At 42.4% G+C, this 112,436-nt stretch overlaps 2 protein-coding genes across 5 annotated transcripts; one reads left to right on the top strand and one right to left on the bottom strand.

The window, feature by feature from the left end:
* The first annotated feature begins 3,097 nt into the window (after positions 1-3,097).
* arhgap8.L (Rho GTPase activating protein 8 L homeolog) lies at positions 3,098-26,259 on the top strand. Its single transcript, NM_001091684.1, is given in 13 exon segments — positions 3,098-3,301; positions 10,064-10,166; positions 10,272-10,403; positions 11,451-11,538; positions 11,805-11,936; positions 14,428-14,514; positions 14,930-15,028; positions 15,224-15,328; positions 16,466-16,539; positions 18,571-18,648; positions 21,939-22,067; positions 22,287-22,390; positions 25,894-26,259. Coding segments are annotated over 12 exon segments (1,263 nt in total). The 5' UTR covers positions 3,098-3,301; positions 10,064-10,129; the 3' UTR covers positions 26,092-26,259.
* A 14,220-nt stretch (positions 26,260-40,479) lies between these two features.
* Positions 40,480-95,292, bottom strand: LOC108710721 (PHD finger protein 21B). Of its 4 annotated transcripts, none has more exons than XM_041585830.1 (12): positions 94,895-95,292; positions 58,414-58,692; positions 50,967-51,059; positions 50,325-50,882; positions 49,351-49,402; positions 48,230-48,306; positions 47,493-47,544; positions 46,171-46,193; positions 45,104-45,262; positions 44,075-44,147; positions 43,740-43,843; positions 40,480-41,883 (listed from the first exon to the last, which is right to left on the bottom strand). In XM_041585830.1, exons 1-12 carry the CDS (start codon positions 94,934-94,936, stop codon positions 41,644-41,646), a joined length of 1,752 nt encoding a protein of 583 aa, XP_041441764.1. In that variant the 5' UTR covers positions 94,937-95,292; the 3' UTR covers positions 40,480-41,643. The 4 variants fall into 4 exon arrangements, with proteins under 4 accessions (XP_041441764.1, XP_041441763.1, XP_041441765.1 ...); XM_041585829.1 differs by having other exon boundaries at positions 58,414-58,695; positions 94,895-95,291; XM_041585831.1 differs by lacking the exon at positions 94,895-95,292 and adding an exon at positions 93,021-93,374 and having other exon boundaries at positions 58,414-58,695.
* Positions 95,293-112,436: the final 17,144 nt, after the last annotated feature.

The raw sequence follows: 112,436 nt of genomic DNA, 5'->3' as shown, positions 1-112,436 counted from the left end.
TTTGGAAGACAAGTTACTTGTGTTGTTGTCATTACATCTCTCTGTTCTGTCCCAGTAAGGGGAGGAGCAATAGAACTTCTACCAGAGAGGGTTTAATTAGCAGCAGTGCAGTAAATCAGTTTCAGTCAGTGAGAGGCACCACAACAACGTCAGATAATCTTCATTTCCCTGAAATCCTTTGAATTCTCTGCTGTTCAGTCTGGGGCGCGGGGGATGTGACATGTTTGATACATTCCTCTCCTCCAGCAGGAACAGCACATGAAAGACCCAGGGATCCTTTATTCTTGTTTAAAGCAAAACTGCCTGAGACTCCGTTATGGGAAGGAAAATTTTTGTCTTTGGTTCCCCGACTTTAATGTGAAACAACTGAGAGAGAAGAGCAGAGAGACACTGAGATTACTGATCAGTCAGTTTAATGAGGGATATTTATGTACTACTGTTGTACTACACTTCCCAGCATCCTCTAATGAGAAGAGCAAGAGTAGGGCGACTGATGGACTAATAAGTGGGGCCCTGTATTTACCCATATAGTGGCCCTGCTGCTGTGTCACTACATTGTGTTGTAAGGCAACATGAGGTTCTATTGGTTGTATCTTAATAGAACTACACAGAATGTGGCACTGAAAGTAATGAGTAATCCATACGCCCCCTCCCCTCCTACATACCAATGTCCTGACATACGGAGTAATGGTTAACTCTTAACTTACATTAACTCTTGTAAAGTCTCTGGGAAGGGAGTGTGACTGTGGGATAGCAGGTATAGTAGGGAGAGATGATGCCTATAGTAACAGTGGGGATAATAGTCTCTGGGAAGGGAGTGTGACTGTGGGATAGCAGGTATAGTAGGGAGAGATGGTGTCTATAGTAACAGTGGATAATAGTCTCTGGGAAGGGAGTGTGACTGTGGGATAGCAGGTATAGTAGGGAGAGATGTGTCTATAGTAACAGTGGGATAATAGTCTCTGGGAAGGGAGTGTGACTGTGGGATAGCAGGTATAGTAGGGAGAGATGGTGCCTATAGTAACAGTGGATAATAGTCTCTGGGAAGGGAGTGTGACTGTGGATAGCAGGTATAGTAGGGAGAGATGGTGTCTATAGTAACAGTGGATAATAGTCTCTGGGAAGGGAGTGTGACTGTGGGATAGCAGGTATAGTAGGGAGAGATGGTGTCTATAGTAACAGTGGATAATAGTCTCTGGGAAGGGAGTGTGACTGTGGGATAGCAGGTATAGTAGGGAGAGATGTGTCTATAGTAACAGTGGGATAATAGTCTCTGGGAAGGGAGTGTGACTGTGGGATAGCAGGTATAGTAGGGAGAGATGGTGCCTATAGTAACAGTGGATAATAGTCTCTGGGAAGGGAGTGTGACTGTGGGATAGCAGGTATAGTAGGGAGAGATGGTGCCTATAGTAACAGTGGATAATAGTCTCTGGGAAGGGAGTGTGACTGTGGGATAGCAGGTATAGTAGGGAGAGATGGTGTCTATAGTAACAGTGGATAATAGTCTCTGGGAAGGGAGTGTGACTGTGGGATAGCAGGTATAGTAGGGAGAGATGTGTCTATAGTAACAGTGGGATAATAGTCTCTGGGAAGGGAGTGTGACTGTGGGATAGCAGGTATAGTAGGGAGAGATGGTGCCTATAGTAACAGTGGATAATAGTCTCTGGGAAGGGAGTGTGGACTGTGGGATAGCAGGTATAGTAGGGAGAGATGGTGTCTATAGTAACAGTGGATAATAGTCTCTGGAAGGGAGTGTGACTGTGGATAGCAGGTATAGTAGGGAGAGATGGTGTCTTATAAGTGGGATAGGCGTTTGTTCGTGGGAAGGGAGTGTGACTGTGGGATAGCAGGTATAGTAGGGAGAGATGGTGTCTATAGTAACAGTGGGATAATAGTCCTCTGGGAAGGGAGTGTGACTGTGGGATAGCAGGTATAGTAGGGATGAGATGGTGCCTATAGTAACAGTGGATAATAGTCCTCTGGGAAGGGAGTGTACTGTGGGATAGCAGGTATAGTAGGGAGAGATGGTGCCTATAGTAACAGTGGATAATAGTCTCTGGGAAGGGAGTGTGACTGTGGGATAGCAGGTATAGTAGGGAGAGATGGTGTCTATAGTAACAGTGGATAATAGTCTCTGGGAAGGGAGTGTGACTGTGGGATAGCAGGTATAGTAGGGAGAGATGGTGTCTATAGTAACAGTGGATAATAGTCTCTGGGAAGGGAGTGTGACTGTGGGATAGCAGGTATAGTAGGGAGAGATGTGTCTATAGTAACAGTGGATAATAGTCTCTGGGAAGGGAGTGTGACTGTGGGATAGCAGGTATAGTAGGGAGAGATGGTGCCTATAGTAACAGTGGATAATAGTCTCTGGGAAGGGAGTGTGACTGTGGGATAGCAGGTATAGTAGGGAGAGATGGTGTCTATAGTAACAGTGGATAATAGTCTTTGGGAAGGGAGTGTGACTGTGGGATAGCAGGTATAGTAGGGAGAGATGGTGTCTATAGTAACACTGGGTCGGTGGGATAGTCCCGTCATTACCAGGGGTGTTGCCCCAATGAGGCAAGTCGAGGAACTCAGTAGGAGACTTGTAGTTACTTACAAACAATGTTTTACACTTTCAGATTGAAGTTTCACAGTGAGCAGGTCGCAGTGTTCCAATGGATCTATAGGTGGCGCCGTTACTCAACATGAATTTCTCATTTGCAATTGGGAATCAATAATCTTTGACCAACAAGATTAATAATTTCTTCTATGAGCAACACCAGAGTGATATGATAGAGATATTTAATCAGGCAGACACTGCATCTACCTCAAGCCTCTATATAAAGGGGAATGAATATTGGGGGGATAGAGCTAATGTGGGGGTACAGAGATCCCAGCACAGTGCATTTCCCACGTATAAAGGGGGACACAATAGAATTTCAGCACAGCCCTGCACTCTGCATTTTTCACAACAGAGGCTCATGGGAGTGAATACTAATACTGATCTCTCCGCGCATTTACCCACAGGCCTGGGAGGGGCAGTTGCAGAGGGGGTGGAATTTTTCTTTCATGAACATTAAGGAAGTGGCTGCTGGAGTCCCGCCCTCCCTCCCTCCTAAAAACAAAAAGATCCTGAAAAATACTCCCGCCCACCCTGTCCGTCAGCTCCTGGGGCAGGTAAACACTCACCTGAGCACCTTCAGACTCTCACTGGATTCTGGGACAGACTCGTATTGGAGATTTTATAAAGGGCACCTTGTGGGTTCGGGGCTGGCCGGCAGGGAGTTGCTGGGAGTTGTACGGAGTCACTTTGCACCAGGTAAGGGCAGTGTGAGTGTGAGTGAGATTGTGTTTGGAGACTGGAAACAAACCAAGAGACATTTTTTGGAATCAGGTTTCCTTAAAGGGCCACACACCGGTCACTGGCAGTCTGAGAACTGACACAGGTTTTGGGGGGACCACCACAAAGCAGAAGTGGTAGCCAAAAGTAAAATGTATGCTTTACATATGTATTTGTTGTATGTATAATTAGGCAAGAGAATTTCGGGCGAGGAACAGTGGATAGTTATTTAGTATCAGGGGGACTGTACTGGACTGGTTGCAGAAATTACTGGAAATAAAAAAACAAAAAAAACCCAGTAAATTAGTTGCAGTACCACTTCTCACCAGCATGAGATAATGGCCTGTGTTTGCTATAGGAGCACAATAGAACAGCACCACCATCTCATTTGTGCTGAAATGTTTATTTGGAGCAGGGACGTATTAGAATCACTAATCCCTCGTGGGCCCAGAAAGTGGATCATTACTCCCATGCTGCAAGTGTTAATTATGTGAAAGTGAAAGTCAAATATATCCTTTAATATAATCACGTGTCTGGGTGCATTGGCCCTTGTGACCCTCCATTAGAATCCAGTCTATAGATAAAGATCTGACATACCGCAATCAGGATCCGCCGGTTCCGCAGACAACCGCGTTCCCACCAGGGGGCAGAGAAAGGGTTAAAGTTATTATTAACATGTATTTATATAGCGCCAACATATTGCGTAGCACTGTGTTATTCCATGAATCTCTGTGTATTGGATATAATCAGTAAATTTCCATATTCAGAGGGACTTACTTACAGAATTAGGCATGCGTACAAGCAGAACCAATCACAAGGCTGCGCACTATGAATACTGAATACTTATAGACTCTTTCTCTCTGCCATAATCTATGGCTTCCAGGATTGGCCCCCTAGTTGCACCACATTTCAGCAATGATTTTCTCTCCCCTGAACTGCACAGAACTTTAGGTACAGCTCGCCTCTCCCTATGTTAGAATGAGCTTGAATACAGTTCGCACCAACATAGGGAGAGAAATTACTGCGAGGTTTTTATGGAGGGCACATGAGACAGAGAGTAGTAGGGGGGCACTAAATCGATTTTTTTTCAATCAGGATGAACAGTGAACGTTTTACAAAAGATATCGCAGGACACCAAAGCGATGTAAAACCTAATTTGCATATTCACTTTTGAGAAAAAAGTGCATATAACGTGTTAATCTTTAAAGCTTTATGGCTTTGAGGGTTGGAATTTGGTTCAGCTCATCTCTTATGAATCAGTTGCGCCCCAAACTGAATTCTGTTGTCGTTTTTTTTGTCCGACAACTCCCAGCATTCCCTATAAATAGCTGTACGACTTGCTGGGAGTTATAATAAAGCTGTAGGGCCACAAGCTAGACATCGGACATGCCTATCTACTAGGGTTGCACCGAATCCAGGATTTAGTTCGGGATTCGGCCTTTTTCAGCAGGATTCGGATTCGGCCAAATCCTTCTGACCGGCCGAACCAAATCCAAAACCTAATTTGCCTATGCAAATTAGGGGTGTAGAGGGAAATCGTGTGACTCTCCCCACCCCTAATTTGCATATGCAAATTAGGATTTGGTTCGGTATTCGGCCGAATCTTTTGTGAAGGATTCGGGGGTTCGGCCGAATCCAAAATAGTGGATTACTAAAGAATTATGTTGCCTTGTCAACATCATTGTCAGGAGTCTCCAGCTAAAGTCCTGCGCGGGTCTGTTTTTTGGAACCCAGACCCGCAACCCAGACCCGCATTCTTAACCAGTTTGGACCTGCTACCCGACCCGCAAGTACCTTATCCGCAACCCGGACCCGCTGACTATCAAGAATCAGGAAGTGCATTGTAAACCGGAAGTGACCTCATCGGAAGTAGGCGTGATCCGAAAAAAGGAGTAAAAATCGCTATTGAGAGGACCCGCGGCCCGACCCGCAACCCGCGGAACTGCCGACCCGCGTCTATACCCGGAACCTCTACCTGCAGCGTACCGCAGGTTTTTGCGGGTACCCGACCCGCTGCAGGACTCTATCTCCAGCTCCAAGATGTTCTCAGGAATCTTGTAGAGGATGCTGGGATATGTAGTCCTCCAACAGCGAGTATGATATTCCTCCCCCACCAGCTCTCTATTGTATTCTTGTCAGACAAAGCAATGTCTAATACACAAATTTAAAAAAAAAAAAAAAAGTGACGGCAGAATGAAACCCCTCAATAAAGATGAAACGAGACCCCCGGGACCCCAGATTTATAAAATCAATGACAGGTGAAAGGGTTTGTTTTCTAGAAGGTTATGAATTCATTATTGGCCCACGACCACAGGGGAAACTATAGAGAGAGAATGTGTCAGCCCACGTTCTGCCATCCTGAAGGTCAGCACCTTGGCCGCCCAAAATAATATTAACCCCGTGATTGCTTCTGTGCCTGATGTGAATGAATGAGCGTTCCCTGCGTCCCCGTAGCTCCTGGAGCGATCGCTGAAGATCAGTCATCAGAATTCTGCGCCACAGAGACAATTACTCGCCGGAGGAGCCTTTAATAATCACTGCTTGGGGGGGGTAATAAATAACAGGAGTAAGTGACAAAAATAATGGAAACACTGATACAGAACTGGATTAGCGCCATAATATTAATGGTGATGGGACTTTCTTTAAGCACCGAAAAAAAAGCACGACCGGTTGTATAAAGCAGCAATGGAGAAGTCAAAAATAGAAAACAAGGAACTCATTGCTTCACTTGTAAAGGCTAATCCCCAAAATCATCTGAAGAATCAACAGTAATAGGCTGAATTAATCATTAATGTAAACAAGCAGCTGGCAAGCTTTGGTACTAGCACTAGTAGGGCAATTGTAATGCAAGGGTAGGAAGGAAAACATGGGGCAATTAGGCACAGCTTCTCACAGTTACTTAAACATATGATGTTCACAGTGCCTGCTGCGCCATTACCATTAAAGAGCAAGGAATATACAGTACCTCATGTAGAATTCATCTGACTGCAAGTTATTATAAGATTTGGGGTGACGGCTTATTCGTGTCCTGGGTACCCCTGGAACTATAGCAGGGTGACTGTTACCCCAATGTTTCTATATATCTGTAACCTTGTTATGAGCTAAGGGGGCCCAGTCTGAAGGTCAGTTAGGGGGAGATTTGGGGTGAGTGCTTATTTGTACCCTGGGTACCCCTGGAACTATAGCAGGGTGACACCCCAATGTTTCTATATATCTGTAACCTTGTTATGAGCTAAGGGGGCCCAGCCTGAAGGCCAGTTAGGGGGAGATTTGGGGTGAGTGCTTATTTGTACCCTGGGTACCCCTGGAACTATAGCAGAGTGACTGTTACCCCAATGTTTCTATATATCTGTAACCTTGTTATGAGCTAAGGGGGCCCAGTCTGAAGTTCAGTTAGGAGGAGATTTGGGGTGAGTGTTTATTTGTACCCTGGGTACCCCTTGAACTATAGCAGGGTGATACCCCAATGTTTCTATATATCTGTAACCTTGTTATGAGCTAAGGGGGCCCAGTCTGAAGGTCAGTTAGGGGGAGATTTGGGGTGAGTGTTTATTTGTACCCTGGGTACCCCTGGAACTATAGCAGGGTGACACCCCAATGTTTCTATATATCTGTAACCTTATTATGAGCTAAGGGGTCCCAGTCTGAAGGTCAGTTAGGGGGAGATTTGGGGTGAGTGCTTATTTGTACCCTGGGTACCCCTGGAACTATAGCAGGGTGACTGTTACCCCAATGTTTCTATATATCTGTAACCTTGTTATGAGCTAAGGGGGCCCAGTCTGAAGGTCAGTTAGGGGGAGATTTGGGGTGAGTGCTTATTTGTACCCTGGGTACCCCTGGAACTATAGCAGGGTGACACCCCAATGTTTCTATATATCTGTAACCTTGTTATGAGCTAAGGGGGCCCAGTCTGAAGGTCAGTTAGGGGGAGATTTGGGGTGAGTGTTTATTTGTACCCTGAGTACCTCTGGAACTATAGCAGGGTGACACCCCAATGTTTCTATATATCTGTAACCTTGTTATGAGCTAAGGGGGCCCAGCCTGAAGGCCAGTTAGGGGGAGATTTGGGGTGAGTGCTTATTTGTACCCTGGGTACCCCTGGAACTATAGCAGAGTGACTGTTACCCCAATGTTTCTATATATCTGTAACCTTGTTATGAGCTAAGGGGGCCCAGTCTGAAGTTCAGTTAGGAGGAGATTTGGGGTGAGTGTTTATTTGTACCCTGGGTACCCCTTGAACTATAGCAGGGTGATACCCCAATGTTTCTATATATCTGTAACCTTGTTATGAGCTAAGGGGTCCAGTCTGAAGGTCAGTTAGGGGGAGATTTGGGGTGAGTGTTTATTTGTACCCTGGGTACCCCTGGAACTATAGCAGGGTGACACCCCAATGTTTCTATATATCTGTAACCTTATTATGAGCTAAGGGGTCCCAGTCTGAAGGTCAGTTAGGGGGAGATTTGGGGTGAGTGCTTATTTGTACCCTGGGTACCCCCGGAACTATAGCAGGGTGACACCCCAATGTTTCTATATATCTGTAACCTTGTTATGAGCTAAGGGGGCCCAGTCTGAAGGTCAGTTAGGGGGAGATTTGGGGTGAGTGCTTATTTGTACCCTGGGTACCCCTGGAACTATAGCAGGGTGACACCCCAATGTTTCTATATATCTGTAACCTTGTTATGAGCTAAGGGGGCCCAGCCTGAAGGCCAGTTAGGGGGAGATTTGGGGTGAGTGCTTATTTGTACCCTGGGTACCCCTGGAACTATAGCAGAGTGACTGTTACCCCAATGTTTCTATATATCTGTAACCTTGTTATGAGCTAAGGGGGCCCAGTCTGAAGTTCAGTTAGGAGGAGATTTGGGGTGAGTGTTTATTTGTACCCTGGGTACCCCTTGAACTATAGCAGGGTGATACCCCAATGTTTCTATATATCTGTAACCTTGTTATGAGCTAAGGGGTCCAGTCTGAAGGTCAGTTAGGGGGAGATTTGGGGTGAGTGTTTATTTGTACCCTGGGTACCCCTGGAACTATAGCAGGGTGACACCCCAATGTTTCTATATATCTGTAACCTTATTATGAGCTAAGGGGTCCCAGTCTGAAGGTCAGTTAGGGGGAGATTTGGGGTGAGTGCTTATTTGTACCCTGGGTACCCCCGGAACTATAGCAGGGTGACACCCCAATGTTTCTATATATCTGTAACCTTGTTATGAGCTAAGGGGGCCCAGTCTGAAGGTCAGTTAGGGGGAGATTTGGGGTGAGTGCTTATTTGTACCCTGGGTACCCCTGGAACTATAGCAGGGTGACTGTTACCCCAATGTTTAGGAGCTCAAACCAGGGTATTTTTGTACTAAGCACAATCGAGCAGGAACAGTCAATCCTATTGAAGTGTAAATGTTACATTATCAGGGGGTTAAATTGTGAAACACGTGATATGAAAATGAATGTTTTTGATTAATGTTGAATTCTCAGAATTGGAGGAAGTTAAAGAAAGCGATACAGTAATTAGCAGGAACCTTTGTCCAGTACCTTGTCAGATTACTTTAATTAAAAACTGCTAACGACCTTTAACAAAATGGTGTCAAACTCAGAGTTTTTAATCCAGGGGGTTTGGGTTGGGCGGGCGGGGGGGGGGGGGGCTGAGTGTAAATTCCAATGTACATTAATCGAATGAGTGTTTATGATGCTGCACCGTTTGTGATTTATACACAGAATAAACAAACCTCGTTTGCTCTGTATTATAATTATCAACTCTCATTAATTGCCGTCGGTACAAACAGTCGCTGGTGGTTCAAAGAGAGAGAGAGATGATTGGTGGGAATGGAACGGAAGGAGCTGCGGGGGGTAACTGGCTCTGATATACCTGAGTGGGGAGCAAAAGGCACCAACGTCGTTATGGAAACAACCAAATTCAGGATCTTAAAGGGGAACTGTGATTAAAAAATGATTTACTTGAAAGCAAGCATTCATGTTTATTTAAAGGGGAACTAAAACCTCTGTGCCCTACTTTATGGCTTAGTGCCCTGCTTTATGGCAGCTGAGATTCTAGCTATCTGTATAACAGAACATTCTGTCCCAGTGGCTGCACAGATCCTATCTGATCCCCATTGTAAGCAGCAGTCCTGTCCTGCTTTATGGCAGCTGAGATTCTAGCTATCTGTATAACAGAACATTCTGTCCCAGTGGCTGCACAGATCCTATCTGATCCCCATTGTAAGCAGCAGTCCTGTCCTGCTTTATGGCAGCTGAGATTCTAGCTATCTGTATAACAGAACATTCTGTCCCAGTGGCTGCACAGATCCTATCTGATCCCCATTGTAAGCAGCAGTCCTGTCCTGCTTTATGGCAGCTGAGATTCTAGCTATCTGTATAACAGAACATTCTGTCCCAGTGGCTGCACAGATCCTATCTGATCCCCATTGTAAGCAGCAGTCCTGTCCTGCTTTATGGCAGCTGAGATTCTAGCTATCTGTATAACAGAACATTCTGTCCCAGTGGCTGCACAGATCCTATCTGATCCCCATTGTAAGCAGCAGTCCTGTCCTGCTTTATGGCAGCTGAGATTCTAGCTATCTGTATAACAGAACATTCTGTCCCAGTGGCTGCACAGATCCTATCTGATCCCCATTGTAAGCAGCAGTCCTGTCCTGCTTTATGGCAGCTGAGATTCTAGCTATCTGTATTACAGAACATTATATGGGAATTCCACATAACTAATAAAAATGTTTCTTTCTTGTTTCCAAGGATCATTGTGTTTCCCAAACAGAAGCTGAGGCTGAATTACTCATTTCAATACTTATCACACGGGGAATGGACTCCGTTGACTTTGAAAAGTTAGCAGAAATCGGTAGGAACCGTTAGGACTTTGGGTCGTGTGTATAAATGAATGACATGAGGGTGGGGAGAAGTGGGAGTCAGTCACATGTTTGTTTCCCTCTTTATCTTGTTCTAGAGCTGCAGAAGGACGAGGAGGATCTCCAATATCTGGGACCTCCTGTGGTGTCCGGGGAACGTAAAACCAGCGATGTTTGTATTGGGCATCCTTACTATGACATTGCCCGACACGGAATCATCCACGTAGTTGGTACGTCGCCCTCAACCACATTATATGTCCCTTCTCTATCACTAATGGTCACCTCCTCCCATATGTATAAATACAAATATACAGAGAAGGAATGTTCTGGGCACACAATAAGCTATACCCTCATACTGTACTGTCTAAGGGAATCAATATGGCACCTCCTCCTCCCATATGTATAAATACAAATATACAGAGAAGGAATGTTCTGGGCACACAATAAGCTATACCCTCATACTGTACTGTCTAAGGGAATCAATATGGCACCTCCTCCTCCCATATGTATAAATACAAATATACAGAGAAGGAATGTTCTGGGCACACAATAAGCTATACCCTCATACTGTACTGTCTAAGGGAATCAATATGGCACCTCCTCCCATATGTATAAATACAAATATACAGAGAAGGAATGTTCTGGGCACACAATAAGCTATACCCTCATACTGTACTGTCTAAGGGAATCAATATGGCACCTCCTCCTCCCATATGTATAAATACAAATATACAGAGAAGGAATGTTCTGGGCACACAATAAGCTATACCCTCATACTGTACTGTCTAAGGGAATCAATATGGCACCTCCTCCTCCCATATGTATAAATACAAATATACAGAGAAGGAATGTTCTGGGCACACAATAAGCTATACCCTCATACTGTACTGTCTAAGGGAATCAATATGGCACCTCCCTCCTCCCATATGTATAAATACAAATATACAGAGAAGGAATGTTCTGGGCACACATTAAGCTATACCCTCATACTGTACTGTCTAAGGGAATCAATATGGCACCTCTCTCCTCCCATATGTATAAATACAAATATACAGAGAAGGAATGTTCTGGGCTGAGATGTGTATTTGAGACAGTTCTGTGACAGATATATTGTTACTCAGAATTAGAAATCTTATCGGCCCCAGGGTTAGTCACGGGGCCCCGGGCTGATATCTCGCCAGTTACAGCTGTTCTCAATAGAAAAATAAAGTGATAACGGCGCTGGGATAGGGGATCTGTATATCTCTGTAAATAACTTCATCTCTTTTATCCACCAGGGGACGATAACTCCGGGAGAAAAGTGATCACGTTCAGCTGCTGCCGGCTCCCCCCCTGCCACGAGATTGATCACGTCCGACTACTCGAGTGCGTCACTTTATCATTTCGGGGGGGGGGGGAAACGCTGCCCCGATAGATTCCATCATTGTCGTACTTTGCCTTTAACCCTCAGTGAATCACAGCTCTCCCCCCAGGGGGTCGTTTCCAGAGAGGTTTCTGTACCTTATAGACTGAATTAATAGGATTAAAGGGGAAGTTAATCTCAAATATGTTCATATCAAAGATCGGACTTATGTTGTGTTTGGCATTAGGGAATGTCCTAAAATTCCCCGTTCTTTGTGCCTTGGTTGCAGATACATGAAGCACACACTGGATCAGTACGTGGAGAACGACTACACGCTCGTCTACTTTCACTACGGCCTCAACAGTCGCAACAAGCCGTCTCTCAGCTGGTTACAGAGCGCCTACAAGGAATTCGACAGAAAGTACGTAATGAGGGCGACTGAACAAAGTATTTCCCTCTAGAAACCTTGTATTGTGAATAAAAGCCGGATTCCATCGTTTGCAACGGAGCGAGATAAGTGCAGCAGTCAGGTCTCGCTTTACTGCAATCTCCTGCCATAGACTCAGGTCAGATTCAGGCTTTAAAGGGGCTGTTCCCCTTTAAATTAACAGTGAGTATGACGTAGAGAGGGATATTCTGAGACAATTTGCAATTGGTTTTCCTTTTTTATTATTTGTGTTTTTTTTACTTATTTCGCTTTATTCCGCAGCTCTCCAGTTTGCAATTTCAGCCGTATGGTTGCTAGGGAGCAAGTTACCCTAGCAACCATGCATTGATTTGAATAAGAGACTGGGGGAAGGGCTGAATAGAAAGATGAGTAATAAAAAGTAGCAATAACAATATAATTGTAGCCTTACAGAGCGTTTGTTTTTTAGATGGGGTCAGTGACCCCCCATTTGAAAGCTGGAAACCACAACAAGGCAAATACTTCAAAAAAATATAAAAATAATTAAATAATGAAGACCAATTGAAAAGTTGTTTAGAATTACCCATTCTATAAGATACTAAGTCTATGGAGACCTTCCGCTCATATCTGTGACTGATTTTATTGCTCATATTTTCCCTTTAAACAAGGTTTTTTTCCCCGGTACAATTGTGCTGGAGTCAGAATCCTCGGAAAAATCTGAAAGGATTTTTCCTTCTCTTCTTTGAGAGCAGAGAAGCCTGTAAATCACCTTTTTCCTCTGTAATTTCCTTCTCTCCCACCGCGGCGAAGGCTCCGAGTTCTAACGTTGGGTCTTCAAAGCGAGGAATGTTGGACAGATATCGAAAACGACCTCAACAATATCTCACATTCCAAGATTTCACTCTCTCCTCGTGATGCGCTTTTAGGGTCGATTAGTTCTCTAGATTTCACATTATTCGTACGAAAATTCCAAAGAATTTAATGCTGCCCATATATCTAAATTTATAAAGTTGGATCTATATCTATATTTAAAAAGTGGATAGAAAAATCTTGACCTTCTTTAAATGAGGTTTTAATTGAGTCTTTACACTAATGAGGCAATTATTATAAAGGATTCACTGAGATCTCCTGGTATTCAAGTGGGTCAGTCTATATAGAATCTTAAGACCGAGATCAAGGATGAATTCTCACCCCATGCAGAACCTTAGTTACCAAGGTGGGAACCAGCACCATGTAGATAGACCCTTGAATGAAGGTCCAAGGAACACAAATACTATCAACCCTCAATCTCCTGGTATTCAAGTGGGTCAGTCTATATAGAATCTTAAAACCAAGATCAAGGATGAATTCTCACCCTATGCAGAACCTTAGTTACCAAGGTGGGAACCAGCACCATGTAGATAGACCCTTGAATGAAGGTCCAAGGAACACAAATACCATCAACCCTCAATCTCCTGGTATTCAAGTGGGTCAGTCTATATAGAATCTTAAGACCAAGATCAAGGATGAATTCTCACCCTATGCAGAACCTTAGTTACCAAGGTGGGAACCAGCACCATGTAGATAGACCCTTGAATGAAGGTCCAAGGAACACAAATACCATCAACCCTCAATCTCCTGGTATTCAAGTGGGTCAGTCTATATAGAATCTTAAGACTGAGATCAAGGATGAATTCTCACCCTATGCAGAACCTTAGTTACCAAGGTGGGAACCAGCACCATGTAGATAGACCCTTGAATGAAGGTACAGGAACACAAATACCATCAACCTTCAATCTCCTGGTATTCAAGTGGGTCAGTCTATATAGAATCTTAAGATTGAGATCAAGGATGAATTCTCACCCTAGGCAGAACCTTAGTTAACAAGGTGGGAACCAGCACCATGTAGATAGACCCTTGAATGAAGGTCCAAGGAACACAAATACCATCAACCCTCAATCTCCTGGTATTCAAGTGGGTCAGTCTATATAGAATCTTAAGACCAAGATCAAGGATGAATTCTCACCCCATGCAGAACCTTAGTTAACAAGGTGGGAACCAGCACCATGTAGATAGACCCTTGAATGAAGGTCCAAGGAACACAAATACCATCAACCCTCAATCTCCTAGTATTCAAGTGGGTCAGTCTATATAGAATCTTAAGACCAAGATCAAGGATGAATTCTCACCCCATGCAGAACCTTGGTTACCAAGGTGGGAACCAGCACCATGTAGATAGACCCTTGAATGAAGGTCCAAGGAACACAAATACCATCAACCCTCAATCTCCTGGTATTCAAGTGGGTCAGTCTATATAGAATCTTAAGATTGAGATCAAGGATGAATTCTCACCCTATGCAGAACCTTAGTTACCAAGGTGGGAACCAGCACCATGTAGATAGACCCTTGAATGAAGGTCCAAGGAACACAAATACCATCAACCCTCAATGATCTTTCTTTCTGCTCCGACCCAAACATGAATTGGGATATAATGAACGTCATATTATAATCTTCATTTTCCTTTAAGGTATAAAAAGAACCTGAAAGCTCTGTACGTCGTTCATCCGACCAACTTCATCAAGGTTCTGTGGAACATATTCAAGCCAGTTATAAGGTTAGTACATCTAGAGGCACTAGCGATCATGCCCCATCCAATATGGAGGAGCAACCAGATGACTTGACCACAAGAAGGACCTTGTTGTCCAGCATTTGGGATGTCCTCTCGTCCAATAAGGAGGCCCATGGGTGATTTTGGTCTTTAAAGAAATTTATGGGGTTTTGAGGCCCATGGTGGTTATAAGTAAAGGGCTATTCATTTAATTGACTAATTTAGGAGATATATGTGATGGAGACCACCTGAAAGTCAGCATTAACCTGAATGTTCTGTTGGGGGATTTTGGAATGTTATAGATGGTATCAGGAGATGTTCAGTAGCTGCACCTCCCCCCCATGCAGTTTAGTCGTCCCCGTTGGACCTGTCAGGAACATAAGGAACCGACATTTAATCTGTATTTTCTTCTCTTCTTCAGCCACAAGTTCGGCAAAAAGGTCCTGTACATGAAAGACTTAAATGATCTCCATGAGCACCTGAAGTTCAATCGTCTGATCATCCCCCCCGAGGTGTTACAGTAAGTGGGGGTGGGGAAGAACTTCGGACTCTTAGGGGTAATATTGATCAAAGGGAGCACATTATTTTCACCCTTTCATAAATATAACCCCTGAAACTCAAGAACAAGTGAAGTGTAGGAGAATGGTGAACTTTACTTTTCACCTTGTTGACTCCCGTCCAACCTCATTTCCTTATCCATTGATTTTACCTGCAGACACGACGAGAAGCTCCGAGCCCAGAAAGGGAGGACACCTTCAGCCAAATCTCCCCCTCCAAGACCACCACTCCCAACGCAGCAGTTTGGGGTGACTCTTCAGTAGTAAGTCAATGTGGGGAACAAGGGAGGACAAGAGGAAAGTGTTGGAAGGGTTACTGTCTGCTCTCAGAAATAGGGATTGGCAGCACTAGATAGGTACCTAATATATAGAGACAAGAGGAAAGTGTTGGAAGGGTTACTGTCTGCTCTGTCTCATTTCCCTACAGAAATAGGGATTGGTAGCACTAGATAGGTACCTAATATATAGAGACAAGAGGAGAGTGTTGGAAGGGTTACTGTCTGCTCTCTCTCATTTCCCTACAGAAATAGGGATCGGTAACACTAGATAGGTACCTAATATATAGAGACAAGAGGAAAGTGTTGGAAGGGTTACTGTCTGCTCTCTCTCATTTCCCTACAGAAATAGGGATTGGTAACACTAGATAGGTACCTAATATATAGAGACAAGAGGAAAGTGTTGGAAGGGTTACTGTCTGCTCTCTCTCATTTCCCTACAGAAATAGGGATTGGTAACACTAGATAGGTACCTAATATATAGAGACAAGAGGAAAGTGTTGGAAGGGTTACTGTCTGCTCTCTCTCATTTCCCTACAGAAATAGGGATTGGTAACACTAGATAGGTACCTAATATATAGAGACAAGAGGAAAGTGTTGGAAGGGTTACTGTCTGCTCTCTCTCATTTCCCTACAGAAATAGGGATTGGTAACACTAGATAGGTACCTAATATATAGAGACAAGAGGAAAGTGTTGGAAGGGTTACTGTCTGCTCTCTCTCATTTCCCTACAGAAATTCTATTTGTGGAGACTGACAGGGAGAATAAGTGTAAATATTTCTGCTGGAAAACTACAGAAGAAGGAGAATAAGGCGGAGGGGTGGGGGTAGAGCAATAAAATAATAAATGAGTTGCGGATTTGGATTCCGGGGCAGGATAAGCTGATTATACGATTAACACATCGATTAATAAACCAGGTTAATCCCCTCATTTAAAGACTTACAGACAAACTAAATCAAATAAAACTATAGAAAACAATTGGGGAGTAGCTGCACCCCACAATCTATTCCATCACTGTGCAACAATATTTATCATTATAGAAGAGGGATTTTTTAGTAGCAGGGGTGGGTCCAGTAACTCATAGCAACCAATCAGTAATTGGCTTCTCTCCTATTTCTCTATCAGCATCAAGAACAAAAATAATGGAGATTTGATCCCCCCGGTGATGGTTCAGACCATATCCTACCTGAAGCTGAAAGGTGAGATTTACCTACAGAATATTCTGTATAACACTGTGTCTCCCCCGGCTACTGCTGCCCTCCTGCACTTCATTCATATTCATTCACACGGATCCTATTTCTGCACTGGAATTAGTACAATATTCTGTAATCTTATTATGAGCTAAGGGGGCCCAGCCTGAAGGTCAGTTAGGGGAGATTTGGGGTGAGTGTTTATTTGTACACTGGGTACCCCTGGAACTATAGCAGGGTGACTGTTACCCCAATGTTTCTATATATCTGTAACCTTGTTATGAGCTAAGGGGGCCCAGTCTGAAGGTCAGTTAGGGGGAGATTTGGGGTGAGTGTTTATTTGTACCCTGGGTACCCCTGGAACTATAGCAGGGTGACTGTTACCCCAATGTTTCTATATATCTGTAACCTTGTTATGAGCTAAGGGGGCCCAGTCTGAAGGTCAGTTAGGGGGAGATTTGGGGTGAGTGCTTATTTGTGCCCTGGGTACCCCTGGAACTATAGCAGGGTGACACCCCAATGTTTCTATATATCTGTAACCTTGTTATGAGCTAAGGGGGCCCAGTCTGAAGGCCAGTTAGGGGGAGATTTGGGGTGAGTGTTAATTTGTGCCCTGGGTACCCCTGGAACTATAGCAGGGTGACACCCCAATGTTTCTATATATCTGTAACCTTCAGGCTGGGCCCCCTTAGCTCATAACAAGGTTTCAGATATATAAAAACATTGGGGTAACAGTCACCCTGCTATAGTTCCAGGGGTACCCAGGGTACAAATAAGCACTCACCCCCAAATCTCCCCCTAACTGACCTTCAGACTGGGCCCCCTTAGCTCATAACAAGGTTACAGATATATAGAAACATTGGGGTGTCACCCTGCTATAGTTCCAGGGGTACCCAGGGCACAAATAAGCACTCACCCCAAATCTCCCCCTAACTGACCTTCAGACTGGGCCCCCTTAGCTCATAACAAGGTTACAGATATATAGAAACATTGGGGTGTCACCCTGCTATAGTTCCAGGGGTACCCAGGGCACAAATAAGCACTCACCCCAAATCTCCCCCTAACTGACCTTCAGACTGGGCCCCCTTAGCTCATAACAAGGTTACACATATATAGAAACATTGGGGTGTCACCCTGCTATAGTTCCAGGGGTACCCAGGGTACAAATAAGCACTCGCCCCAAATCTCCCCCTAACTGACCTTCAGGCTGGGCCCCTTAGCTCATAACAAGGTCAGTTAGGGGGAGATTTGGGGCGAGTGCCTATTTGTACCCTGGATACCCCTGGAACTATAGCAGGGTGACACCCCAATGTTTCTATATATCTGTAACCTTGTTATGAGCTAAGGGGGCCCAGTCTGAAGGTCAGTTAGGGGGAGATTTGGGGTGAGTGTTTATTTGTACCCTGGGTACCCCTGGAACTATAGCAGGGTGACACCCCAATGTTTCTATATATCTATAACCTTGTTATGAGCTAAGGGGGCCCAGTCTGAAGGTCAGTTAGAGGGGGATTTGGGGTGAGTGTTTATTTGTACCCTGGGTACCCCTGGAACTATAGCAGGGTGACACCCCAATGTTTCTATATATCTGTAACCTTGTTATGAGCTAAGGGGGCCCAGTCTGAAGGTCAGTTAGGGGGAGATTTGGGGTGAGTGCTTATTTGTGTCCTGTGTACCCCTGGAACTATAGCAGGGTGACACCCCAATGTTTCTATATATCTGTAACCTTGTTATGAGCTAAGGGGGCCCAGTCTGAAGGTCAGTTAGGGGGAGATTTGGGGTGAGTGTTTATTTGTACCCTGGGTACCCCTGGAACTATAGCAGGGTGACTGTTACCCCAATGTTTCTATATATCTGTAACCTTGTTATGAGCTAAGGGGGCCCAGTCTGAAGGACAGTTAGGAGGAGATTTGGGGTGAGTGTTTATTTGTACCCTGGGTACCCCTGGAACTATAGCAGGGTGACTGTTACCCCAATATCTGTAACCTTGTTATGAGCTAGTCCCTTCACAGACCTGACCAGTACAAATGATTTATTTCCCAGGACTTCGGACCGAGGGTCTTTTCAGAAGATCAGTCAGTATACACATCATTAAGGACGTCCAGAAACTATATAATGTGGGTGAGTGCCGTTGGGCCCGGTAGAACCTGCCGCTGATACTGAGTCTCCCTGTGGCTACGTCTCTGTCTCTCTCTGATAATTAGTTCATCATAAAACCCGTTAGTAACTGAAATGTCACGTCGGCTTTTACTCTGCCTGAGCCACAAGTAGATTACGCAGGTAATTTACAGCTGCTGAATGAGGAGCCGCTGATTCCCAGTCAATCGAAAGCTCTTGAGACGCGCGGCGGATGAATGGCTTGTGCAGCAAACAAAGAGCTTCTATCACCGGGTTCCTCTTTGATTCTGAAGCGCAGCGGGTTATGTGTCGGAAACGTAAATTGTTCTCTCTTGTGAAATAAAACTCAGCGCCCCACAGTCACCAGCGGTGCAACGATCAAAAGTAACGAATAATTATATTCCTTATGCACTGCAATGTATATTTGTATTTATACATATGGGAGGAGGGAGGTGCCATATTGATTCCCTTAGACAGTACAGTATGAGGGTATAGCTTATTGTGTGCCCAGAACATTCCTTCTCTGTATATTTGTATTTATACATATGGGAGGAGGAGGTGCCATATTGATTCCCTTAGACAGTACAGTATGAGGGTATAGCTTATTGTGTGCCCAGAACATTCCTTCTCTGTATATTTGTATTTATACATATGGGAGGAGGGAGGTGCCATATTGATTCCTTTAGACAGTACAGTATGAGGGTATAGCTTATTGTGTGCCCAGAACATTCCTTCTCTGTATATTTGTATTTATACATATGGGAGGAGGGAGGTGCCATATTGATTCCCTTAGACAGTACAGTATGAGGGTATAGCTTATTGTGTGCCCAGAACATTCCTTCTCTGTATATTTGTATTTATACATATGGGAGGAGGAGGTGCCATATTGATTCCCTTAGACAGTACAGTATGAGGGTATAGCTTATTGTGTGCCCAGAACATTCCTTCTCTGTATATTTGTATTTATACATATGGGAGGAGGGAGGTGCCATATTGATTCCCTTAGACAGTACAGTATGAGGGTATAGCTTATTGTGTGCCCAGAACATTCCTTCTCTGTATATTTGTATTTATACATATGGGAGGAGGAGGTGCCATATTGATTCCCTTAGACAGTACAGTATGAGGGTATAGCTTATTGTGTGCCCAGAACATTCCTTCTCTGTATATTTGTATTTATACATATGGGAGGAGGGAGGTGCCATATTGATTCCCTTAGACAGTACAGTATGAGGGTATAGCTTATTGTGTGCCCAGAACATTCCTTCTCTGTATATTTGTATTTATACATATGGGAGGAGGGAGGTGCCATATTGATTCCCTTAGACAGTACAGTATGAGGGTATAGCTTATTGTGTGCCCAGAACATTCCTTCTCTGTATATTTGTATTTATACATATGGGAGGAGGAGGTGCCATATTGATTCCCTTAGACAGTACAGTATGAGGGTATAGCTTATTGTGTGCCCAGAACATTCCTTCTCTGTATATTTGTATTTATACATATGGGAGGAGGGAGGTGCCATATTGATTCCCTTAGACAGTACAGTATGAGGGTATAGCTTATTGTGTGCCCAGAACATTCCTTCTCTGTATATTTGTATTTATACATATGGGAGGAGGGAGGTGCCATATTGATTCCCTTAGACAGTACAGTATGAGGGTATAGCTTATTGTGTGCCCAGAACATTCCTTCTCTGTATATTTGTATTTATACATATGGGAGGAGGGAGGTGCCATATTGATTCCCTTAGACAGTACAGTATGAGGGTATAGCTTATTGTGTGCCCAGAACATTCCTTCTCTGTATATTTGTATTTATACATATGGGAGGAGGAGGTGCCATATTGATTCCCTTAGACAGTACAGTATGAGGGTACAGCTTATTGTGTGCCCAGAACATTCCTTCTCTGTATATTTGTATTTATACATATGGGAGGAGGAGGTGCCATATTGATTCCCTTAGACAGTACAGTATGAGGGTATAGCTTATTGTGTGCCCAGAACATTCCTTCTCTGTATTTTTGTATTTATACATATGGGAGGAGGAGGTGCCATATTGATTCCCTTAGACAGTACAGTATGAGGGTATAGCTTATTGTGTGCCCAGAACATTCCTTCTCTGTATATTTGTATTTATACATATGGGAGGAGGAGGTGCCATATTGATTCCCTTAGACAGTACAGTATGAGGGTACAGCTTATTGTGTGCCCAGAACATTCCTTCTCTGTATATTTGTATTTATACATATGGGAGGAGGAGGTGCCATATTGATTCCCTTAGACAGTACAGTATGAGGGTATAGCTTATTGTGTGCCCAGAACATTCCTTCTCTGTATATTTGTATTTATACATATGGGAGGAGGAGGTGCCATATTGATTCCCTTAGACAGTACAGTATGAGGGTATAGCTTATTGTGTGCCCAGAACATTCCTTCTCTGTATATTTGTATTTATACATATGGGAGGAGGAGGTGCCATATTGATTCCCTTAGACAGTACAGTATGAGGGTATAGCTTATTGTGTGCCCAGAACATTCCTTCTCTGTATATATGTATTTATACATATGGGAGGAGGAGGTGCCATATTGATTCCCTTAGACAGTACAGTATGAGGGTATAGCTTATTGTGTGCCCAGAACATTCCTTCTCTGTATATTTGTATTTATACATATGGGAGGAGGAGGTGCCATATTGATTCCCTTAGACAGTACAGTATGAGGGTATAGCTTATTGTGTGCCCAGAACATTCCTTCTCTGTATATTTGTATTTATACATATGGGAGGAGGAGGTGCCATATTGATTCCCTTAGACAGTACAGTATGAGGGTATAGCTTATTGTGTGCCCAGAACATTCCTTCTCTGTATATTTGTATTTATACATATGGGAGGAGGAGGTGCCATATTGATTCCCTTAGACAGTACAGTATGAGGGTATAGCTTATTGTGTGCCCAGAACATTCCTTCTCTGTATATTTGTATTTATACATATGGGAGGAGGAGGTGCCATATTGATTCCCTTAGACAGTACAGTATGAGGGTATAGCTTATTGTGTGCCCAGAACATTCCTTCTCTGTATATTTGTATTTATACATATGGGAGGAGGAGGTGCCATATTGATTCCCTTAGACAGTACAGTATGAGGGTATAGCTTATTGTGTGCCCAGAACATTCCTTCTCTGTATATTTGTATTTATACATATGGGAGGAGGGAGCTGCCATACTGATTCCATTAAATAAACTACTCTTGTTTGAGCAGAATATTCATTATCTCTCTACCAATCTCCATAGGAAAGCCAGTGAATTTTGATACATACGATAACATTCACATCCCTGCCGTCATCCTCAAGACTTTCCTGCGGGAACTTCCAGAACCTTTACTGACCTACGACTCCTATGGACCCGTCCAGGACATCATTGGTGAGTGACCACCTTGAACTGGGCCACAATAAATAGGATTTAATGACGGGTATTGATCATTATATGAATAGACTGAATGTACTGGTGGTTCTGGTGTGAAGCAAATTCTCCCACTGACCCACAATCTCTATCATTAGACTCATTTACTGCTTCTCTATAGGACGTCATATTCCTGTAGTTTCTCTATGACATTTCTATGGACTCTGTCTGTTGTTCTAGGGGTGGAGAGCAGTTTGCGTGTCACAAGGTGCCGACAGATCGTCCAAAATATCCCAGAACATAATTACGCCGTCCTGAAGTATCTTATCTGCTTTCTGCACATGGTGAGTCCCACACAGGGTTAAAGAGAATGATGGAAGTTGGGGTGTTACTTATAGACACCTCAATATATGATTCTAGCTATCTGTATAACAGAACATTCTGTCCCAGTGGCTGCACAGATCCTATCTGATCCCCATTGTAAGCAGCAGTCCTGCTCTGCTTTATGGCAGCTGAGATTCTAGCTATCTGTATAACAGAACATTCTGTCCCAGTGGCTGCACAGATCCTATCTGATCCCCATTGTAAGCAGCAGTCCTGTCCTGCTTTATGGCAGCTGAGATTCTAGCTATCTGTATAACAGAACATTCTGTCCCAGTGGCTGCACAGATCCTATCTGATCCCCATTGTAAGCAGCAGTCCTGTCCTGCTTTATGGCAGCTGAGATTCTAGCTATCTGTATAACAGAACATTCTGTCCCAGTGACTGCACAGATCCTATCTGATCCCCATTGTAAGCAGCAGTCCTGCCCTGCTTTATGGCAGCTGAGATTCTAGCTATCTGTATAACAGAACATTCTGTCCCAGTGGCTGCACAGATCCTATCTGATCCCCATTGTAAGCAGCAGTCCTGTCCTGCTTTATGGCAGCTGAGATTCTAGCTATCTGTATAACAGAACATTCTGTCCCAGTGGCTGCACAGATCCTATCTGATCCCCATTGTAAGCAACAGTCCTGTCCTGCTTTATGGCAGCTGAGATTCTAGCTATCTGTATAACAGAACATTCTGTCCCAGTGGCTGCACAGATCCTATCTGATCCCCATTGTAAGCAGCAGTCCTGTCCTGCTTTATGGCAGCTGGGATTCTAGCTATCTGTATAACAGAACATTCTGTCCCAGTGGCTGCACAGATCCTATCTGATCCCCATTGTAAGCAGCAGTCCTGTCCTGCTTTATGGCAGCTGAGATTCTAGCTATCTGTATAACAGAACATTCTGTCCCAGTGGCTGCACAGATCCTATCTGATCCCCATTGTAAGCAGCAGTCCTGCCCTGCTTTATGGCAGCTGAGATTCTAGCTATCTGTATAACAGAACATTCTGTCCCAGTGACTGCACAGATCCTATCTGATCCCCATTGTAAGCAGCAGTCCTGCCCTGCTTTATGGCAGCTGAGATTCTAGCTATCTGTATAACAGAACATTCTGTCCCAGTGGCTGCACAGATCCTATCTGATCCCCATTGTAAGCAGCAGTCCTGTCCTGCTTTATGGCAGCTGAGATTCTAGCTATCTGTATAACAGAACATTCTGTCCCAGTGGCTGCACAGATCCTATCTGATCCCCATTGTAAGCAACAGTCCTGTCCTGCTTTATGGCAGCTGAGATTCTAGCTATCTGTATAACAGAACATTCTGTCCCAGTGGCTGCACAGATCCTATCTGATCCCCATTGTAAGCAGCAGTCCTGTCCTGCTTTATGGCAGCTGAGATTCTAGCTATCTGTATAACAGAGCATTCTGTCCCAGTGGCTGCGCAGATCCTGTTAGAACCATTACTACTATCATTACTACTATACATTGGCTGCGCTTGGATGAAAGAAGTCCCCTCTCCCCATTAGTGTGTTGCTTCAATAAACATTAAAATGAACATTTATCTGTTAATTAGGGTTCCCTGGTGACTCCTGTGCAATAATCACAGGCGGTTACAATAATTAGTGACAGTGATAATAATTACACACTATCAGTCTGTAGAACATTTATGTATAGGAAGGAACAGATAAGGTTTTGTGTGTTCAGAATACTAAAGAGCCCACCCTGCCATCTGGTTGCTAGGCTTAATTTACCCTAGCAACACAGCCACGAATGAGTAAGAAAGAACGTGACCACAAAGTTAAGTGATACAAAGTAACAAGAGCAATACAAGTCTAGCTCACAATAACCTTGTGTTCTGGTTGTGGGGCAGTGCCGACCCTTAGCAACCAGATGATTTTGTACATTTAAGCTGTAAGTGTAATTGCTATTGAAAGCCGTATCTGTGCGGCTGTTTATTGTTCTGCACTGCTGTTTGGGGCTGCTGAAACGGCTGCTAAATAGTTTCAAGAGTCAGAACCAGGAGGAATTGCAGGGCAAATGGGACTTTATGGGTACATAATGTAGAATGTGAGGCTATTTCTTTAAGTAGCTAAAATCCCTGCCATAAAGCAAGGCAGAATTGCTGTGCTTTGTCAGAGAGGAAATAGCGGCAGTCACAGTTTACAAATCCCTTTTGGCTAATAATGTCCCTCTGAGGCCCAGCAATAGGGGCAATTAAATATTAGACAATGGGAGTTCTGTTAATTAAACTCTTAATTACAATATCAATGCTAAAGGCCTTGTTGTGCTTCTCTGATCGTTTCCATTATTGCGCTTCGTTAATGCAAATTGGAGCCTTAAACGAGCCCTTGTGCCTTTGTTGCCGTTTGAAGAGCCTCGTGGCCTCACACAGCCAATGTCATTGTTACACAACTGATACATCACTGCAAAGTGTCGTAAATTAGGTGTGTGACACTCTACATAATGTTTCTTGTAATGAACCCACGGCACCAGGGACTGTGTGTAACTGTGTGTAACTGTGTCTGTGTGTAACTATGTGTGTAACTGTGTGTGTGTGTTGGGGGGGGACACTTTTTTCCTCAGTCTGACAGTGATACAATGTAACCTCCCGGCAGCAACTTTGTAACAGACACATCTCATATGTTCAACCTCAGCCTTTGGCACTGGGGCCCCGTCCTACTAATTCTCCAGAGGGCCCTGATTACTCACCTGGGCCCCTGAATGTTTACAGCTTCTCTCCCCGTCTATATTTCTCTCCATTTGTCTCTCTACTCCCTAACCCCCTTTCCCTTCTCTCCTTCTGTCTCTCATCCCCTCTCCTTTCCTTTTCTCCCCCAACTGTTTGGCCTTACTGTCCCCCATCCTCCCTCTTCTCTCCCCTTCTATATTTCTCCTCTCCCCCATTTGTCTCTCTACTCCCTAACCCCCTTTCCCTTCTCTCCTTCTGTCTCTCACCCCCTCTCCTTTCCTTTTCTCCCCAACTGTTTGGCCTTACTCTCCCCCATCCTCCCTCTTCTCTCCCCTTCTATATTTCTCCTCTCCCCCATTTGTCTCTCTACTCCCTAACCCCCTTTCCCTTCTCTCCTTCTGTCTCTCACCCCCTCTCCTTTCCTTTTCTCCCCCAACTGTTTGACCTTACTCTCCCCCATCCTCCCTCTTCTCTCCCCTTCTATATTTCTCCTCTCCCCCATTTGTCTCTCTACTCCCTAACCCCCTTTCCCTTCTGTCTCTCATCCCCTTTACTTTCCTTTTCTCCCCCAACTGTTTGGCCTTACTCTCCCCCATCCTCCCTCTTCTCTCCCCCATTTGTCTCGCTACTCCCTAACCCCCTTTCCCTTCTCTCTTTCTGTCTCTCATCCCCTCTCCTTTCCTTTTCTCCCCCAACTGTTTGGCCTTACTCTCCCCCATCCTCCCTCTTCTCTCCCCCATTTGTCTCTCTACTCCCGCTCACAGCCCCCCATATTCTCCTGTCCCCCCAGGTATGTCAGGAGCACATTCAGAACAAGATGACTTCATCCAACCTGGGGTGTATTTTCGGGCTGAATCTAATATGGCAGCGAGAGGGAATCCAGTCTCTAAATGCGCTGGTGCCGGTCAATATGTTCGCTGAGCTGTTAATCGAATTCTACCCGAAAATCTTCAGCTCCAGATCAGTGTCAGGGGAGATTTTACCATAAAGACAATTGTCCAATGGGTCACCATTTCTATTGCTTCAGAATGTTTCAATACTAAATATTTCATTGCAACTTTTATTTCTTTTCTTTTAAAGAATGGCAACAAACGTGGTTTTTATATTTTGGAGGCTGTTACAGATTTTGCATCAATAAATTTAATGTATATTTGTATTTTATGAAGTCTGCTTATTTAGAATTAAGGTGCATTTTGGGAAGAATACAAATAATGAGAGACAATTTAATCCAATTATAATATTAGTTATGGTAAAACTCTGGCTGGTTGGGAACAGAACGTTGCTGAGGCCGTAGAACCTTATATACAGGGAATGTAATAAACTTGTATCTGTAATACCACATTCATCCAGCAGATGGTGATATATCAGTGTCAATTTATAAGCAGGGTAGGCTTGTTGTATATCTGGGCCTATATATTATACACTTACATTATGTGCATATATGATATGGGGGTGACAGAGGAAAGATGGGGGGCTGTGCCTATATATTATACACTTACATTATGTGCATATATGATATGGGGGTGACAGAGGAAAGATGGGGGTATATCTGTGCCTATATATTATACACTTACATTATGTGCATATATGATATGGGGGTGACAGGGGAAAGATGGGGGGCTGTGCCTATATATTATACACTTACATTATGTGCATATATGATATGGGGGTGACAGGGGAAAGATGGGGGGCTGTGCCTATATATTATACACTTACATTATGTGCATATATGATATGGGGGTGACAGAGGAAAGATGGGGGACTGTGCCTATATATTATACACTTACATTATGTGCATATATGATATGGGGGTGACAGAGGAAAGATGGGGGTATATCTGTGCCTATATATTATACACTTACATTATGTGCATATATGATATGGGGGTGACAGGGGAAAGATGGGGGGCTGTGCCTATATATTATACACTTACATTATGTGCATATATGATATGGGGGTGACAGAGGAAAGATGGGGGTATATCTGTGCCTATATATTATACACTTACATTATATACGATATGAATCAGTTTAGTTGCAGTTGGTCTGTGGATCATTGGTAGAAGAGAAGAAGATGAAGTTTCGCTGCAGAACAAGCCCAGTACTAAGTGGATAACAGATAAGAGGGGCCCCTGGAGTGGTAGGAGCTGCCGGGCCCGTCTCTATCTCTGATATCGAATTAAATCTCATACATTATTCAACAAAAGAAATTTCACAGCGAAGATTCACGCGGCACAAATGTTTCATATTTCTCGACTCTGTGTGGGGTCAGGGAGCGCTTCTCCCCCGCAGTCACAGTGATAACAGTTTCACTCTACAAATAATAATTGTGCAACCCCCCCAATCTCCCCCGGCGCTGCCTCCAAATCTCCCTCCGCATCAAGGCAATTTTCAGATCATCCGTCTCGGCCAATCAGAAGCTGATTAGAGTGAAGAGACCCGAGCAGATACCGGGCCCTTCAACTCCCATTCATTTCTTATCAATAACTGGGAATTTGAGTAAAATTAGGTTCCATATTAGAGTCACTTCAGCAATGATATTAAGTCTCATAATGTCAATTCTACAGTCTCAACACTGTGTTACCCTATTGAGCCGAGTCATTACTGGCCTTAAACTAGTGATACAGTAAAAGGGGAAAATACATTTATTCTCATAAAAAGTATAATTGGTATAGTCTGTGTGCCCAGAACATTCCTTCTCTGTATATTTGTATTTATACATATGGGAGGAGGAGGTGCCATATTGATTCCCTTAGACAGTACAGTATGAGGGTATAGCTTATTGTGTGCCCAGAACATTCCTTCTCTGTATATTTGTATTTATACATATGGGAGGAGGAGGTGCCATATTGATTCCCTTAGACAGTACAGTATGAGGGTATAGCTTATTGTGTGCCCAGAACATTCCTTCTCTGTATATTTGTATTTATACATATGGGACGAGGGAGGTGCCATATTGATTCCCTTAGACAGTACAGTATGAGGGTATAGCTTATTGTGTGCCCAGAACATTCCTTCTCTGTATATTTGTATTTATACATATGGGACGAGGGAGGTGCCATATTGATTCCCTTAGACAGTACAGTATGAGGGTATAGCTTATTGTGTGCCCAGAACATTCCTTCTCTGTATATTTGTATTTATACATATGGGAGGAGGAGGTGCCATATTGATTCCCTTAGACAGTACAGTATGAGGGTATAGCTTATTGTGTGCCCAGAACATTCCTTCTCTGTATATCTGTATTTATACATATGGGAGGAGGAGGTGCCATATTGATTCCCTTAGACAGTACAGTATGAGGGTATAGCTTATTGTGTGCCCAGAACATTCCTTCTCTGTATATTTGTATTTATACATATGGGGGGAGGAGGTGCCATATTGATTCCCTTAGACAGTACAGTATGAGGGTATAGCTTATTGTGTGCCCACAACATTCCTTCTCTGTATATTTGTATTTATACATATGGGAGGAGGTGCCATATTGATTCCCTTAGACAGTACAGTATGAGGGTATAGCTTATTGTGTGCCCAGAACATTCCTTCTCTGTATATTTGTATTTATACATTTCACTATTTATATTTCCTATTATAACTTCCCACAGTTCAGGCTCAGGGCAAATATCTGTTCCCTGGGCTTATAGGGAAGGATCTCGCAAGTGAATGACTTCTTTGCATAATTGTTTTGTTCCACCCACACACTTTTGTTATACAATAGTTATCTGGTTACACAACACACAGAGAGAGAGAGTAACATGTGTTGCTTCCCCCCTCTGTTTATTGTATTGCCCCTAGTTGCACATGCCTTGTTAGGGCTGATGGATTAGTTAAAGCCTATTGCCATCAATAGAGCAGTTGCAGCATTTCAGCACTGGGTGGCGCTAGTCTACTGCAGTCTATGGCAAATCTGTACCTCCACTCAGTGTCGTAGTTACAACCCCATGACCAAAAAGATCCTTTGACTCCTGAGAACCCCCAGAAGCCGACTGCCCGGGGCCACAAACATATTAAGGGGCAATTAGAAGATAATTACTGATCATTATCTCTCATTAATCCCAAGTAAACAGCTGGAGAAGGTTCTGTAAACAGTCACTCTGAATAGGCCCGGCCTGGGGGTGACTTCTCCTTTATTATCTGATGACAAGGGGGGTCACCATCTGTGCTCCCTCTGCACCTCTGGACATGGAAATGAAAAGGGGCAGTTATTTTGGGTCGGATCTAGTCATTTTCTTTCAGTTTATAACAAACAAGGAGACAATGAGAAATCTAAATGTGCCCTACCTATGGGAGTGGAGGGAGGTGTGAGTTGTGGAGGACAGAGAAATGCGGACACTTGATTATCAGGAGAAATTCTTTTAAAATTCCTTTTCTATGACCACGGAACGGGCAAGTTTCAGTGACACCCCAACCACAAAAAATAGAAAAAAATAACGGGAAATAATGGCAACTAATTGCTTCTATTTTTTTCCCCTTTGTATTCAACTGAAATTCGGGCTATAGTAAAAACCTGGCAACTCAGGGTAACGTCAAAATGTGTGGATTTGGACTAACGTGGAGGCATGGGGACTAATAGTAACGTCACAATGGGTGGATTTGACCTAACGTGGAGACATGGGGACTAATGGTAACATCACAATTGGTGGATTTGAACTAACGTGGAGACAAGAGGACTGATGGTGATGTCACAAAGCGTGGATTTCGTGTAACGTGTAGACATGGGGACTAATGGTAACGTCACAATGGGTGGATTTGACCTAACGTGGAGACAAGAGGACTGATGGTGATGTCACAAAGCGTGGATTTCGTCTAACGTGTAGACATGGGGACTAATGGTAACGTCACAATGGGTGGATTTGACCTAACATGGAGACATGAGGACTAATGGTAACATCACAATGGGTGGAATTGGCCTAACATGGAGACATGGGGACTAATGGTAACGCCACAATGGGTGGATTTGACCTAACGTAGAGACATGGGGACTAATGGTAACATCACAATGAGTGGCATTGGCCTAACATGGAGACATGGGGACGAATGGTAACATCACAATGAGTGGCATTGGCCTAACATGGAGACATGGGGACGAATGGTAACGTCACAATGGGTGGATTTGACGTAACGTGGAGACATGGGGACTAATAGCAAAGTCACAATGTATAGATTTGACCTAATGTAGAGACATAAGGACTAATGGTACTGTCATAATGCGTGGATTTGACCTGACGTGGAGACATGGGGACTAATGGTAACATCACAATGGGTGGATTTGACCTGACGTGGAGACATGGGGACGAATGGTAACATCACAATGGGTGGATTTGACCTAATGTGGAGACATGGGGACGAATGGTAACATCACAATGGGTGGATTTGACCTAACGTGGAGACATGGGGACTAATGTAACGTCATATTGGATAGATTTCGCCTAACATGGAGAAATGAGGACTAATGGTACTGTCACACTGTGTGGATTTGGCCTGACGTAGAGAGATGGGGACGAATGGTAACATCACAATGGGTGGATTTGACTTAACATGGAGACATGGGGACTAATGGTAATGTCACAATGGATAGATTTATCCTAACGTGGAGACTTATGGTAAAAAATGAATCTTTAAATTCGAATTTTCACTTCGGACCTTGATAAATCTGCCCCGTAGTGGTATTTCCACAAGGAAATCAGAATTATAACTTTTCATTAGGGGCAAGGCATTTTACTTCCCGAGCTGCGGGTAAAAGTCATGTACTCAGCATATTCTAAATGATCCGTCATTAAATGGTACATTGCGCTACGCTGAACTAATCTCTCTGAATGATTACATCTGGCTGCCCGCGAGCACCCTTGCTTGTTATATCCACGCGAACACCACTCGTTTCTTATTTTAAGAATTAGCACCCCCCCAGCACTTCCAAGAATTTATGTCCAATAAACGCGAGGAATTCAGACGATCTCCATGAACAGTAAACTGAACCTTTAAATATGTCTTAAAGGACCAGTAACATCAAAAAACTTTTTAAAACATTTGTTAGTATACATTGGAAAAAAACCACAGAGACAAATTAAATTAAACTTTAAAATCACTAAGTCTTTATTAAGAAATAACTTACCGAAACTCCACTTGCGCTCCACTTAAGAAAGCGATCGGGCAATCCATCGTGCGGCGCTCAATTTCTCCTCCCTGACCTCCTTGTAGGAGATAACCAGAGAGGAGAAATCGAGCGCCGCAGGATGGATTGACGCCCTGTCGCCTTTTCTGAAGAGGAGCGCAAGCGTAGTTGCAGTAAGTTATTTCTTAACTTTCATTTGTCTTGGTGTTTTTTTTTCTATGAATACTAACCAATTTTTTGAAGTTACTGGTCCTTTAAATCTCCTTATAAATCTTAGAATTTGCCTTAAACTACAGGGGTGTGTGGGGGGCACACAATCTAGCGTATGCAACCCTAATTGTTCATGTATTGCACAATCATGTCTCCCCAAAAATATAATACAATTTATATGACCTAAATCTAAATAACAACATTAAAAACAATGTCAATTCATTAAATAACAAATTAAAGTAAACAAAATTAAAACACAATTAAATTAAAAATACATACAAAAAATAAACATATATTTAGAAATAAAATTATGGGGCAGTTTTAAAAAGGTTTGAATGCTAAATTCAAATTTTCGAGTAAAATTTTTGGTCAAAACTCATTTTTCACTTTGGAAAAATCCAAACTCGAATTGGAGATTTATCATACCTCCACCCTGGAAGTAACTCAAATTCAATAAGCCACCGCCTAAAATCAGCTGATTCGAATTCGATGCAAATTCGGTTTGAGTTCTTGGGTCGGTAATATTTGTTCTAATTTTAGACATTCAGGTCATTTGAAGTAAAAAAAAAAAACTATCACTCGACCTTTGATAAATCTGCCCTTAAATAAAAATAAATTTAAAACAAATGTAAAATGAAAAACAGAAAGGATGTAATTATAAAATAAAAAAATAAAATGTCTCCACCCCAACAAATAAAATGTATGACATCAATCTAAATAACAACATTAAAAACAAATTAAATTCAAAAAAATGTATTAAATTTAAATAAAAATATATAAAAAAAAATTAAACATATCTATAGAAATAAGATTATGGGGGCAGATTTAATAAGGTTAGAATGTTAAATTCAAATTTTCGAGTCAAATTTTTGGTCAAAACGTACAATTTCGAGTTGGGAAAATCCGAACTCGAATTGGAGATTTATCATATCTCCACCCTGGGAGTAACTCGAATTCGATAGTTCGTCACCTCAAACCCGCCCCGTTCATGTAGAAGTCAATAGCAGAGGTCCGTTGGCCCATTTGAAGATTTTAATAGCCATCCCAAAATTTTCAGAAAAAAAAAAAAAAAAACTCGTCTTGAATTTGATTCAAGTTTTCGGGTCGGTAATATTTAATCGAACTTTAGATTTTCGAGTTTGTTTCTTTCATTCAAGGTCATTTGAGTTAATTCGAGGTGAAAAAAAAACTCTATCCCTCGACCTTTGATAAATCTGTCCCTAAGTAAAAAATAAATTAAAAACAAATGTAAAATGAATGTAATTATAAAAATAGTTCCAATTTTAAAAATGTATTGCCATATAATGTCTCCCCCCCAACAGATAACATTTATATGACATCAACATTAAAAACAAATTCAATTCATTAAATATCAAATTAAATTCAAAAAATTAAAACATAATTAAATAAAACTACATAAAAAAATTAAACAAGTCTACTGTATATAAATAACACTGAATAATGAAAAATAAATAAAAAACAAAACATTTTGCCGAATAATGTCTCCCCCCCCAAAAAAAATGTAGATGACAATATTTAATAAAACATTTTAATAAACATTTAAAAATGAATGTGCAATTATTAAATTTGAAACGTAGAAAAAAAAATAACTGTGAAAAATTTCAATGAAATAAAAAGAAGTGGAAATTGTGTCTAACAACTTCAAAAAATGAAAATGTAAATAAAATAAATTTCTAAATAAATTAAGTCATCAGTTTTTTTTAAATAAAAACAATTTAGAATATTCTAGTGACGAGGTTTCTTTGCAGAGCTTGTTAGAGGGGAGGCCAGAAAGCAAACGACCCCCTACAGAGAACTTTATAAAAAAAAAGATAAAATTGCAAATGTTTTTTTTTTTCCTGGAGATTAAAGGCCCCTGCAAGTGGACAAATTCTGGGATGCGCATTAATTATTGCGGCCCCCCGCAGGGGCGTGTAATTGGCTCCTATCTGCCGGCGCAGTTCTGTGTTTTTACGTTAACGTTACTGTTTTGATTTTCATTAAAAATGACTTGAGTTGTAAAGAGATTATTTTAATGAATGCGCGAGGGGGGTCGTCCAGGAATCACGGGCCTCCCGGCTCTCTTTTCTGCTTAAGCGAGTCAAGTTTTTTCAGCCGAGCTAAGGAAAAAAAAATTGCTGATGCTTAAATTTACTCATTTTACAATATTAGCAGTTTTATACTGCTAATATCATGTGCAACAGGAAGTCCTATATAGAACTTCAAAAGCTTAAAGGGTTACTTCCTTCCAGCTTTTATTGTTCTCAAATTATTTCCTCTTCTGCTTCTTTCATGCTTTCCAATGGGGGTCGTTGACCCCCAGCAACCAGGAAACGATTGCAAATTGCTACTTTTAATTACTTATTTTTCTATTCAGTTCCCCACCTAGTCATCTTCCAGTCTCTCACGGAAACCACATTCTGGTTGCTAGGGTAAATCGGATCATAGCAACTAGATAGCTGCTGAAATTCAATGCGGAGAAACAGCTGAACAAAAACCTAAATAATTCAAAAACCACAAAAACAGCTTACAATATATTAAACATTTATTTAAAGGTGAACTGCCACTTTAAGTTACCTTTGCATGAAGCATCTTCGGACACTTATCTGCTCTGTTCTCACATTCAGAGATAAGCAGAGAACAGGAGAAGCTTCCGTCATCAGTAAATTAAAGCTTTTGGTCACTGCCCGAACAGAACCACAGGGGCCCCTCTTGTTACACATTCATAATATTGGCGTTGTAAAACTGCTAATATCATAAAAAACAGAATGTAAATGGTGGTGCTCAAAATTACCACTCTAAGGGGCATATTTATCAAGGGTCGAATTTGAAAACTTTGAAATTCGAATTCAAAAAGACCAACTGAAATTAAGTCTAAGCTTTTTTTTGTCCAACAAATTAACTCCAAATAGGTTCTAGGAGGTCCCCCATAGGCTAAAACAGCAATTCGGCCGGTTTTAGATGGCGAATGGTCAAAGTCGAATTTTTAAAGAGACAGTAGATGATAAATTTCAATATTTAAATTTTCGATTTTTTTTCAAATTCGAATCGAAATTGGATTATTCACCTCGACCTTAGATAAATCTGCCTCTAAATGGATTGGTTGTGTGGGTGGGTGTATGCGGGAGACTTAGAGGGGTGATATAATGTTTGTTTTCAAACATCTGACCAGTAACTGCTGCCTGCTGATTGGTTGCTATGGGTTACTAGATTGTTGCAAACATAAGATCCTTTGAATTAAAAGGTAAATGTTGATTTTAGATCATTTAGGGGCATATTTATCATGGGTTGAATATCGAATTAGAAAAAAATTAAAAATTCGAATTCAAAACCAAAATTAAGTCAAACTTTTTTTTTTTGGTCAAATAGGTCTGTTTTCGATCGAATAGGTCATATTCGTCCGAATCCAAATCGATTTGATTTTTCAAAGTCCACCAATTGACTCCAAATAGGTTCTAGGAGGTCCCCCATAGGCTAAAACAGCAATTCGGCAGGTTTTAGATGGAGAATGATCGAAGTCGAAGACAGTACATGATAAATTTTTGAATTTTTTTCAAATTTGAACTATTCCCTACAAAAATTGTTCGAAATTTGAATTTTTTGAATTTGAAAATTCACCTCGACCTTTGATAAATATGCCCCCTAATCTCAAAGAGGCACATTGAAGTGCTGAGGGTGGTGCAATTTCTGGGAGAAATATTGCAGTGTCCCCCAAAAAAAGCCTTCCGCAGTACCACCTCTCACCACATTGGCTGGGAGGAATATTAAATATAACCGGCAATAGAACAGCGCCACCAGGATCCATAGTCACAACTTCTGAATGTAGGTTTCCCCCCAGTCTGGCCGACCCCCTTATTTGGCAAAATCGTGCTTCTTAAAAGGGGGGTGTTCAACCTCATTCTCCCTAAAAACAGGTCATTCTAAGCAATTCAATCCCCGTTATCAATACATTTCATTGACTGTATCCGTCTCTTCCTGTTCCTTCTCTGGTTCTGACTCTTGAAACTTATGTAGCGGCTGTTTCAAGAGTGAGAACCAGCAGTGCAGAGACTATACAGAGCCAGAGAAAGCAACTGTGTCCCACATAATGATTGGAAAATTAACATATTCTCATACTTGCCTTGAGAAGCTTATTTCCACAGATGCCAAACTTTTCAACTGGTCTTAACTTTTTTTTTTATAATTTTTTTTAAAGTTGTTTACCTTTAAATGAGCAGTTAGTATGCCGTAGAGAGGGATATTCTGAGACAATTTGCCACTGGTTTTCATTTTCTATTTGTGGTTTTTGAGTTATTTAGCTTTTTTATTCAACAGCTCTCAAGTTTCTCCATCTGGTTGCTAGGGTCCAAATTCCCCTAGAAACCATTAATTTATATGAATAAGAGACTGGAATATGAATAGGAGAGGCTTGAATAGAGAGATGGTAATAAAAATTAGCAGTAACAATACATTTGTAGCATTAAAGAGCATTTTTGTTTTTCTGGATGGGGTCAGCGACCCCCATTTGAAAGCTGGAAATAGTCTGAAGAAGACGATAAATAACTTAAAAACTATACAAAAAAAAATGAACAGTTAAATAGTTGCTTAGAATCGGCCATTCTAGAGATAGAGGAGTAATAAAAATTAGCAATAACTATACATTTGTAGCATTAAAGAGCAGCTTTGTTTTTCTGGATGGGGTCAGCGACCCCCATTTGAAAGCTGAAAAGTCAGAAGACGATAAATAACTTGAAAATTATACAACAAACAAATGACGGCCAGTTGAAAAGTTGCTTAGAATCGGCCATTCTATAAACACACAAAGGGGGTTATTTACTAAACTCCGAATGCAAAAATTCGTGATTTTTTTTAAGAAATCACAAATTTTGGAAAAAAGTCAGAATTCAGAAAATCCAGACCTGTTGAGGTTGCATATAAATCAATGGGAGAAGTCCCAAGGATTTCAGAAAAAAAGCATGAGAAATCGAAGTTTTAGAGTGAAAAATCTGAAAAAAATAAATATTTTTTCCTGCAAACCAAATTTTTGGGAAAATGTAATAATAAATTAGCGTAAAAAAATCCGAGCGGATTTGATTGGAGTTTGTAGCAGAAAATGTTGAGATAAAATCACCCCTTTAATAAGTTGTCTTTCTCTTCTGTTTCTTTCCAGCTGTCAAATGGGGGGTCGCCGACCCTGGCAACCAAAAATATATATATATATATATATATATATAACTGTCAACCGACAATTTGATTGCTATTGTTGCTTTTAATAATGATTCCTCCTTCTATTCTGTCCCTCCCGTATCCCTCTTCTAGTCTCACATTTACACCACTTACCTGGTTGCTAGGGTAAAATGGACCCTAGCAACCAGACAGCTGCCGAATGCAAAGCTCATTGGTTCAAAAACGGCAAAAAGTCTTAGACGTTTTTGAAATATAATGTTGATATTCCTATTCTAAGACTATTAGACGTTTTTGAAATATAATGTTGATATTCCTATTCTAATAGTCTTAGAATAGGAATATCAACGTTATAATAAAAACACACCCCCGAAATGTTTTTTTTGTTGTTTTAAATTCTACAAAAGTTTCGGTCTACGTTTTTTACACCCCCTTCATAGCAACCAATCATCATTGAGCTTTTACAGTTCACAGACGTTATAAAGAAAGGCAGCATCTGATTGGCTGTCACAGTCTCTTGGCTTGGGGATCCTCCCCCCGTTGCTAAGGACCAACTGCAAAGAAACGACACAAAATATTCAATCATTTTAATGCATCATATAGAAGTAAAACTACATTGGCATATTTAGGACAAACACTTTATTTTTTCTCTATGCACACTATCAAATGGACTGTTCCCTGTTACACCCCGGGGCGCCCGAGAGGAGCCCAAAAGCGTCGCTCCCGAAAACCTCTCTCTTTTTTCCCCTTTCGGCACTTGAGGGAATACAGTAAAAGAAAAATAAAACTACTTTTAACAGTCCAGATATTTTTTTTTTTTTTTTGTCATTTATCTCAGAAATCCCTCACATTTCCTAGCTGCACGTTTTCTGTAAAATTAAAAAAATAATAATAAATCGGAAAAAAAACAAAAACAAAAAAAAGCGGTATCTGAATGCATAAGAACCAATGTATCACAATTGTCCGTTATTATTTGTTCGTCGTCGATAAAAGAATATAAAAAATCTTGTTCAACCCGGTGTTGCGTGTAATATTAAAATAGATCTGTATAGTACTGCACAGTATCTCCCGGAGGCAAAAAAAAAAAAAAATTCAGCCTTCCTGGCGGCACAACTTCCCCTTTAAAAAGCTTTCCGATATGCTGCTGCCTGTCTCGGGCGCTTCCTGTACATGAAAGCAAACTCTCAATATGAGATCAATCAATTAATAATTATGAATTAGAATAATAAGCAGCCGGTGACATCTGGGAAAAATTAAAAAAATAAAAATAAAAAAACAAATAAAGGTGATGCTTCCCCTTTAAAATAAAAAAATACTAAAGGGCAGTTTTTTTTTACAAACAACATCTATCAGTGAGTGGCACCTACAGTTTTGAATACACAGATTTAGTCTCAGTCCTTAAAGGGGCGGTTCACCTTTAAGTTAACTTTTTAGTATGTTAAAGAGTGGCTGATTCTAAGCAACTTTTCCATTGGTCTTCATTTTTACTTTTAATAATATTTGCTTCATTACAGTTTTGAAACGGGTAATCACTAACCCACCGTAAGGCTATAAATGTTACTTTATATGACACCTCTTTCTATTCAGGCCCTCTCCTATTCGTATTCCATCAATAGCATGGTTGCTAGGGTAATTTGGACCCTAGCAACCAGACGGCTGAAACTGCAGAGCTGCTGAATAACAAGCTAAATAAGTCAAAAGCCTCAAATAATTAAAAATGAAGACCAATTGCAAATTGTCTCAGAATCTCCTACTCTACATCATACTAACAGTTAATTTAAAGGGGAACAACCCCTCTAACTATTGCCTACATATGAATTCAGTCGTGCAGTTAAGGGGGTACAGAAGGGATGATATGGTCACCCCGGTAGGGGGTATCAAGACTAATGGAAGGTGCATTTGGATAGTAATCGCCGGGGCAAACATGAATGTGTATGTATATGTATATATATATATATATATATATATATATATATATATATATATATATATATATATATATATATATATATATATATATATATATATACACATATATACATATATATATATACATATATATATATATATATATATACACATACATATATATATATACATATATATATATATACACATACATATATATATATATATACATACATATATATATATATATTTCGCACTGTAGTTACACATGAAAGCCAACATTCAGGAGAAGTAAAGCTCAACAAAAATTAGGCTGGAAATTAGGGATGCACAGAATCCACCCCCCGAATCGTTCACAAAAGATTCTGCCGAATACCAACCCCTAATTTGCATATGTAAACTAGGGATGGGGTGGGAAAAATCACGCGACTTTTCATCACAAAACAAGGAAGCAAAATTTGCATATGCAAATTCGGGGCGGGAAGGGGAAAAACATTTTTTTACTTCCTTGCTTTGTGACATCAACTGACGAGGCAAATTCGTATTCGGCCGAATCCTGGCTGAATCGCGAACCCATTCCTGGGATGCAGGAATCCATGATTGGGTTCGGAATTCGGATTCCTCTGAATCCTTGTGCCTGGCCGAATCAAACGCTAATTCGCATATGTAAATTTCGTCACAAAACAAGGACCTAAAAATGTTTGCATATGCAAATTACGATTCGGTATTCGACCGAATCTTTCACAAAGGATTCGGCCGAATCCCATATAGCGGATTCTGTGCATACCTAGTTACCTGGAATGTTTTGGGATTCTGTACCAGCCCGTCAACAGCGTCTCCATTGGATGAGAGAGGAAACTGCAATTGCCCCCCATATTCTTTTCTAAGGATTCCCAGCACATGCTCTGGGCTACTGCCACTTACCTGAGCTTAGGGATCCACTCACAATATATATATTTATATATATATATCTATATATATACACATACATACAGGTATGGGACCTGTTATCCAGAATGCTCGGGACCTGGGGTTTTCCGGATAAAGGATCTTTCTGTAATTTGGGTCTTTATGCCTTAAGTCTACTAGAAATTCATTTAAACATGAAATAAACCCAATAGGCTGGTTTTGCCTCCAATAAGGATTAATTATATCTTAGTTGGGATCAAGTACAAGTTACAGGTATGGGACCTGTTATCCAGAATGCTCAGGACCTGGAGTTTGCCAGATAATGGATCTTTCCATAATTTGGATCTTCATGCGTTGTCTACTAGAAAATCATTTAAACATGAAATAAACCCAATAGGCTGGTTTTGCTTCCAATAAGGATTAATTATATCTTAGTTGGGATCAAGTACAAGCGACAATCATTTTTAAAAATTTGGATTATTTGGATAAAATGGAGTCTATGGAGTCTAATTCGGCGCTTTCTGGATATCGGGTTTCCGGATAAGGGATCCTATACCTGTATATCATATAACAAAGGCCGATTATAAAGGAATTCAGATTCACTTTACATGGCAGCATAGGAACCAGTGCAGCCTGCATCAGAATTAGGAATGCACCGAATCCCCGAATCCTTCGTGAAAGTTTTGGCCGAATACCGAACCGAATCCTAATTTGCATATGCAAATTAGGGGTGGGAAGGGGGAAAACATTATTAACTTCCTAAAGTCACATGATTTCCTTCCCCGCCCCTAATTCACATATGCAAATTAGGATTTGGTTCAGCCGGGCAGAAGGATTCCATTCGCTTCTAAGGCAGCTGAACTTCACTTTCTGCTGGAGGATTTCCCCCGACCCCTAAGCTCAGCTTCTCAGCAGCATCCCACTGAGCATGTGCAGTGCCACTGACTCACAAACCAAGATCCAAGATGGGGAGCTGCTGGGGCAACTGGATCATTAATGATATAGGGCTGGTACAGTAAATACAACACCTCATTTCTAACCAGATTCTGTTTGAGGCTTTAGTTTCCCTTTAAAGCACTTGGAAATATAGACCTTTATTGCGACAGGAAGATCACCAAGCAATGAAACCCCCCCACAGTCATATACTTTGTTTTATCCTGTTTAAAGCCGTTTCCTAGCCAGTAAATAAATACACGTCAAAAAAACATTTAAAAAAAAATTCATAAAAACAAAAAAAAAATGATATGATCGAGCAGAAACTCCACGTGAGGCAGTAAAATTCTTTTTTTTTTTTTTTTTTCCTGTACCGTAAAAGCAGATAAATTCTGCCGGCGAAAAAAACAAAAAACAAAATAAAAAGAGTATATTCTTCCTTTCACGTATTTTACAGTAAAAACGCAGTACAAAAGAAGGTTTTTATTTTTTTTTGGCATATTGTCTGTACTGGCAAGAAAAAAAAAAAAAAAATGAAAATATTTGTTTTTATTTTTATTTGCTAAAAATCTAAATAAATCGGCGTGCCAAATATACCTACTTTGTTTGTTTTGTTTTTTTTGTTAAATCTTTCAAAAAGGAAAAAAAAACAAAAAAAAAAACCTTCCATGAGAAAAATACATCGATAGCAAAATAAGTAGAAAGGACCTGCAAAAAAGTGACATTTTTTTTGTTGTTAAATAGCATGAAAATACTTCCATATCCCCCGCTAAAAGTTTTAGACAGTTTTTATAGTTTTAATACTGGGAAAAAAAAAAACACATTTCTTTTTTTGTTTTGAAGGCTCTGAGTTTCCATAACCCTTTTCATTTTCCTTGTCCCGCCTCCAAGCGGAAGAAACGCGGCGGATTGGATCGGAGTTATGAGCAGTCGGAAAAAAAAAATTTCTATTGTTAAAATTCCCCATTTCCCCCAAAATAGATCCTCGCCCCTCCCCCCGCCCGCATCTAAATCTACTGTATATTTGTCCTTTATTTATTTCGCTTCGTCGTTCTGAACTCAAAAACCGCCATCCAAGACGCGACCTTTTTTTTTGCTTTAAGTTTTTTTTTTTTTTGTTGAATTCAGAAGAATTTTAAGGCCAAAGTAAAAGAAACAGAAGAAAGTGATGAACATGGCGGCTGTTTTTAAGGTGGGTCCCTCTGCGCTCCAATTAGAAAAGGCCGTTTCCATTTTTTTCTCAAACCCCCGACCCCTTTGTTCTTCCTCTTCTTGGCAACGATTGCTGAAAGTATTGTTTCATGTGTCAGTTGTTGCTGTGAGACGGCTGCAGGGCTTTGTGGAAAGCGGTGTTGGCAGCGGCAGATGACGGTTTGATCCAAGTGACAGTCAACGGAGGGGGGGAGGAGGATGAAGAGGTGGTTGTCATGGTGACCTGAATCATCTGCTCACTCTGGATGAGTTTAATGAGAGTTTTGAGGCGTTCCAGAGAGGACTGGGTCCCTTTCTGCTGGACCAGCAAGCTATTCTTTAGCTCCAAGCATTTCTGTCACGCAAAGATAAAGGGGAAACAAACAAAAAAGATCAAAAAAGCGGAGATGGAGGCATTTGCATTCTGCACAGGGAGAGGGGAGCCTTTTCTTGCGGCCACACAAACGACTGCTGGAAAGTGGATTTAGTAGGAACCACTCCTGCTCCCCTCAAACTGTTATTTACTATCAGACTTTGCTTATATAGTGATAGCGCCAACGTGTTCCATAGCGCTGTACAGAGATTCTACATCATTCCCATCAGCCCCTGGGAATGGGTTAGGGACCTTAGATTGTAAGCTCACATGGACAGGGACTGATGGGAATGTGATAGGGACCTTAGATTGTAAGCTCACCGGGACAGGGACTGATTGGATTGTGATATGGAACTTAGATTGTAACTTCACTGGGACAGGGATTGATGGGAATGTGATAGGGACCTTAGACTGTAAGCTCACTGGGACAGGGACTGATAGGAATGACAAGGGACCTTAGAATGTAAATTCACTCGGGCAGGGAGCGAGGGGAATGCTATAAGGAACTTAGATTGTAAACTCACTGGGACAGGGACTGATGGGAATGTTATAGGGACCTTAGATTGTAAACTCACTGGGACAGGGACTGATTGGATTGTGATATGGAACTTAGACTGTAAATTCACTGGGGCAGGGAGTGAGGGGAATACGACAGGGAACTTAGATTGTAAGCTCACTGGGACTGATTGGATTGTGATATGGAATTTAGATTGTAAATTCACTGGGGAGGGAATGATGGGAATATGATAAGGCACCTTAGATTGTAAGCTCACTGGGACAGGGACTGATGGGAATGTGATAGGGACCTTAGATTGTAAGCTCACTGGGGCAGGGAGTGATGGGAATGTGATAGGGACCTTAGATTGTAAGCTCACTGGGGCAGGGAGTGAGGGGAATATGACAGGGAACTTAGATTGTAAGCCACTGGGACTGATTGGATTGTGATATGGAATTTAGATTGTAAGTTCACTGGGACAGGGACTGATAAGAATGAGACAAGGACCTTCGATTGTAAATTCACTGGGACAGGGACTGATGGGAATGTGATAGGGACCTTAGATTGTAAACTCACTGGGACAGGGACTGATGGGAATGTGATAGGGACCTTAGATTGTAAACTCAATGGGACAGGGACTGATTGGATTGTGATATGGAAATTAGATTGTAACTTCACTGGGACAGGGACTGATGGGAATGTGATATGGACCTTCGATTGTAAACTCACTAGAGCAGGGAGTAATGGGAATGTGATAGGGACCTTAGATTGTAAGCTCACTGGGGCAGGGGCTGATAAGAATAAGATAGGCACCTAAAAGTGTAAGCTCACTGGGGCAGAGAGTGAGGGGAATGCGATAGGGAACTTAGATTGTAAACTCACTGGGACAGGGACTGATTGGATTGTGATATGGAACTAAGATTGTACGTTCACTGGGGAGGGGCTGATGGGAATATGATAGGGACCTTAGATTGTAAGCTCACTGGGACAGGGACTGATGGGAATGTGATAGGGACCTTAGATTGTAAATTCACTGGGGCAGGGAGTGAGGGGAATGCGATAGGGAACTTAGATTGTAAACTCACTGGGACTGATTGGATTGTGATATGGAACCAAGATTGTAAATTCACTGGGGAGGGAATGATGGGAATGTGATAGGGACCTTAGATTGTAAGCTCGCTGGGGCAGGGACCAATGAGAATGTGATATGGACTTTAGATTGTAAGTTCGCTGGGTTTTATAATAAGGGCTAATTGTGATCACTAAATAAACAGAATAGTTGTGCCCTGTATAAGGATTGATTATAGGATAGGGAATATTGGGGGGCTGTGGGCACAATCACCTTCATGGCGTTATTCAGCAGTCGCTCCTGATCCTCAAGCTGCCGCTGTTCGTTCTTCAGCTCGTTGCCTTTCTTTAGCAGCTTTCTCTTCTCCTCTTCTTTTACTGCAGAACATTGACGAGAGGGAATCAGCTTGCACCGAAACCTCGGTCACCCCCACAAATTGCAACAACACCCCCCCCACCCTACCCACCTATCAAAGCCCAAACAGACTTCATGTCATTATTTTTAAATGAACCTTTTATTAGCGCCTTCTGCTTTAAACCAGTCGCTCATGCAGTGAGTCCCTGACTGACAGGACAAGCAGTTGGTTGTATCTTTTACATTGTTATTACCTGATTTGTGGGTCACGTACGACTGGACTAATGTAAGGGCCCCGCTCCATGGCACTGCGTCTTTCTTTAATAACTGATTAAAAAAAAAAAATTACATGATTAGAATCTAAACATGGACAGGTGTGGGATCTGTCATCCGGAAACTCTTTATCCAGAAATACGGAAATGCCATCTCCTATAGACTCAATAATAATCAAATAATCCAGGTTTTAAAAAATGGGTTTATTTAACGTTTACATGATTTTCTAGTAGACTTAAGGTATGAAGATCCACATTACAGAAAGATCCATTATCCAGAAAACCCCAGGTCCCAAGCATTCTGGATAACGGGTCCCATACCTGAACTTGATCCCAACTAAGATATAATTAATCCTTATTGGAGGCAAAACCAGCCTATTGGGTTTATTTAATGTTTATATGATTTTCTAGTAGACTTAAAGTATGAAGATCCAAATTACAGAAAGATCAATTATCCGGAAAACCCCAGGTCCCAAGCATTCTGGATAACAGGTCCCATACCTGTACTTGATCCCAACTAAGATATAATTAATCCTTATTGGAAGCAAAACCAGCCTATTGGGTTTATTCAATGTTTATATGATTTTCTAGTAGACTTAAGGCATGAAGGTCCAAATTACAGAAAGATCCATTATCCAGAAAACCCCAGGTCCCGAGCATTCTGGATAAGAGGTCCCATACCTGTACTTGATCCCAACTAAGATATAATTCATCCTTATTGGAAGCAAAACCAGACTATTGGGTTTATTTAATGTTTATAAGAGTTTTCAGCAGACTTAAAGGAGAACTAAAGCCTAAAAGTTAAAAAAAAACAAACAAATCCCGGAGTAGCAGCTAGGCTGGGGGGGGGTGGAGTAGGGTCTATGTAGGGTAGGGTTTTTTAGCGTTAGGGCTGAGTCCTCCTTGAAGGTATGAGGATCCAAATTATGGAAAGATCCGTTATCCGGCAAACCCCAGGTCGTCGTCCCCCCTCCCAAAGGATTCTACTTCAGATCAAGCAAAACGTTTTACCTTTTGTTGGCACTTTGGACACAACCAGACTCCTTTGGGTGGTACTTTTAATGGCGGGTCCAGACAATCTAAATGATAAGCTCTTGGACAGGCACCGCAGGTCTGCAGGTAACTGCCTCGTTTGCACGCGGAGCAGTATTCATCATGTGTGATCTCATGCTGAGAAATAAAGGTTAGATGTTTTTCTATTATTATACATATATATACATATATATATATATATAAAACCACAAGAAAACTTTTCTATAATGCAAATAATATGCACACATCTGATGTGAAGCAGCAGTCCTGTCCTGCTTTATGGCAGCTGAGATTCTAGCTATCTGTATAACAGAACATTCTGTCCCAGTGGCTGCACAGATCCTATCTGATCCCCATTGTAAGCAGCAGTCCTGTCCTGCTTTATGGCAGCTGAGATTCTAGCTATCTGTATAACAGAACATTCTGTCCCAGTGGCTGCACAGATCCTATCTGATCCCCATTGTAAGCAGCAGTCCTGTCCTGCTTTATGGCAGCTGAGATTCTAGCTATCTGTATAACAGAACATTCTGTCCCAGTGACTGCACCGATCCTATCTGATCCCCATTGTAAGCAGCAGTCCTGCCCTGCTTTATGGCAGCTGAGATTCTAGCTATCTGTATAACAGAACATTCTGTCCCAGTGGCTGCACAGATCCTATCTGATCCCCATTGTAAGCAGCAGTCTTGTCCTGCTTTATGGCAGCTGAGATTCTAGCTATCTGTATAACAGAACATTCTGTCCCAGTGGCTGCACAGATCCTATCTGATCCCCATTGTAAGCAACAGTCCTGTCCTGCTTTATGGCAGCTGAGATTCTAGCTATCTGTATAACAGAACATTCTGTCCCAGTGGCTGCACAGATCCTATCTGATCCCCATTGTAAGCAGCAGTCCTGTCCTGCTTTATGGCAGCTGAGATTCTAGCTATGTGTATAACAGATCATTCTGTCCCAGTGGCTGCACAGATCCTATCTGATTGCTATAACATATATGTTATTACATTTCAGAAAATAGACAGTGGCATCGCGATGCATATCATTGCACATACCTTCCAAAATAGATCCTCATTGGCTTGCAGGTAAAAAAAGGGCAAAATAAGATTAGTGGTCAAAAAAAAAAAAACCTTAACCGTTAGGGGGCTTTTAGTTGGTAATAAGTAATGTTACAAAGAGGAAGTCGTCTAAAAATGAATTTCAATTGTCATGTAGACATTCGAAGATCATCTGCTAAAGGTCACAGATTGAAAACCAATCATATTGTAAAAGGGACTGTTACTAGGAATGTAAATACAGCCGAATCTTTCCTTGAAACCAGAATATATTTATATTAAATCTGCAGGCACCCGAGGAGACGATAAACTGCTACATCCGTTTATTTTTATATTGTTCGGCATTGTAAAAGGTTTGTTAGGGGAGTCCGAAGGAAGGGGCAATCGCGCGAATGAGGGTGCATGTTAAGACTCCCCCTAATCAATGGGGATCAAACACGTGTATAAGGACATGTAAAGGCAAAAAAAAATAAAACCCCATTTTTACTTTCTTCTATGAAAAAGACACCCATCTCCAATATACTTTAATTAAAAAACGTTTACTGTTTTTATAAGAAACCTGACTGTATGCAGTGAAATTGTCCCTTCATTTACTGCTGTGGATAGGAATTGTCACACAGTCCCTAACTGCTCTGCAGGGAAACAATCATACTTATGAACAGCAGGGGGAGCCCCCGCCTTACTTCCCAGCCATGCAGAACTCAAGCAGCTTTGTTTGTTTCCCTGTGGAGCAGTCGGCGACTGTGTAGATTTTATTTTTGCCTTTACATCCCCTTTACTGTTTCCAACTCCAGCTGCAGGGACAAAGATCATGGAGCCAGATTTAAACAGATAAACTGGGATTCTATTTGGAGGATTATTTTGCTGCAGCCACTGGTTCTGCAGAGTTGGAGAAAGTTTGTATTAAACAATACAAAAACTATAAAATCCACATTAGATTACATGACAACACAGGAGCCAGTGCAGTCTGTATATTCTGATTATTAATCAGTCTTGCTGTATCGGCTTCTGGCAGATATTATTTGATAATTTATGACGACCCCTAAGCAGCCCAGATCACACTGAGCATGTGCACAGTCTTGGTCTTGCAAAGATGTATAAAAAAGTTACAAGATGGTGACCCCCTGTGGCCAACTTTGAAAGCATAAATCATTTGTTTGATTAGGCTTGTGGTGCAGTAAGTTCATGTTTATGTTTAGTATACAAAAAAACTGCATTTCTAGCCTTATTCTATTTTACACTTTACTTCCCCTTTAAATGCCTTTGATTCATTATGCACTTACACAAGACTGGATGTGAAACATTCAGCAGCAGATACTTACCTCTCCCTGATATGAATGGGTTGCTCAGATAGTTTGAGGCAAAACGTTTCCGCTTTAGGGGAGGAAACAAAAAAAAAAACAGAGTGAGTTCACATTTTAAGATGTACTTAAAGGCATCATCGCCCCCATTTTGATCACTACTAGCCTTTACATAAACTGCAGATATTGTTGCATTTCTACCATCAGCTGAAGGTTACTGGGAGTTGCATTTTGAAAACACGTTGCCCTTGCCATCTACTTATCGGAGCAGCATTCGATTACATGCAGGGAATGAAAAGTGGGAGCTATAGTTCTAATACAGCTGGAGATCATGCTTGCCGGACTGTTCTCCCATGTTAGAGTTCAGTGTTAGCAATAACAAAGCTGTGATGTGAACACGGTGCCGATGGGACCCTGGAGTATATGTGATGTGATGTAAATGGTATCGGATAAGGGAATCTATTGCCAAACGAGGGGAAGGGGGATGGTAGGATGTAGGGATGCACCGAATCCACATCTTTCGTGAAGGATTCGGCCGAATACCGAATCAAATCCGAATTGGCATATGCAAATTACGGGTGGGAAGAGGAAAACATTTTTTACTTCCTTGTTTTGTGAGAAAAAGTCACGTGATTTCCCTCCCTGCCGCAGATTCAGTTCGGCAGCAGGATTCGGCCGAATCCAAATCCTGTTGAAAATGGCCGAATCCTGGATTAAGTGCAACTCTTATAGGAAACCCAAAAGCTTAGATCAAATACCTCGGGTTCAAGGAGTCCGCTATAGGCCGGATTGGCCGTACTCCTCCTCTTTCGCTCGTGACGTTTGCTCTGGAGCTCTGTAACCACGGAAACAAATTGACATAAGTAAATTAACGAAGAAGAAGAGCGGTGTGGCTGGTTCGGCAATGAAAGCAAGAGTTTTGCACTCAATGCTTGTAAGTAAGTGTTAAAAAGGGAGTAGTTCACCTTTAAGTTAACTTTTAGTATGTTATAGAATGGCCAAGTGTAAGCAAATTTTCATTTGGTCTTCATTATTTATTTTCGATCGTATTTTTTTTAACGATTTGTCTTTTTCTTCGGACTCTTTCCAGCTTTCAAACAGGGGTCACTGACCCCCATCTAAAAACAAATGCTTGATAAGGCTTCAAAATTATTGTTAATGCTACTTTTTATTAATCGGCTTTCTAGACCGGCCTCTCCTATTCATATTCCAGTCTCTTATTGAAATTAATGCATGGTTGCTAGGTAATTTGGACCCTAGCAACCACATGGCTAGCTACTGCTAACCGAAGAGCTGCTGAAAAAAAGCTAAATAAGTAAAAAAAAAAAACACAAATAAAAAATGAAAACCAATTGCAAATTGTCAAATATCACTCTCTACATCATACCAAAAGTTAACTCAAAGTTGAGCAACCCCTTTAAGGCTTCCTTTCAAATTAGGAAATCTATTAAAATACAAAACTTTCTAGGATACATTTATAATGTTTTTGTTCAGCATTTAGGAGCTATTAGACGAATCTGAAAGCAGGAGCCAATGGGCAGCAAGTACATGCCGTGACATCACTGTAGTAGTCACTTCTGATTGGCTCAATTTCAAGAGAGGCAGGAGGAGGCTGCAGTGATAACGCCTTACCAGCGATAAAAAATGCATGGTCTATCATGTGCCTTTCTGAAGTGCACCCAAGCTTGGTAACATAGGTTGAAAAAAAGACACATCCATCAAATTCAACCTTTTATCTCTATTTTAACCTGCCCGATTGCCAGTTGATCCAGAGGAAGGCGAAAACCCCCAAAGTGGTAGTTTGCCGACAGGCAAAGGGTTAACAGTCCCGGGTTTCTGTATGCAATGTATTTCGTAAGTAAAAGGGTTGCCGCCTTACCTTCCAAATGTTCTGTCGTGACGAGGCCCAGTGCTACCATGAAGGCAATTTTCTAGTGGGGGAAAAAAAAAAGAGGAAAATAAACGTTAAAATGATTTTTATGATTTCGTTTTTATTTCTAAATGACACTGCAAATAATTCACTCTACAATATAAAAATGTCATTCCTGAACCAACAAGTGTATTTAGTTGTAATATTGGTGTGTAGGTGCATCTCAAGTCATTTTGCCTGGTCATGTGATTTCAGAAAGAGCCAGCACTTTAGGATGGAACTGCTTTCTGACAGGCTGTTGTTTCTCCTACTCAATGTAACTGAATGTGTCTCAGTGGGACCTGGGTTTTACTATTGAGTGCTGTTCTTAGATCTACCAGGCAGCTGTTATCTTGTGTTAAGCTGGCCATACACGGGACGATAAAAGCTGCTGACAGATCGAGTCGGCAGTTTATTGGCCCGTGTGTGGGCCCTCCCCAATCAATATCTGCCCGAAAGATGGGCACATGTCAATCGTCAGGGTTCAAAATCCCGTCGGATGGCGACTGCATCTGTTGTTAGCCCTGACCCTTAAGAGTGACTGAAGTTTATCAGAGCACAAGTCACCTGACTAGGGACAACCGAGAAACTGACAATATGTTTAGCCCCATGTCAGATTTCAAAATGAAATATAAAAAAAAATCTGTTTGCTCTTTTGAGAAACAGATTTCAGTGCAGATTTCTATTGATGTGTTTTGAAAAAAAAACATGCATCCCCTAAAATACGTTTCTGGGACACCTCCAAGCACAATATCAGAGACAGGGGACGAATGAGATTTTAAAGTATATTCAGAGAAGCTGGGAGACATAACTGAAGTCTTGTAACTAAAGGCCATGAAGAGGGCGATAAAAGGTGATGGACACCAGGGCTTCTTGATCGATATCCGGCTGCAAATTGAATGAAAACCTGCTAATGATACCGAACTATATACATTTTATTTTACCTCTGGATTTTCCTCCTTTTTCTTTTTGGCAGCTGGGGGTCCCTGAGGTGTCTGCGTCTCTTCCGAAAGCTTCTTGATTTCAGTTTTGCATTCTGGCTGGCTCTGGATTTGAGGCTGAATAATGATAACCTGAGAAAAGTAAAGGAAGAATCGGAGTGAACAAAGAGTCGCTGCTGAGCCACAAGGCTGACGCTCGGATGTATTTGGACCCACCTTACTGTCAGCGCTGATGAGGAGCGGCTGAACTTTGATGCCGTCGTTGACCACGGAGACTGTGCTGGTGTTAATGGGACTGGCATTGCTGGGGGAAGCCGATATAATGGCATAGGCAACTCCGGCCCCGCTGAGAGGAGAGGAAATCGTCGGCTCTAAAACACTCTGGGATTGGCTAGCGGAAGTGGGGATGTGGCCGACCGTATTGTTGGCGGTGGGAAGGGCGGGGCTGGGGTTTTTGATGCTGACGACTGTGGCTTTTTGAAAGGTAGGGGGCTGCTTGGAAGGCTGCTCTCTGCAGGGGGAGATCGAGAGGCTTTCTGGGATCAGAGTCTTTGGCCTAACCTGTAAGAAAGAATAAAAGGATTATAATATACACGGGACAATGATTTCCACATCCCATATATAGAGGGGTCGGGGGGTCCTTACCTGAGGTAGCACTGCAGGGCCGTGTCCTGCCAATCTGTGCAAGGAGCTCACCTGAGGGATTTTGATGGGCACCGCCGTTATTGTTCCCAATGCCTGGGGGAAGCAGGAGACAACAGAGTTTGGTTTAATTGGAAATACTGACAACAGTTTACTGTTCTTCCCTCCCCTCGTGTCCTATCCCCAATATGGAGTGACGGCAGATTAGAGACGACGTGCCATGCGCAGAAAAACGTTAATGAAGACGTCGCTATACTCAGCGAAATCAGCGAATAAATAAACTCACGAATGGCCGAAACACGGGCTTTGTCCATTGCCATTGCCTTGGTAGGGGGAAGATTTTTAGCAGGATGGGGAGAGAAATAAAAAATGTCACGGTAACAGGAAACATGACGATTGTTGATAGCAATGGTTATTTACCAAAGTATTCTGAATGGGAATGGGAAAAAGGGGGTGGTTCAGCCTTGAGAGAATTCCGCTGTTTCTTTGCTCTTGAGGACTTTGTCCATGAGAATATGGGGAGATGCCGTTGGTATGAATTATTAAAAAAAATTACTCAAGTTTCCAAAGGAAGTAGCTAAGGAGCTCAGAACCCACTGAGCATGTGCAGAGCCGCTGACACACAGAAGATGCCTAACAAGATCCAAGATGGGGAGCTGCTGGGGCAACTGTAAAGTCCTGGATCATTATTGTTATAGGGCTGTTGGGGGAAATGCCATTGGTATAAATGATTAACTCCTTAAAGGTTCCAAAAGTTTCAAAAGGAAGTAACTAAGAAGCTCGGAGCCAACTGAGCATGTGCAGTGCCACTGACTCACAAAACAAGATGCCAAACAAGATCCAAGATGGGGAGCTGCTGGGGCAACTGTAAAGTCCTGGATCATTATTGCTATAGGGCTGTTGGGGGAAATGCCATTGGTATAAATGATTAACTCCTTAAAGCAGGGGTCCCCAACCTTTTTTACCCGTGAGTCACATGCAAATGTAAAAAGAGTTGGGGAGCAACACAAGCATGTAAAAGTCCCGTGGGGTGCCAAATAAAGGCTGTGATTGGCTATTTGGTAGCCCCTATGTGGATTGGAAGCCTACAGGAGGCTTTACTTGGCTCTATACATAGTCTTTATGCAATTAAAACTTGCCTCCAAGCCAGGAATTCAAAAATAATCACCTACTTTGAGGACACTGAGAGCAACATTCAAGGGGTTGGAGAGCAACATGTTGCTCGCGAGCTACTGGTTGGGGATCACTGCCTTAAAGGTTCCAAAAGTTTCCAGAGGAAGTAGCTAAGGAGCTCAGAACCCACTGAGCATGTGCAGAGCCGCTGACACACAGAAGATGCCTAACAAGTTCCAAGATGGGGAGCTGCTGGGGCAACTGTAAAGTCCTGGATCATTATTGCTATAGGGCTTTTGGGGGAAATGCCATTGGTATAAATGATTAACTCCTTAAAGGTTCCAAAAGTTTCAAAAGGAAGTAACTAAGAAGCTCGGAGCCAACTGAGCATGTGCAGTGCCACTGACTCACAAAACAAGATGCCAAACAAGATCCAAGATGGGGAGCTACTGGGGCAACTGTAAAGTCCTGGATCATTATTGTTATAGGGCTGTTGGGGGAAATGCCATTGGTATAAATGATTAACTCCTTAAAGGTTCCAAAAGGAAGTAGCTAAGAAGCTCAGAGCCCACTGAGCATGTGCAGTGCCACTGACTCCAAGATGGGGAGCTGCTGGGGCAACTTTAAAGTCCTGGATCATTAATGTTATAAGGTTGTTGCACCTCTGGGCTAGTAAAGGAAGTACAGTACAACCTCAATTTTACTTCCCCTGATTAAGTTTCGCCTCATTTTACATTGTTGTTTTGTAGGGATGCACCTGAATCCACAATTTTGGATTCAGCCGAACCCCAGAATCCTTTGTGAAAGATTCGGCCAAATACCGAACCGAATCCTAATTTGCATACTCAAATTAGGGGTGGGAAGGGGGAAAACTTTTTTTTTACTTCCTTGTTTTGTGACAAAAAGCCATGCAATTTCCCTCCCCACCCCTAATTTGCATATGCAAATTAGGATTCGGTTCGGCCGAGCAGAAGGATTCAGACGAATCCGAATCCTGCTGAAAAAGGCCGAATCCCGAACAGAATCCTGGGTTCGGTGCATCCCAATTGTTTTGTGGTCCCACCTATATATTATGTAGAATACATTCCCCTGGTTTTACATTTTTCCTGGATTTTACACCAATTTTTTCCGGTCCCCTGAAAAATGTAAAACAGGTATATAAAATGTAGTATTTCTAGCCTTTAAATTATACGATAAGAGCAGTCGCAGAATACAGAGCCCCTGTGTGTCGAAATCTTGGAAATGAGAACTCACTAAGGGGAACTCGGCAAACAGAAAAATTATAGAGGCCCAGGGAAAGCAATCACCGGTTATAAACCAATTCTATGGTACAGACTTTGTACACCAAAATGATTTAACCCAATTTAACCCCCCGCTGAGTTGAAAGAAAGGCCTGCTCCGTAAACAAGGGCCAGTTTAAAGGAACACAGAACTCATTAATAAAAAAAATGAATTACATTTTCTTCACTACTTCTAGATGTGTATACGAAACCAGACAGGGAATTAATCCGAACAACTATACTCCGGACCTTGCTGGGAGTTGTGGTTTAGCTCCAGGTTCAAGATGCTTCCCGCTCATGTTCTATAAAGTGCTTACATAACTCCCTGCATCTTAACAAGCGCTGGGGGTTAGAGTTCAATAACAGGCGGCTTTGAGGCTTGTAGCTGAGCAGCATCTGGATGGCACCAGTTTGATTCAAACCAATGTTCATATAGACTTGCCTTGTAAACATATGCTCTGTCCCCTTTAGAGAAATAAACGATTAGAATAAGCACAACATATGGTAATTTGGCAAAAAGGGACAGCCCCTCACATTGTGTATACAAAGAGAGACGTCAGACTCAATCTGTGCCAAGAGACTTCTGCTTATATTATAGACTACACCACATCGACAGCATAGGTATTCCCTGTACTAAGCACAATTCAGCAGGAACAGCCCCTAAATTTGCTCATAGTCTGTACAGAGAGATCCCATAAAACTATGGCAGCATAGGTATTCCCTGTACTAAGCACAATTCAGCAGGAACAGTCCCTAAGTTTGCTCATAGTCTGTACAGAGAGATCCCATAAAACTATGGCAGCATAGGTATTCCCCTGTACTAAGCACAATTCAGCAGGAACAGTCCCTAAGTTTGCTCATAGTCTGTACAGAGAGATCCCATAAAACTATGGCAGCATAGGTATTCCCTGTACTAAGCACAATTCAGCAGGTACAGTCCCTAAGTTTGCTCATAGTCTGTACAGAGAGATCCCATAAAACTATGGCAGCATAGGTATTCCCTGTACTAAGCACAATTCAGCAGGAACAGTCCCTAAATTTGCTCATAGTCTGTACAGAGAGATCCCATAAAACTATGGCAGCATAGGTATTCCCTGTACTAAGCACAATTCAGCAGGAACAGCCCCTAAATTTGCTCATAGTCTGTACAGAGAGATCCCATAAAACTATGGCAGCATAGGTATTCCCCTGTACTAAGCACAATTCAGCAGGAACAGTCCCTAAGTTTGCTCATAGTCTGTACAGAGAGATCCCATAAAACTATGGCAGCATAGGTATTCCCTGTACTAAGCACAATTCAGCAGGAACAGTCCCTAAGTTTGCTCATAGTCTGTACAGAGAGATCCCATAAAACTATGGCAGCATAGGTATTCCCCTGTACTAAGCACAATTCAGCAGGAACAGTCCCCTAAGTTTGCTCATAGTCTGTACAGAGAGATCCCATAAAACTATGGCAGCATAGGTATTCCCCTGTACTAAGCACAATTCAGCAGGAACAGTCCCTAAGTTTGCTCATAGTCTGTACAGAGAGATCCCATAAAACTATGGCAGCATAGGTATTCCCCTGTACTAAGCACAATTCAGCAGGAACAGTCCCTAAGTTTACTCATAGTCTGTACAGAGAGATCCCATAAACTATGGCAGTATAGGTATTCCCTGTACTAAGCACAATTCAGCAGGAACAGTCCCTAAGTTTGCTCATAGTCTGTACAGAGAGATAAAACTATGGCAGCATAGGTATTCCCTGTACTAAGCACAATTCAGCAGGAACAGTCCCTAAGTTTGCTCATAGTCTGTACAGAGAGATAAAACTATGGCAGCATAGGTATTCCCTGTACTAAGCACAATTCAGCAGGAACAGTCCCTAAGTTTGCTCATAGTCTGTACAGAGAGATCCCATAAAACTATGGCAGCATAGGTATTCCTCTGTACTAAGCACAATTCAGCAGGAACAGTCCCTAAGTTTACTCATAGTCTGTACAGAGAGATCCCATAAACTATGGCAGTATAGGTATTCCCTGTACTAAGCACAATTCAGCAGGAACAGTCCCCTAAATCTGAGATGATCCATTGCATGGACAGAATGCCAGGGACAGACCTGGTAGCACAGACTCGGATAATCACAGGAGCAATTGAAATGTTTGCAGAGTAGTCAGCAGGTTACTGGGGTAATTTAAAAGGGATAGCTATTTCCCTGGATAACATCACTACAACACCAAAGAAAGACGATTTTATTTGTAAAAGCCTTGAAAGGAATTGGCACACAGAACAGCAGGGGAATAGACATGGCTCTGCTCTTAGCGGTTGCTTATTAGTGTAAAATTAAATTAAGAGATTCACAACGATGCCGTCTCGTCTCCTCGTAGACTCGCATTAATAATCAAAGCTCCTTTTCAGGGGGAAAATTAAAGCGGAGAGCAGGGATTGCTTCCAGAAGACTTTCATTTGCTAAATTGGAGCTTTTATTTCAGGGGAAAAGAGATGAACAAATAAGTGCCGGTTTCTTTAATAAATGCTCTATAATTTCTATTCTCTCGTGCTAGTAATATCGAGAATCCCATTCGGCTGCGATAGAAGCTGCTACAAAGTCACTTTGCATGGTTTTAGCAAACAATATACACAATAAATACTATATAACATTCACAGTACACGGCTGATCAGTAATACAGGTATGGATCCATTATCCGGAAACCTGGAAAGCTCCAAATTACCGAAAGCCTGTCCCTCATAGACTCCATTTTATCCAAATAATCCAAATTTTTAAAAAAGTATTTCCTTTTTCGGTGTAATAATTAAACAGTCGTTTGTACTTGATCCCAACTAAGATAAAATTAATTCTTATTGGAGGCAAAACCAGCCTATTGGCTTTATTTCATGTTTATATGATTTTCTAGTAGACTTAAGGTATGAAGATCCAAATTATGGAAAGATCCATTATCCAGAAAGCCCCAGGTTCCAAGCATTCTGGATAACAGGTCCCATATCTGTAATAATAAAACAGTAGGTTGTACTTGATCCCAACTAAGATATAATTAATCCTTATTGGAAGCAAAACAAGCCTATTGGGTTTATTTAATGTTTATTTGATTTTCTAGTAGACTTAAGGTATGAAGATCCAAATTACAGTAAGATCCATTATCCAGAAAGCCCCAGGTCCTGAGGATTCTGGAAAACAGGTCCCATACCTGTAATTCAAATTCACGTCACATGGCAGCATTGAAATCAGTGCAGTCTGCATCAGAATTGATTCAGATACTGTATGCTACAGCCCTAAAGCATATTAGTTTCTATGGCAGAAGAACTTCACTTTCTGCTGGGTGATTTCTCCCCGACCCCTAAGCTCAGCTTCTCAGCAGCAGCCACTGAGCATGTGCAGTGCCACCGACTCATAAAACAAGACCCAAGATGGGGAGCTGCTGAGGGCAATTGCGAAGGCCTGGATCATAGTGAATATATTCGCCAGCCATGGATTCGCAGCGGAATTCCGAATTTTGACAAGTGCAAATTTTTTCGTGAAAATTTGCCATGGGAAAAATTTGAAGCGAAAAAAACACCCATAAGAATAAACGCCCATTGACTTTAATGCATTTGGAGAAAAAAGTCACCATAAGAAAAAAACGCCAATTGACTTTAAAGGCAGAGACACGCTCAGATTCAGGGAGATTTAGTCGCCCGCCGACTCTTCTTTGGGGCGACTAATCTCCCCGAACTGCCTCGCCGGCTAGAATCTTAATCGCTGGCGGGATGGCACTCTGAGCGACCCGAAGAAGTCGCCCGAAGAAGAGGAGATTTTTTTATTGGGCGACTAATATCCCTGAATCTGAGAGTGTGTCTCTGCCCTAAAGCATTAGGAGAAAAAAAGTCACCCTAAGAAAAAACACCCATTGACCCATTGAGATTTAAGGGCAGAGACACATGCTCAGATTTGGGGATATTTAGTCGCCCTGTGATAAAATCGCCTCTTCTTATGGGCAACTAATCTCCCCAAACTGCCTCTCGCCGACTAAAATCGAAGGCGGGATGGCACTCTAAGCGCTTCGTTTTCTGAAGTCGACCGAAGTTTCCTCGTGAGGCAACTTTGGGTGACTTCGGAAAACGAAGCGCAACGATTGCCAACCCGCCGGCGATTTACATTCTAGCCGGTGAGAGGCAGTTCGGAAAGATTAGACGCTCTGGGGGACTAATCTCCCCAAATCTGAGCATAGTTTTCTACTCTAATGCCTGTGCGTGCCCTCCTCTGCCTGTGCGTGCCCTCCTCTGCCTGTGCGTGCCCTCCTCTGCCTGTGCGTGCCCTCCTCTGCCTGTGCGTGCCCTCCTCTGCCTGTGCGTGCCCTCCTCTGCCTGTGCGTGCCCTCCTCTGCCTGTGCGTGCCCTCCTCTGCCTGTGCGTGCCCTGCTCTGCCTGTGCGTGCCCTGCTCTGCCTGTGCGTGCCCTGCTCTGCCTGTGCGTGCCCTGCTCTGCCTGTGCGTGCCCTGCTCTGCCTGTGCGTGCCCTGCTCTGCCTGTGGAACATGAGCCTGGTATCTGTTCTGGGGGTTTGTTAAAAATGTAAAAATAAATTATTGTTAGGGGCCCCTAAGGTGTTGGGGATGCTGTGTTATCCAAGGGGAAGAGGAGGCATATGGATTTAAGGGTATGTCTTAATATGACAACTTTTTTCACATATAAGTAATAAGTGATGTCCCTGCAGTGAGCACCAACCATTTGTTTTTTGGTCTTATGAAAACATGGGTGTGGTTTAAAGTGGGTGTGGTTTAAAACAGGGAGTGGTCAACACTGGCTTCCATTATCAGCCCTCCACTATGTCGGGCGGAAAAATTTCAGCCCTCGGTACCACAGAAGTTGGACAGCACTGCATTAGGATAAAAAAGTTGCCATAATAAAAAAACGCCCGCTGACGGCAAAACTGGACAGATTCACTCATCACTAATCATTACTGATATAGGGCTGCGACACCAGTGGGTTGGTACAGTAAGTACAGTATCTAAAATACACTATTTCTAGCCAGATTCATTCTTAGACTTGAGTATACAAGGCACCTGGATAGTGTATTCTCACCTGCGCATGGGATATGTCAGACACCCTCCTTGTTGCCAGATTTAAGGTTCCGCCCACCAGTTTGCCTGTGGTTTGGAGGTTGATTGGCGCAGTCTGTTCGGTGGCGCTCGTTGCTGAAGGAGCTGTGGCATTGGTTGATTTTTGGCCATTGAGGTGTGCGGTCACCATAGTGACGGGGGCTTTGGCCGGAACGACTGATATGGCGATGCCCTGGCTGCTGGGTGATTTGATGAGCGGGATGGGCTTGGCACTACCAACAGGACAGCTCCGGACTGCCAGCTTCTGCCAAACACAGAGAGAGAGAGGAAAGAAACCAAAAAAATTAGGTGAGTTGAGGCTACTATAGACACATGCCCCCCGTTCCTTCCCATGTTTATTTCCAGGCACCTCCCATTGATGCTGAATGAGGAAAGGAGAGGTTTAAGCATTCAGTGAGCACCAGCAGCTATTGCATATACTCAATAGGGAGGAGGAGGAGGAGGAGGAGGAGATGCACAAAGCTCTGGCTGCACAGAAGGGACTCACATCACATCATCATCTTCTCCCTGCTTTAACCAACCTGCCGAGGGGCCACGGGGACTGCCATTCTTCCCGGCTACCAACATTCCCTCATCACTAATTATCAAGGTTTTTCTGTTCCTGCCTGACTCCGACTGAGCTTCCCGCGGTGAATCAGAAGCACCGAGCCAGGGAGGAACAGCCGCACATTACGGGGGACCTGATAAAGCTTCTCTTTCTTATTTATACAAAAGGGGGGGGGATTTTCCAAAGCTAAACGTGGACGCGCAGAACAAGAGACGCCGGAATTATTTTCAATGATTAAATTATAAAATGCGTTTTTTTCCCCCCACCTGCTCTCCGGGTTCGAAAATGTCTGAATTTTTGAGCCTGTGCGTAATGAATGCCATTGGTTCATGGTTTCGACATGCTTAGATATTAAATATTTAAATAAGAGTCGGTTCGTTGTTTCGGAATGTTTCGATATTAAATATTTAAATAACAGTCGGTTCGTGGTTTCGGCATGTTCAGATATGAAATATTTAAATACGATTCGGCCCGTTGTTTCGGAATGTTTAGATATTAAATATTTAAATAAGATTTGGCTCGTTGTTTCGGCATGTTCCGATATGAAATATTTAAATAAGATCCGGTGCATTGATTCGGAATGTTTAGATATGAAAGATTTAAATAAGATCTGGTGCATAATTCGGAATGTTTAGATGTGAAAGATTTAAATAAGATCCGGTGCATTGATTCGGAATGTTTAGATATGAAAGATTTAAATGAGATCCGGTGCATTGATTCGGAATGTTTAGATATGAAAGATTTAAATAAGAGCCGGTGCATTGATTCGGAATGTTTAGATGTGAAAGATTTAAATAAGATCCGGTGCATTGATTCGGAATGTTTAGATATGAAAGATTTAAATGAGATCCGGTGCATTGATTCGGAATGTTTAGATATGAAAGATTTAAATCAGATCCGGTGCATTGATTCGGAATGTTAAGATATGAAAGATTTAAATCAGATCCGGTGCATTGATTCGGAATGTTTAGATATGAAAGATTTAAATAAGATCCGGTGCATTGATTCGGAATGTTTAGATATGAAAGATTTAAACAAGATCCGGTGCATTGATTCGGAATGTTTATATATGAAAGATTTAAATAAGATCCGGTGCATTGATTCGGAATGTTTAGATATGAAAGCTTTAAATAAGATCCGGTGCATTGATTCGGAATGTTTAGATATGAAAGATTTAAATAAGATCTGGTGCATAATTCGGAATGTTTAGATATGAAAGCTTTAAATAAGATCCGGTGCATTGATTCGGAATGTTTAGATATGAAAGATTTAAATAAGATCCGGTGCATTGATTCGGAATGTTTAGATATGAAGAGCCGGTGCACACGTCAGGCATATTCCCAAAACAACCGCGGCTAAGGTCAGAGGCACCTTGCCAAAGATACATATTCATGGAGAATCAAAAGGAGTGGCTAGATTCTATAGGGGTCACAGGGGGGGGAAAAAAAAAAATCAGATTTCACTAAGCGGGAGGGGGATGTTTTGTGCTTCTCTGTGGCTCTTGAAGCCTCATCTTTAGAAAAATCACGTTCGACTTGTAACGCTGCATGCCGTTCCCTTTATCTAAACAGAAAAAAAAGCACCTTTGTACCTAGTGAATAATCAATTGAATCACCCGTTACGCTCCAAACTGTCCGTACATTCATACAGACCGAGGCCGAGACCCCCCTCCCCAAATATAAGATAAGGCATCCCCCATCAGCCTCTTATTAAAGAGATTAAGATCCAATTGCACTGCAGAATCAGCACACAGACCAATCAATTGACAGCGTTCCTGCGGCACTTATATATTCTCTAAAATAACCGCGCCGGCCGGATAACTGCATTTATATCATTTCAGCAGGGCGGATGGTAAACTAAAATTCCCAGCATCCCCTGTGAGGTGAATGCATTTCAGCAGAGGGCCAGAAACTTCGTGATATTCAATCATAGATAACAATCCGAATGCAATTTACTGGGATTAATAAGGGGAAAAAAGTCAGCGGGGATAGGGAGTGCAGTTGACGGACAGCTGGCTCTCTCTTGCTATTGGCAGAATTAAGTGCAAGTCCCGCCCACAGAGAGCAACATGGCTACACTCCCATCAAGGATACGAGTGGAGGTGAAATGTAGATAAAGTAGCCTGAGCAAGATATGCTTATTGTGATTGGTTGTTTCCTTTACAGGATACGTTACACCAGAAGGGATACATTATAACAGAAGAAAAACATTATAACAGAATAGATATATTGTAACAGAAGAGATACATTGGATCACATAACTAAAAGCAGGCGGTTTAAAGGGGAAATCATGAAGGCTTTGGGGCCTTTTTACTAGGGATGCACCGAATCCAGGATTCAGTTCGGGATTTGGCCTTTTTCAGCAGGATTGGGATTTGGCCGAATCCTTGTGCCCGGCCGAATCTAATCCGAATCCTAATTTGAATATGCAAATTAGGGGTCAGGAGGGAAATCACATGACTTTTTGCTACAAAACAAGGAAGTAAAAAAAAAATTCCCCTTCCTAACCCTAATTTGCATATGCAAATTAGGATTCCGATTCGGTTCGGTATTGGGCCAAATCTTTCGGAGGATTCGTCCGAATCCAAAATAGTGCCTACTTTTAACTATTGTTATGGCAAAAGCTTCGGAACCGCTGAAGCTCCTCCCCTCAAACCCAAAGAGCAGAAATGCTAAGTAAGGGTCGGGGCACACAGGCAATTTCGGGGAGATTAGTCGCCCGGTGACAAATCTTCTCTTCTTCAGGGCGACCCCCCAAACTGCCTCCCCTGCCAGCTATAATGTAAATCGCCGACGGGATGGCACTCGGAGCGACTCGTTTTTCCAAAGTTGTCCGAACTTTTCCGACTTCGGAAAATTAATTCGCTACGAGTGCCATCCAGTGCCATCCAGCTGGCGGAAGGCAGTTTGGGGGGGGGGATTAGTCGCCCCGAAGAACAGAAGATTTGTCGCCGGGCGACTAATTACCCCGAATCTGCCTGTGTGCCCCGACCCTTAGCTGAAGTTGAATGATTCAAAAAAAATCTCCCAGAAAAACATAAAACTGCATTGTTAATTATAAAATTCCTTTTTTTTTTTTTTTTTTTTTAAACGGACGTGTCCTTTTTATAGTAATATATCACTGTGGCTCTATGGAAATGTATTCATTCAGGGTGGGCAGAGTTTTTACGATGTTTTCATGAGCAATAAATCCCAAAGTTAATGCTTTTAATGACATTTAATGCTACACAGCCTTAACAGGAATCCAGGCCGTAGGGTTTGTTTTTTAATCTTAAAGGGCAGAGACACAGGGTCAGATTTCAGGGAGATTAGTTGCCCGGTGACTAATCTCCTCTTCTTTGGGGCGACTAATTTCCCCGCTAATCTCCCCTGCCTTTCCGCCGGCGATTTCCATTCTAACCAGAGCGCTTCACGAGGAAACTTCAGGCGACTTCGGGAAAACAAAGCGCTCCGATTGGCATCCCACCGGAGATTTTCATTCTAGCCAACAGGAAGGCAGGGGAAGCCAAACCCGTTGAGAAAGATTTGGCCGAATACCGAATTGAATCCGAATTTTCATATGCAAATTAGGGGTGGGAACGGGAAACATGTTTTACATCCGTGTTTTGTAACAAAAAGTCACTTAATTTCCTTTCCCAACATGTAGCCAATTGCAGAATTAGAATGTTAAAGGGGAAACTATTTTTTTGGGCAGTTTTTGGTCCTATGTGGAGCTCCCAGTCACATTAATAGATACATAGTGAATAAAGTACCCCCTCTTGTAAAATATAAGGATATTATAAGTTACCGAGGAGTTTCATGACCATATAAAAACATTATTTATTATAATACACAAATTTCAGTGAGTCATGTGACAGAAATGACATCAGAACTCACCGTTTATAACTGATGACATCAGAACTCACCGTTTATAAGGATAGAATTTACAAGATATTCATGGCTTTTGTGTATTATAGTGGTATAAACATAGTGTGAGGGAGGAAAGGGAACTTTTCTGCCACTTTGAATCGGACTCATGGACTGTTAATGGAAAAAAGTACAAGAAATCGGACTGCAACCTTTTACAAATAATTGTGCCCGTCTTTCTATTCAGGCCTCTCCTATTCATATTCCAGTCTCTTATTCAAATCAATGCATGGTTGCTAGGGGAATTTGGACACTAGCAACCAGCCGGCTGAAACTGCAAACTGGAGAGCTGCTAAATTACTCAAAAACCACAAATAATAAGATTGTTCCCTAGAAATAAAAGACTTTTTTCAACTACTTTCCATTATTTATTTTTTTTAGTGCAAAGTTGAATGTCCCCGTCTCTGGTGTCTCAGTCAGGCAGCTCAGTAATTCAGGTGCAGACTCTAAACGGTTACAATTTTGCAACATTTAGGGGCAGATTTATCAAGGGTCGAATTACGCATTTGAAAAACATCGAAATTCGAATTCAAAAAGACCAACCGAAATTAAATCGAAGGTTTTTTTTTGGCCAAATAGGTCCATTTTCATTTGAATAGGTCCGTTTTCCGATCTAATTCGAATCGTACAATTTGAAGTTTTTCCCCAAAAAAAGCTTACATTTTTCAAAATCCACCATAGGTTCTAGGAGGTCCCCCATAGGATAAAACAGCAGGTTTTAGATGGTGAATGGTCGAAGTCGAATTTTTAGAGACAGTACAATTTTCAAATTCGATTCGAATTTGGACTATTCGCTAGTCAAAGTACTCCAAAAAAAAAAGCTCGAAATTCAAATTTTTTTAATTCAAAATCTTCACTTCGACCTTTGATAAATCTGCCCCTTAGTTGATCCATTTCTCAGCAGCATCCCTGGAGTATTAGTAACTATTGTATCAATTCTAACGGCTGCCTGTAATGAAACCCAGAGATTTGCAGGGTCGGCGACCCCCCACCTACCCAAGCTGCTTTAGAAGGTGAAAAATTATACTTTACACTTCAGTATTAGAAAAACGGTGACACATAGAAAATAGAAAGTCATTGGAAAAAGTTATTTCTGGTGATCTATCTGAAAACAACTGTTTGAAGGTGAAAAACCCCTTTAAGTGTGTTTTTTTTGTTAATTTAGGCCCTTTTCTACTTAATTGATGGGTGAAGGGCCCCGCTAAGTAGTATAGGTCCCAATCACCCCGTAGGCCCTTCATCAAGTGCATTGGACATTTTTCTTCTTCACACACACACATTTCTATGTATATAGCTGTAATTGAACTAAAACTCCCAAGCCAGAGGGTAACAGTGTATCCTATAGTATGCTTCCATAGATACCAAGGTGATACCCAGTAGAACTTGCAGTTGCGGGGCAAGCTCTGGATGTCACTGGAAGACACATCACAGCAAGAACTAGGCAAATCAATGTCCCCCCTCCTCTCTCTTTCATCAAGAAGAAGGGAACGGGCTTTATTAAAGAAGCTGCCAACGCGGTTGTTATTTCTGGTGCATTCACAAGATGTCACTTATTATAGGAAACAATTGCCTCCCTGCGCTGACACAAGATATTGGTCTCCTGTTCTCTGCAACGATAATATTCCCTTTATAAAGAACAACATGATTAGAAACCAGATTATTATTTTTTTAGTTGTGGAAATGTTAATGTCATGGACGGTTTTATTCTGCTTTTATCTGCAACGGTCTGATCGGTGGAACTCATCTAAATCCCAAATTATTTCTTTATTATCACTCTGCTGCAGCTTGGGGAGATCACACAAAGCCGAGGACGCGGTCATTTCTCGTGTAACATTTCATATAGAAATAGCCGGCTGCGAGGGTTTTCCCAGAACGGTGAAAACAAGGGCGGAATCTTCAGATATAAAGTTGTTCAATCTGTATTTTGCAGTCTAATCTTTCTACCTGGTATGATGTTCCCACTAGAGGGAGCAAGGAGAAATCAAAGAGTCAGCTTTGGACTCCTCTTCTACATACCCTGCCTGTATCGGCCTATTGGAGCCTCACAGCAGGTAACATTGGCTTTATACAAACAGTCGAGGTGTAAAAGAAAACAGCATTAGAGATAGGAAAGAAACATCCATCAATGCCATATAAATCACAGGGGAAAGTAGAAATGAAGCCAAAGAGATAGAGCCATGATATAACTTCTGACACACTAACCAGAACCCCTAAAGACACCAAGCATACCCCCATCCTTTGCATGTAAGAGGTTCTAGCCACTGCAGGAGTTAAAAACTCCCTGCCTCCACTATCTGTAAGCTGCCATTGGTGTGTTCTAGTCCCGCCCCCTATCCTTCATCCTTGAAGCTGCCATTGGTGTGTTCTAGTCCTGCCCACTGCTTCCTGTCCTTCATCCTTGAAGCTGCCATTGGTGCGTGCTAGTCCCGCCCACTGCTTCCTGTCCATCATCCTTTAAGCTGTCTTTAGTGTGTTCTAGTCCCACCCACTGCTTCCTGTCCATCATTTAAGATGCCATTGGTGTGTTCTAGTCCCACCCACTGCTTCCTGTCCTTCATCCTTGAAGCTGCCATTGGTGTGTTCTAGTCCTGCCCACTGCTTCATGTCCTTCATCCTTAAAGCTGCCATTGAGGTGTTCTATTCCCACCCACTGCTTCCTGTCCTTCAACCTTTAAACTGCCATTGTTGTGTTCTAGTCCAGCCCCCTGCTTCCTGTCCTTAATCCTTGAAGCTGTCATTTGTATGTTTTAGTCCTGCCCACTGCTTCCTGTCCTTCATCCTTGAAGCTGCCATTGGTGTTAGCCCCGCCCACTGCTTCCTGTCCATCATTTAAGTTGCCATTGGTGTGTTCTAGTCCCACCCACTGCTTCCTATCCTTCATCCTTGAAGCTGCCATTGGTGTGTTCTAGTCCCAAATACTGTCCTTCATCCTTGAAGCTGCTACTGTTGTGTTCTAGTCCCGCCCACTGCTTCCTGTCCTTCATCCTTGAAGCTGCCATTGGTGTGTTCTAGTCCCAAATACTGTCCTTCATCCTTGAAGCTGCTACTGTTGTGTTCTATTCCCACCCACTGCTTCCTGTCCTTCATCCTTTAAACTGCCATTGTTGTGTTCTAGTCCAGCCCCCTGCTTCCTGTCCTTCATCCTTGAAGCTGTCATTTGTATGTTTTAGTCCTGCCCACTGCTTCCTGTCCTTCATCCTTGAAGCTGTCATTGGTGTGTTCTAGTCCCGCCCACTGCTTCCTGTCCTTCATCCTTAAAGCTTTAATTGGTGTGTTCTAGTCCCGCCCACTGCTTCCTGTCCTTCATCCTTGAAGCTGCCATTGGTGTGTTTTAGACCCGCCCACTGCTTCCTGTCCTTCATCCTTTAAGTTGCCTTTGGTGTGTTCCAGTCCCGCCCACTGCTTCCTGTCCTTCATCCTTGAAGCTGCCATTGGTGTGTTCTAGTCCCGCCCACTGCTTCCTGTCCTTCATCCTTGAAGCTGCCATTGGTGTGTTCTAGTCCCGCCCACTGCTTCCTGTCCATTATCCTTTAAGCTGTCTTTGGTGTGTTCTAGTCCCACCCACTGCTTCCTGTCCATCATTTAAGCTGCCATTGGTGTGTTCTAGTCCCACCCACTGCTTCCTGTCCATCCTTGAAGCTGCCATTGGTGTGTTCTAGTCCCGCCCACTGCTTCCTGTCCATCATCCTTTAAGCTGTCTTTGGTGTGTTCTAGTCCCACCCACTGCTTCCTGTCCATCATTTAAGATGCCATTGAGGTGTTCTATTCCCACCCACTGCTTCCTGTCCTTCATCCTTTAAACTGCCATTGTCGTGTTCTAGTCCAGCCCCCTGCTTCCTGTCCTTATTTTAAACTGCCATGTCGTGTTCTAGTCCTTCATCCTTGAAGCTGTCATTGGTGCGTTCTAGTCCCGCCCACTGCTTCCTGTCCTTCATCCTTGAAGCTGCCATTGGTGTGTTTTAGACCCGCCCACTGCTTCCTGTCCTTCATCCTTTAAGTTGCCTTTGGTGTGTTCCAGTCCCGCCCACTGCTTCCTGTCCTTCATCCTTTAAGTTGACATTGGTGTGTTCTAGTCCCACCCACTGCTTCCTGTCCTTCATCCTTGAAGCTGCCATTGGTGTGTTCTAGTCCCAAATACTGTCCTTCATCCTTGAAGCTGCTACTGTTGTGTTCTAGTCCTGCCCACTGCTTCCTGTCCTTCATCCTTTAAACTGCCATTGTTGTGTTCTAGTCCAGCCCCCTGCTTCCTGTCCTTAATCCTTGAAGCTGCCATTGGTATATTCTAGTCCCAAATACTGTCCTTCATCCTTGAAGCTGGTGTGTTTTAGTCACGCCCAGTGCTTCCTGTCCATCCTTGAAGCTGCCTTTGGTGTGTTCTATTCCCGCCCACTGCTTCCTGTCCTTCATCCTTGAAGCTGCCATTGGTGTGTTCTAGTCCCGCCCACTGCTTCCTGTCCTTCATCCTTGAAGCTGCCATTGGTGTATTCTAGTCCCAAATACTGTCTTTCATCCTTGAAGCTGCTACTGGTGTGTTCTATTCCTGCCCACTGCTTCCTGTCCTTCATCCTTTAAACTGCCATTGTTGTGTTCTAGTCCCACCCACTGCTTCCTGTCCTTCATCCTTTAAACTGCCATTGTTGTTCTAGTCCCGCCCACTACTTCCTGTCTTTCATCCTTTAAACGGTCATTGTTGTTCTAGTCTCACCCACTACTACTTGCCCCATCCCTGTAAACTGGTGTTCTAGTCCCGCCCACTGTGAGGTAACAGATCACCGAACAAAATATGAAAACAACACAAGACAAAATTGACTGGAACACAAATAAAAAAGTGCTGGTTCTACTTTCATTATTCTCCCTTTTTTTTTTTGAGAGAGGAAGCCTAAAATGTCAATATTTTGCAGTAAAGCCATTTCTGATAATCTGATCCCCAACAGGCGGCCGCTGCTGCTTCACTTTCCCACTGTGCATTTTAATTCCCCCTAAGAAAAGCGCTGGCAAAGGCAGTTTTTAGGTTACGCTTCGTATGAATGGGGAGGGGGGGGAAGAATCGCCCGTTACTACAGATCTCCCGAGAGAAAACACTGAATCAATTTATTCTACCAGTCAGATAAAAAAAAAAAAGCCATTTACAGGAGAAAAAGGAAAGTGCAAAAAGCTGTGCTCGGTTGTAGTATTATTCACCTCTTGCACATGGTGAATGAGTAGAAAACATTAAAAGCTACAACTGTATTGTAGTAAACAAAGTGCTCGCTGCCAAGGCTGAATTTATTGGGCCGGACTATAGGAATAAGCACTGAGTAAGGACTGTCAGCTCTGTACACAATACAGAATAGTGTGACCTGATCTACGATAATGTGACCTAATTTCCGCTGCAAGCGGCTCCTACGCATCTCTGTGGGCAGCGCTTTTATTTCTTCCGAGGGAATCCGGAGTATCAGGCAGCGCAAAGATCTTGCATTCCCAAACTAGGGATGCACCCAATCCAGGATTCGGTATTTTTCAGCAGGATTCGGCCGAATCCTTCTGCCCGGCCGAACCGAATCCTAATTTTTCTGACTTTTTGTCACAAAGCAAAGAAGTTTTCCCCTTCTCAACCCTAATTTGTATATGCAAATTAGGTTCAGTATTCGGCTGAATCTTTCGCAAACGATTCAGGGTTTCGGCCGAATCCAAAATAGTGGATTCGGTGCATTCCCTATCCCAAACACAGGGAAACAAACACACAGAACATTTTATTATTTGGGCAGCGAGTTTTGCGCACTTTCGAAACCTGTTGGCTGACCAAGTCGCCAATTTATTGGCCCATGTACGGGGCCCTGCCAAACACCTGCCCGATGGAGATCTGTCCGAAAACCAGGATAAACAATTACAACGGCCCCCATTATGCCCCAAATTTGGCCCTGCAGGTGGGTAGACCTATCAGAAAAAGATCCATTCATCTGGTAACCTCTCCAAAAGAACAAATTGAAAATTAGAATTTCTGAATTTTTTTTATGGTCCAAATTCAACTAGGGAGTTATTGAAATTGGATTCTTAAAAAAAATTTAAAATCGTTTTTTCGAGATTAGGCATACCCTGGCCCTTTAAGAACTCAAATTCGACTATTCGCCACCTGTAACCTGCCGAATTGCTGTTTAAAGGAGCAGTGACATCAAAATTCAAAAAATTCATTGGTATACAGTGAAAAAAAAACACCAAGACAAATGAAACTTTAAAATCGTCTTTATTAAGAAATAACTCAGATTCCGCTCCTCTTCAGAAAAGGCGACAAGACAACGATCCATCGTGCGGCTCTTGATTTCTCCTCCCTGGTTATCTCCTATAAGGAAGGCAGGGAGGAGAAATCGAGCGCCGCACGATGGATCACCCAATCGCTTTCTGAAAAGGAGCGCAAGCGGAGTTTCGGTAAGTTATTTCTTAATAAAGACTTTGCGATTTTAAAGTTTAATTTGTCTTGGTTGTTTTTTGGTTTTTTTTCCAATGCATACTAAATAAACAAGTTATGATGCTGGTCCTTTAAGTCATGGGGAGGGATCAATTTGGAGTTGTTTGCAGCCTTCCTGGCATTCATGTTCTTTTTTAGTCGAATTCAATTTGAGTTTTCGGGTAGATTTAATTCATTCAAGTTTGAAAAATTCGACAGGGATGCACCGGTTCAAGATTCGGCCTTTTTCAGCAGGAATCAGATTCGGCCAAATCCTTCTTCCCGCCCGAACCGAATCCTAATTTGCATATGCAAATTAGGGGCGGGGTAATCGCGTGACTTTTTGTCACAAAACAAGTAAAATATGTTTTCTCCTTCCCACCAAAATTTGCAAATTCATATGCAAACGCAGCCGAATCTTTCGCGAAGGATTCGGAAGTCCGGCTGAATCCAAAATAGTGGATTCGGTGCATCCCTATATATTTCGAATTCGATTTTCAAGATTTATCATACTCTGCCCCTTTAAGAACTCAAGTTCAACTATTTGAGACCTAAAACCTGCCGAATTGCTGTTTAAGTCACAGGGAAATGTCCAGGGATTTGGAGTTGTTTGCAGACTTTTTGGCATTCAAGTTTTTCAAATTAAGTTCTTTAAATGTGAATCGAAATTCGATGAGTTTTCGGGTAGATATAGATCAGAGATTTAAAAATTCGTTTTTTTTTTAGGGATGCACCGAATCCAGGATTCGTTCTTTTTCAGCAGGATTCAGATTCGACCCAACCCTTCTTCCCGGGTGAACCGAATCCTAATTTGCATATGCAAATTAGGGGCGGCGAGGGAAATCGCGTGACTTTTTGTCACAAAACAAGGAAGTAAAAAATGGATTTGCCTTCTTTCGCAAAGGATTCGGGCGAATCCAAAATAGTGGATTTGGTGCATCCCTATTTTTTAATTTTTTTTTAAATAATAAATTCTGATTGGTTGAATTTCAATTTTATAGGATTTTAGTAGAATTTTTAAAAACAACTCAACCTTTGGTAAATGTGCCTCCAGATGTCAACCAATCTGATTGCTCACCCCCTGGATATAACCACCCAATCTCGTTGAGCAGCCCCCCCCCCCCGACAGCTGAAAGGACCATTCCAGCTTAGTTTAATACCCAAACGGATTCTCATTTCGATTTTAAGGGATTACTTCCATATGATCACATTCGAATCTGATTGCCCAGGACAAACAAACTCAGCCACAAAACAAATGGCGGTGAGCGGATTCGGTGGGGCACAATAGCCGTGCGTGTGGTCGGATTAGTGAAAAACAAAGCCTCTGTCTGGGCCCTTTTCTATAGAACCATTAGCAGCTGAATGTCTCTTCTCCAATGAAACTCACAAACGAGCCTTCAAAGGAACAACGATTTCTATTATTTCTTCTGTGCGAGTTTCAATCCTTTCCCCTCAGTACAATGGCTGCCTCCTCCGCCATTTTAACTTTTATCCTTTTTTTAACTTTCATATTAGTACAGATCAGGGGCCACCACTAGAAATCACAGGGCCCTGTACAACAACATTTGCCGCGCCCCCATGTCCCACCCCAGATCCCGCCCACTCCACATCACAGTTAAAAGACCACACAGACATCAGTGCTAAAAAAGAAAGGTAACCCCCCCACACACGAAAGTTAGAAAAAGCTATTGGGGACCAGGGCCCCCCATAAGTTTTTGTTTTTTTTTAAAAAAAAAAACATTGACTCCAGGGCCCCCCTTACAAGTAACAAAATATTGGGGGCCCCAAAGAATAGTTTTTTAAAAAAAAAAACATTGGTGGCAGGGGCCTATAGAATATTAAAATAATACATTGGTGGCCAGGGGATTGAAAAATAAATAAATAAATAAAAAAAACACACATTGATGTTCAGAGGAATTGAACTTGTGGCTTCAGGACTTCAACTTCGCCTCCTTTCGAGACTTTGGGTCTTTTTGCCGCTTTAGGACTTCAATTTCGGCTGTTTTCATGACTTTGGGTCTTTTTGCCGCTTTAGGACTTCAATTTTGTCTGTTTTCATGACTTCGGGTCTTTTCGCCACTTCAGGACTTCAATTTCGGCTGTTTTCGTGACTTCGGGTCTTTTTGCCGCTTCAGGACTTCAACTTCATCTCCTTTCGTGACTTTGGGTCTTTTTGCCGCTTCAGGACTTCAACTTAGTCTCCTTTCGTGACTTTGGGTCTTTTTGCCGCTTCAGGACTTCAACTTTGTCTGTTTTCGTGGTTTCAAGTCTTTTTGCCGCTTCGGGACTTCAACTTCGCCTCCTTTTGTGACTTTGGGTCTTCTCGCCGCTTTAGGACTTCAATTTCACCTCCTTTTGTGGCTTCGGGTCTTTTCGCCGCTTCAGGACTTCAATTCCGGCTGTTTTCGTGACTTCGGGTCTTTTTGCCACTTCAGACTTCAATTTCGCCTCCTTTCGTGACTTTGGGTCTTTTCGCCACTTCAGACTTCAATTTTGTCTGTTTTTGTGACTTTGGGTCTTTCTGCCTCTTGAGGACTTCAATTTCATCTGTTTTCATGACTTCGGGTCTTTTTGCCGCTTCAGGACTTCAATTTTGCCTCCTTTCATGACCTCGGTGCTTTTTGCCGCTTCGGGACTTCGGCTGTTCAGGTTTTCAGCACGTCCGCATTTCGGCTGTTCAGGACTTAGAAAGGAGGCGACACGGCTTCGGCGCAGTCAAGGGGGCCCGGCTATTTTGAATAGTTCAGCACTTCTGGGCCCAGTACACTTGTACCCCCAGATGGCGGCCCTGGTACAGATACCCATTACACACGGCATTTCTCTCCCTTAAACAGAAATCTATTTCCTGCTACAAAGGTATCTTCGCCACTTCCGCTGGGTGTTTGTAGAATGATTCTATTGACTCGGCAGCAGTAGATTTGCTTTAAACAAGCAACTTTTTTTTTTTCCTGCCGAGATACAAGTTAAGTGCAGTTTCTATATATAAAACAAAAAAAAAAACTGCAAGTTGTGTGGATTTGTAGTGCATCTGTGCCTGGTAATTGTGTGTGAGGGTCCATCTGCTAGTAGATTTGGTAACCCCTCCTTAAAGCCATTTGTATAACTAACCAGATGCTCCTTTCTCCACTCTTCCCCCAATTAGGTTTTCTAACAGAGGAGGGGGGCGGCTTGTAAATATCCCCCTGATAATATACACAGGCAGCCATCTTATTGTGCACTAACACACACACACTCACTCACTGAGCAAGGTGCAGCATATGAAACAAAGTAGCACTTAGTCTTTACAATGTCAGCCCATCAATTCAACTGCGCACCCCCTACGGATTTGGGTTTCTAAGAAAAAGCCAGTAAAAAAAAAAAAAAAATGCCATTTGTTAAAAAAAAAAAACACAAAAGAAGAATTTAAAGGGGAACTTAGTTGCATCAAGGAAAATAAAATGTAATTTCAAGCAACTTTCCCGATCTTGATGGTGTTTGGAAACGCAATGGTCATTTATACATTTGAGCAGCGAAAGTCGCTCGGCTTGTGCTACATCGTTGCAGCAGTGCAGAGAAAATCTACAGGCGTCGCTTTTTAACGTAGCAATTCTTTTTAATGACTGAACTATAAAAAAAAAAACAGTTCTTTGGTTATGCAGAGAAAAAAAGAAATAAATAAGTGTTGGGGTTTAGTTCCCCTTTAAAATAAAACTGTGAGCCTATCTGGATAGAGGTTGCCCAGGACAATTTGAAGCTATTTAGGGTACCTGGCTTAATATTCAAACTGTTTAAATACATCTCGTATAATGTATAGAACAACTTGTAGCTCTGTCTCACCGCCCCTCTCTACCTTCTTTCTTCTTCTTCTCCTCTGTTTTTTATTGGTTTTGTAAACATTTACATTTAAAATAAAAACATTAAAAAACAAAATGTGAGATTAAAGGCATATAGTAAATACAGGTATGAGATCTGTTATCCAGAATACAGAACGTTTTCTTCCGTAATTTGGATCTTCATACCTTAAGTCTACTAGAAAATCATATAAACATGAAATAAACCCAATAGTCTGGTTTTGCCTCCAATAAGGATTAATTATATCTTAGTTGGGACCAAGTATAGGTATGGGACCTGTTATCCAGAATGCTCAGGACCTGGGGCTTTCCAGATAATGGATCTTTCTGTAATTTGGATCTTCATACCTTAAGTCTACTAGAAAATCATGTAAACATGAAATAAACCCAATAGGCTGGTTTTGCCTCCAATAAGGATTAATTATATCTTAGTTGGGATCAAGTACAGGTATGGGACCTGTTATCCAGAAGGCTCAGGACCTGGAGTTTTCCGGATAATGGATCTTTCTGTAATTTGGATCTCCATACCTTAAGTCTACTAGAAAATGATATAGACATGAAATAAACCCAATAGGCTGGTTTTGCTTCCAATAAGGATTAATTATACAGGTATGGAATCCGTTATCCGGAAATTTCCGAATTACAGAAAGGCCGTCTCCCATAGACTCCATTATAATCAAATAATCTTTAAAAATGATTTCCTTTTTCTGTGTAATAATAAAACAGTCGCTTGTACTTGATCGCAACTAAGATATAATTAATCCTTATTGGGAGCAAAACCAGCCTATTGGGTTTATTTAAAATGTATACGATTTTCTAGTAGACTTAAGGTATGAAGATCCAAATTATGAAAAGATCCTTTATCCAGAAAGCCCCAGGTCCCAAGCATTCTGGATAACAGGTCCCATACCTGTAATAATAAAACAGTCGCTTGTACTTGATCCCAACTAAGATATAATTAATCCTTATTGGAAGCAAAACCAGCCTATTGGCTTTATTTCATGTTTATATGATTTTCTAGTAGACTTAAGGTATGAAGATCCAAATTACGGTAAGATCCGTTATCCATAAAATCCCAGCATTCTGGATAACAGATCCCATACCTGTATTTACTATATAAGCACCTTTAAATCGCATGTTTTTATTTTAAAGGGGAACTACATCAACACTTTTTTTTTCTCTCTTAAGGTATGAAGATCCAAATTACAGAAAGATCTGTTATCTGTAAAACCCCAGGTCATGAACATTCTGGATAACAGGTCCCATACCTGTATCTTAGTTGGGATCAAGAGCAAGCTACTGTTTTATTATTACACAGAAAAAGGAATTCATTTTTAAAAATTTAGATTACTTGGCTAAAATAGAGTCTATGGGAGAGGGCCTTTCCATAATTTAGAGCTTTCTGGATAACAGGTTTCCAGGTAACGGATCCCATAACTGTACTGCTTTGGAGGCCACACACGATCATACTTTAATAGAGTTGCCTTGAAGCCATCACTTCTATGGTTGCCAAATACCCACACAACGTCAACATGTTGGTAGTTATAGTTCAACGTCGCTGCTCAGTCTACAATAGGATACATCAGTCAGCCTTAGAATAGATTGTCACCGTACCCTCGTATTTAATGTAATTACTAATGCTGCCTCTGATCCACCGGGAAATATATATTTAACAAAAAAAAGCTGTATATTTTATTTCTCGACCGATCAGGGTTTCATGTAAGATAAATATTAATTATCTTGTTCTTTAAATAGGTCTCTCATTCAAATAACGAGAAGAGAAATTATGCAAACAGGGAGAACGCTTTTATAAATACACCGAAGTGAAATGCACATTTTCTCTATTTAATCAAAGTCTTCCTACTCGTCTAATTAAGAGGATACTGGGGGGGGGGGGGGGGATAGAGTATAACATACTGGTCACGTGACTAAAGAGACATTCATTTTGGTTGGATATCGTACATATTGAGACTGGTGATAAGCTATACCCTCATACTGTACTGTCTAAGGGAATCAATATGGCACCTCCCTCCTCCCATATGTATAAATACAAATATACAGAGAAGGAATGTTCTGGGCACACAATAAGCTATACCCTCATACTGTACTGTCTAAGGGAATCAATATGGCACCTCCTCCTCCCATATGTATAAATACAAATATACAGAGAAGGAATGTTCTGGGCACACAATAAGCTATACCCTCATACTGTACTGTCTAAGGGAATCAATATGGCACCTCCTCCTCCCATATGTATAAATACAAATATACAGAGAAGGAATGTTCTGGGCACACAATAAGCTATACCCTCATACTGTACTGTCTAAGGGAATCAATATGGCACCTCCCTCCTCCCATATGTATAAATACAAATATACAGAGAAGGAATGTTCTGGGCACACAATAAGCTATACCCTCATACTGTACTGTCTAAGGGAATCAATATGGCACCTCCTCCTCCCATATGTATAAATACAAATATACAGAGAAGGAATGTTCTGGGCACACAATAAGCTATACCCTCATACTGTACTGTCTAAGGGAATCAATATGGCACCTCCTCCTCCCATATGTATAAATACAAATATACAGAGAAGGAATGTTCTGGGCACACAATAAGCTATACCCTCATACTGTACTGTCTAAGGGAATCAATATGGCACCTCCCTCCTCCCATATGTATAAATACAAATCCTAATGATTACAAACTATTTTTTCTGCTTGTTGAGAATCAGATGGCGAGGCATAAAATCTATATGTTGCTAGAGGACCGGCCACCACTTAATCAATAAACCCCAGAAGAGAAATCTTCGCTTGGGTTGGAAGCATTTGAAGAAAAGCTACACCTATAAACTTCGGAACATGGTCACACGTCAGCAATATGCAGGTGGATACTTTCCCTTTAAAGGGTAACTGTTCTTTCGGCGAAGGGCAAACTAGTGAAAAACTGTTCGGAAGGAGCAGAAATAGCAGAGGACAAAAGAGGCCTAAGGAAAGTATCAGTGAACAATCAATAAATTGCTGTGGTTGCCTGAAATGATGAACTCTGACATGAAACTCCGCTTTTCTGCAAAGTCAGGAACAAACAGATGTCTCTTTGGAATAACTAGAAGGCTGGTTATTTAATAGCTGATTGTCACTCACCCCCGTGCTATGGAAAATAGACACACGGAGCTGGTTACCTTCCCGTTTTGGCCGCCACTCGTATATTTATAAAATATAAAAGGACACAGTCATCAGTCTGATGTTAATAATGCTTAATGGGAAAAATGACACATGCTGTAGATTTACAAAGCTAGAAACTCTCAAGTGTTTAAAAATGTCCTCATGCAGCAGTCCTGTCCTGCTTTATGGCAGCTGAGATTCTAGCTATCTGTATAACAGAACATTCTGTCCCAGTGGCTGCACAGATCCTATCTGATCCCCATTGTAAGCAGCAGTCCTGTCCTGCTTTATGGCAGCTGAGATTCTAGCTATCTGTATAACAGAACATTCTGTCCCAGTGGCTGCACAGATCCTATCTGATCCCCATTGTAAGCAGCAGTCCTGTCCTGCTTTATGGCAGCTGAGATTCTAGCTATCTGTATAACAGAACATTCTGTCCCAGTGGCTGCACAGATCCTATCTGATCCCCATTGTAAGCAGCAGTCCTGTCCTGCTTTATGGCAGCTGAGATTCTAGCTATCTGTATAACAGAACATTCTGTCCCAGTGGCTGCACAGATCCTATCTGATCCGCATTGTAAGCAGCAGTCCTGTCCTGCTTTATGGCAGCTGAGATTCTAGCTATCTGTATAACAGAACATTCTGTCCCAGTGCCTGCACAGATCCTATCTGATCCCCATTGTAAGCAGCAGTCCTGTCCTGCTTTATGGCCGAGATTCTATACCTCGGATCCAATAGTGACCAATTCTGGGCATTATTCCACCAACCAGGGCAGCTATTAATTGCTCAGACATCCCCAAAAACAATACTGTGCATGTGCCACTGCTCTTACAGTTTACCTTTTGTACAACTCTGGTCTAACCTGAACAAAAGCTCTACCAAATGAAATAGAAACATAAAATGTCATGTAAATATATTTTGACATGTCGATTTCCCATAATAAAGGACAGGCAGCTACACAACTCTCTATCCCTAATGACTAACTGCCGCCCTGTTTCCCTAGAATAACAGATGTCAATAATCCCTTTCAAAAAACGTAACAATACTTAAAACTATGAAACGGGGAAGTGCAGGTTGTTACATTGTTTAACGCGGATGAAGCCGGGACTGAAGATATTGAATTTATCATTTCTTTTTATTTGCAGCTCTTTACAGTTAATCATATCATTGATTTTTACCTTACAATTAGTACATTGAGGGCTACAAATCAGGTCATACTCTGCAGCAGTCAGTCTTACTTGAGGCATCTATGGCAATCTCAGAGCTCCATGCGGGTCTGTCTCTTCCATGAGAACAGTCACTCCAACCACTCACAAGGGCACTAAGCACTCGAACGCGCAGATCTGCACTGCACTAACGTTTCGGACTATTCCAAGGCCTTTCTCAATGGGCCACTTTGAGAAAGGCCTTGGAAGAGGCCAAAACGTTAGTATTCCATGTGGATAAAAAAAATTTTTATTTTGTCTAAGACCTGAGATTGCACCCAGGCATATTCGAACCTACATATATAGATATACATATACACACACTTAACAAGTTAGGCACAGCACTCTCAACATATACCGTATATACTCAAGTATAAGCAGAGTTTTTCAGCCCCCAAAATATGCTGAAAAACTCTACCTCGGCTTATACTCGGGTTCAAGGGCAAAAACGGTCCCCGGCGCCCAAGAATAGTCCCCGGCGCCCAAAAACAGTCGCCGGCGCCCAAAAACAGTCGCCGGCGTCCAAAAACAGTCGCCGGCGTCCAAAAACAGTCGCCGGCGTCCAAAACAGTCGCCGGCGTCCAAAAACAGTCGCCGGCGTCCAAAAACAGTCGCCGGCGTCCAAAAACAGTCGCCGGCGTCCAAAAACAGTCGCCGGCGTCCAAAAACAGTCACCGGCGTCCAAAAACAGTCAGCGGCGTCCAAAAATAGTCGCCGGCGTCCAAAAATAGTCGCCAAGAATATTCGCCGGCACCTCCATTGGCAACAGAAAACCCTCTATTTTTTGATTAAAACTTACCAGAAGCTGCTTAGTTTCTCACCCTAGGCTTATACTCGAGTCAATAAGCTTTCCCAGTTTTTGGAGGTAAAATTAGGTACCTCGGCTTATACTCGGGACGGCTTATACTCGAGTATATACGGTAACCCCCTACAAAAATATTCTTGCACAGCCGAACTGTAACTTTCTTTAAAAAAGACTCTATTAGCTACAAAGTTTGTACAAAGCATTCATAAGCTGACGTGCCCTGTCAAGGCAGTGTCCATGCGTCAGTCCTATCCTAAGTGAAAAAAGTTTTTTCACTTAGGATAGGATTGAGGCATGAACACATATGTTGAGAGTGCTGGGGCTAACTTGTTTAGTATGTAAATTAAGCCTTGCCCACGTGCACCCAATTAGAAAGGCGAGGAGCGGCATTTCAGCTTGTTTCATTTTAAAAAACGTAATATTTTGGGGAGGTGGCTCTCTCCTTAAATGCTCGCTCTCCCAACCCCCGCCTAATGGTGTCTTTGGAAGAGATCATGCTAAATAAAGAGAAAAGCAGGTATGGTCTGCCTCCCCCCCAAAGGTAACACTTTCTTTTTTTCCACTTGAGATAGGACTGACGCATGGACACTGCCTTGACGGGGCGCGTCAGCTTATTGTGAAAAACGTATGAGCTTTTGCTACATTGATCCAACCATGCCATCTCCTGGTGCCTCAAAGTTCTACAAATTTAAGCTTTTTACCTGGTCACATGTTAAAAGGCAGAAGGTCTGAGGTAGCTGGAATGTCGCTCTACATATGTCCAAGAGGATCGCAGGAAAAAAAATCAAACCAGCCCAATCGATAGGCCGATTTTTGGGCAGATATCAATCGGGGAGACCCGTCTGATGCCTCCACACATGGGCAGATAAGCTGGCGAATCGTTCTAAAGGACAGATATCGGCAGCTTTATTCTGCCCACTTATCATCAGAATATGGGAAAGTATCATAAAGCTGCTGATGGGAGCAACACAAGGGCCCTGTTCCCATTTCAGATACAAAGCAATTATGACTATGCCTTCATCTACTGCAGTCTCCCTGCAACTCCAGTTCTGCTTCTACAGGGGAAGGCCATCATAAAATTAAAGGGGGTGTGAACCAAAAAAATAATACTGTGCCCAATGAAAGAAAATATCATCTTAAGCAACTTTCCAATATACATCCATGATCCCTTTTCACTGCTTTGCAAGTTATAAGGCAATACAATTGCAAATAAAAGCTGCATCTGTCTCTCCCTGTTTGTTCTCCCCCCACACTGGCGTTGCTGACTTTTGAAACAATGTAAGAGAAGCGGCGGATTAACAGACCTGCCTGTGCTGGATTAATTCACTTGCAACATTGTTTCAAAAATCAATGGCCGGAGTAGAGAGAAAGAAACATACACAATCGCTTTTAATAGCAATGGCATACATACAGAACTTGAAAACCACTGAAAATATATACTGAGAAGTTGCTTAGAATTACATCTTTTTTTAAATTAGACAGCATTTTATCTCTGGGACTACATCCCTTTTAAAGGTTTGGATTTGGTTTTTAAGATTTGGCCGAATCCTTTAAAAAAAGGGGCTGGGCCTCAACCGAATCCCTTTTATTTATCCTTCATTCCGACATTAAAACAAACGTTCCGTTTCTCATCCTTTTACTTCCAAAGTAACCAACTTATTTAAAAATCTCTTTCCACGGCAATTGTTCAAAATGAATGCACCCTCGCATAATGTTTTCATCTTTATAAGGCCTTGGCAACAGCACACCCCCTATAGTGCAAATTCTTTTATCTAGATAAATCAGTTTACTCAAGAATTGACTTCTGAGTCTATAGTTGAATTTAAAGAACAAAATACAATTATCTGGGGGCGTGGAACTCTTTTATCCTACATAATAAACTGGAAAGAGTATTTTCTTCCTATCCTTTAAGCCCCCGGGCCTTGTATCTTGGAAGTAAGGAAAAAAAAATCAACGCTTTGTAACAGGCATTTAGTTCATCCGGCAATGTAGCTGTATCAAATGATTTACACAAGCAATGATTTCAAGTTTCCTCCAGCTGAGACATAACAAAATTGCTGAAAATCCAAGTTTTTTTTTCTAATTTCAGCTGCAATTTCCGCAGTTTTATAGCTTCAGCTTAGTTGCATCTATTATTTCTTTAGGGCCTGGGCAATGACTACAGTGCTGCAACCCATGCATCAGAATTCCAGCGACTGACTGCTGATCACTATGGAAACTGTACGTGTCAGTTTGCAGTTGCAAAAAAAAAAAAAAAAAGGGGGGGGGAGGGGATTTTAACATTTCTACTGTTTTTCTCAATATCCCTGAAGGCTCGCAGTCTCTTATAAGAACTTTTATTGCGGACGAGGAGGTCTTGTTGGAAGTAGCACGAATTCGATTGAGACAAAATAAAATGTCATCAATTCATGCGATTGGCCTTGTGCGGCTGTGTAAGGCATAATGAAGGCACGCCGATGAACGAGCCATATTCAGAACGAGCCATTAGACATGAGACCGCTAAGTCGGCACATTCCGATCGAGTCGCCATGGAGTGCAAACTGCAAGGTGGATGGGGGGGGCCAAGTGTATAAATTAGCATGTGTAGCTGCCATCTGCAACTGCTTCCCCTGCTCCGCTATGCAATAAAGCATGTTGCTAAGCTACCAGCAGCTATAGAAGTTCATTAGAGGACGTTTTAAAACAAAGCTGCCAGACTTTACAAACTGAAGAGGGAATATAAAATTAAAAAAAAACGACCTCTTGGTAGAGTGCTAAGGACTCGGCCCGACCATCTTGCCTACGAAAATGGCCAAGGTGGAGGCCGGCTATGCACAAAATGACCCTAAAGAGAGGCGGTGCAATATAAGCAAATAATACGGATATTACTAGAGATTTGCTACCTGTAACAGAGGCACTGCTAATCAGTTTACTTCTGCATCAAGAATCCCGGCCATAAAGTAAGACTGAACTGCTGCGGTTTGCAGTCTCATTAGTTTCAGCATTAAGTAAAACCTGTTTCTCAACCTGCATTACTGTATGGACTTGATAATTTTGGTTGGGGGCCCAGCCTCAAGACCAGGTAAAGGAACGACTTGGATTTTGGGTAAACACTTCTAGGATGGCCCTAGATTTAGTTCTAAAATTGATATGATCTGAGGGAGAAAATGTTGGGCTCAAAGGAAGTCTTGAACTGAATTACTAAGGTGAACTTCCCCTTTAAATAAACCCAGTAGCAAATGGTAAGCACCGCTTGTATATACTTAATGCGAACGCAATGATCAACAGATTCTCGGATTCTCTACAGAATTCTCCCATACAAAGGAGATGGAGGACGCACAGATCCGCATTTTTATCTGCGTGCATAGCATTGGACGAGCATGAGAGTGCAAGAAAATAGAGCAGCAATGCAGCCAGGCACATTACTCCGAGGACATGATAAAATGTATCATTAAGGGGCAGATTTATTAATGGTCAAATTGAAAATTTGAATTTTCTATTTTTTTTTATGTCAAATTCGACTAGGTAGTTAAAAAATTCAAATTCAATTTTCAAGATTTATCATACGCTGGCCCTTTAAGAATTCTAATTCGACTATTCGCCACCTAAAACCAGCCGAATTGCTGTCTAAGTCAAAGGGAGAGGTCCAGTGAGCACTTTGGAGTTGTTTGCAGCCTTCCTGACAATTGATTTTCGAATTCGATTCGAGTTTTAAACTTGGTAAAATTTGTCCGAGTTAAAGATATTCGATTTTCATAATAGATAATTGAATACTCAAATTTCGAGTGAAATCAAACTCATGTGAGTTAAAAAAACTCACATGAATTTGAATATTGATAAATGTGACTCTAAGGGGCAGATTTATCAAAGGTCGAGGTGAATTTTCTATTAAAAAAATTCCAATTTCTAGCTATTTTTGTGTACCTCGACTATAGAATAGGCCACAATTTGATTTGAAAAAAAAAAAATTGGACTTCGACCATTCGCCATCTAAAACATGCCGAAATGCTGTTTTAACCTATGGGGGACCTCCTAGAAGCTATTTGGAGTCAATTGGTGGACTTTGAAAAATCTAAGTTTTTTTGGGGAAAACGTTGAATCGAATTCGATCTAATGCGCTATTAATTCAATTAGTACGATTCAAATTCAGCCGAATACAGACCTATTCGTTCGAAAACTGACCTATTCTCCAAAAAAAAAAAAAAAAAAAACTTTGGATACAGTCATGGGAAAACATGTTTTTTTCAAAATGAATCAGTTAATAGTGCTGCTCCAGCAGAATTCTGCTCTGAAATCCATTTCTCAAAAGAGCAAACAGATTTTTTTATATTCAATTTTGAAATCTGACACAGGGCTAGACATTTTGTCAATTTCCCAGCTGCCCCTGGTCATGTGACTTGTGCCTGCACTTTAGGAGAGAAATGCTTTCTGGCAGGCTGCTGTTTTTCCTTCTCAATGTAACTGAAGGAGTGTCAGTGGGACCTGGATTTTACGGAGTATTGTTCTTAGATGTACCAGGCAGCTGTTATCTTGTGTTAGGGAGCTGCTATCTGGATACCTTCCCATTGTTCTTTTGTTTGGCTGCTGTGGGGGGGAAGGTAGGGGGGTGATATCACTCCAACTTGCAGTTCAGCAGCAGTAAAGAGTGATTGAAGTTTATCAGAGCACAAGTCACATGACTGGGGCAGCTGGGAAATTGACAATATGTCTAGCCCCATGTCAGATTTCAAAATTGAATCTAAAAAAAAAAAATCTGTTTGCTCTATTGAGAAATGGATTTCAGTGCAGAATTCTGCTGGAGCAGCACTATTAACTGATGTGTTTTGAAAAAAACATGACAGTATCCCTTTAATTTAATTTGGTCTTTTTGAATTTCAAAGTTTTTCAAATTCGGAATTCGACCCTTGATAAATATGCCCCTAATAGTCTGTTATCAAGCAGTGTATGCTCTATGATGATAGGCACACATATAGGCAACCCGTCCTTCAAAGGAGAGAAGACTTTCCTATTTTATTATTAAGAGTTGTTTGTTATCTACACTCACTCAGCCCTTTGGGAGTCGACATGGAGCACTGATGAGGGGTCCACGTGCAGATGAGAGAGCTTGTAGTTGGGGCCAATGATAAATCTCACAAATATTTGCATTATACGGCCTTGCAAGGGGGCCGTCCATCACGGACATATATAAAGAAGACAAAGGGACCTCTAAACAAACAAGTCGCACAACCATCTGTTCTCTGAAGTTCCACAAAAGGACAATGGCCTTTCTACAGGGCCCCCCGCCGACTCGACAAACATCTGAACTTTTCTCACCCTCTTTTATGGGACATATTTAAATTACAGTTCCAACAGATAACGAATCCCAGGCTTGGTTTTCTAAGAATGCGCTGCACCCACACAAGCCGAATAGACACATATGGGGTGGTGTATAGAGTAATTACAAAGTGATATACAGCTATTTATACCGTCTTTGCCCATTCAACCACACGTGCCTCGGCATGGACATCATGATGTAGGGGTGCTCTACGCCTTGAAGCAACTGTCATCTCAGCCTCTTCATATCATGTTCTTTTTAAGGAAGTTTTTGTCTAGCCAAAAAAAGGTTTGGTTTTGGACACCAAAAGCACATTTTTAGGCTGAAGTTCCCCTTTAAGGAGTGCAGTACGATTTCTCTTGCTGTGCATTAGTTACATAAAGAGGGCACAATAGCAAAACCGAGCATCAGCAGCTCCGTGTCCCTAAATAATTCAGAAGCCAGAGCACAGAAAAAGCATCCATGCCATTTGTTTTCATTGCAGCCGCCATTACAAGTCATGCATATGGGAGTTGTGCCGGATCGAGAGCCGACGTGTTCCAGCAGACGTGAGATCTCACAACATGTATGTCAGCATAAAAGGAAGTCATGCCTAAAGCTTCTTAGTTTTTCTTGTCCATCCCTATGTACCCTATGGCAAGAGTTGGGTGAAGGTGGGTTAGGGCCAGACATAAGTCAACCCATGCTCAACTGTATTATGTTTAAACTTACGTATAAACTTCTTAAAACTTCACCCGCCCAATTCTTCTATTTGTTTGTGCCACGTGGTATAACCGAACCAGCGAAGGCCGATATTTGCAACACTTCCTAGAAACGATTATCTCTGAATTAGAAGACTTCGACAATAAAGATGCAGAAAGCAATCCTTCCTTAGAAGAGAAACGTCCCCCCCCCTCGACGGCTGTTTAAACTTGACGGCCTACGAAATTAAATACAGAAAGGGGGAAAAAAAAAAAAAAAAACCCCGGCCTCTCTCGTTTTGAGCAGATTTAAAAAATGTAATGAAATTTGAGCAACTTTCACTTTTCATAATGTATTCTAAATGCCCTTTTTGACATTGCGGTCGCATGCACCATTTATGATGGGTCCTGTCATATTGATTTGCTAAATTCTCCCCTTTAACTTCATTGATTTGATCCCTCTGCCGTGCTCCAGCCGTCCACAGAAGATACAGACGAGAATACATATAATCAAGAGTAAAAAGAAAAATATAAACGTGATGGAAAAAGCTCAACTACTTCAGCAACAAGGCTCAACGTTATTCATCCTTGTGCTGCTCTACAGGCAATCGATATAGTTTCTCTAGATCAGGGATCCCCAACCTTTTGAACCCGTGAGCAACAATCAGAAGTAAAAGGAGTTGGGGAGCAACACAAGAATGAGAAATGTTCTTGGGGTGCCAAATAAGTGCTGTGATTGGCCATTTGGTAGCCTGTATGTGGATTGCCAATCAACATTGAGACTCTGTTTGGCAGTGCACCTGGTTTTTATGCAACAAAAAATTGCCTTCAAGCCTGAAATTCAAAAATAAGCACCTAAAATTCACGAGCTTCTGGTTGGGGGATCACTGGTCTAGATCATTGGCTTTCTGACTTTTTTTTTAGTCTAACTTTCCCTTTGAGGTCCAACATTTGGTCACAACTCCCTTGGCTCATACCAAGATTACAAATAAATGAAAACTCTTATGAATCTCAAGTTTTTTCGACCAAACTCCCTTCCATGAACTGAACTAATGTATCAATAATTTTTCGCAGAAAAAAAAAAAAAACACAAAACGTTGCCTCAAAATCGAGCATCAATACGTATTGTACAATTGATTATCGGACAGAACCCCAGACTTTTTCGGATTGTCTGGCGTTCATCATGATGTCAAGAAACAACTTCAGGGACATCTGCCGTTGAATTTTACATTTATATTTTCAGGTTCGGATTTGGGGTATAATAAATCTCCATGAAAAATTGGAGTTTTCCTCCTAAAAACCTTGACCAGAAAAAAAAAGCGAGGTTTAATAAATGGGCCCCTAAGAGTATCTAGTATCTAGCACAGCAAATAAGAGTTCATCCTAAATCTTACTATAGTGAATGTTTTTGAGAAGTTCTTCAGATTGACTATGAAGATTTTCATTCATCCAGGTAATGGTATATCTAGTATAGGTTTTAGATTTACCTATACTAGATATTCTTCAGATTGAGTTGGTAGCACAGCGGCCTGTGTATGGGCAACTCAGGAGGCTAGAATATGGACATCTGGCCTTAAATTAGGTTTAAAATCAGGTGTGAAGACCTCTTGGACACTTTGATCCAGTCCTCATCCAACAGCAGGACCGATGTATGATCCGATTGTTGGTCCCCGGCCAACAGTTGGATCAGCCAACGCACAACAGCCCTGCGCCCCATGCACCAATTCCATAGAAAATGAGTAACTGTGTTTTGGATGTGGCTACAATAGGACATTTTGGAGAAGAACCCCATTCAAGATGCAGACACCACCTCTAGGCAAACACTTCATATGCCCACATACACTAGTACACTCCACTAGTGCCATCTCCTTTCAACACAGGATCAGACGCCGCTAGCCATAAGAGTCACCAGCGGAGTTCTAAGAAGCAATAATGAAAGGTTCTGGAAGGTGAAATGAGATATGTAAGTCCATAAGAGCGAGAGAAAAATTCATAGCTACGTCTTCAAACACTTATTTACACCATAGCTCTATTCTACAGACAAACCTGGAATAGGAGATTTTTCCCAAAAGCTTAAAAAAAAAAAAATCTGCCTTATGTTAGCAGGAGCAACACTGAACTCTATTAAACTGCACTTTGAACAGCCCCAAGCAACAATAATTAATATGTCCGGAGCGAGTGAAAGCAAAAAAACGTGCCCCAACATGACACCGGCCGATTGAATCAGGCCCAAGGAACGAACACGCTCTCCTGTATAAACACTACTCTGATCCGAATAAACTAGCGGCACGGAAACATCTATATTCTTGGCAGAAATTAGTAATGTATGCTGTTGTTCCAACTTTTCCAGGTACTAGTTTGTTTGCCATTTTGGAGTCAGGAAGGAATTTGTCTACCTTTCAAATTGGAGAGACTTGAAATGGGTTTTTTTTTCGCCTTCCTTTGGATCAACTAGTAGTTAGGCAGGTTATATACAGACTTAAGGTTGAACTTGATGGACGTGTGTCTTTTTCAACCTAACTTAAGCTGGCCACAGACGCAAAGATCGTACAAATCAATGTACGATCGGACTTTCCCATCTACCGACCTGCCACTAACCATTCAGATCAAAGTCTTACCATTCCGACCAAATAAAGTAGTTAAAGAACAGATGAGCCGACGTTCTGCCCCTGACAGCAATCGTACGATGGACAAAGCTGGTGACAGTCTCCCACTGATAATCGTACGATCAGCAATACACGCAGAGATATTATCGGCAGCCGATAGAAATTTTCTAACCTGTCTGATCGACCAAACGACCGATCTCCGCCAGACGAAAAATGTCGAGACTCTCCACACACGATCCAAAAATCGTACGAATCCACGATCTTTGCGTCTATGGCCAGCTTTACTAAGTTACGGTCTTTTATATATTAAGGTGGCCATAGACTCAAAGATCCGCTCGTTTGGCGACATTGCCAAATGAGCGGATCTTTCCCCGATATGCCACTAACGGCATGGCTATATCGGGGGTAATTCGAACGTTCGGCCGTATGGCCAAACGATCGAATTACGATGCGCCAAGGGGCTCAGACGGGTCGGTCGGTTAAAAATCAAACCTTCCCGATCGATATCGTGGCCAGATATCGATCGGGAAGCCCCCATACACTGCCCCCCTACACATAAGGTGTCAAATCGGTCCAAACGACCGATATCGGCAGCTTTATCTGCCCGTGTATGGCCACCTTTATACACTAGTCTATCTTAGTGAGCTAGCATGGATAGAACACCTGTAGGTCAGACATAATTTAGCAGAAGGAAATATGAAATACATCATTTTACCGACTGATGATTGGCCAGCATTTTAACCTGCATGGCAGCTCCATTGCCCAATTTAGCACACCGACTCAGCCTGCATGGTGAAAAAATACAAAAACATCTACATAATAAGTTAACAGTGGCAATGAGATCAAGAAACACAGCTCCAAATACCATCATGGCAGATAAGAATCTCATATTGCTCGGAGGATGAATGTTTTATCTAGAACCCCTAAAATAAAGGAACCTCTGTTTTTTGCCAGAATGGAAATAGAGACAGTTACAGGCTTACCACAACTTGCAATCCCTAAAGCTGGCCATAGAATCAAAGATCCGCACATTGGCGACATCGCCAAACGAGCGGATATTTCCCAGATATGCCACTAACAGCATGGCTATATCGGGGGTAATTCGAACGATCAAATTACGATACGCCAATCAAACCTTGCCGATCGATATCGTGGCCAGATATCGATCGGGAAGACCCGTCGGAAGCCCCCATACACGGGCAGATAAGCTGTCAAATTGGTCCAAACGACCGATATCGGCAGCTTTATCTGCCCGTGTATGGCCACCTTAAGCGATCACGAAAAACATGATTCTTCTGCTTCACAGTTTCAGAAGCCAGAACCAGCAGTGTAGAGACTACCCTCTAATTATTGCATTTACAAAGAACTTTTGTAAAAGCAAGTAAAGATGTTTAACTACTGCTTATGGTAAAGTGGTGTTGAATTAATTTCTCAGAATGAATGAAAAATTTACGGGTTAAGTTTATTCCTATATATGGTTCGACAATAAGAGAACACCTTCCTCCCCAAGGCTGCAAGAGAATCAGCTACCGACCCTTTTCACTTGGAAAAACATAAGCATAAATCCCACACACTGTGCCACAGGCCGGCAATATACATGTAGTTACCATATCATACTTCCAGATTGTCTGTTTTCTAGTAACAAAAGGATCAATTACCCCCTGTTTCTGCCTCCTCATTATAGAATCGTGTTAGCCGAGGCTGGGGGTAGGGGGTGGGATTCACTTTCATTATTCCTTATCTATTATAAGGCCTGTACATACAGCACCAGCCTCATCTTGCAGTGGCCTCAGGGCCCGCTTGGAGGAAATGAGCATTTGGAAATATCCTTCCCACTTGGACTTCTATTGGTCACTAATTGGAATATTCTGGTTTTATTTTATTTCTCCAAACACCGGAAAAAGGTTTCTAAGGTAGTGTCCAAGTGTCAAAGACGAGGTATCCATCCAAAGAATCGAATATGAAAACCTGCCATGTTTAAAACTGGATTTAGATTGTTTCTAAAAATATTTCAAGATGCTTCCACCCCAAAGTGCATCAGTATGTGAGCGCATTTCATACGACACAGAGAGCAGGATTGGGTTTCATATACACAAGGGCTGGAGGAAATGCCGAACTTAAAACTATGACTAAAAAGAGCCATAAATAGTCGGTGCTGTTCTAGTTCCAAGTTGAATGTATTAATGAATGTTAATTAGAGTTTTTCTACGGGTCCTTAATGAGTGAGCCGAGCAGTCGGTGGATTAAAGGCAGAGCTCTGCTGGTGACAAGATACAGTGTTATGTTTACACGGATGCCTCTGCTCCATCAATTCATCCGGATACTAAAAACAATGGAGTGTAACCGTGACATGCAACTGCGAACGCCAATATTAACTGACTGATGGAGAGAAAGAAAGATTTATCAAACCTGTTCTTTCAATACTCATTAAAGAGACAGGATCTTCCAGCACGGTATCTCCTAAAATGTAGGACTACCCCCCTCCTTAGGGCCCTACAAAAAAAACAAAAAACTTGAAAACCTTTTTCAAGTTTAGGGGGCTACCTGTGATTTAGGGCAGTTCTCTTTGACGCCAGGTTAAACACAATCATTAAGATTGGAGAATCCAAGATTGTAACGACTTAATCGTGTTTTTGAAAGGTAAGATAAAGAGAGGACATTACAAGATGCACATAGGTGCGAGTCTTATTTTTAGCCTCAACTACTATGGTAGTCATCGGGTAACCATAATGAAACAAAGTTGCCTTTAAAAACCTACCGAAAAGACTACCGTATATACTCGAGTATAAGCCGTCCCGAGTATAAGCCGAGGTACCTAATTTTACCTCCAAAAACTGGGAAAGCTTATTGACTCGAGTATAAGCCTAGGGTGAGAAATGCAGCAGCTTCTGCTCCCATTGGAGGTGCCGGCGTCTCATTTTTGGATGCCGGCGAATATTCTTGGAGACTATTCTTGGACGCGGCGAATATTCTTGAAGACTATTCATGGACGCTGGCGACTATTCTTAGGTGCCGGCGACCGTTTTTGCGCTTGACCCGAGTATAAACCGAGGTAGAGTTTTTCAGCATATTTTGGGGGCTGAAAAACTCGGCTTCTACTCGAGTATATACAGTAAGTTGTCCAGGTCCTCTACTGTAGCGTTGCACATATCTGTGCTCATCTTTACCCTACCTGGCCATGCAGGAGAAAACCCAAATATTTCCCACCTAAAAGGCAGGTCATATGTTACTGATTGGGCCTTGGCCTGATGCCTGGACCAAACGGACTCCATGCAGAGCCATAATTCGATGGGATTTTACAGCCTTTTTGAACTAGTTACCAGCAGAAAAGTCAATAGTTTTTGCACCATAAGCCAACTAACCGTTGTAGGCCAAATGGTTGTAGGGCCATTGTTGGAAACCAAAGGTTGAGACTGATTTGAAACAAAATAACCCGACAGTCTTTAACTTGGCAGTGCACATTATTTGGTCTACACGCTACAGTCAATTGAGCTATTTCCTTCCCACGCTTGATTCAAGGTGGGACCTGAGCTACAACTCTCAGCATCCCACCTGGGTGTTGTAGTGTGACATTTGTAGGTCTTCAGCTTCCTTTCTAGATATATATATTTTATGATCTTCCAGTTGGTTTCCAGTTTTGCCTGCTTCTTACATTCCTGCATCCCTCCCCTACGTGAATCGAGTCGCATTCGAGGATAAAATATGGGAAATTAAGTAAAGCAGATGAGTCATATGCATAAAAGTTCCATGAAGAAACCTGCAGAGGACACAGCCTGCTGGCAACGGGAAAAGAACTACGAAAATACAAGCTGTTACTCAAGCAAAAAAGGGAATTAGTCATAGAAGCTGGAAACGGTCCTGTTTATCTGGAAAGAAGCAAAAAAAAAAAAATGTCCTTAACCTGTTTGAATTGAGCACTCATTGTATGGCACCATACTGCAGATAACTTTGCCGGAATAACAAGTGCAGCACGCGCCTCCTTCGGTGGGAAATAAAGAGTAAATAGACACTTCCAGCATAACAAATTGCTACGCAAACATGTTTATGAAGCACTTGGCAGGGACGAAAGGCTTGCCATTGTTTCAAACCGGCAAAATATACGACCCTGCATTCCGCATAGCGGCGTAAAACGCAAATAAATGATTATTAAGTGCATGGTAACGGCCGCAGACCATGTGCCGTAAACCCATAGGATATATATTGGGTTCTAAGCTCACTCCCCTAACTCCTCGCTGCCCTAAAACTGTTGATACACACGATTGATTCTAATAAGTTACGCCGGTATATTAGAAACCTAACGGGGAGGATATCACCGCCCTTCCTTATTAAATCTCGTTTTTTGGGGTTTTTTTTATCATCCGCTAACGAGGGATTTTTATCCTCGCTGCTAAATAAATGACTGCAGCGACGTGTCTTAAACATTAAACAGCACGCTGCCGGCTCCGAGTACTCGAACGCATTGCGAGGGGAAGGGAGGAAAGAAAAAAAAAAAAAAAAAAACCACCAGCATCAGTAAGAGTCAAGTCAACAACTTGCTTATTCTCCAGCACGGAGAGAGCCTAAAGGTATCAAGCAGAGACAGATTGGCTTCGCTAGTGGAAACTATCTGATTTGATTCTATACAGTGATTAAACATCTTTGTGCTTCGCTGAGAAGGGTCTTTTATCCCCTCCCCCCCCTTCAAAAATGGCATCAAAGCAATCAAAATGGTAATGTTCAGCATGAATGGGGCCCATCCCCCCCCCTTCAAACTCTGCAGAGTTTTTCTCCATGTTAGGAAGAAACCAACACCCCTTCCTCACAAAATGGAAGCTTCCACTACTGAACAGAGTGCTGCAACTCGAAGCTCGAAACCCCCCCCTACCCATCCCCGAGATTAACATTGCCTAAAGTCGATTGGAAGTGAAAGCGGAGCCCTGGATGGAAACGACGACGACGGGGGGGGAAGAAAGAGCCGAGGAAGGGGGGAAGGAAGGCAAAGGCGCTGTTCCAAGTTAGGTGCTGAACGCTGCATTCCGAAGGAAAGAACGATCGATTCTGTGAACAAAACTGCACAGATTGGCCCCACAAAACACACCATCACGGAATGACAAAATCCCACCGCTGCACAAAACACATTCACACCATCACAGAATGACAAAATCCCACCGCCCGACTCACTATGACTTTAGTGCTGTGATTGTGTGTTTGTGCCGGAGAGATTTCAGCACCATGAACAGATGCCATTAAAGTCATTGCACAAAACACCCAACTGCTTCCAACCCACCCCCCTCTCCTCCCATCCCCTCCACACCAGCTGGCACCCACAGAGTTAACCGTGTAATGCCACAGCCACGTCCATATTTGCCAACAGAAAAAAAAAAAAACACGTACACAGCAGTGAAAGTGACTAAATAAAGTGGGCAAGATCACGGCAAAGGGATATAGTGATCCATTCGCATTGAGGGTCGTCTACAATTGGCAACAAAGAGGCACAAACACATCGGATTGGGGAGGGGGGCAACACCCTCTTACTGCATCAGAACCCCAGCAGGCAAGTAGAAAAAAAAAAAAAAAGTCCCCCCCCGTCATATTATTTACACCTTGTAAAAAAAACATGTCGACTAAGTCAAAATGGACGACTCAAGGAAAAAAAAAAAAAAACCTTTCCCAAGTTAGGGTTATAGGTTTTTATACACACACATAGAATTTAACTTTTCCAAGAATAAAAAAAAAAAAAAAAACGTAAAGATCACATGCCATGAAAGTAGAGAAAAAAAAAGCACAAGAAGTCCACAGAAAGAAATCTCACGTGAATAAACAGTAAAACTGCAGGAATCTGTAAGAGCAACAAAACGCACATTTGTGCCGAATAAACACGTCCGTCACACGGAGCTCAATAACTTTTCCCACGACTGATTTGCAGAAATTGTATCCAGATTTGTACAGCAATTAAACAAAACAAAGAATAGTAACGTGGGGGGGGGGGGTAATTGAACGAGGAAAGAGCTGGCTGGAAATAAAAGTTTCTCCGATGCACAAAACAACTCCGGACTCCATTACACAAACTCTAACGTCTCTCGTTAAATCATCTAATTAGAAAAAGGAAATGAAATTGAATTTGGAATTACCTGTGGATCCTGCTTCATCTGTACTAGAGTTTAGATTAATTATTGGGGGGTCAGCAGGACTCTCTGGGAGCCCCACCAAAAGAACGAAGGAGAGGAATGTTGAAAGGAAGGAAGGAAAACAAAGTGTCAGGAGACGGGAGAGGGGGGAAAGTGCTGGAAGTTTGATGGGAATGGGGAGGAACAAAGAGACAAGTAAATACACAGGGCTACGAGGCAGGTTCCCCCAAGCAAAGCTCATAAATATTCAGCTCTCGTCCTAATCTCCACTCTCAGCAGCAGCAGCAGCAGCAACGCAATAATATTACTTCCAAATCCTTGTTGCTTGCTCCAGCTAAAGACAAGGGAGGGGGCGGGGAGAGGAGGAAGTAAGGGGGGAAGCCGAGAGGAGGGGAAAGTCAGGGGAAGGGGGTAAAGGAGGGAGGAAATAGTGAGAGGAGGGGAGAATAAAGGTGACGAGGGGGGGAGAATAAAGGTGACGGGAGGGGGGAGAATAAAGGTGACGGGGGATGAATGAGTTGAGAGGAGGAAGAGTAAGTAGAGAAGAAAGTAAAGGGGGGAGAGTAAGTTGAGGGAGTAGAAAGCACAGGGGAGGGGGTCGGAGGAGGGGAAACATTACAAACAGTGAATAAGATCTTCAATCCTCCCCACTCCAGCTGTTGACGGACTACGACTCCCAGCAGGCTGTTAGCGGGGGGAATGCTGGGAGTTGTAGTTTCCTAAGGAGCAACTGAAGTGCTGCAGGTTGTACAAGAGGCGACATGATGTGGAGTCAATGGATTCACAGCCCAGAGATGGGGGGAGTTTAATGACAGAAGAAAGTAGCAGACTGGTGGGGGGTAATAAATTGGGGGTGACAGTGAGGAAGAGGGGGTGCCCATATAAAAGACTACTAATAGGATTAAAGGAGGAGTTAGACAAGTGCAGAAGTGGCCGATGGAAGGAGTGAGAGTGAAGGAATGGCCGTCACACTGAGGGGTTAACACTAAGGAACTTGGGGTGAAAAGGGGGTACTGAGAGCGTAACAATGATGGGGAGCTTACGGGGTGCGGAAGGAGTTGAAAGTGAAGGAAAGTTACTAAGAGAATTGGGGTGTTACTGCTTAGTGTGAAGGGGATGAAAAGAATAAGAGTGAGACTTATGGGGTGCAGAGTTGTAAATAAAGTGGAAAGGGGGTGCAGGTGAGATGATGGGGTGCTGAGTGACAGAAGAGAAATGAAAGACTAGTGGGGTGCTGAGAGGAATGAAGGAAGAGGAATTGGGGAGTAGATAAGAGTTAGAGATTGAGGGGAGGGAGAGAGCTGAGCAAGAGTGGGGGTGGGTAAAGTAACTGGGGGAGAGGCAGAATTGGGGTGCAGGTGAGATGATGGGGGGCTGAGGGGAGGAGTGTAAGACTAGTGGGGTGCTGAGAGGTAGAATTGGGGTGCAGTTGAAATTATGGGGTGCTGGGGGAGAAGTGTAAGACTAGTGGGGTGCTGACAGGTAGAATTGGGGTGCAGGTGAGATTATGAGGTGCTGGGGGAGAAGTGTAAGACTAGTGGGTGCTGAGAGGTAGAAATGGGGTGCAGGTGAGATTATGGGGTACTTGGGGTGAGGTGAGGAGTGTAAGACTTGTGGGGTGCAGGTGAGATGATGGGGTGCTTGGGGTGAGGTGAGGAGTGTAAGACTTGTGGGGTGCAGGTGAGATGATGGGGTGCAGCAGTAGAGATGATGATGATGATGATGATGATGATGGGGTGCTGGGGGTGAGGGAGTGAAAGTGCAGTTGCAGATCCCAAGGGGGGGGGCAGAGCAGGTGCAGAACAATAACCCCCTCCGTCCACCCATAAAGTTGTTTGCAAGTGTCCCCCCAGATTAAGCTCCCAGAGTGGGGGTACCTGGAGACACGGGAGGGGTTCGGGGAGGCTGTGCAGCTCCATGCCGGGCTGGTTGTTCCGGGAGTGAGGAGTCGGCGGTCGCTGTGAGGAGGAGACTGAGCAAGTTCTGAGGGGACCGGACTCATCACACACTTCGTATCCTCGCACAAGTGTCCCGCAGACGGGTGAGGAGTCCTGGGAGCAGGTGGGGAGATAGTTCCAGTGCCCGAGTCTACTCCGCTATTAGTTCCCGACAGAAGTTACCGACAGAAGTCGACTTGCGGAGCCGGCGAAGCAAGAACTACTTTCTCCCCGGCGCACGCGGAGGGATATCACTTTGCTCGGCGAAGAGAAAAATGAAAGAAACTTGTTCCGCGGTTCACACACACGCGCGCTCCCGCCCAAAGGACAAGCGAGAAAGTGCCCGGATGCGGCGCAGTGTTGACACAAGCCGCGCGTCTCAGCGAATGAAAATGGGGGGGCGGAGCTCCTTATGGAATGCGTGCGCGTACACGAGAAGTCAGGGAGCTGTCCGCTGCTTCAGCAGGAAAGTCTGTTTGGGCTGCCGTGTGTGCGTGCTCGCAGGGGATTCTGGGAACGAGAATGGGCAATTAGAATCAAATTTTCAGTTGGTTTTCTTCATTTCTTGTAGTTTTTTTCTTTTTAATTATTTGCTTTTTTATTCTGACTCCTTCCAGCTTTCAAATGGTCGCTGACCCCATCTGACAAACAAATGCTCTGTAAGGCTACAAATGTATTGTTATTGCTACTTTTTATTCCTCATCTTTCTATTCAGGCCTCTCCTATTCATATTCCAGTCTCTTATTCAAATCAGTGCATGGTTGCTAGGGGAATTTGGATCCTAGCAACCAGGTGGCTGAAATTGCAAACTGGAGAGCTGCTGAATAAAAACCTAAATAAGTCAAAAAACACAAATAATAAAAAATGAAAACCAATTGCAAATTGTCTCAGAATATCCCTCTCTACATCATACTAAGGTAACTCAAAGGTGAACAATCCCTTTATGGGGTTTTTATACTGACAGCACAGGGCTAGGTGGCACTAAAAGGAATGCTTCAGTGTAAAAAAAAATGGATGAATAGGCTGTTCCTGCTGAATTGTGCTTAGTACAGGGGAATACCTATGTGCCATAGTTTTATGGGATCTCTCTGTACAGACTATGAGCAAACTTAGGGACTGTTCCTGCTGAATTGTGCTTAGTACAGGGAATACCTATGCTGCCATAGTTTTATGGGATCTCTCTGTACAGACTATGAGCAAACTTAGGGACTGTTCCTGCTGAATTGTGCTTAGTACAGGGAATACCTATGCTGCCATAGTTTTATGGGATTTCTCTGCACAGACTATGAGCAAACTTAGGGGACTGTTCCTGCTGAATTGTGCTTAGTACAGGGAATACCTATGCTGCCATAGTTTTATAGGATCTCTCTGTACAGACTATGAGCAAACTTAGGGACTGTTCCTGCTGAATTGTGCTTAGTACAGGGAATACCTATGTACCATAGTTTTATGGGATCTCTCTGTACAGACTATGAGCAAACTTAGGGGCTGTTCCTGCTGAATTGTGCTTAGTACAGGGAATACCTATGTACCATAGTTTTATGGGATCTCTCTGTACAGACTATGAGCAAACTTAGGGACTGTTCCTGCTGAATTGTGCTTAGTACAGGGAATACCTATGTACCATAGTTTTATGGGATCTCTGTACAGACTATGAGCAAACTTAGGGGCTGTTCCTGCTGAATTGTGCTTAGTACAGGGAATACCTATGCTGCCATAGTTTTATGGGATTTCTCTGCACAGACTATGAGCAAACTTAGGGGACTGTTCCTGCTGAATTGTGCTTAGTACAGGGAATACCTATGCTGCCATAGTTTTATAGGATCTCTCTGTACAGACTATGAGCAAATTTAGGGGCTGTTCCTGCTGAATTGTGCTTAGTACAGGGGATACCTATGCTGCCATAGTTTTTATGGGATTTCTCTGGGGAGGGGCACCCCCCTGACATCTTTACAGTAAGTGCAATTATAACACTGATTAACACTTTTTTTTTAATTTGCTTCAGTACATTTAACGAGGGCCCTCATCTTAAAACTAATTTGGAATTCTAAGACGCATTGCTATTTTTCTTTGTGATTTTTGAAAATAAAAAGTATATGAAGTTTCCTTTTGGGTTGTGCTTCTTCTGGAAGTGGGAAGAAGGCGACACGGGAAGTGGTAAACTCCGTTGCTATGGAACACTTCCTCTTCTGTTCTTATGACATCATTTCTTTAGAGAGAACGTTGTGTCATACCTATGACATCATATAACGCGTCGTTGGAGTCTCTACAGGGGAGATGATATTGAAGTCGGGGCTGTGAGAGTGGCACCTCCCTATTTGAATAGGACCCAGGTATGGCGAGTATAAGGTAATTCAATACAGCTTTTATTGAACTACAACTATCAGCATTGTGTGTGTGGGGGGGCACTGGGAATTGTAGTTTTATCATAGTTGCCCAAGGCCATGGTCTTTGCCAGATATTGGGGACTTGTGCCTCTCTGCTCTCACTTTATTGGGTTTAATAGAAGGATTGTTGGAGTCAGGACACCTAGGGGCCGATTCACCAAGGGTCGAATATCGAGGGTTAATTAACCCTCGATATTCGACTGGGAATTAAAATCCTGGGGACCTTCCCCATAGGCTAACATTGACTTCGGTAGCTTTTAGGTGGCGAACTAGGGGGTCGAAGTTTTTTCTTAAAGAGACAGTACTTCGACTATCGAATAGTCGAACGATTTTTAGTTCGATTCCTTCAATTCGAAGGTCGAAGTAGCCCATTCGATGGTCGAAGTAGCCCAAAAAACACTTCGAAATTCAAAGTTTTTTTACTTCGAATCCTTCACTCGAAGTTAGTGAATCGGCCCCTTAGTAAATGGCTAAAAAGAAGGGGCAGATTAGGGGTCCCCTCTGTTGGAATTTATTTGGACAAGTCCCGTTCACATTCACACGCACGTACAATTGTATCGTTATTATTTTGTCTTCACAAATTCAGTTATACCATGTGAGCCATGATAGCGAAGTGGGCGTGGCTTAAACAAAGAAGTCTATCAATTTGGGGAGCCCTCACCCTCAATAAAACAAACCCAGAAACCCGTGACTGCAGATCAATCATTTCCCGTAAACAAAAAGAACAGCGATTCATCATTCGGGATAATTTCCATTTAAATATTCATCTTTCTGGGCGCCATCAACAACGTTCCTTTTGTTTCGGCCACCCCTGTGAATCTGGAATTAATTCTAATAAACGCTATTTGGGAAGTGCGGGAGGAGAAGGTGCCCTTTGCGACGATTCGGCAATTATTCTCCTTCATTCAGCCTCTACGTGAACCGAGGATATAAATGGCGAGGAATCCCACTAAGTAACGTTAGCGAGGCCTCCGTGAGGGCAGACTCCATAAATACATACAAAATTAACATTTTAATCAGTGAAGTCGTTTTGGCCACGAATCTATTTTTATGAAGGTATAAATTTTTAATCTGACGCCAGTGCCAGTCTCTTCGCCGTGTACGAGGGACATTCACTAACGACCCCTCTGCTTTATACAGTCCCCCATCTCTCTCCAACCCTCGTTATATAACTGTCTCCCTCCTCATATATCTATATACATAATGTACCTCTGAGTATCACTCATGTATCATAAGGGATAATGTACCCCCTACTGTAAATGATAAGGATATTAGAAGTCACTGAGGGGTTGTTCTGTGACCATATAAAGGCACAAGGCTGCAGGCTGAGTTATACAGGGAACTCTGAGTATCACTCATGTATTATAAGGGATAATGTACCCCCTACTGTAAATGATAAGGATATTAGAAGTCACTGAGGGGTTGTTCTGTGACCATATAAAGACACAAGGCTGCAGGCTGAGTTATACAGGGAACTCTGAGTATCACTCATGTATTATAAGGGATAATGTACCCCCTACTGTAAGTGATAAGGATATTAGAAGTCACTGAGGGGTTGTTCTGTGACCATATAAAGACACAAGGCTGCAGGCTGAGTTATACAGGGAACTCTGAGTATCACTCATGTATCATAAGGGATAATGTACCCCCTACTGTAAATGATAAGGATATTAGAAGTCACTGAGGGGTTGTTCTGTGACCATATAAAGGCACAAGGCTGCAGGCTGAGTTATACAGGGAACTCTGAGTATCACTCATGTATTATAAGGGATAATGTACCCCCTACTGTAAATGATAAGGATATTAGAAGTCACTGAGGGGTTCTGTGACCATATAAAGACACAAGGCTGCAGGCTGAGTTATACAGGGAACTCTTGAGTATCACTCATGTATTATAAGGGATAATGTACCCCCTACTGTAAATGATAAGGATATTAGAAGTCACTGAGGGCTTGTTCTGTGACCATATAAAGGCACAAGGCTGCAGACTGAGTTATACAGGGAACTCTGAGTATCACTCATGTATTATAAGGGATAATGTACCCCCTACTGTAAATGATAAGGATATTAGAAGTCACTGAGGGGTTGTTCTGTGACCATATAAAGGCACAAGGCTGCAGGCTGAGTTATACAGGGAACTCTGAGTATCACTCATGTATTATAAGGGATAATGTACCCCCTACTGTAAATGATAAGGATATTAGAAGTCACTGAGGGCTTGTTCTGTGACCATATAAAGGCACAAGGCTGCAGGCTGAGTTATACAGGGAACTCTGAGTATCACTCATGTATTATAAGGGATAATGTACCCCCTACTGTAAATGATAAGGATATTAGAAGTCACTGAGAGGTTGTTCTGTGACCATATAAAGACACAAGGCTGCAGGCTGAGTTATACAGGGAACTCTGAGTATCACTCATGTATTATAAGGGATAATGTACCCCCTACTGTAAATGATAAGGATATTAGAAGTCACTGAGGGGTTGTTCTGTGACCATATAAAGGCACAAGGCTGCAGGCTGAGTTATACAGGGAACTCTGAGTATCACTCATGTATTATAAGGGATAATGTACCCCCTACTGTAAATGATAAGGATATTAGAAGTCACTGAGGGCTTGTTCTGTGACCATATAAAGGCACAAGGCTGCAGGCTGAGTTATACAGGGAACTCTGAGTATCACTCATGTATTATAAGGGATAATGTACCCCCTACTGTAAATGATAAGGATATTAGAAGTCACTGAGAGGTTGTTCTGTGACCATATAAAGACACAAGGCTGCAGGCTGAGTTATACAGGGAACTCTGAGTATCACTCATGTATTATAAGGGATAATGTACCCCCTACTGTAAATGATAAGGATATTAGAAGTCACTGAGGGGTTGTTCTGTGACCATATAAAGGCACAAGGCTGCAGGCTGAGTTATACAGGGAACTCTGAGTATCACTCATGTATTATAAGGGATAATGTACCCCCTACTGTAAATGATAAGGATATCAGAAGTCACTGAGGGGTTCCGTGAATATATAAAGATACAAGATTTTATACAGGTCATGGGATTCCAAAGTAACTTTATATTTTACAACAGGGGGTGCATTATTTATTATAATACACAAGTTTCAGTGATATATCTCGCTGGTTTCCTATTTGTTCCCCTTTAAAGTGTTTCCATGGAACTATTACAATCCCGTAGCCTTTATGTGAGACATGAGAGATGGAAAGAGAAGAAGACGACGGTTACAGCCACAAATAGCCCCGACGTGTGAAGAGAGAGGCCGGAGGCGGACGCATTTCATACCCTGACGTTTCGCTTGCAGTAAAATCCTCAGCTGAAAGCTTTATCTCCAACGCCATAAAGTGTGAGGCTGACGTGTCATAAAGGGGAGACGTGCCCAACACATGACTTGTCTCTGTCTGTCACTTTGTATGAGCCGATCTGTTCCTGGGAAATAAACGCGTCCGCCCAATACAATGTTCATCACGGGCGCTGCCTTTCTGGGACAAACTGTCCATTTAAAGGGGAACTGACACAGCGATAAACATAGGTTTAAGATTTCTTTTATAAATATATGTTCTCGTTTTTGACGAGATATTATTCAAGGGTCAAAGAAGGGGAGACCAGCCAGGGGCCCCATAGGCAGGAGCCCAGCCCTCCTCTTCTTTAAAGTAATATATAGATTTATATAGTGCAAAATATTAATTTTTGTTTTTTTATGTTGAAATTTCTTTTCCTGTTTTTATTGCATCTTCTTCTTCAACATCTTCTAAATGACCTCATGGTTTTACTTATCCCAGAAATAGCAGTGAAATATGAACAGCTGCAGGCTTGAAAGGGTTAAATCCTCTCTGCGAAACTTCTTTTATTAGAAACCGGTAAAATGCAACGACTCCAAGTGTCACTTGTTCCTGACAGAGGAGCTTCCAATCTCTTCTGACACATCCCTTGTTCCTACAGTCAGACACATGTTCTTATTAGAGACGCCGAGAGCAGGGACTTATTCCTCTAACATGTAAATTCCTCCATTCACTGGTATTCACCTCTATCTCATTCCCATTTACCTGTTTTATAGGCACAGCCCCCCATCTTTCCCCTGTCACCCCCATATCATATATGCACATAATGTAAGTGTATAATATATAGGCACAGCCCCCCATCTTTCCCCTGTCACCCCCATATCATATATGCACATAATGTAAGTGTATAATATATAGGCACAGATATACCCCCATCTTTCCCCTGTCACCCCCATATCATATATGCACATAATGTAAGTGTATAATATATAGGCACAGCCCCCCATCTTTCCCCTGTCACCCCCATATCATATATGCACATAATGTAAGTGTATAATATATAGGCACAGCCCCCCATCTTTCTCCTGTCACCCCCATATCATATATGCACATAATGTAAGTGTATAATATATAGGCACAGCCCCCCCATCTTTCCTCTGTCACCCCCATATCATATATGCACATAATGTAAGTGTATAATATATAGGCACAGCCCCCCATCTTTCCCCTGTCACCCCCATATCATATATGCACATAATGTAAGTGTATTATATATAGGCACAGCCCCCCATCTTTCCTCTGTCACCCCCATATCATATATGCACATAATGTAAGTGTATAATATATAGGCACAGCCCCCCATCTTTCCCCTGTCACCCCCATATCATATATGCACATAATGTAAGTGTATAATATATAGGCACAGCCCCCCATCTTTCCTCTGTCACCCCCATATCTTACATTACCTTCTCCAGTGAGAACTATGTATGATTCCAGCTGCCTAATTGGCTGAGAGCTGTCCATGGTACTAAATCCAGCCAATCAGAATTATCCATGTTATCAAACATTACCAGACCAATAACATGAGCGCTTTCCATGGTACCAAAACTAATAAAGACACACATGAACTCTCCACGTTATGGGCTCAGTTACATGGCAGTGGTATGGCTTGGACCAAATCCAGATCAGTCATTGCAAAGAAAAGTCTGAAAAGACAGGGGATCCTGGGAAATGTAGTCCAACAGGTCTGCAGACTTTGGTTATATTCTCTCAATTGGGGTCTCAACTGCGCCACCGGGTTTCACAAATGATTGGTTTTGACCCTTTCTGTTCCATTTCCAATTCTATGTACACTCAGTGGTCCCAAAAGGGTTACAGAGTCGTTCAATTAATAATTATTAATTAACATTTCTGCTTTAAGACTGGAAAACTCTATTGGCTTGGATCCCATTCTCTTTGGGTTGGTCACGTATGTTCTCCTGTATATCACAGACTGGAGATATCACCCCCAGCTGTCACCGTGTGATTCTGCCTGTGCCGTATCTCCTTACTACACGCTGAGCGGGGGACCCAGTGGTGCTTGTCAGGTGAAACACCCGCCAGTCTCAATATCAAACTGTCACATTATGGGCCGGCTGGCTAGTACATGTGTGTGTAATCTCATATGTTATATGTCATTGACAATATAAATAACAGGGTAGGGTAGAGTGCAAGCTCTGTGGGGATTGGGCCGCTCTACTGCAGATATAATTTTCATGTTCCATAAGAAATAATTATACAAGTGTTACCTTGACTCCCCTCCCTGAGATGCTCTTCCCTTCCTCGCAGATCATATTACACACAGCAAACCCCCCTCTAAACTGTTAGCTCATGTGCACCAATTGTGCCAACCACAAAACACTTGTAGTTCACTATTGGCTTGAATCTCCCATTGCTCTCTGAGGATGGTTCAAGAACATCCAACTGATCGAGTTTTTGAGCAAACAGGCAACACGTAATAAACTGTAATGTTACTTTGGGGGGGGAGGTGCAAATAAGGGGTCCGTTGGATGCACTAAACCCTGCACACGTTGCCCTTTAAATTTAATGTAGGCAGAAAGGGCAGAGGGAATCCGTAAAGGACAGCAAAAGACAGCTGAGGGTAAGATGGTGACAGTTGGGAAAGGTAGTGACAGTAGATTAGAAAGGTATTAGTTAGGAAAGATGAAGATAGTAGAACAAGATGGAGGCAGTAGTGCAAGATCTACTGGCTCCATCTTGCTCCACTGTCTCCATCTTGCCCTACTGTCTCCATCTTGCCCTACTGTCTCCATCTTGTCTTACTGTCTCCATCTTGCCTTACTGTCTCCATCTTGTCCTACTGTCTCCATCTTGTCCTACTGTCTCCGTCTTGTTCTACTGGCTCCGTCATACCCTACTGTCTCCATCTTGCACTACTGTCTCCATCTTGCCCTACTGTCTCTGTCTTGCCCTACGGTCTCCATTTTGTCCTACTGTTTCCTTCTTGTCCTACTGTCTCCGTCTTGTCCCTACTGTCTCCATCTTGTCCTACTGTCCCCATCTTGTCCTACTGTCCCCATCTTATTCTACTGGCTCCATCTTGCCCCACTGTCTCACTACTGTCTCCATTGTGCCCTACTGTCTCCATCTTGTTCTACTGTCTCCATCTTGCCCAACTGTCTCCATCTTGTCCTACTGTCTCGATTGTGTCCTACTGTCTCCTTCTTGCCCTACTGTCTCCATCTTGTCCTACTGTCTCCTTCTTGCACTACTGTCTTCATCTTGCCCAACTGTCTCCATCTTGTCCTACTGTCTCGATTGTGTCCTACTGTCTCCTTCTTGCCCTACTGTCTCCATCTTGTCCTACTGTCTCCTTCTTGTCCTACTGTCTCTGTCTTGTTCTACTGGTTCCATCTTGCCCCACTGTCTCCATCTTGCCCTACTGTCTCCATCTTGTCCTACTGTCTCAATCTTGTCTTACTGTCTCCTTCTTGCCTTATGGTCTCCATCTTGTCCTACTGTCCCTGTCTTGTCCTACTGTCTCCATCTTACCCTACTGTCTCCATCATATCCTACTGTCTCCATCATGTTCTACTGGCACTATCTTGCCCCACTGTCTCCATCTTACCCTACTGTCTCCATCTTGTCCTACTGTCTCAATCTTGTCTTACTGTCTCTGTCTTGTCCTACTGTCTCCATCTTACCCTACTGTCTCCATCATACCCTACTGTCTCCATCATACCCTACTGTCTCCATCATGTTTTCCTGGCTCTATTCTTGCCCCGCTGTCTCCATCTTACCCTACTGTCTCCATCTTGTCCTACTGTCTCCATCTTACCCTACTGTCTCCATCTTGTCCTACTGTCTCAATCTTGTCTTACTGTCTCTGTCTTGTCCTACTGTCTCCATCTTACCCTACTGTCTCCATCATACCCTACTGTCTCCATCATGTTTTCCTGGCTCTATCTTGCCCCGCTGTCTCCATCTTACCCTACTGTCTCCATCTTGTCCTACTGTCTCCATCTTGCCCTACTGTCTACATTCTGTTCCCCTGTCTCCATCTTGCCCTACTGTCTCTCAATTACACGTAATATACCGCACTCTACAACCTCCAGCTGTTGCTGTACAAGTTTAATGAATATAAATTAAGCAGGAGTTGTGAGAAAAGACAAATGAAATACTTGACTGTGTTCTTGCCAAACAAACCAGATACAGGGCTCATTTACTATGGGTATGGGGCTCGTGCTGAAGTGGTAAATAGTAAATATTAAGCAGCTAAAATGCAGCACAATATTTGCATTCTGCAAGGGGGGGTGTAATTGTCAGAGCTGTGACCAAGCGCAGGAACAAAGGACAACACAAGTCATTATGTTCCAGGTCATGCGTAGGACGGAATGATGGGCCTGACGGATCAGCCATAGAAACTTACCAAGGCGACCGGGAGTAGAAAGAAAAGAACAACCTGCCAGGCAAAGCATCCTGGGAAATAAATTGCCCTTTAAATGTGATTCCAAAGATCCTGTCCTGGTCCTGCTTCCAAAATCAATAATTCCCTCTGTCATAACCACTTTTTATCTATTTTATTTAACATTTCATTACATTATCATTTTGTATTAATAGCAAGTATAATAAAGTCCTATTATTATTATTATTGTCATTAATAACCATCATTAACATCCATATGCATGTCATATATTTCAAAAGTGGACTTTACCTTTTTATTTGTGCAACACCAGCAGACCACAGAGGGTTAAGTTAGAAAGAATAAATAAATAAATGATTTTTATCAACTGGTCATTTTTGAGATTATTATTATTGCTGTCAATATTATTATTATTTATATTCATTAAACACACATTTTTCATTAATTTTGTAGATGCATTTAATTATTATTATTTTTATTATTATTAATAACCATCATTAACATCCATATGCATGTCATATATTTCAAAAGTGGACTTTACCTTTTTATTTGTGCAACACCAGCAGACCACAGAGGGTTAAGTTAGAATAAATATATAAATAAATGACTTTTATCAACTGGTCTGAGTGCATTTTTGAGATTATTATTATTATTTAAATTCATAAAACATACATTTTTCATTAATTTTGTATATGCATTTAATTATTATTATTATTATTATTACATGCATGTTTAAAACATTGCAAAATATTTTTAATGAATTCATTTTTTTTTAACACAAAGCGTTAAGTTTTTTGTTTTTTTTTGTTATAAAAAGAAAGTTCTTTCATCAATATTCTGGTGAAGATGAATTATTTAAAATATTCAAATGAAACAGTTTTGTTCACTTTTTATTTTTCAGGGTTGATTGTCGGCGGGAAACAAAGGGTTAAGTTGAATTGAATATTCCATTCTGGGGGTATATAGATAGATAGATATACAAGGAGCGGATAATCTCCCAGGGCTGCAGCTGCAGTCAGATTGGAGGAGGAGGAGGAGGAGGAGGAGGAAGAATTACAAAACAAAATAAAAGAATAATCCTGTTTATAGAAATGGCCAGGGAGCAAATGTTGGGGGGCACAGGGGGTTCATGGCCAATCCTACGGCAGCTTTTCACTTTGTTTATATTTTTGTGTTTTTTTGGAACCCCCTGTAAGTTTCACCCCATCCCCCACTTTAACCTTGGTTCCTTCCTCCTCCTCCTCCTCCTCCTCCTCTTCGGATGCCCCATGTTTCCATCACATCAGCTGCTACTTTCCATTTCATGGCTCGCTGGTGAAACTCTTCCACTCGTCCGTCCGAACCTGCTTTGTTCCCCTCGTCTTTTTTGGCTTCAGCTCAAGGTCTCCACTTTCATTGAGCTCCAAGCTGGCGTTGCCATGTTGATAAATGCTTCCCCTTTAAGGCCCGATACCTGCTCCATGCCGACGGCGTTCCACATGTTCCCACTTGGAAGAAGATCGGAGCAGACCCCTAGAATAAACATCAGCCATTAAAAAAATGGGGGCGGAGCCAAGATCTGATAAATTCGCCTTAGTGGTGCGGACGCTGGCGACTCTTGTTTGCGGGCGAAGATGAAGAAGCGAGAAGAGGAAGATCGCAATGAGCACAGTCTTTTCACAGTTTCAATGGCATTTTGGACATTATCAGGGTTATTTAATAAAAGGCACTAAGTTTGTCCAGGTGCACTAACCCATAGCAACCAATCAGCAGGTAGCATTTACTGGTCACTAAGTAAAAGGCACTAAGTTTGCCCCAGAGCAGCAACCCATAGCAACCAATCAGCAGGTAGCATTTACTGGTCACTAAGTAAAAGGCACTAAGTTTGCCCCAGAGCAGCAACCCACAGCAACCAATCAGCAGGTAGCATTTACAGGTCACTAAGTAAAAGGCACTAAGTTTGCCCCAGAGCAGCAACCCATAGCAACCAATCAGCAGGTAGCATTTACTGGTCACTAAGTAAAAGGCACTAAGTTTGCCCCAGAGCAGCAACCCACAGCAACCAATCAGCAGGTAGCATTTACAGGTCACTAAGTAAAAGGCACTAAGTTTGCCCCAGAGCAGCAACCCACAGCAACCAATCAGCAGGTAGCATTTACAGGTCACTAAGTAAAAGGCACTAAGTTTGCCCCAGAGCAGCAACCCACAGCAACCAATCAGCAGGTAGCATTTACAGGTCACTAGTGATGGGCGAATCTGTCCCATTTTCCTTCGCCGAAAAAAAAAACGGTGAAAAAATTGTGAAAGATTTGTAAAACGCACCAAAGTCAATGGACGTCCGAATAATTTTGACGTGCGACGATTGTGACGCGAGCAACAATTTTAATACGTGCAACTATTTTGTTCAAACGCATTAAAGTCAAAGGGCGTCCGAATAATTTTAACGCGCAACAATTTTAATACGTGCGAGAATTTTCGCAAATTTATTTGCAGGAAATTCGCAGAGAATCCATTTATTCGCCCATCACTACTGGTCACCTGTTTAAAACCAAATATCTTATTGGTTGCTATGGGTTACTGCTCCAGGGAAAACTTAGTGCCTTTTATGACATTTGGGTGTACATATATATATATATCTACAGAAATATACAGTATTTACTAAATAATTTCTCATTTTATTATATATCTTTATACATATATATATATATACACACGTGTGTGTTTTTTTATTTTTTTTATAAAGGGGTTGTTTAGTAAAGGGGTTTTTATTAATAAGTAAATATTAATTGATTATTTATGTTTCTGACGACCTTCCCAAACAGGCCTGTGACATCGGCAAAGTACCCGCGGGATCCGTGAGCGATGGGTAATTACTGGCTGACTGGGGAACAAGTAATAATTAGCCGCTAACATCGCCTTTGATCTCACTGACAACAAAAAAAAAATTAAGTGATCAAAACATATAATTACAAAAGAGCGGATTGTGGTTTTGAAGTTCGCTATTGAACCCCCTTACCAGTCACTGTTTGTGTTGTGTTTCCCGTTGTTACATTGTATCGGGAGTAAACACCGCGGATTCTGTTTACAAACAAAGTGGAAATTAAATGTTTTTATGATACGCATTGTGACGTCACTGCAACATTCTCATAATAGATCGTGGGGTACGGCAGGGTGGAGGGAGGACACAATCAGGGTGCCAGGACATTTTTTCATTGGGTTAAGGGTTGGACTGGGGTGTCCAGGCCCCACTAGGGCTGCCATCGCAGGGGCCCCCACACTCCCTTGTGAGCCCCTGCAGAGGATGTACCCACCGCCACAACCCCCCAAAACATTTTAACCTTTGCCAACAAGAGGTCAGTGGCCACAGGGGCCACTTCTACCCAGTCCGACCATGATTGGGGACCTATTATGGGGGACCCATGAATACTGATGGCAGCCTTGGACTGTTGGAATATGGGATGTGCTGAGCAACTTCTGTTTTATACCATCTCGGCCTGTACTCAGTTACAGTCACAACTACCATAGATGAAGTGTGGGTATGAAAAGGCATAGGTCATGTAATTATTGTGTTATAGTCCCACGCACTGCTTGAGTCACAGACTCCCTGCTCCTCCCCCTGTAAGCTGCCATCAGAGTTATCTAGCCCCACCCACTGCTTGAGTCACAGACTCCCTGCTCCTCCCCCTGTAAACTACCATCAGAACGATCTAGTCACACCCACTGCTTGAGTCACAGACTCCCTGCTCCTCCCCCTGTAAACTACCATCAGAACGATCTAGTCACACCCACTGCTTGAGTCACAGACTCCCTGCTCCTCCACTGTAAGCTGCCATCAGAGTTATCTAGTCCCACCCTCTGCCTGAGTCACAGACTCCATGTCCCGCCCCTAGATGTCACAGCCTTCTAGTCCAGTGCCCAGATCCCCCCATAATCACCTTTTCCCACAATTCCTTTCAGCCAGATGAGTGATGTATAAGCTGTGGGGGCCCCAGCGGCGCAGGAGCCCATCTCCTTGAAGTCGTTAATGCTCTTTTTGTCATGATAATCAGCGGGAGGCTTTTGTGCCGCAATCCAATTATAAGAGACCTTTCTCCACTCGGCCGGTGAATTGGAATATTTCAATCGCTTCTCGTTTTCCGAGAATAATGAACTCTCAGCGACGACTGAATGGAAATCCCATTAATTACCTGTGTCAGTCTGTCATGTGATATTAATATCTAACGACTTGGGGGAAATAGTTACTGGTTTGTTTCACCCCTTTACAGTAGGTGCAAAGAGTCGACAGGCTGGAAGGGTGGTGAGAATTAGGGTGGATGAGCCCCAGAGCACCTAGAATGGGTGTAAAGGAATTTACTAACTGAGACCTAAATACAAGGGGAGAGGGATCTTTATCCCTATCTGATCCCCATTGTTAGCAACAGTCCTGCCCTGCTTTATGGCAGCTGAGATTCTAGCTATCTGTATAACAGAGCATTCTGTCCCAGTGGCTGCACAGATCCTATCTGATCCCCATTGTAAGCAGCAGTCCTGTCCTGCTTTATGGCAGCTGAGATTCTAGCAATCTGTATAACAGAACATTCTGTCCCAGTGGCTGCACAGATCCTATCTGATCCCCATTGTAAGCAGCAGTCCTGCCCTGCTTTATGGCAGCTGAGATTCTAGCAATCTGTATAACAGAACATTCTGTCCCAGTGGCTGCACAGATCCTATCTGATCCCCATTGTAAGCAGCAGTCCTGTCCTGCTTTATGGCAGCTGAGATTCTAGCTATCTGTATAACAGAGCATTCTGTCCCAGTGGCTGCACAGATCCTATCTGATCCCCATTGTAAGCAGCAGTCCTGTCCTGCTTTATGGCAGCTGAGATTCTAGCTATCTGTATAACAGAACATACTGTCCCAGTGGCTGCACAGATCCTATCTGATCCCCATTGTAAGCAGCAGTCCTGTCCTGCTTTATGGCAGCTGAGATTCTAGCTATCTGTATAACAGAACATTCTGTCCCAGTGGCTGCACAGATCCTATCTGATCCCCATTGTAAGCAGCAGTCCTGTCCTGCTTTATGGCTGAGATTCAAGGATACAATACATACAATAAATATGTCCAGCAGACAGGAATGGGTTAAGAATGAGGGAAATTATTATTGAAATGTATGAGTCCCATTAGCTGCAAATAAAGTGGCTGATTAGTAAGGAAGGTTGGTTTATGGCAGAGACACGCCATTCTGACTCCTTAACTCAATCACAGGGATCTTTATTAAATTGTCCCAGTGATAATCGCTCGTAATATCTCAGAATCAATAGAACTCACTGTGGAAATGAGGCCCAGCTCTGCCTGATGCTGATAAACAATAGAGAAAAACAATCTCACTATAAGTCATCTGCCATATATGCGACTCACAAGATATTGTCGCTGTAGAACTGCAGCTTTAATCTGGGTGCGAATATTTTACCCAGAATTCAAGATAGGACTGTTGAATAAGATGGAGACAGTAGGGCAAGATGGAGACGATAGGGCAAGATGGAGACAGTAGAGGAATATGGAGGCAGAAGAACAAGAAGGAGACAGTAGAGCAAGATGGAGACAGTAGAACAAGATGGAGACAGTAGGGCAAGATGGAGACAGTAGGGCAAGATGGAGACAGTAGGACAAGATGAAGACAGTAGAACAAGATGGAGACAGTAGGGCAAGATGGAGACAGTAGGACAAGATGGAGACAGTAGGGCAAGATGGAGACAGTACGACAAGATGGAGACAGTAGGGCAAGATGGAGACAGTAGGACAAGATGGAGACAGTAGGGCAAGATGGAGACAGTAGGACAAGATGGAGACAGTACGACAAGATGGAGACGATAGGGCAAGATGGAGACAGTAGAGGAATATGAAAGCAGAAGAACAAGATGGAAACAGCAGAGCAAAAATGGAGACAGTAGGACAAGATGGAGACAGTAGGGCAAGATGGAGACAGTAGGACAAGATGGAGACAGTAGGACAAGATGGAGACAGTAGGGCAAGATGGTGACAGTAGGACAAGATGGAGACAGTAGGGCAAGAAGGAGACAGTAGGGCAAGAAGGAGACAGTAGGGCAAGAAGGAGACAGTAGGACAAGATGGAGACAGTAGGGCAAGATGGAGACAGTAGGACAAGATGGAGACAGTAGAACAAGATGGAGACAGTAGGACAAGATGGAGACAGTAGGACAAGATGGAGACAGTAGGGCAAGATGGTGACAGTAGGACAAGATGGAGACAGTAGGGCAAGAAGGAGACAGTAGGGCAAGAAGGAGACAGTAGGGCAAGAAGGAGACAGTAGGACAAGATGGAGACAGTAGGGCAAGATGGAGACAGTAGGACAAGATGGAGACAGTAGAACAAGATGGAGACAGTAGGACAAGATGGAGACAGTAGGGCAAGATGGAGACAATAGGGCAAGATGGAGACAGTAGGACAAGATGGAGACAATAGGGCAAGATGGAGACAGTAGAGGAATATGGAGGCAGAAGAACAAGATGGAGACAGTAGGACAAGATGGAGACAGTAGGGCAAGATGGAGACAGTAGGACAAGATGGAGACAGTAGGACAAGATGGAGACAGTAGGGCAAGATGGTGACAGTAGAACAAGATGGAGACAGTAGGACAAGATGGAGACAGTAGGACAAGATGGAGACAGTAGGGCAAGATGGAGACAGTAGGGCAAGATGGAGACAGTAGAAGATGGAGACAGTAGGACAAGATGGAGACAGTAGGACAAGATGGAGACAGTAGGGCAAGATGGAGGCAGTAACTAATATTGCCCAACCTTTGGCCTCAAGATATTATTGGGATACAACACAAAACACAAGTATGTGGGTGCAGGGGTTGTTGTTTGTGGGTGTAATTCAGTAACAGCTTAAGGGTAACAGGTTGAACACTCCTACGTTATGGTTTTCATTTTCTTGGAGATAATCACAAATAAACAGCAGCCCCAACCAAGTCCATCTTGGTGTAACCACCCTCCTACCCTCCCGGGGGGCTGCATCTAATTCATCTACTTTCATGTTTATTCAACCCTAAAATTGATCCGTTGAAGAAGACCCCGCATGGATACAGTACAACGTGTTATCTCTCTCCTCGGCTTCATTCCATTTCCACTGTGATCTACTGACGGCAAAACTATTAACAAACTCCTGTTGGGAGTATGGCCCTGGCTTGCAGGGGATGCTGGGATATATAGGAAGGCAGGTTGGACATTGCTGCTCCATAACATTATATTTCTCTGTGAGTGTTTGATCTTGTGACTTTATCCATTAATGGAGAACACAAACCACTCACAACCTTTATTATTTATATTTATTCACATTGCTCATTACCTTTAATATGAAGATCAAGCACAGTGACACCCCATGGCAGGACACGGGTA

Source organism: Xenopus laevis, chromosome 3L (genome assembly GCF_017654675.1).
Source record: "Xenopus laevis strain J_2021 chromosome 3L, Xenopus_laevis_v10.1, whole genome shotgun sequence".
NCBI lineage: Eukaryota > Metazoa > Chordata > Amphibia > Anura > Pipidae > Xenopus > Xenopus laevis.
This window is presented reverse-complemented; position numbering and strand designations above follow the sequence as displayed.

Coding starts and splice junctions, on each gene's coding strand:
- LOC108710721 (XM_041585829.1), bottom strand. CDS start 94,936: ATGGAGCTGCACAGCCTCCCCGAACCCCTCCCGTGTCTCCAG. Junction 47,545..48,229: donor GCGGACTCCTTGAACCCGAG/GTATTTGATCTA, acceptor CCTCCCCTAAAG/CGGAAACGTTTTGCCTCAAA. Junction 43,844..44,074: donor GTACGTGACCCACAAATCAG/GTAATAACAATG, acceptor AATGTTCTGCAG/TAAAAGAAGAGGAGAAGAGA.